The 121,896-nt window shown below is 40.7% G+C and overlaps 2 protein-coding genes across 2 annotated transcripts; both read left to right on the top strand.

Moving 5' to 3' along the window:
- The first annotated feature begins 23,619 nt into the window (after positions 1-23,619).
- ITGB6 (integrin subunit beta 6) lies at positions 23,620-59,425 on the top strand. Its single transcript, XM_027782356.2, has 16 exons — positions 23,620-23,686; positions 24,136-24,212; positions 24,948-25,027; positions 27,757-27,958; positions 28,850-29,096; positions 29,923-30,088; positions 30,637-30,798; positions 31,556-31,651; positions 37,074-37,163; positions 42,084-42,218; positions 42,436-42,853; positions 43,749-43,971; positions 46,533-46,630; positions 51,389-51,508; positions 53,667-53,833; positions 55,708-59,425. Exons 2-16 carry the CDS (start codon positions 24,152-24,154, stop codon positions 55,807-55,809), a joined length of 2,367 nt encoding a protein of 788 aa, XP_027638157.1. The 5' UTR covers positions 23,620-23,686; positions 24,136-24,151; the 3' UTR covers positions 55,810-59,425.
- An 8,753-nt stretch (positions 59,426-68,178) lies between these two features.
- Positions 68,179-111,553, top strand: PLA2R1 (phospholipase A2 receptor 1). Its single transcript, XM_055811955.1, has 30 exons — positions 68,179-68,376; positions 71,668-72,051; positions 74,264-74,431; positions 75,546-75,719; positions 76,802-76,915; positions 77,579-77,722; positions 78,748-78,936; positions 80,428-80,585; positions 81,937-82,044; positions 86,826-86,938; positions 88,939-89,108; positions 90,180-90,382; positions 90,673-90,818; positions 91,315-91,399; positions 92,394-92,526; positions 92,987-93,022; positions 93,559-93,716; positions 96,456-96,520; positions 96,926-97,029; positions 98,349-98,491; positions 99,275-99,392; positions 100,258-100,388; positions 100,956-101,100; positions 104,099-104,337; positions 104,846-105,014; positions 106,390-106,530; positions 106,939-107,055; positions 107,480-107,656; positions 108,366-108,395; positions 108,622-111,553. Exons 1-30 carry the CDS (start codon positions 68,271-68,273, stop codon positions 108,837-108,839), a joined length of 4,386 nt encoding a protein of 1,461 aa, XP_055667930.1. The 5' UTR covers positions 68,179-68,270; the 3' UTR covers positions 108,840-111,553.
- The last annotated feature ends 10,343 nt before the right edge of the window (positions 111,554-121,896 follow it).

Genomic DNA, 121,896 nt, shown 5'->3' on the forward strand with positions numbered 1-121,896 from the left:
AAGAATAATATTGCAGGGGAACAAGGCTAGAAAAAGACCCTGCTGTGATTCAAACCTTGAATTCCTTTTTGTTCCCTCCCCTGGTACTTGGCAGTAGCTTTGGAAGAAGAAGAAACTACCAGACATATTAAAGACCTGGCATAAAATATTGGACCAGCTTTTCAGGTGTCACTGAGGGGCAGCAGGTCTAGAGGTGTCTCTCCAGTCCAGACTTAAGAAGATCTTAACTAGATTTAGCTTTTCAAGCAAGCCTGAAGGCTACTGACTGCCAGTCATCCTGACAAGGTGATGACTAATGGGGACAATTAGCTCCCTCCCCTAACATGCTGTCTGTCATGGCGATTTGAAAAGGAATAAGAACACTTTTCCCTAAGGAAACAGGTTGGCAAATGGGTTTGGGTCTGTTAAAGCTTTAGCGTAGTTTCATATTAACAAAATGTCAAAAAGTTGTTCCAAGGAAGAGCAGGTTCAAGCCCATATTGTCTGCTCTGTAAATTCCTATTTAATTCATGTTCACATATTGAAAAAATCACTCTATAACCAACCTGTATTTCCACAGAAGTAAGCTGCAGGATTTCCATTAACTCCAAAAGGAGGAAGATACATTTTGTGTTGTCCACTTCATAAGTAACAGCTTTTTGATTTTTAAGGGGTAACTAGCTAAGCTGTATAGGAGGAGTTAAAAACTAGCGGCTTTCAGTGATTAAGCTTGTTTCTGTCTCTTTCAGAACAGTATTTCCAGCTCATAGACAAAACTGAGGCACATCTGACTAGTTGTCATTCATTATCAATATTATCCGGCTGCTAATCATTAAAGCTAATGCTTACAGAAGTGTCTTGCATCTCTGACATTGATTTTAAGCATCCATCTCTCATAGAACTTTATTTTCAGATCTGCTGAGTGTCCAGAGCATGAAGGTCAGTTTGTGATGCGTGTTCACTGCTGAATTTTAAGAACCAAAGCACCTTAGTTGTGCCAGTTAAATTTTTTCCGTAGTTCACACTCCTTATTGAACGAGTTTTAGTATAGCTGACTGCATGATCTCAGGAGAACTTGCTGAAAAGAAAGGAGAAAGGCAAAGGAGTTACCACCACTGAACTAGGCTACTCTTTACAGTGAACAAGAAGCAATCAGACTATAATCTAAGAGCCACTGTGAAAAGCTACATGACTAATCTGTATTTTCATTGTGTCACTGGTAGGAGAAGGAGGATGTAGCACAATAACCAATTGATTGGGAAGGCAATGTAGTCATTCAACAGGGCATTATTCTGAACCGATTTAAATGACAGTAGAGCAGCCCACTCTTGTCTTAAGGAAACACGAGTCATTCAAACGCCATATCTAATGATGAAATTATTCCACTGAGTTATTTGTTGACATGTATTACATATAGCTAATATGTTCCTGCTGCAGACCCTGAGGACTCTTTGTTTATGCTAAACGTGAATGTATTCTAGCACATGAATTACTATCCTCCTGCTTGCTTCTTGGGCGCCTCCAGAATAAGTAATACGTTGGCATAACTTTGCCATTTGTCAGCCAGCAGTCTGGTAGCACATTTGCTCGTCAATCTAATTTTAACCTTTTCTCATACGAGCACTTGGTATTTCATGTAAATCAACCAGTCAGTCTGTCATTCAGTAGGATACAATCTTCATAGTCTTCTAAACTATGCGCTCTATCGTATGTGTTCATTTTCTCAGTAGCAGAGGAAAAGTAAAACTAATATATTACTTCTGGTTTCTTAATACCAGAATGCCAGGAATCTCTTTATTACTGCAATAGAGACAAGTGACAGGTCTAGCAGAGGTTTTGGACAATGGGCCTGGTAATGCATTCAGCACCTCCTGAATTGCAAGGTCTGGCCTGAATGGTAAGTAGCACAATGTGTGCTTAAATGCTTCGTAGCACATATTCAAGGTCTGTTCCTATCACCACTGTAATTTGCAGCTAAGAATGCAGAAAAATACATGCAACTGATGAATTAAAATTTTATTTATCAATAATTTCTCTGTGGTTCCAAGTTTCTTGATAAAATACTGATGCTGGCTGCAAAAGAGAACGTAATTCATTCTGAAATACAGGTAAGTTTGTGAATGCACATTTCTTTTGATAATTTCTGTAAATAACATGAAAAGTTTGCTGGGATATCCTTTACTTTGTGAGGGTTTTCGGAAATTGATTTGGCTATGAAAGTAGTATGCTTGAACTTCGGCTGTTTTGTCAGGGTTGCTGTAAACATGCATCACTTTAATACCTTTATTTTCCAAACATGAGTGAGGGTCACAGTCCATTTATGCAGCCTAAAACCCATTCTGGCTTTTTCAGATACTTTACTGCGTTAAGAATGTTTTAAAAAAGCAATTGTAAAATTCTACTGAAACAATCTGTGATGTCTGCTAAGAATTCAGTCCCACACGACATCATTCACTACATGGTACAAAGTTAACTGTTTTAATAATTATGAAAATTATAGTTTGACTGATCTAAATTTTCCTTATTAATACTTTGAGACTATCAACACTGCATTGTATTTCACTCCACTCAGGCTTATGATTGATAAAATAAAGCTACATATATTTAATACTAGGTTCAGTTCTGAATAGTGATTGATGACACTGTACTGCATTTCTCCCCAGCACAGTGCTTAGTAGTCCCCTTGTCAAAGAGCAGAAGTGAAGCTCATTCACTCCTGCAGCATCACGAAGCCCCTCCTCAGTTCATACTCTCTTGTGCTGCTGTTTACTTACAGACTCCATCACACTTTGAGCCCATCCCCATTGCCATGCCCCCTTTCTAGCAACTTCTGTGCATGGTATGCACCCCAAAATTTACCTCTGGTGCTGTGGAATTAATTCACCTGTGCTGAGTTTCTGGGTGTAAGTTGTATCTAATTATATTTGTGCAGTTTCTACCACAGAGATATGTTTCTGATTGATGTAGTACTGTAATAGGAGTAATAACACGTAAACTGCTTCCATCACCACATCCAGCATCTTTTATATCTATGTACAGATCAAGTACAGGCAATATTTGCCCATCGTGATCTAAAGTGATATAAGACTTAATTTAGCACTAGTTTGACCCAAAGTTTTAGCCACAGATTAAGTAAATATCTTCAGAAACACAGGCCTGAGATTTCTGGCCGTTTTGAATAAACATACATCAGAAGAATTTGTCCCATAAAATATTCAGACACTTCTATTACTTAATTTTGCATAGCAGGGGTATACATGAGTTTATCCTCCGTGCTTTGATGGAGTTCTCGTATGCCAGGCAGCTGCAGTTTTTGCCTGTATCTCGGAGTGTGTCTAGGCAAATTCAATACAGTTGGTGAGGTGGACTGTCATAACTGGCGACAGCATTTGGTTTCACTGAGCATGTGAAAAGTAATTTTACGTGTAATTTGTTCATTGCATATTAGAGCCTCTGGTATCCCACCACTGTTCTTGCAGCTGCAAGCTCTATCTAGTCCAGGGAAGTGTGTATTACCAATAAATGATTGCTCTGAAGAAAAGCAGTGAATTTCTGGGAATGGGTTGGCAGGGGGACTAACTGTTATTACAGGAAAAATATATTCTGGTCTTACTTATTGTTTGTTCATTAAGGCACATGTAGCTGTGTTTAACAAACATCCTCTTCCCCTTCAAATTTTTCGTGATGCTTGATCCTTATGGATTACTGAAGAATTACAATCTAGCAACAGGATCAGAAGTTACAGAATTATATATGTGGTGAATCTAGACTCAGATCTTTATTTAAGAAAGAAATTAATCTTTTAATTCTGTGCCTGTATAAAGAAAAAAGAAAAATTATTGTAATGAGTTACTACCACCACAGACAACTTGGGTAATTTTTTCCCTGGGGTACATATCTCAGTTCTAGTTTTTTAGCAGTGTATTCCTCCAGGAATCCAAGGCAATATCCAACCATCTCTATTGGAAGGTGTGGTGGGCAAACCCAATACAGAAGGACTCAGTCTTTCTCTTTTCATGTGAATTTTGTATATAATTCAAAAAATCCTTAAATGCATTTTCAGGTACTGCTAATGAGACAGCTTTAAAAATTACTTCTCTAGAGCTGTGAGTCATACTAATTCTGTTAATGTCCATTGCTTTTTTAATCTTGACTCAGTCCCACCTATTAGATGGCAAATCTAGGTATCAAAGTCTAAATTCGGCTCACTTCATTGTTCGTGTCATGTTTCCCCCCAAAAGGGAGAGCAGATGCCACCCATGGGATGAGTACAGCTCATGGTTACCATTTGCAGCAATCTTGGTATTAAATGGATGCACAAAAGGTAAGTGCCATAACAACGTCCTGTCAACATGAGTTGCGCATGTGTGGGCCCCATATGAAAACTAATGAGCAACGAGGATATTCTGTCCTCCCCAGCATGTGTCTGGCATCCCGGCTGCTCAGAGTTTGCATACCTGTCCTCCTTGAATCATCAGGTTAAAAAAAGAAAGTGAAAGAATAATGTGCTAAATATGTAGCTAGAAACACTTCTGAAAAGGAGGATTTGGCAAGCTGCATTTAGGGAGAGACTACACTTATTTCAGTAAACAGAAATACTAAAAACAAGAAAAAAAAACCCTCTCAGACCTAATAAATTACCTGAAACCTACACGTTTTGGTCCAATACCTTTTGACAGATTAAAAATACTTTTATGCTAAAACAATCATAATGGTATATTGTACTTTTCCACTGTAGTGACCACGGCCCAGAAGTTCAATGGAGAAGTTTTATTGCCAATTACTATTAGAAAGTCATTCTGTAGACATTTAAATTCCATCTTTAAGGGCACGTAATAGGATTGCCTAGTGTGTCACAGTCCTACCACCACATCAATGGTAAAAGCCCAGGGAAATGGTCTTTATGATTTGTATTATATAAATACAGATAAATGCATATCAGCTCCTGTTGCATGGAGCTGGGCTGCTGGGTGTGTGTGAGGCCTGGGGAGATCTCCAGTGCTGCCCACACGCCAGGTCTCACCCACCGCCCGCGGCACGGCTCAGCCCCCCCTTGCCTCATGCTCCTCAGCTGCCGCCAGCAGCTTGTGCTTTCAGCACATCGTGGACACACTGCTCGGTGACCTGTGCGTCGGACATAGCTTGCCAAGGTGATTTATGACTCCCTGTATCTGACTCACGGCAGCTGACAGCCAGAAATGGGGGAAAGCAGGGAAGTGCCACCTACCCCACGTGGCCCCTGGCTGGAGGGGTGTGGTGGGCTTTCTTGCTGTGTCCTTCCACATCCATGTTCTCCATGAGCTTCTGGCCTCCTAATCAACTGCCAATTTACAACTAAGTGTAAATTAGTCCCTAGTGTAAATGTCCCTAATTAGCTTCAAGGGACATATCAATGAAAAGCCATGATGTGGGCTTATGGGGGCAACAAGCATTACTGTTCCTTCAGAGCAAAATCTGTCTTCTGCTAGTTTTTCCATCCAATTCTAAAGGACTCTTCTCTTAAGTATAACCTACTACTCCTACTCTGACCTTCCTGACCCTCCTGTCAGTTCTGCTTTGGGTTCAGGCCTGGCTTCCCACAGCTCTTCTGCCTGTTTGTTTCCCTTCTCCCTCCCCTCTGAAACACCTCCACAGTTTGGATGCTCTTGAAGGAAATTGCCTTCCACCACTGTCCTTTCACACCCCAGCACAGGCTGGACTGAATACAGGGCCATCTATGTCAAAATGCAGACACAGGCATGGGTGACACTAACATTAAAGAAGTAACCTCCAGCAGTCCCCACAGCACAGCTCCCTGGGATCTGCCCTCTAGGCACAGTCCTGACCCAGTCACAGAATCACAGAATGGTCAGGGTTGGAAGGGACCTCTGGAGATCCTAGTGCAACCCCCTGCTACTAAAGCAGGTTCACTGAGAGTGGATTGTGCAGGATTGTGTCCAGGCAGGTTTTGAACATCTCCAGAGCAGGAGATTCTACAGCCTCTCTGGGCAGCCTGTTCCAGTGCTCTGTCACCCTCAAGGTAAAGAAGTTCTTCCTCATATCCAGATGGAACTTCTTGTGTTGCAGCTTGTGCCCATTGCCCCTTGTCCTGTTGTTGGGCACCACTGAAAAGAACCTGGCCCCATCCTCCTGACACTCACCGTTCAGGTATTTGTAGGCATTGATAAGATCCCCTCTCATCTCTTCTCCAGGCTGAACAGGCCCAGCTCCCTCAGCCTTTCCTCATAAGGGAGATGTCCCAGTCCCCTAATTATCTTCATATCCCATATCATATCTCTCTTGAACCGGGGAGCCCAGCACTGGACACAGCGCTCCAGATGTGGCCTCACCAGGGCAGAGCAGAGGGGCACGGTCACCTCCCTCCGCCTGCCGGCCACGGTCCTCCTCATGCACCCCAGGATCCCACTGGCCGCCTTGGCCACAGGGCACACCGCTGGCCCGTGGGCAACTTACTGTCCCCCAGCACTCCCAGGGCCTTCTCCCAGCAGGTCACCCCCAGCCTGTGCTGGTGCCTGGGGCTGTCCCTCCCCAGGGCAGGGCCCTGCACCGGCCTTGGCTGCACACATTGCAGCGCCACATTGCAGCTCAGCTGGCCCCATCTGAGGGGGGCTCAGGACACGGGCAGGCTGAGCAGAGCTGGAGCGGGGCAAAGCTGTGTGAGGGTGCCCCGCAGCACCCCACATCACCCACGCTCCAAGGGACCCCGCAGCTGCCACAGGAGCTGTGCTGCCAGCTCGCTGGTGAGAGTCACCCGCAGGCATGAGGTGGGTGAAGACTGCTGAGGAATTTCATGTCTTTGAAGGCAGGGAGCGGGAGAGGAAGGTCCGAGATGTTTATTCTGTAGCAGCACACCCGCACGCTGGCAGCGTGGGGAGAGCCAGCTCAGGGACCCACTGCCTCCCCTGCTGTGTGCACCAGCCCAAAGGCTGTGCCCTGGCTGGGGGGTGCTATGAGGGAGGGGAGAGCATGAGCTGCTTGTTGTCTTCCTACTTGGGTCTTGCAGAGATGGGGGTGGCTTTATTTATTATTAGGTAGAGGGAAAGTGGCAACAGTGGTGGCGAGGGGTCCCTAGCTGGGGCTGAGGCCCATGGGGTCTGCATTAGGCTCCTCTGCTCCTATGGCCAGGCAGCCTGGCCATGGGGAAGGGGCCAGTGGGCTGCTGACCCACTGTGCCACCACAGAGTGCCCCAGGCACTGCAGCTCCCAGCCCTGCTCAAAGTAATGCCCTTTCCCTGCCCTTTCACAGGTTTTGCAAATCCTTCACTAAGTGCCCCCTTAACCCCACATAACCTCACCCCTGCCTGCTTTCTGTGTGCTTTCCCTTTCCTTACAGTGCTCCCCCTGCTCCTCATCTCCTACCCAGGAAAATGGTGTATTCACCAGGATGCTTCTGCTCTTTGGGCCCAGCTTCCCATTTGGTACCTTAGAAGAGAGTGTTACAGCTGTTTGCTGCTCCAATTCGCAACCTGGCTGGTATGGATGTTTCTTTGCTCATTCCCTAAGGTAATTCTGCCTCCTTGCCATTTCTGGGTTTGTCTGGGATTCATCTGTTTATCCCAAACTAATTGTATTCTGCTACTCAGATCAAAGAACCTAGTTTTATGTCTGTTAAGATAAACCTGCAACGCAGTTTATGGGGAAGAAGCACCTTCAGAAAATGTGTGTGACCTGGGCAGAAAGCAAGTGTGGAAGCACTGCATTGCAGAAGGAGAGTGGATTAGGATTATAACAAGCATAAAACTTCTAAAGATTAGAATAGCTTCAACATTACTCTTTAAAATAATGGATTAATTATTCCAGTGACATTGTGCTGTGTGTCCATGTGCTAACAGGGCTTTTATTTTCTCCCTCTGGAGTGGGGAAAGAAAGTGGTTGCTTAAATCTCTATTGACATATAGCGCATGAATTCCAGTTTTGACTTTATGAAAGCCTCTATCATCATTCTTGTGTGGACTGTCTCATGCTCATTGTACTGTGGGGTTAGACACGCTGTCACTATTCCTATAAATAGCCTGCTTGGTTATGAAGGACTGTTAGTGTTTCCTCTGGGAAGAACAGGACTTTTGACTAATGGCATTTTAGGCCAGTTTTCTTTAAACTTTCTAGAGAAGATAGGGTTTAGAGAGTAGAAAACTTGCTAAAGCAAGCCAATAATCAAGGTATTAATGTTTGAAACACAGATGCTCAGTGAGCCTGGAAAATTCACAGAGAAAATCAAAGTTAGATGGAGCAGGATGGTGGTGTGCTTTTAAAAAAGGAGGCTTGGCTTCAGGGCTGGCAAGGAGCAAGGCAGCTGCCATGTGGAGAAAGAGAAGCTCCCTGTGATCCAGCGGAAAGCTGAGCCGCGGCGCAAGGACGGCTGCAATGGCAGAGAGTTTGCTCTGTACCTGAAAAATACTCAAGTGTACTGGGGAATGGCAGGTAAGGCAATGTGGTTTTCTGTGTTTTTTTGGAGCAAAGCAGGAAGTAGTTGCGTGTAGAAAACTTTGTTTCAGCTATTAGCTCTTCAGTTGTTAGTCATCTTTAGAGTGTGGAGAGCACCTGCAGGCAAACACCCTCAAGGTTGGTTTGGTAGGGGTGGATGTTTTAAAGTTTGTGGAGCGAGTGAGGATTGCTGGTTCTAAGGATATAGGTCATTTGGGCTGTGTGACCCCGTTTCTGTGTGTAAAGGTGCTGGAGACACCAAAGAGAGCCACACGTCCCCTGGCCATGCAGTGTGAGAGGTCAAACGCAGCATGGTACTGAATGACGGGTAACAAGGCTTGGTAGGTGGCTTCCCCTGACTAGTAGGAGTAACAAATGCCAAGATATACTTACAAGTAGCAACTGATCTGGAATTCAGACCTCACCTTCCACAGCCTGGGAAGTTTCCCAGAGCACATTGAATTGATAGCAGTATCCTTTGTGCAAACAGCGAGTCTATACACAACAAGATTGCCCTACCAAAAGAAAAGGAATAGAGCATTACATTTAGGGATGGGACTAACTTCTTCTGAACAGTGAGGAAAGCGCTACACTTGCCAGTTATCTCTTCTGTGCATTTCCTCAGTTGTGGCTGGGGACATCTGATGAGTGTTTCCCTTTCACTCCCAGCGCAGCGCAGTCTGTCTGCTGTCAGCAGTTAATGAAGTCACTCGCAAGACGCCATCCCCTGGGGAAAAGCAGTGCTATGAATAGACCTGTTACTTGCGTCTCTAGCTGCAATGCTCTCAGCGCCTCTTTTGCTGTGCCACCATCTCCGACGATTGTGCCGTTTTCAAACAATGGTCTTTCACTCCAGAGCTACTGCTATTCAGGATGCCAAAACCCGGTCCTCTTCCTTCTGGCAGAGCTGTAGAGCTCAGTGAGTGCTTCTGTGCTGTCCCCAGTGACAGATGCAGGTTCTGAGGTACCACAGTCTTACCAAAAATGTGCAGAAAGTGAATGAGTAATCTTACTGCAGCAAGTATTAACAGCCTACAATGAACATTGACATCAAATACTTCATCAATGCACATCCTACAATAAGGAGGAAAAAATAAAGCTTTTTTTCTGCAAAAAAAATGTTTCAGTAGCATGGAAATATTTTGTTTGTAGAAAATCTGATGAATCTGTATCAGAGAACATCAACTATTTGCCCAGCTGAGCTTGCATGTCTCAGTATAATTAAGCTTGTCTTTACAAGGAATTGTCTGTAGTCTAGACAGAGGTGAGCTGTAAAAGAAAAAAATACGGCAAAAATAAGAAAAGATAAAGAATGATGAATTGTGATAACATGTTATCCAAAGTATATAAGATTATGTAAATACTTATTACTATTTGTAGGGCATACAGTCCTTATTAATGCCAGTAAAGTCAAGGACTATTCAATGCAGTAAGTCACTTTAGTGACTGAGTTTGTGGTTGAGATCTAGAGCAAAATAATTTTACAGTTGAATATCTTTGTAAGAAAATGTAGCTAACAATGCCAATAAATAGTCAAGAGGAGAAGAAATGAGTAAAGTAGCATTCAGTTTGAACATTACCTGTTCCCTCTTAGAGGGGTGTGGGGGACAACATTTTTAAAAAGTTTTCATATATATATTTATATATATATATATATTATTTATTTTTTTTACCAGACTTGATCATCTTAACAGGCTCCCCCCAAATCAAGTTGTCAAAAATTTTAGTTCTCGGAAAGCTATGACAAGGTCTTCAACAAATATTCTGCATTGTGTTCTAAATGTCTGAACCATTCCTACAGGAGCAGAGTAAAAGTTGTTGTCTCATATGAACATTTGTTCAGGTGTCTCATCCTCCCGCTTATGTGAAAACAAAAAACCCCTTGTTACTCATACTTTTTATATTAATCCTGGATGGCTGAATAAGTTTGAGTGATTCATGATCTATGTTAAAATTTAACATCAGCCTTTAATGTGTTCAGCTTCACACATGGTGTGTCTTATAATATTGATATATCTCATCGACCTAGCAATCTGCATCAGCTTGCTGAAGCATGCTGTGAAAGGAAAATGATACAGTAGGCCTGATCTACTTCTCTGTCAAAGCTTTAATTAAAACATTCACACTATCTGTTAAGAGTGAAGGGGCTGGGGAAAACTCATAAGATGCCTTGTGCTGTCAGTAACAATATTTCATTTAGAAAGTTTAGGGAGACAAGAATATGCCTCCTAAGTCAAACTTTTTTTACCTGGTCAGCATCTCACTGGCATTCAAAACTCTCATCCAACTTGCTGTCTGGTATCCTATATATAAACTCCCACAAATTAATGCGTTGGATCTTCCTGTACAATTGCTCAGCGCTTTTTTCTAATAACAACCAAAGCAACTGGGCTGAGTTCAGCAGACCAGCAGAGCTGGAGCAGCATTGCTCTTGCAGCAGTTCTCATCCTTTTCTCGGGGGTACAGAGGTGCAAACCTGAGTGTAGGTTTCTCCTTTAGGGTTTGTTTCCCCTTGCTGGCACCCAGGCAGCCTGAAGCCATCTGCAGGCTTGTCAGCCGGGAGGTGGGGTCTGATCAAAATGAGGTTTCATTTAGCACTAGCTGCCCCTGAAATGAGACCCTGCCAGACTACCTAGGAATAGCACTCACATGATAGAGCCTCCTGGCTGTGTCTGTAGAGGTGTCTTATTAAGGTCATGTAGAGATTGTTTTTATTTCCCTTAGTAGAACCATCTAGGGTGTAGGACTGCAAATGCCGCCATCTATTTCAGGGCCGAAAATGTACTTGTAACAATGATCCTTATCATCCCTAGAAGATGCTTCTTGCCCCCTTCAGTCCCAAAGTGCCATGCTAGCAGCAATTCATCTCATCCAGAAGCAATGGATACTAAACCCACAGCAATACCTCAAACACTTGTTTAAAATCAGCTTCAGCAAGCTTTGCTCCCTTTCTGACCTTTTCCTGGCTTCCACATCTCCTGTGTTTGGCTGTCCTTCACCCAGGCTTTCAGGCTCAAATTTGGAAATCTGAGTTCCCAATACTGGACTCTTATTTTTCTGACAATATTTACCTGCTGTCCTTGTAGAATAAAATCAAGGCCTCTGTGGTGCCTGTGCTGTTATTCAGAATATTAGTAGACATTATAAACAGAAAGAGATTGACAGATTTCCCCCACAAGAGCTGCACTAAGGAATTTCTCCAGCTAGGAAGCCTGCCTAGGTTGGAGCTTGTGATGCTCTGTTTGATCCTGAGTCTCGATCAGTTCTGGTTGCAAGAGGCAAGCAATTTCTTCCAAGGAACAATCTTCCTCAAGCATCACTGTAACAACAGAAGAAGCACGGTACCAAGATCGTAAAGAAAGCAATATGTTATGAATGCTGAACTTAGAAGAATATAAGCAAAAGTTCAAGTCTTGAAAGATTTGTGCAGAAGCATGAGAGAAATCAAACTACCATTGCTCAACACACAAGCAGATCAAATAAACCTAAGAGGGGGGTTTTGAAGCAGCAGAGGAAGAAAAATACTCCTATAAAAGTGGTAAGGATGAATCAGATGGTAATGCGTGAGAACATAAAAATCAGTTCAGGATGAAGGAAAAATAGGCTTTATTACTGTACGTGAGCAAACTGATGATGAAGGAGGCCTCATAAAAATGAGTGGTTTTATCAGTAATGTGACTGCTCAGGCATTGTGATTAGTATGTCAGCACAGTCTGGAAAAATAACTGCAATGGTTTTGTTTGCTTTTGTATATGTTTAAAACCATAAATATTGAGCAACTTTCATAAAATGAGACAGAAAATGATGACAGCATGAAAACATGATGAATATGTACTTTCCACAAGATATTACTAGTATATTCAGTCCACTGCTGTCACTATTAGACAATCTTGCTTGAAATTGTTATGATGATTTTGACCTGTAGGTCATGTACCCATACCCTTTTATATTCAGGTTTACATAACACAGGCAGAAGAGGGCGTTTGTGTTTTTCCTACATGCAAGAAAGTTCACCGACTACAGAGCAAGAGAGGAACTTGCCCCAGCTTCAAACTTCAGCTGAAAAATAAATCAATCAAACGATATGTGGATTGGCTTTTTTTCTGGCGAGATTTCTTCTGGCAAGCAGTAAGCACCTGATGTGTCCAAGTTAGGAATCACTTTGTTCTTGATTGTGCCTATAGAAAACACAGTGAGGCACCTCCCGTGTGTCAGTCTAAGACCTGTGTTTGCTGTTCCCTGGAGCTTTGCTTATAACCAGGTGCTTGGCTTGGCACAGTCCCCAGGTGCTGTCACAGGACCACTGTTTGACCTGTTTGAATTCTTCCTTGGTTTCTCCTGTTGCTCTCAGACATTACTGAGCACAGCTGTCATTCTCCAATGTAAAAGGGCATTCAGATGCCTCTTCCCAATTAATGTTAACTCGTTAACCTCTTGAACCTTATGTATATTTTTTATAGAGCTACAAAATTTTGTAGGGACATCATGGTAGTCAAACACTCAAATGTCTCTCCTGATTAGGGTGGGCAGGGTCTTGCTCTAACTGAGTGTCTCATCCACCAGATCAGTATCTTACCGTAAATCAAATGGAAGAATAATATTGGAAAGAATCACATCATAACAGACTGAAGTATAATAAATAACTGACAGCTATGACTCAATGTCTGCATTTCTGCTCAAACACAATACTGTATTTTAGACTGGCTTTGAATAGGTTTTTCACATAATATCAGGTAGTGATTAACTCCCAATGACTAAAATATCTCCAGGAGAACTGATGAGACATCTTACATAGTTACTCAAGTTTTTCACTTTACCTCTCTCATTCAAAAATAAATTTATTTTAACTGAAGCTATTTGAAAACAGCCCCACAAATGTAAAGTCAGCAATACTGTTACAGCGTAATTTCAAGCTAAAATGATTGTATTCCAGGCAGATGCACACAGTATGTGCATGCAATTTTATTATTTATTCCATTTATAAAACAGAAGCCATTTTAGCATCTGTGGCAATGCAATCATCTCTGGGATGAAATATAACTTTGTATCAGCTCACGTTGTAGGACGAAAGTCTGAAGGAGGGAGCACTGAGAAGATCACAAAATTGGAAATCTGCTTGAGTAGGTTTATCCTGAAGGAAAAGCTCCCACTGCAGCATTTCATTCCTGAAGAGGGTGTGTTAAAGCATGCAAGATAATAAAGAGCAGCAGATGTCTTAAGAATTGATGTTATGAGGAGTGTTGTAAGGCATTTAACTTTTGCGAAGAAAGAGGGTTTTTCATGCATACTAGATAAACTCTGTCAGAGAAAACTGGGTATTAGTTTTCTGGAACCGAGATTACTATATTCGATATCAATATAGTATAATATGAATACATCATGTAGCATACTACAAAATAATACACGATAACAATAGATAATTATGTATCAATATAATCAGTAAAAGAATTGTAAGCTGGGAAATAGGAGAGGAGGTTGAGGAACACTTGTAAATAACTTTCATACCTGGTTCTGAAAAACAGAAAGCATCAGATATATGAGGGGAAAAAATATCAGATGGGAGCAAAATGGATGGGAAAAATCAGCACTGACGCAGGTGGGAATGTGATGTGAATGGCCTGGATGTCAGGAATAAAAGAGATGTGAGCAACATAATTAAAATATTTGCACAATATCATAGAAGATGAGCCATGATGTTTGTGTACAAAAACTGTGTGCAAACAGATGCAGGCCAGAACTGCTGCACCCAGGAGGACCCCGAACCTCCTGAGTATAGCAAAGTATGGTGGATGGGTAATCTAGGACTGAAATCCAGTGTGTAGACTGTTAGGAAAATCAGAAATAAAAGCATCATTCTGTAACAATAAAGTTGCCCACAGAGGCAGAGAGAGGCAGCATGGGCAGAATGGAATTTGTCAAACTAGTGGTCTTCTGAAGGATCGCTGGGGGACTGTTACACGTAGATCTGACACAGAGGACTACAAGCGTGAAAGAGAAACTTGCAAGCATTGTCTCATTGCAGGAGATTTTAACTGCTCAGAAATAGAGTGTAAAGCAAATGTTACTGATAACGGTAGAGCCGGTTATTCCAGGGTGTAATAGCTGGCAGATTTCATCACTAGAGCAGTCACTGGACTACCATGATGCTATTCTAGGTGGTCTTTGTTAGGTAGTGATGACATAGAGCAGCTGGTTGTAGAAAATAACCTAGCTAAAGTTATCTCAACTTGATTAAATTGAAAATAAGTGAAAGAATAAACAAGAATAGGCCTGTTAGTTTCTCCAAATTTGTCCTTCTGAACTGTTGTACCTAAAGAAACTAGTTAGTGGTGTCAAGTAGATAAAAGTTCCAAATCTGAATATTAGGATTTCTTTAATTCAAATGGGATTTTTAAAATCTGCACTTTGCACTGTAAGTGCAGCGAAGAGAAGGGTGTTAGCACCTTAGTATATGAATAAAACCTTAAAAAAACCAAAACAATAATAATATTAGGAGTAAGCAAAGATAGTGAAAGTCATAGCGGAAGAAAACCCCACCATACCAGATCATCAGTGAAAATGGTATCTTGGGAATCAAGAATCAGAGGGTATAGTGAGATTAGTCAAGTTTGCAGACTTACCATCTGTAAACAAAATTTGAAAGACTGACAATTTCTTCTGCCACACAAATAACAGGGGGTCTGGTATGTGGCAAGGTAGGGGTAGAGATTTAAAAGTTATCTATGTACTGCCCAAAGTAAATAAATTATTTTCCTTCTTTTCTGTGAAAAGGATGGTACAGATAATGGGGAAAAATAAAATCAGGGTGGGAAGAATCTGTAGAAATAAAAGAAATTTACATTGTAAAAAATTTGTAAATTTCATTTACAAACTTGAGAAATAAATCCAGTGTACAGTAGGCCCATAGTGGAATGATGTCTGTTATCTATCCTGAAATGCTGAAAGAATGAGCAAATTAAATTTCAAGTACAGAAAAAAGTTTTTCTTAAAAGATCTGCCAAAACCAAAGAAGAGCAAAGGAAAAAGCAACCTCACATCTACAGCTTCATTAATCTGACCTTAGTAATAGGGATATTTGTACACAATGTACACATTTTTGCAAAAAAGAATAAATAAGGATGTGGAGATAAAATGCAGGAAATAGGACGAAGGCAATAAATGTTTAATACAATGTGTTAGGGCTGAGGAAATGTATGTATGATATCATCCACTCTGGAAAGGGAATCATTTGACTACCTAAAGGTTGGGTAGAGATTTTCAAGCATGACAGTTTCAGCTAGCCTCTGAAAGTTTTAATACTTCCACTGCTGTTAAAAGTGGCATGGTCAGATGAGAAAAATATCCATACCATTACATACACGTTGCGGAGGAACCTGAGGGCTGGAGGTATGGAGTAGAATTTAACAGCACAAGTGCCTGGTCACGCATGAACTGAGGTAGAAACAATTTCTGTTATAAATTGTGGCTTAAGTTGGGCAAGAGAAAGAACATAATGTCTTGGTCAGTCATGGAAGAATGCTGAGAGAGCTGGGATGGAGCCAATGGAAAGGCAAAACCGATCCTCCTTAGATACAATGCAGGAGACTTAAGAAGTGATATGTAAGTACGGACACCGTTGTAGGAAGCACCGGTGAAAGCTCTGCTGGAGTACTGCGAACCGTCTGTCACCCATAATTACGAGAGCATTGAAAGAAATGCAGAGAAGCAGCACTGGACCAAACAAAGAATGAGGGATATATGATTGCTGTCTATAAATACATGAAGGGGAGGGGAAAGAAGGGCAGGGCAAATACTAGGAAAGGAAAGAAGTTATTTAAGTTACCAGACAATGTTGTCATTGAAACAAATGGATATAAATTGAAAGTTAGTCCACCCAGACTGGAGCTAAGGAGGTTTCCAGCCATGAGAAGAGTGAACTCTTTGAAACCATCTTCTAGTAAGAGTGACAGGAACAAGCCACTGTAGGTGAGGGTATCACAGTAAAATGGAAATTATTGGCTTGCAAATTGGATAATACTGAACTCACGTAGTTCTTGTATATACCATAAAGGTGAGTAGAGCCACTTTCTATTTGCCTCTCTGCCAGAGTGTTGAACAGTCTGAGTAGTCTAATGATGGATTTTTCATAAGTTTATTAACACGGTTGTGTAAGGTGAAAGGACACATCTTCAGTATCTATGAGATCCTTTGCAGTGTTGTGCCCTCTGCTTTGTACTATTGGAGTGATAGTATTTTTTGAAATTTCTGTTAACTTATTGGTTCAGATAGAAAGCATGCCTCTGTGGCCTCCTGTGGCATATTGATGTGCCACAAAATGTGAAGAATTACATTCTTTTTTAAAATCTGTTTAAAATTATGGTTATTCTGTGTGCTAAGTATCCAACTGAAGCACAGCAAAGCAGTTACGAATGTATAAGAAGCATAAGGTATCAGTGGGACAAATATTATTGACAGGGTTTACTTGGTTTTGAACTCCCAGAGAAAGTCATTAGGGAAAATCTGCCCTGCCTTATCCTTTTGGTATTTTTCAGCCAAAATACATGGAATTTATTTAGTAGATTTTATTTTTATTTAGAGATGGTTCTATTTACATGTTTTCAGTCTTGCATGGTTTTAATAGACACATAGTATCGACAGTTCTTACCAGTTCTTTAAGAATTACGAAGCACTGATCATTCTATATAATGTTATTTTTCCAGTATTTCTGTTTACATGTGAGTGGACACTGTTGGTTTAAATTTCCTTCCTATTTCCATAAGAAACACACAGATAACAATAATGCAAGATTTTCAAAATACTGTAATAACTTATACCAACAAAGATATTAGAAACAACTTCTGACATTTCAGAATCATGTATCTGAGCTTGTAACAAAGACACTAGAAGTAATGTTCTGTTTACTGTGACAGATGGAACAGGAATTTAGAAAAAGCACGCTAACAAACCATTACAACGCTAACATAAATGGCAAAATTCTTTAATAAAGACATGAACATCTCCAATGGTTCCTACATAAGAAGCAAGGCAAAATATTGGTAGCAGGGCTGTTAGTATCTGAAGACTTTTATTCTGTGTAAGTTTTAAAGTAATCTTTTCTTTACTCCAGGGTAGCAGAGTAGCCATAAGATGGCAGCACTCTGTACAAAAGGCTCCTGAAGCCCTAAATCCTGTTATTTTCCCAGAAAGCACGAGTGGCCCAAACACAGCGTGTCTGGAAATAGAAACCGTGCTGGCCAAGTTCAGAATAGCTGCTGGAAAGCTTCAGAGGCGTAGCTGGTTCCAGGCACTGCCCGAGCCCATTCGCCGCAGGTTTTAGCAGCTGTTTGGGTGCCGAGCTAAACATGCTTATCTGTTTCAGTTATTCTAGATTAACCTTATTCAAACCCTACGTGTCAGCAAAGCGCTGGACTTCTGTAGGTCTAAGTACAGCAAGGTCAACTATAAGATAAATTTATTTTCTGCGTGTAAGACCAGCGGGGAATCACTTCTTACGAATGATTTAATCCCAGCTCAGCACTTTAGAATTTACATCTTTTACATGAATCAGGCCTGAATACATTGCGTTTACACAACCCTACTGGCTTTTTCAAAAGCAAGCCTTCCCTCTGCGATGCCTCCCCGCCAGCCTGCTGCAGGGCTGCACTACAGCTTCGATTTCCTTTTGGTGCTGCTGCAACCCGCCTGTCTCAGGGCTCACTTTGGCCCTTCTGTAATGGGTCCAGCAGGTCCAGTTTGCACTTAGCATGGATCTGGATGGACTGAGTTACAGAAAACTCTTCAGCTAAAGTGCAGGAGGTCTGAGGCGTGGTGGAGCTGGTGCTCAGCATGGTTGCTGCCACCAGCATGCACCAGCACCGAACAGGGGTGCTTGCTCTGTTGCCCAGCGCCAGGCTTTTATAACACAGGGAGGACAAGGTGTGCCATGTAACTGTGAAAACCAAACAGAAACTGCAGCCAGGTTCAATAGGCTGTGTGGAAATCCCTGGCGTGTTCTGAGCGCCGTGGGCTGGCTGGCAGTCCCAATCAAATGCCACGTGATTGTCCCACTGGTTCTACCTGAGTTCTTCTGCAATTCGGAGGTTTAATTACTTCTCTTTGAGTCTGAGAGTGTATTCAAATCTGAAAAGCAAACAAATCTTTCAGGGTGCTCACCCATGTGAAGGAAACCGAGGGCAAAGGTTTGCTCACACCCTTGGCTGGAACCAGCCAGGTCAGAGCTGCCGGCAAATAAATAGGAGTTGAAAACACCCTGGCTTGCCCGCCTGCTGTTCATTGGTGAGCAATTCCTCCTCCTCCCTCCTCTTCCTCTGTTTGCTCAGAGGTAGGTTGTTGATTTCGCTCCCTGCCCTCACCTAACAGCAGCACGCTGCTTGGGAAACGAGAGGAGACCGGAGCATGAATCATGGCTTGAGTCACCCCCACACACACCCCGCTTTGCTCAGAGCTGGCGGGGAAAAACACCTTTCCTTTGGGTGGCCCTTTGGCCCCTGCCACCGGCTGGAAGGAGCGACAGACGCCCCTCATCTCCGAAAGCCGCTCCCCGTTGTGTGTGGGGAAGGGAGCGAGAGGGGCCTTTGCCCTCCCACACCCCTGCCTGCGCCTGGGGGGCTCTGTGCCTCACCCCGCACAGCCGGGCAGGACATGAGTACACATGGGAGCAGCCCATGCGTACTAATTAGTACACAAAACAGGGGAGCAGCCCAGCCACTGTATGTTCAGATCTTTGTTAACCACAGGCTCCGTGTCATTTTCAAAAGACCCGAATGTATAAGGTGGTTTCTTTGGATTGATGCCATTTTTGTTGGAGCAATACCCGTCTCTCACCATGCTGATTAACAAAGAAGGAGGTAGAAAATAGTATCAAGCGGCATTTAAAATGTGTAAACCCAGACGCATTTATTTATTTTACCCCGTGATTTGATAGGTGATACTATTATTTTGTATCTAGGAAAAAAATAAAGTAAAAAAAGGTAAAAATTATTGATTAGTCACATTCACCATTACTGTGAATTTCCCCATTAAATGCAACTGTTCATTAGGGATCGTTGCTTCCTCTTTAAATGTTGCCAGCTCTCCCTGAAGTATTGCCAGGAGTTATGCTGCAGTAGAGGTAGCAAGAAGACAAGTTCCAGCACCGCTGCAGTGTCTGTGTGTGGCTTCTGTCTATGCTGGATTGACGTGCTTGCAGGACGTTCACACCACTGTGTGGCTACTTGAATCACCCCTAGTTCCTCAGAGATAAATCTAAGTTTCAAGTCTGGAAACTCTTTTTCAGGCTTCATTGCTTAGCTAATTGTCAGGCATCCTCTGAAACATCTGTCATTGCTGTTCTTTGGAACTGGGTCTGTCAGGCTGCTGAGGCATATATTTCTGGGTAGACTTTTTCTGAAGAAAATGCCTTCCATTTCTGCTGGCCCAAGAGTCCAGAAGCACTTGATTGCAGCTACAGAACATACGTCTTCTTTGGGAAAGAAGTATTTTAACCACTCACTGCAGATTTTTGCATATTCTTCAGTTGCTATCTTCTAGGTTAAAAATTTTGACCAAAACTTTCAAAGTCTGCTTTTGATTCCCCATTAAAGATCATCAGGAACTTTCTAGACAGATTTGATTTGGAAGCCAACAAAGGAGAGAAAAGTCACCCAATGTTTCGGACACGAAGCAGCCTGCCTCTTACCTAAGGAGTGTAGCCCTTTGCCTCTTACAGACATGTTGGGGAGATGAATGTCGCTGTATATGATGGAGAGAAGGGACACCTCACTGCTTTCAGTTCCACAAAATTCTCTGATGAAGGGCAAGAAGAGTGAAATGTTTTCTGAAGTGCAGGAGACACTTCCCTTCACCTTTGTAAATATTCTGAGAACATTCTTAGCCTATGGGACAGACTGACTTTAAATTGTTCCGCATTTTTCCAGGCCTTCAGTGTGAGAGTGTGTATGAGAAGAGCATGGACCTAACATGCCTCCGCTTCCAGGTTTTGCCTAGCACAAAAGGAGCTACTTGTTTTCTCTTGGGCTGGTCTTCCTCTGTGTGTAATTATGCTATATCAGTTTATACCCTATTTACAGGAGAGGCTGGTATTTTTTCTAAAATTAAGTATTTTTTAGATTTGAATGAGCCAATGGTGAGAACGTGCTTCTGTAGGTGAATACTTCTCATTCTGGAACTTTTACAGACCCATCACCAAGGTCACTTGTGGATTCAGCTCAGTGCACCAGAAAAGATACACCATTGTTCTAGAGGATAAAAAGCCCACTATTATTAGTGAAATGCATCTTGAAACTGATGCTTTATTTCTTATTCCCTGTCCCCAACATCAGCTTTCTTTCTTTCTGTACCTTGATATTTGATGTTTGTTTCTTGCCAGTGATTTTGTTAAAGGTTGACTGGATGAACAGAATATCTTTCTGTGCTGTCTTCATGTATTGGAAGTGCCAGGTATGAGGGAAAATGTGCTAAAGATTTTGTCATATACAAATTTTATTGACTTTTAAGGAACCACAGACTTGCATTGTTCAACACTGCCCATACTAAAAGATAAACAGCGGGTTTTTGTTCCAATGTTTCACTATAAAACTGTAACCCTGATTTGAGACCAGAATTTGCTCCCAAATTAATATGCAGGGGCTGATGAAAACAATAATAATTGTGTTCTGTCTGTACTATGAACTACTTTTTTGTTACTGCTCATTGAACTGATGCCTCTAATTTGGATGAATGAAACAAGACTTTCTTTTACAAACCTTATGAAGAAGGGGAGCCTTGCTGTCAAACAAAGCACTGCCAGGGCCCCAAAGGCTTTTGCTCATCCTTGCCACATCAGCGTGGCTACTCTGGATTATGCTTCTGCTTTTCTAGCATATATGATAAAGCCAATAAAGCACTAAATTAGTAGAGGAATTTCCTGGTCGACTTATCTTTAGATACTGCACAAGATATTTGGTGACACTTCAAAACAAGAATCATCTCTCAGCTTCCTGCATAGGTTTTCTTGTCTTGCCCAAGATCTACTCTTGGTACATGTGGTCTCCGTTCCTGGACCTCCCGTAACCTCCTGTGCCCCTGTCAGTGAGGTTTTTATTCCCACTCTGTCCAGTCTTGTGAGTTTCTCATTGTGTGAGTTTTTAAACCAAAACTGACCTTGGTTTCTCTCTCTTTTTCCCCTGTGTGCTTTTGTTGTTTGTTCTGCTACCTTCTTTTCCTTCTCTGCTCCCTCCAGACAATCTGGGGAGGTCTGTTCTTAATAATTTGCAGAAACTTGGTTATTTCATTCAGGCAAGACTTATTCAGATAGTCTTTGGCAGCCATCCCATTCAGAGGCAGGCATTTAGCCTCCAGTCATGCTGTCCTCGCCAAGACCTATATAAAATATTACCACACAAGCAAATGGGGAACTGATACTATCAAACAGAATTTGTAAGTTTTATGTAGGCTGTATTATTCAATCTCTCCACATTAAAAAGTTTGGTATCTTGAATCTAAGAATAAGCATTTGCCAATTACCAGCGCTTCAGCTGGCTTGTCCTTCATCTGGGACACTGCTGGTGTTTGGCACCTTTCGGTGGCTGAAGGACTGCCACCAAGTCCTTTGAGCACATGCTTTGAAGTGTCGCTATATTATCAGGGGCTCGTAAGAGCTACAAAGTGACCTTCTGTGTTGAAAGTACTGGGTTTTGCAGCTCCACAAGGCTATAGACATAGCAACAACATTAAAGGACACGTACACAAATGTAAATTAAAAACAGGGAAATAAGATGTTTTGGGCAGCACAGGAGGATTTTTTTTCTTAGTATGAGCAAACATTTTGCCTTTACTTAGTTACAGACGATGTCCTCGCAGAGCTGCATCTTCACCAGCCTAGGGAACATAATCTAATCAATGCTTTCTTTGTGTCACAGGAAACTGCTGTAGCTAAACAAGCCTCTTGCAAAGGAAACTCCAAGGTATAGAAAGCAGTTGAAGGAGACTTAGGAATGTTGTTGTAAATAGAAATGTTAAGATATGGTTCCACAACAGCCTAAATTGGATTAATTTCAGCCCAATGTTTTCCTGCCAACTCTGCCTGTCTTCCCTGCTCCCTCCCCTGACCTGGGCACTCTGCACTGGGCAGCCACGCGGCTCAAGGGACCCACCCAGGTGAAATGTAGCCCCCCACCTTCTGCACAGAAGGTGACTGGATTTTAATTGGATCCATTTGAATCAGCTCACTGTTTGTTTGGACATGAGTACTCGTAGGAGGAAAGGGGTGGAAACGCAAGGGCAGAGCAAAGGTAGCCTTGACGTAATCTAGCTTGAGCTGCTATGAAACTACATATAGACTGTGTAAATAGTAGTAAAATCAGATGTGCCTGGGAATATTTCCAGGCACTAGAATGAGACTGTCTACACTATTAAACTGTTAAAATGCTCCCTGGCATGAATCTGACCTCTTCCAATTAACACTTTGCAAACAATTTCTGGGCACTATTTGGTTGCTAGAATGGTCCCAATAGGCAATTTGCAAGCATAAACGCAGGTCTTTCCATGCCAGTTGGCCTCAGTGCCCAGGAATGTTTCCAGGCATGTTGAGATTAACTAGTATAGACCCATTCCTACTGTCACATCCTGCCCCAAGATTGCAGCCACCACCAGTCTGAAGGGGGAGGTCTGGTCCTGCCAGTTCTCTTGGTGAGAGCAACCTAGTCCTTAAGAGCTAATCTCAGTAGGATTTCTCACTGTAGAGAAAAAAAGGATCTATGTTTTCAGGCCAGCAACACAACTGATGAAATAACAATTTTATGCTGCACTGTGTGTAGAGTTTGTTGCAAACCCTTATGATAAGAGAGGGCTTGTCCTGAACAAATGATTTTCAAAACAGACAATAGCAGAGCATAAAAGATGGGAAGAGATGAAATCTGCAAGTAAGAAATTTTATTTCCTTTTAATAAAGTTGTAAGAAAGGTTGGGGAGATGGGGAGAGAGCAATTTGTTATATTGTTGTATCTGTGCTGTAGAATATTTGGCCACTTACTACACAGAGTTAAAGCTGACATGATTTCTTTTTCAGTCAGTTGCAGAACTGGGAATGTAATTATTCCTCCTTCTCCATATTAAAAAAAATCCACAACTGCAGAATTTCCTTTTCAGCTTGCAATGTTAATAAATGTACTCTGTATCTTGAATTACTGAAGCCAGGTCCTCAATTATAACAAGTGATTGCTTTTTGGTTTTTTTCACAGTTGCCTTCACAAGTTTCCCTCTACATCAGGAAATCGGAAAAAATGGGATTTTTACATCTCTCAAGGTATACTCGCTCGGCAATCATAATGATCCATCTACCTAACGCACTCCCTCGGGGAACAATTAAAGGCATTATTTTAGAGGAGCCTTTTAAGAATTGCTGTACACACGAAAACCCACTCTCTTGGCTGGGTTGCTCTAGGACCCAGAGTGACTGGGATTGACAGAAATCTTCACCTGAATGAATTTTCCCCTTATACCTTATAAGGAGTCCAGGAAAACAAGGAAGTGATAACCATGTTCACGTTACTTTATGCACAGCTTGTCCTCTTTACCTGCCCAGGTAGCCCTTGTTTTCACTTTTATTCATGGTCTGTCCCAGTAGGGTTGAAGTTTCCTCGCAATCCAGTGTAGGTGACATCTGAAAACATACCCTTCAGGAATGTATGATTTTTACGACATTCTGCCTTTACGTGGATGATAATTAACACGCTAATTTTTTTTGTCACGCAGCCAGCACTGAAAACGAATGGGGATTGAATTGCTTTGCCTCTGTTTCCTATTTCTGCAAAGAAATAACAATGTGCAAGGTAAGGCTCAGGGGCAGGGAGATCCATTTCAAAACCATTTTTGCGTTGTCTCTTGCCTGAAGTTGACATGAAATAGCTTTCTGTCCTCTGTATTTAATCATTCCTTTCTGTTTAATGACTTTTTTTTTGACAGACTGCTGTAAGGTTACCCTGCAAATTCATCTGAGATTTATGTGGTTGTTACATAGCACAGCATGTATGAAAGAGATGGGCATTCGAGAAATTTTGGTTATTCTAATCACTGTTTGATCCACTGAGAAACTTAATACTCTACATGTGACTGAGTAATTCACTTGTACTTGCACAACAAATTAAATCATATCTAGTATCTACAGACCTGAGTGAAGCAATTTTAAGCATATAGAGTGAACGTAGAGCTGTTCTTTTAATATCCCTGGTTATGCTGGAAATGTCTTACCTGCACCATACTAGAAACACACGTAACGCTTTATCAGGTGCACTGGAAAAAACAAATAACATGTTCTCAGTGAATGCCATCCATAAAGCATGCAAAAGTATGTTAATTGTTGGCAATTGTGGATTTTTAATTTTTATTGGAGTGTTAATCTTCTACTAATAGAAATACTGTTACGAAGGAATTTTATCTGTAAACCTAAATATGGCTAAATGTGTGCATTTTTCACCACCCACATTCTCTAAATGACAAGATTCTTCATAAATTTAATGATTAACCACATTATTAATAGTCTTTTCTCTTCTTGGGTTTGAATTTAGGGACCTGTTCTCAGCAAAGTGCAGTGACTTGTGAAGATTGTTTGCTTTTGGGACCACACTGTGCTTGGTGTTTTCAAGAGGTAGAGTAAATGATGCAAAAATAATTTCAAAGTAAAGCTTGAAGTGTTTGTAGTAGCTCTGAGTGATGAAGTATTGACTTAATTGGGTCAGCCCGTGGCTTTCTAATACGTGCAGCGCATAGTGGAGCCTTCCTGGGGATCAAAAGCAGAATTCAGTCTAGCCTTTGTGGTCTATTATTTTTTGGGGGGGTGGCGGTTTTTTGCTTTATTTTTTCGTATTTTTTTGTTTTTTTTCAAACAACCTCCCTCATCTAAGGCAGAAATAAAAGTGCTGTTGGAGGTGGTCAGCTCATCAGCCTCAGGGCTGACTCACCCACAGCACTGATGATGAAGCACCAGACATCAAGTTAGAGACCAGACGGCATCTTACGTACTACATGTCAAGCCAGACTGCAAACAGAAGGTGCTCCAGTCAGTTTGCATATACAAATGATCAATCCGTGGTTGATTTTAAGTATGATGATAGTGTCAGTTTTATAATTAGTGTGATATAGGTGTAAGTTTTGGCTGAAACATTGGGCTTTAAAAAATCTATCTGGATTTGTTTCCTATATATCTGTTGCAGACTTTCTATCTGAGCAAGTCACTTAACTAACATCTCTGCTTTTAAAGCTTTCACCTGTAAATGATGCTAAATAATATCTCCCTACTTCACAGTAAATATTATAGGTCTTAGTTATTAATGTTAGCAAGATAGCCAGCTATCACAATTAAAAACTTGCCAGAGATAAGAGACATGAAATAAGTATTTTTCAATACTTACACCTTTGTTGTTAAAAGTATTTCTTGCTTTTTTGAACAGCAAAACGATACCCAGGATGGAACTAACATACTCCTTTATGAAGTATCTGACAAAGACTGAACAGCACTTATTTAAAAAATAAATTTTCTTAAAATAATGTAGCAGTTTGCAAAAAATGTTACCATGGGGGAAAAACCCCACCACATTAGTGTGTTTGCAGTCATTTTTATGTTTGTACTTAACAACCAAACCAGGATTTTCTTGAAATGAAAATTTGATCACATAATGTATTTTCAGAAAACAAAAATTAAAAACAATTTATTGATTAGAAAAAAAAAACCCAAACAAAACTGTGAAACTATTGAAAACTTCAGACTAATAATCATGGGTTTATTTCTTTGTTTGTAGGTTCATTCACTTGTTTGCTAGAGATAACACATCTAGCGTGCAAAAGTTGTAGGAGCTTTAGTGTCAAACCCAAAGGCCTCCAAAGAAACCACTGTTTTCCATAGAGCAAAACTGCACCTTGTAACTGTATTTAAAATATAAGTTTGCCTCTTCACACAAGTTTTGGAAGGTTATGAAGTGTGAAACTAAAGGAGCCGATATGGATCCCCCTGTGAAAGTTTTGTAATGGTACATGATTTTTATGCACACTGTATTCAAGAAGCAGTTGGTGGAGAGTCTTGCCTGAGCAAAGACATCAGATTTGGTGTGAAGAATAACAAATTACTGTTCCCATCAGCTATCTCAACATTGCTTCCACCAAAACATATAACAACCCTGGTAATTTTGAGGCATGAAGGGTGACATTTTGGTGGAAAGAAGGGTCCTGGTTCTGGTTTAAATAGGTTTAAGTAAAATTGTTTTGGTCTGGATGGGAAGTTTTGCATTGACTGAATTCAGAGAGCATACCCAGGTTGCTTGCCTAAACACAGGAGAAAAGAGTGGTCCCACAGTATGGGCCCATGACCATCCGCTGGGAATTGAATGTTTTGGTGCTGGTTCTGCCAGGCGTTGCCCAGGTTTTGGCCAAAAGGTCTTGCAGGCCAGAGCTGTTTCCAGTTCAGGGGGCAGCTGACTGGTTTTGAGGATCTACACTGTAGACGTAGCTCTAGGAAATGGTAATGAGGCACAGAAGCCTGTCTGTGAAACTAACCATTAACTTCACCACCACGTGGAGATACTACCTACCCTGCGGTAGTGCTGTGGGAAGGAATGCATATCAACTGCCTTGGAACAAGTAACAAAAATAAACAGCAAGCTATCCAACTGATATCGATAGGCTTGTGATTTACTCTGGCTGGGAGAAGGTCATGTAGGACGCTGGGCCAAATGTGACCAGACAGCCGTGGGCACACTGGGAATGCCGCTGGCGCTGTGGGGCAAGGGGGGGGTGGCTGCATGTTTGGTAGGCATCAGGCAGAGCAACAGGGACTTGCTTCAGTGAGCATGTGAGAGCAGTGCTGAGGAGAAAGAGTAGGTCGGAAAGGAATGGTGAACATTGGGTACCCCACTGTCAGTTTGTCACAAAATTTGTAGGACTTTATCCCCTTTGAGACCTCTTCTGTTATTAAATGATGTTGTTCCATCAGCAGTTCAAAACTGTTTAGGAAAGATGGAATGGATGTGTGGCATAATTCTTTAATAGAAAAACCAGGGGCTCGTAGGAGTTTTGTGTTATCATTCCCAGTACTGTGAGAAGCCAAATGCAGTGAGTGGCACAATTCCCATTCCCCAACAATAGAGCAGTTTCTCCCAGGAAACCAAATTGGTGTAAGTTACATTAATTATACACTTGTGTGACATGATCCATGAAGGGCAAATTCAGATTTCAGTGCCACCTAGATCTCTTTCTGCACTAGTGTGCACTAACTTGCACTTTTGTTTCTGTTCCCTGCGTTGGATCAATCTTTCATCAGCCAGGTGCTGGTGGCTGGTCAGTAAATACATTTAACTCATCCCTTCCTTCTCCTGTTTGCTTCAGAATTACACAGACTCAGCTGGAATTCATGGGAGGTGTGATACCCCAGAAAACCTTTTGTCAAAAGGATGCCAGTTGAATTTGGTTGAATTTCCCATTTCAGAGGTAGAAATTCACAGTAACAGGCCCCTAACTGTAGCATCCCAGAAGAATTCTGATGTCACACAGATTTCTCCTCAAAAATTAACTCTCAGGCTGAGACCAGGTAAGTCACTCAGTTAACAGATGCAGGATTTTTTTTTTTTTCAGTCTGAATGGTCTAAAAAAAAAATCCTGATAGAATAAAGACTAAAAACCCAAAAATATCTGTTGACTCATCAGATGAAAACTAGGTTTGACTGAGTTCAAATACTTTCAGAAATGCTAGGTACATCATAAAAGTAAGGATGTATTTTTTTAGTTCTATTTTCTTGCCATTGAGGTGGCAGGGAGAGAATGGAAACACCACCCTCTACCTCCCCAGCCCTGCTCCTGTGCCTATCCCCCGCAGGTCTGGCAAACAGTGTATCTCAGAGGCAGCATAAAACTTTGCTTTGAGGATGTAAAAGGTACCAGTGACATCTATGGAAACACTTCAGACCTACTTTGGGGTCCTTGAAATGTGAATGTTTCCTGGAGAAAATTTGGAATAAAGAAACGTAAGAGACACCCAGTTAGGCTGCATCATAGTGTTGCAACTGCAAATAAAACCTCTGTGTACACTCTCGTTTTCTTTATATTTCTAAAATACATGGTGTGCCCCATAAGTGCTACCTTTAGTTTTAATTAGCTTTGTATCTCAATTTTCTTAAGCTGCATACTGCTGAAGTGATATTCTCATGCTTTTTCAAATTAGAGCAATCTGTTGTAAATCTATGCTTATGGCTTTACTGAAGAACAGTTTAGGAAAAAACCCACTAGAACTGCTTTTAATTTTTCAGACCCTTGTTTGAGATTTTTGTTGACAGAATTTTTGAAGTTATATTTTTAATTCTCTGGTGATTTAAAATACTAGATAATTTTCACCATATATGTAAGGTTATGAAGAAAATGATGTTGATCGTAACTTCCATGTATTAGTGCTAATATGTATCCCATTTTCCCACATCCTTAATAGGACATGAAGAAACAATACAGATCAAGGTGCGTCAAACTGAAGATTATCCAATTGATCTCTACTACCTCATGGATCTTTCAGCCTCTATGGATGATGATCTGAATACAATCAAAGAACTGGGTTCCACTCTTTCTAAAGAAATGTCAAAACTGACGAGCAACTTCAGACTGGGGTTTGGATCTTTTGTTGAAAAACCAGTTTCACCATTTATCAAAACTACAGCTGCAGAAATAAACAACCCTTGCAGGTAGGCAGGAAAAATACCTACATCTGTATACATGTCAACGTTAAGCCGTAATATTGATCTTTAGAATAAAATTAAATTCAGCAGCATCACTGGAACCTCTGCCCTCTTCCAGCTGTAAATATGTTGGTTTGGGAAACAAGATTTGCTTTTTTTTGTTTTGCATTCTGATCATTATCTGGTAAGTCTTGTGTTATCTGGAGAGAGGAATCTGTGAATGATTCTGCTTTTTAGCTTTTGCTAGTTACAAGCATGCTTAATGGATTAACAAGCAGCTTGCAGCGTAAGTACATCTTTTTCTCTAATTTGCTAGAATACACACATATGCAAAAATTTTATGACACCACTATATGGAGCAGATGCAAACTCACACACAACACAGAATAGCAGTTTCATTTACCTGTCAATGTCATTTCCCTGGTTTTTTTCCCCTTAAAGTCTCGCGCTTTCCCGCAGGCCCAGGCTGCTCTAGCCCTTTCCTAACGCACGCGGAGGAGAGGCTGTGCTCCGCAGCCCGCAGCAGGAATGCAGCAGAGCGGCAGTGCCCTCTGAACGTCCCCAAGGGACCGCAGACCCTAATGTGCTCCTGAGTATGAAAACAAGGCACAGCAGGGAGCATGGCAAGGACCGCAGGCTGTTAACTGGCTGAACTACCCTGCTCTGGGAGGCCGTTCCCAGGCTTACTGCAGACCTGTTGGTATTGCCCACCTCACCGGACCCTCTTTGATTACTTTAGGTTTTTCTGACAAAACTTTAAGTTGCTGAGAAGTAACCGTTGTAGTGATTTTCCAGTCTGTATTATCCATAAGCTGTCTCACTTACCTTGTAGAAGTGTTCCGTACGAGTGCTTACCCACCTTTGGATACAAACATGTTTTATCACTAACAAACGATGCTGAAAAATTCAATGAAATTGTGAAAGGACAGCGAATCTCTGCTAACATAGACACTCCAGAGGGAGGATTCGATGCAATTATGCAGGCAGCTGTTTGCAAGGTAATTGAAACTTTGGTATAATATTAATTATTCTGTATATTACCACTTCTATTACTAAATAGTTGTATTTCAAAGCAGCAGATCGTTATTTTTCAAGACTTTTTAAATGCAGTCCAAGAACCTCATTAGATTTGCGTGAAAATACTTTTGGCTGTATCAAGTAAAACACGCATACTGGAATATTTTAGTGTTTCTTTTTAATTGCCAAAAATAATAAAAAAACCCACAACGACAATTGTATAATTACTGGGTCTCTTTTCTTGACTATTTTTTCTTTAAATATTTTTGACTAACTATGTTTAGAGTAGTAAGCAGACTGACATGAACATGGCCAGCCCATGTTATTAAACACAGGAATGGGGAGACAAAATGTTAGCCAAAAACAATGGAATGAACATCATCTCTTAAGAGATGTTGTGATGTTTTTGATACTCCCTTGAAAATTATTCCCTTCACTTATTTTGAGTTGCTGTTCTTCAAATCTTTTGCTGCTTTTCTATATTATGAGTGTAATACAGCCTGCTAAACTAATGTCTTTTAAATTACAGGAAAAAATTGGATGGAGGAACGATTCTCTACATTTGCTGGTGTTTGTGAGTGATGCTGATTCCCATTTTGGGATGGACAGTAAACTGGCAGGGATTGTTATTCCTAATGACGGGAACTGTCATTTGGACCACAATAATGAATATTCCATGTCAACTGTTCAGGTAATTTACTATGAATTTTGTACAACTCTTGCATTCTGGAAATTTAAAGACTAACATAAGCAACTTAGAAAATTAATTAAACCATATCTTCATCACTGAAATGTGTAAAAGACGGGGAATGCAGATATTTCATGTAAACTTTTATTTGTAAAAAAGAGAACTGTGTTTGTATGGAGTTAGGATAGATTAAAACTAGGAAAAAAAGAAAGCACTAATCTTATTCCTGCTAACCCAGAAAACACACAGAACAGGACTGACTAGTATTTCCTTCTGCAAGGGAAGGCAAAATTTGCATTAATCGTGTTCCCTGTAAGGGTGTGAATTCAGTAGGAGTTTGTAGGACACTTTGTGTGGGAGAACTTACCAGCTTAAGATTCAGTGTTCAAAAATACTGAATATATACACTCTGGTGTTCAGTGTAGGACAAATACCCAGTTGCTTTGGTGCAGTGTTATTCTTTGGATTATATATATATATATATATATTTATATATATATCTCACAGAAGCTAGTGAGCCAAGTGTCCCAGTAGGGAGGCTGGCACTGTGCTCTTCTCAGAGGGGTTTCCTTGAAAACAATGTGAGGAAATTATACACGCTATCTTTTACTTTCTATACACATAGTGCCTAATTATAGTTTATACTATGCAGGGAATGGTGTTAATTATGATCATTTGAATGTGCGTTTCATAGAAGGTAATTAGCAACTGGATGCATGTGAAAAACGGATTGGTGTGGTTCTCTTCTGTTTGTTTGCAGGAGTATCCCACAATTGGACAATTAATTGACAAACTTGTGCAAAACAGTGTTCTATTAATTTTTGCTGTAACAAATGAGCAAGTTCACATATATGAGGTAAGCAAACTAAAATGTTCAGCTCACTAGTATTTGTTTTAAAGCTCACCTGTTTTCACAGCTGATACAGAAGCAGTAAGGACTGAGTTCTGCAAGACATTTATGTAACGAAAGTAACTAGGAAGTTATATATCAGAGGAAGTCTCTTTTACACTAGGAATGCTTCTTCATGTTCTTTGATTTGATGTTCTTGGGTAACTCTTAAATTGGATTTCAAGTTGAATCACTAATTTTATGAGTCAAGAACTGTAAAACTAAGCATTGCTAAACTATTCGGTGTAACCGTTATGATTAGCCTATTGTATTTTGTAGGGCTAGGGAGGGACAGTTAAGCTTTTTTTTACTTTTATAAGACAAAGAATATATTCTGAAAAATACAGTTGTCTTCATGCACAGCTCTGAGATCATGGGTGGGGGGTGGGTGGGGATATTAGCTGACCGGAGAGTTTTATTAATTTTGCTTTATTTCTGCATCTCTTTCCAATGAGACAAATAGGAAACTAGCAGCAAGGTTAAAATTACAAAACATGATGGACAGAGTCCTCTTCCCTCAGGTATCGTTCCTCATGTCTACTGAGGGAAAACACTTCAGTACAGGCACTTCTGCCATTAGGACTCACAGAATCTTGTTCTGTGACGAGATTTCCTGCTCTGTGAAGTCACATCACGGGAAATGGGAGCCAGGAGAGGGGAGGGCAGATGAGTGGTGCTTACGGACATGCAAAATACATATTTCTAATGAACTGAATATCATTCGTACCTGCAGCTCCATCAGTCATCTGTGCAGGCACCTGTTTTCAGCCTCCACAGATACAAGCCCTCCTGAAGCCCCATGCTGCTTTTGGCCTGTGGATAGTCCAGCTGTGAGCTGAGGCAAAGCCACCAACGGCTGCTTAACTGCTTTTTGCAGTGAATGCCAGCAAAAGCCCTCTAAGATAAAATGAGAAGGATACTGGCAATTCTTATTTCCTTTTCTGGCCAGTCCTGCTGCTGGAAAGAAATCTTTGCATGCACAAAGAAATTCTAGATAAGAATTCCATGAGGATAACAAGGGATTTTTCTGCCTAACCTTGGCTGCCTGGCTGCACACTGCTGCACGAAAGGGGACAAGGGGAGAGAAATCATGCCTACAAATTTGTTCAGGTTGGTTGAGAGGGAGTCAATACGGTCGATCCTGCTGATACAACAGGTTTGGCTTTCCAAAGGAAAAATCTTCACAGAACATTCCTCAATAGAAGCCAAAAGTAAAGAAATGAGAAGGTGCTCCTCAATGTGATAACCACACAGAAAATAGGAAAGAAAGGGTAGGGAAAAAGATCCGGTGTTACAGCAGAGAGGGCAGATGAGTCCTTGAGGTACTCAGCAGTACCAGGGTTTTCTGTTTCTGCCCTCTGTGTAACCCAGGGAAGCCCCCCACCTCCAGTGCCTCTGCAACTGATTCCAGGGGCAGAGTTGTCTTTAGTAAGACTAATACTCCAGGTGTTTGACAAAAGTTACAAGAGATACATCTTTCATAAACTGATTCTCAGACCACAGGCTTGACAAGACTCTGCATCGCGGAGCACTAAGTGCCAAGCTTTTCTAAAGAGTGTACTGAATACTGAGCTGAAGCATGGAAGTTTAAATCAACAACAGCAGAAGTCAATCGCTTATAAATGCAGTGGGATTCTATAGTCATAGCATAGATTAGTTTACATTTGTACATTAAAACCTTTTACTAAATCTCATCATTGCTCAACAGTTTCTTAAGAGGGGCCCAATTAATGATGAATGAAATATTTTTTTTTTTATGTTAATAGGAGAAGTATCTCTTTAATTTACAGGGCCTTACTTTGTCCAAAGAAACTTTTGTCTTACTGATGGCGTTGTATTTTCCCTTGGAAATTGCTGGTGGTCACCCTCAGAGTTGGCCAACAGAGTTCTTATCAGAGGGTTTCTATTTCAGTATCCCTGTGTCAGTGTTATACTAGTATCAAAGTTATCAAGTGACACCCTTTGTTCACTGGGAACACTAAATGAAGATTTATAGCTAACAAAAAATGCAAGCCATTGTTAACCCAACAGGGGAATGGTTTGTTCTTGTTACTTTCTTTTTTACGAAAAAAAAAGTGCAACTATCTTCTATTTTGTAGGGTATATAGTAATCCCATTCAGTATATTCTATCTGCTGCTTTCATCTTTTAATACTGCTTTCTGTCACTTATTTGGATAGCTATAGTTGTCATGGTCTGATTTCAGTCCTGTATGTGATGTGGGAAATCAGTCAAAGCAAGTACAAAAGTCATATATAAGTCCCACAGTGCCGTTTTTCCATACTACAGTATACTTTCAAGGGTATATCTAGGACCTGCAAACAGGCCAATAGTGTCATGTTTTCATCTGCATGACTAAAATTTGTAATATAAATGTAAATAACCAGGTATCCATGCTTAAGAATGTACAAAGAGCAAAGCAAGACAACAAGAGTTATTTTTGTATTAAGGCCATTGCTCAGGTAGCCTGGATGAGCTGGGAGAGGACCTTAAGCTGGCACTTGGGCACCACCATTAACCCACTCTTGTAGTGGTGTTTTACTACTTTTTTAACAGCCTCAGTGGTGGGATTCTGCAATCTCCCTCAGAAAATCCTCCCAGATTTCATTATCCTTTGAGGTGGGAAGCCTCTTCCCAAGTATCCCATCTCAAATCTACTTGAACTCAGCATCTAATTATATCAGACCCCGAAACTGACTATTGCTATTTATAATTCAGTTCCTAGGGACAAACTTACATTAAAATGACTGTGAGGACTTAGAAAGCACTTCTTTAAATAGACTTGATAGATTCCATTAGTCTTGTGTACTGTTCAGACTGTCAAATATATATTTTATATTTCTAGCCCTGTATAATCCCCAACAATTTAGCCCCAAATAATTCAGTCATTTAATATTCTTGATCCTCTTCACTGAATTTTCAGTTTATCCACATATGTGTTTGTGTATTATTACCTAACACACAAATATTGTGATTGCATGAGCACAGAATACACATGCTTGTAACGTAGATGGTGTTAGTTTCGATCCTTCCATGCAACCAAACAGCTACGGGACAGCAATCTAAAAGAGGGGGTAAGTTTAGATCTAATGCTCTCCCTGACCACAAGAACTTTAAAAGCAGTCACATAGAAACATCTATAAGGCCACTCAAAATCAAATGCAAGAAAGGGGAGGAAGTTCCTCTCTTATACTGAGCCCTGATAATTGTGAGATTACTTATAAAAATGATTTTTTTTTTCAAAAAAAGGAGGAGTTAGGGTTTTTTTTTCCTCAGAAAAGGTCTTTTAAAATACATTCATGTATGTCTACCTTTTTGCATCAGTCTCAGCTGAGTCTTACCAAAGTAACAGGGAATGCTTTTATTCTATAAAAGCTATGCACTCAAAAAGCATCTGTGAATATTGCGGTAATAATGGTATTTTGACAAAATGCATAAATCCTATTTTGGCATAAAAGAAAACGCCAATCTTTAAGGTTTCATGAAGTTATTATTATTCTTGATATTACTTGTTTTCAAGCAGAGTTTAAAAATTTTTTTTCAAGCTTAGATAAGGGAAAAAACTCTCTCTAATCCTGACTAAGCAACACTTCTGAAACAGAAATTGCTCTTTTTTAGGCAAATTATTTGTTTTTACATCACAGGAAAACATAGCTTGAAAATTGGGTTTTCAGACTACATTTCACTGCTGAAAATTGAACTAAAAAATACTCCAGTCTCCACACTCGTACATAATTTCAAATGATTTTTATAAATTTGGCACAACACTTTATTTATGATGAAAGTCCTTCTATCAATTACACTGCTAAAAGTTTGACATAACCTCACTGAACTCAAATATATATTTGTCAAATGTCACTAACATGAATTAGAATATCTCTGTAAAATGACAGTTAACCTTTTAGTGACTGTTAGCGAAAAGACTAAATTAAATGACATCCTTTGGATGTTTTACAATAGTAGCACTCTAAAAGCATCAGACTGCCTCACCTTGTTAATGGTTAAGGAGAAATATTTGTGAAAACAGGGTTTAACCAATGGACTGGAGATACACACTTAGTCTGGGCTTGCAATTTCATCCTTGTATCACCATGCAGAAAATTTTTGTTCAAAGAGGAAAGATCAAACAAAGTCTTCAGAACAGTATATCCCTGCTGTTTGTTTTGCATACCACAGATTAAAGGGTGCTACACTTTAAATTCCAGGTTTATCATCTTTTCTTATAATTATCTCCCAAAAGGTCCACGTGTACAAGAAGCAGAGTTTCAATATTCTAGGAATCCTTGAGAGAGCCCTAATCACAGGAGGAGTCAGGAATGCAAAGATACCAGCTGTGACATAAAATGCAGTTAATCCCACTGATTTACAATAGCACTTTAGAAATCTAATGAATGATAAGTATTCCATACATAATATATAAAGTAATCACAGGGCTTTTGGAGATGTGAAGTGTAAGAGGGATATAAGGGTATCAAATTATCCATGTTTATTAATAGCTCTGTGGATTTTTTTAAATTAAAATAACAGTGTTGATATGATACATTGGGAAAGAAAATAAATGCTACAACGTGGTTTTTTTTTTAATAATGAACACTTACTATTTTCCCTAAGCACAGGTACGAGTAAAAGAAGTTCACATAGAATCAGGCAAGATTAATTTTAATGGACCATACTTAAAACCTAGCTGCTAGCTGTCATGTTAGTGTCACAATGCAATTTAATGCAAAAAGAAAAGAAAGTATCTTTATCATTGAAATAAATTGCTAAACTGACACTATATTATTAACGTAAAGCTAGCATACAATCAATTATAGCCACAGACCACTGGGATGCATGTGGGGTGTTAGATCAAACATAAACCAGCAGTAGCTTTTTAAGGGCTTTTGTTCAAAGTTCTAGTAACCCTTGAAGTTCTTACCTTCTCTGCCCTCAATAATCAGAATTCAAGATGTTCAGTTGCTTGCAAAGATTAAAAAGTGGCTGCTGTTACTGAACGTAGGGTCCAAGACTCTCAAACAGTACAGCAACAGTAGAGCAGCTGACTCTGGTTTTGGCTATTTGTATTAGAGAAAAACACAGCTGTTGATTGAAAATACCTTCCTTCAAGATTCTGAAAATTAGAGCTGAAAAATACTATTTTTCAAACATTTTTCAAAATTCCAAGCACACAGAGGTGATTAAACAATATATTTCCCATTAACTTTCAGTGAAATTAGCACTTCTCCATAGGTCTTTTTCAATAGGACATGTGTTATTGAGTCTACGAGGGTCTTTGAAAATGTCACCATTGTTTATTTTAGTTGGCTTTAATATATTTTGCTTTTTTCCAGATGGTAGCTCCTTGTCAGCTAGTTGGTTTTTTGTGCTTTAAATTCTTTTTGTATTTTCAGAACTATGCAAAGCTTATTCCTGGAGCTACAGTTGGACGATTACAGAAGGATTCTGGAAATATTCTCCAGCTGATCATTGCTGCTTATCAGGTAAGATGGTTATAAAGTGTTTTCTTCCTGTATGTCTGTGTTATCAAAATTAGATTACAATTTGGTAAAAACTAGTGTCTTTGATTCTTTTTATGCAGTGATTACAAGAACATCCTTTTTTATGCTTAGGTGCTGACCTTAATGGGAAAAGTTTTGTTCACCCTGAGGATTAAGTGAGCACACAAGCAAAATTCCTATAACTTTCTGTCATGCCTTAGTTCTGCTTGAATGTTAAATTCCCATCAGTGTCTCATCTGTCTTGCCTTCTTCATAGTCCTGTATTTCACACCTACTCTTAAGACTTCTTTAGTATAGGTAGTCAGGTCTCCTGGTTCAATACCTCGACAGGGACTCAACTCTCTTCCCATCGGTAGTGGTCACCAGAGCAGATGTACAATTGCTCTGCAGGAATATCGGGGAAAAAAGTGCTATGCTTTAGCAATTTGATGCTGCCCCTCTGAGGCTGTTCTGAGGTTTTTAAAAAACAGAATGCAGGAACTGAAATGGGTTTGTTTAGATAATACTAAGAAATACTGTAAAGATGATAGGAACATAAACACAGTGCTGCTCCTCAGAACTTTGCTTGTAGAATGCACCCTGGCAACCTGGTTCTCTTCTGTCAGGGGAATGTTTTTACACAGTTCTACATGTCTACACAGCTTTATAGTTTACATATATGCTGATATACTATTGATTTCTCTCTTCCGTCTCAGCTCCTTTTTATTAAAAACCTGCTCCACCAGTTGCCTACAATGACAAACAACTCTTTGCAAATAGCTTCTGTTTCTTTCCTTTTTTTTTTTTTTCCCTGCTCTTCCTCCTATCACCTGAATGAGATGATCAAAGTTACACCCCAAAATTATTTTGGTCTGGATGATAGGAAAGCAAACCAGATTCTTCTAAGTCTCTTAACTCTTCCAAAAACAATACAATTGGTGAGTTACAATCTTTAAATGAAATACAAACCACCAAAATATTCTCTGTCCTATGGAAAATGAAATAAGCAAAGAGCTTTTACCTTAATCTTGGTAGTCTCCAAATGTAATAAATATAGGGGGAAATCTTTTTATGAGCAAAGTTATTGCTCAACATCCAGTTGACACCAGGATTTCACTTCTGCAGTCCAACCTGTCACATCTGGTTCCTATCAGGATTTCTTGAGGCTGGCACTCTAACATATAGACATTCCTACATTTAACAGCTGAAATACCATTTTCCAGTAAGTAACGCAAAAACATGAAATAGTTGTCCCATTGCTGTGTCCTGGTGCCTTTGCTGTAACATTGTATCAAGTGCAGAATGGTGCTTCCTCTAATTGTGGTGTCATGGCACATTCTACTGTGCTGGGACATTGGAAAGGTGGAGAGTGCATCCTTGCCTCTTCCCCTCAGTGTCTGCATACGTACCTACTGTGCATGATTATTTTTTTTTTCCTACTGTCCTTTTTGAACATGCTAATATTTTCAGTCTCCATTGCCTTGTGTGGAAAAAAGGAGTTCAGTTCCACTGTGTCAAGATACGTGGAGGTTTCTTTCCCATTTTAAAATACTCCCTATGCTTTAAAATTTCACTGAATGCACTTAGTTCTCGTGTTGCAAGGTTTTGTGAATAACAGCTCTGCATTCACCTTATCTTCCTTCATGTCTTGATGATTTCATAATAATTTGTCATTGAGACACCTTCCACCCCCCAAATCTTCTCTCCAAATTGGACAATCCCAGCTTTTTAAGTCTCTCCTTGGCTGCTCCATCCCCTTGGTGACTTTATCTGACCTTCTCTTTACCCTCCCTGACTCAATGAGTCCTTCCTGAGATGTGGGGACCAGAAGCAAGACAGGGTACGCTAATAAACAGAGGCAAAATTCTGTCTTGTTCTCAGCATCCTTGCTTGTGACACCAAGGACACTGTTGGCTTTTTGGCTGTCGCATGCTTTGAGCAAGTCGTCTCCCAGAGCTGTCAGTGGTGATTTCGGTGCAGCTCCTGAGTTGTTTCAGCTGGTCCTGAGTTGTTCAGTTTCAGCCATTTTGTGGGCAAGGGTTGGAGGGGGCTCTGAGCTCCGTGCTCGCTCCCCTCCCGTAGCGGCAGGAAGGCAGCTGCAGGAATGGTGCTTCTGCCTTTGGGCCATAACTTGTCACATCCTCATTCAGGTACAGCATGTCTGGACCATGCGCCAAAATTGCTCATAGGTTCTTAAAATCCCACATATGTTTCAAGATGTACAAAGCGTACAAGTAGCAACTTGTTACACCCAAATTTCCCAGAGCCCATTTTATTGCACTTAACCTCAAAGGTTAACAATATTATTACTTCATGATTTAAAATCTTCCAAGCAGGAAACACTGAAAACCACCTTATTTGACATAGGTGAAGACATCTGGGGTTTTTTGGACTGGGAAGGGGGAAATGCAGGTAGACCTATGGTTGAAAATCACATGCAAAACAGAAGATCTAATTCCATTTTTGTCACAGACTTTTCATACTCTCAGAAATGTAATTCAATGTCCAGTGTCTCTGCTTTTTTACTCACAAAAAAGAAATAACTATTTCCCTCACCCCCACCCAAGAACATAGGCTGAATCTTTTAATGATTTAAAGTGCTTTTGAGCCTTTGCTTGCTGTACAAACACAAGGTTTGCTAATGCCATTCACTATGTGTTGCTATCTAAAAGCTTCAGAGAGGAAGTAAGCAGAGTTAAGAAAGTCTGAATTGTCAAAATATTTGTTAAAAGGAGTTCTCATGTTCTTTCCAAGTATGATTCATTTTCTTCTGTAAGCATATTTCTACCTGCTTTGTTTAACATTGAATACTGCATAACGTTGTATCGCAGAGCTGTAGGCTAAAATGCATTGTGACAGGTATCAGGCCATTTGATTGAAGTCATTCCAGGATTTTAGAATTTCAAAAAAATTCTGCTCTTTTTTTTCAGTGCTTGGTCCTTTCACTTACAGGAAAATAAGACCAAAGAAATACTATATTAAAAAAGGACAGAGAACACAAGGGAACAAGTCTGTAGCATTGCTTTGTCTGTTGTGTCATTCAGAAAAAATTTTGACCGCAAGCATGGTTTCTTGGTGAGTGGGTTATAGCTCACCAAACTGTCTATTTGTCCCTGTGACCAGACAGCTTACTGGATTCAAAACACCATTACAAGTCCTCAGATATTAAGATCTAAGAAACTGCAGTTTGTCACAGTGTACGTGTTCATTTTCAGTGGTGTAAGGTGCATATTTTGACCTCTCACAACAGCAAGACATGTTCAAATGACCCAGTACAAAACCAGGATGCAAAGTATTCCGGCTCTGTGTTCAGCAGTATTGAATTTTTCTCATAGTTGCACTCCATTTGAGCCTTGTAGTTTTGCTGCTGGTGGGAGAGGGACTATTTGGTGATATTTCCTGTAAATTAGCACATACCAATGTTCACAGTTTTATCTAGAGGTTTGCTATATTTGGTCCTTTTGTGAGAGCCCAGCTATTGCAAACTAATTGTTATCTAAGACCCTCTGCACTATTTCAATACCAACACAAGCACCTCACTGCAAAACAAACATGAAGGGAAAATTGGAGAATCCAGAGCTACCAACATTACCAACCTGATGGCCAGGGCACAGTTTTACTGCTCTGGCTGGGTGCTGGAAAGAGCTCTGGGTATCATGTGAATCCGTCTTGCACACGTATTACTTTGGTTTACTGATAAGGTTTTCCAAATGAAAAAGATGTTGAAAAAAACATGCCAAACACAACCCTAAGACAAATGCCCAGGGAATCCAGGGCATGTACAAAGGACAGGGAGTTGTCTATGCAGGTTTATACCTATTCTACTTTTAGTTTGTTTTACCCCACCAGACCTTTACTCCAGTGAGTCATCTTGATGCCTTTACTAGAATGACTCACTGAAGTAAGGTCAGGGAGCTCCTCATGCTCTGATTGACATGCAGGGGGTATTTTGTAAAGCAATTAAACTCAGGAGAGCACAAAGCTAAGTCAGTGAGACATTTGTTCAGCAATTGCTAAGGTACTTTTGAAAAATTTCCATTTCCTAGATTTACAGTCCAGTGAAGTCATAGGGATTTTCCCCATGGTCTGCTCTAGGCTTTGGATTAAGGTTAAGTTGTGTAAGCAAAGTTGCTATAAAATATTTTAAAGAGTTAAATATAAAAACCTGGTATGAGAGTTCAGGAAGTAAGTTTTTCACTTAAGAAATGAAAGTTTGACTGGACAAATTGATTTAAGAAATGAGAACGTTGTTGAATTCAACTCGAAACATCACCAACAGCTCATGAAGCAGGAATTTCCATCAGGTAAAGAAAGGCAGGGAGCCAGCCCCTAGCCACAGGAGCTCGCCATGGGGCTCGACTCTGGCTCTGGCCCGGGAAAGATCAGGCTAACTGGTGGAGGCCTCACGCTGACGCAAAACTGAGCTCAGAGCCTACACTGCCACGAGAGAGATGGTGAGGTTTGATTCTACCAGGAGAGATAAAGAGAGAGCAATATTGACATAGGCTGGCTAATCAGGAAAAGCCCGGTGCTAGCAATGCAATCAAGGACACAAATCCATTCCTCAGTAAAACCTGAGCTAAAGGAAAAGCTGTATCAGTCAGCAGAGCACTCAGTGATGAAAGATGATTTAATAAAACATTGAATTTATTCTCCTGCAAGGGCAGGAAATAAGCCCCGTGACAGCGGATATTAAACTGATACCACCATTGCTTTCCACTGAGAGCCGCTTCTGTCGGCACTATGTTTTGCTCGTTCCCTGTTTTTCTTGCCACAGAGAAGTCTGTAAATAAAGTGCCAAATCCACAAATTTACTCCTGTGTAAGTCGGAATAAGTCACAGTCCATGTTACACAGATGTGGACCATTAGCAGCGCTTGGCAGCGTTATTGCTCCATTCATCTCACACCCTTTTTCCTTTAAGGAGCTGAGATCCGAGGTGGAGCTGGAGATCTTGGGAGAGACAGATGGGCTCAATCTCTCTTTCACAGCCATCTGTAACGAGGGGACCTTTTCTCCACATCAGAGGAAATGCTCTCGTGTTAAAGTGGGGGACACAGTAAGTAAAGAACAAATTCTCAAAAGACATGATGTCCAGAGAATTTACAACACCAGAATAGAGATGTTTTTTATTCTTTATTAAATGGTCTTCCTCCAAACAAGTTACAAAAAAGTGGGTGATATCGATGACCTTTTGTCCTCTGCGTTGTGCTCCCAGAGCACCCTGCCGAGCTACGTGTGCTGCAGACATGGACAGCCACCAATTTCTCTTTCAGGTCTCTTTCAACATGACTGTAAGACTCTCCTCTTGTGAAAAAGCCAGAAGGCATATTGTGATAAAACCCGTGGGGCTCAGCGACACTCTGGAAATGGAAATTCACCCCCAGTGCAGCTGTAACTGTCAGGCAAAGGCCGAGCTGAACAGCCCAAAATGCAACAAGGGGAAGGGATCGCTGGAGTGCGGGGTGTGCGTCTGCAGCCCGGGCTACGCGGGGCCACGCTGCGAGTGTGACGAGAGCTCCCTCGGCACCAGCTCCTGCAAGGGCTCGGCGGAGCAGAGCTCCTGCAGCGGGAGAGGGGACTGCTACTGCGGGCAGTGCGTCTGCCACCCGTCCCTGTACGGGAAGGTGTATGGGCCGCGCTGCGAGTGCGATGACTTCTCATGTGTGAGACACAGAGGGCTCCAGTGTGGAGGTACGGTCCTTTTTGGTGCCTGCATTTTCCAGCTTTATTGCCTTGCTCTCAGCTATGAGCTTGTGAATCTATATTTTTATCATATATGCCGTTGCGATCTATTCTGTATGAAGTGTAATTTACAATTTCTGAATGATGTTTAGACTTAAACCAAGAAACAGTTTTTAACCCTGATTTCAAATTTAAAAACCTTTACCCAGCTAGTCTAAGTTGGCATGGCTTTATTGGAGCATATCAGCTACTATCACGGTGGGTCAGGCTTTTCATGGCTGTAGATGAGTATAGGTGAGTATATTGACATACGTCAGCGTTAGCCAGTGTAAAATTTCACTCTGATGTAATTAGCAAAGCATGGCAATCTTAATTAATCTTAACTAACCACTTTTAGGATAATTCTGGTATTTTTATAATTTTAACCCAGTAACCTCAATGATTCTTGGTTTATCTTGGTAACATACAATCAGAATTGGAGAACTTCTGTTTATGATTTTTTTTCCTGGGCTATACCATTATAAATCAGAAGTGATTCTATTGAAACAATGGGAATAGCATTAAACTGGCAGGAACCAGCAATGAGATTGTGCTGAATAGATAGGCTGAAATTCTGCTGCTATAAATGAAAGAGGATTTATGCATTAGATTGTGCACTGTCAGGATATAAGATCTATGTGGAGGACTCCAGTGAAGAGAATGGAGCTGCACTGGCTTACAGCCAGTCTAAGTGAAAATTTGATCCTCTGGCTTAAAACTGAAAATGCTGGGGGAAGAAGAAATGTTTAAGAGTGAGAAGAGGTGGAGAGGGGAAAATACCTGCTATTAAGGAGAATGATTTTAAAGGCCATCATTCAGATTCGTATTAAAAGACTGATTTGAAGTATGATAAATGTCTTTCCAGGCAATGGTGACTGTGACTGCGGGGAATGCATGTGCCACAGTGGATGGACTGGGGAATACTGTAATTGCACAACTGACACCAGCGCCTGTATTGCTGAGGATGGGACACTGTGCAGTGGGAGAGGCGAATGCATCTGTGGGTCTTGTGCTTGCACCCATCCAGGGGCTTCAGGCCAAATGTGTGAAAAATGCCCTCTCTGCAGTGACCCTTGCAGTTCCAGGCGGTAATGTGCTGTTTTTGTCTCCGATATTTATATCATCCAGGTATCTAGTTCCTATATTGCCTCAGCAGTGTGCTCACTGCCACTACCGTAAATTGGATTTACAGACCAGAACTCAAGATCTTCTCTGCCCTTTGAGAGGGGTAGCCATAACACGTACATCAACCATTTATCAGCATTACTTTTGCACAAAAGAACTGTATGGAAAACAGTTTAATCACCTTAGAGCAGCACAAGTAAAACATCACACTTCCACTGCTGTCACTGGCTGTACAACTAATCAGAATGGTGGCCTTATATGACAACATCAGACAATGACAGATGAACCTCCTTCCAGTCCACAATACAGAATGAAAATATCCCAGCATAGCTGCCACAGCAAAATTGAGGACTCAGAGAAAAATTTGACATTTGTATTACCATTCTCATGCATATGAATTAATAAGGTCATGCTGTCTGCTCAAGCTTTACACATGTGCAAATTCGTAGTCCAAATTCAGTTAAGCCTGGCTGAATTAAAGAGGCCCCACTATGATAAACTAGGTCATAGTCTAGGGATGAAATCAGTGGGTAGCTGTATGTCATGTATAAGTGGATGCTAAATTGATTGTAAATGGTGAATTGTCTTCCGTTCACTGAGCATACAAAATTTATGTATCTTTTCTGCTGTGACATGTGGTGTATGGTACAGTGCATGATAGGAGAAGCAACCAAAAATGTGTGTGGCATAAAGCTGACCACTCTAAGTAGACCCACGCTTACCCTTGTATTACATGAGCTCTTGCCAGGCTAAAGTCAGTCTAAAACGAGCGGTCTTCAGTAGAAATCTAAGCTAGAAATTGAATTAAGCTTCATGGAACACATGATATTAATGACCCGGGTTTTGCTTGCTGAGCGCTGGAGTCAGTGTAAGTTTCATTAATGTTTCATGATGGTGTCACGTCTACTTATTTAGAGTTAAGGCCCATTTCTCTTCCATACCAGCTCTCTACCACTGTATTTTCATGCCTGCTGTTGCAGCCTACACTATATCTGAGATGAGAAGCTATTCTATGGCATGTGATTAAATCATCATTTATGTTAGTGCTAAATTTGACCTACAAAAGCAAGCCTATCCAATTGTTCAAAGCTTTAAGTAAAGACAACTTCTGCATGAAGCTGCTCTAAACACGAAGGACAATGCTGCTGTTTTGCTCCGCCCAATTTGGCAGAGAATAAGAAATATAAAGTTACATGATGGGCATTACATTAGCCTACTCAAACATGTATATTGTATGCATTGTTAGATCTTTTCTCTCTGTTTCAGCCCTTGCTGAAACGCAGGGCAGGGAAAGCCAAAAGAGAGAGAGCATTGGGAATACTTGGGTAGGGTAACCAAGAGAGCTGAAAGACCAGGTCAGGGGGGATGGAGATCAATGGCTAGGCAGCTGAGAAAAAGAGTGGTAGTATGAGAAACATGGCAAATATGACAAACACCAACAACGCTGAATGCGTCTCCATGAGATAGAGGCTATCCCATTACCCGCTTGCTTTTACTATCCGCCATCTCCACAGCGAGTGATAAGATCATCTTCATCCCGTGAAGATAATCTCAGCAGCCTCAGCCTACTCCCATGGATACATGTCAATTCAATGCAACAGGAGACGGTGAGGTTTTTGGGGAATGTTTTGTCGCAGTTGTTCTCTTTTCTTATCTTTAAGCAGTCAGTCCTTCAGGCTGCTTCTCAGAGTCTCAGCCCCTCAGTCTGGCCAAAGCTATTTGTGAAGAATCAGCAAGATACATTGTGCATCAAAAATTTTCATATATGAATTCTGTTTGTTGTTTCCTTTTTCCATGAATAAACTCTGGATTTATTAAAATCCTCATTGAATTTCTGGGAAGATTTTCAGAGACTTCTAAAGGAATTGGTTTAGATTGCATTTTAAAATAATATTTCAGTCATTCCACCATTAAATAAGGTAAATAATTTCCCAATAAATTGCAATGGTATAATTAGGATCTGAGTAAGTAATTCCTGAGACAAGTAATCACATTCAAGAGACATCTGTTAAGACACCTGAATAGTGTTTTAATACATTATTCAACAGACTTTCAACAAAGGAAGACTTATAGTAGGTGCCCAAGCTTGATGTCTCTGAAGTCGATTTCAGATATCGTTAACCTGATAGGCACTCCTTCAGCTGGTATTTAGCGTGAGCTTAGTTCAGAATATTTATTTCTGAAAATGAATGTTACATGTGAGTCACCCCATGTCTTTGATAGACCTACATGAATAATGTTGCCTGGGGTTCTGTCTGGTAGCTAATAGGCTGGGAGGAACAAGAGAGAGCTTATCCACAATACCTTTATTCAGGTAGAGGGACTTTTTTGGTGGTTTGTGGGGGTTTTGTTGATTTTTTTTTTTTTTGTGGCAATACGTATCATATTTCTGAGAACTACTTTATCCATAGCACAAACCCTTTTGTTTAGCTGCTTTTTAAAATGCAGATGCATATGTACTGGCTTTTATATTCTTGCTTTGTGACAGGCAGAGATTGATGAGCTGCTGAATTATTTTCTGCAGGAGCTGTGTGGAATGTCACTTGGCTTCTGATGACAAGTCACTGGGAGAATGCAGTGAAAAATGCAAATCAGTTGATGCAACCATCAGCACAGCAAAGGGTTTGTATCCTCAGACTTCCTTTTCTGTCCATGCATGATAGTGATAGTTTCCACTTTCAGTAATTTTATATTTGAAAGTAGCCTTGGTTTTCTGCTGTGGAATTATGTGAAGGCTCATAAGGCAATTGCTGTCTGTCTGCGGTTCTTCTGTGGTAAGTAGGAAATGCAGATCAGTCCTGGTATTACCCTTCCAGGTTAATTAACTCATTGGATCATGCCTACTAGAAAGTATAGAATTTAATAAATACGTTCCCTACAAATCAGTGGGTGATGAAAGCTCCCGAGATTAAGTCACACCTGTACCACGGGTTCTAGCCTGGCTTCTTTTCCCACACAAATGCAAAACCTGACTCTGGTCCGTATGCAGACCCTTGATTACAGCTGGCAAACAGAGTCCTTTAACCTGTGGCAAAGACATTTCTAGTATTCTAAAGGCTCAGCGCATCTTTCGATTACTCACTTTAATTCAAAACTGCCCTCTGTCAATAGGAATTTCTGAATAGGAATTAACCTTGAATAAAATAGTACTCAGAAAAAATATAACTTTAAATGGAAGAGTGCATCTTTTTCTTTCCTGTAGAGGAAGGTGCTCGCCTGTTTCAGTAGGCAGTCTGTATTTATTATAACGGCAGTTCTAGTCCCAATCCTATGGCAAAATGCTGTTGTTAGGTGAGGCAGGACATAGGTACATTATATCCACATCGCAGATATACTGTAAGCATTAAATAAGACAACTGTAGGAATTAGGATGATAATGCAGAATGCTGTATGCACATACAAGGTTTGTGCCTGCAAACTGTTGGAAGCCCATCCAGCACTGCATGCATGCAGAAATTTCATTAACGTACATCTTCCCATCAAAGCTACACCTTTTTGTTCTTAATATTACTCCACAATACAGAGCCCAAAACTTGCAAATATTGCCCTCATAAAGAAACCTAATTCTTATTTTCTATTTTTATAACATTTATTATTATGCTTTGCCTTTCTAGACATCAGTATTTGTTTATAAATATTAAAGCGTCTTTACAAGCTTAAAAAAAATAGAAACACTGTTATTGTATTTCTGCAGTTAGTAAAGTTTTCGGGTTGCTATTGCCAGATGGTGGATATTTGTAGCTAGGAACATATAAGACAGTCTACTTTCACATATAATGAATACTAATCAAAAGTAGAAACAGGCGCTTAAGTGGCTCTGTTCACATACACAGAGGTCACAGGAATACGAACATGACAACATCATCTCCTGTTCCTGCTTATTTCCTTTTTTTCATGTCCTGTGCTTCCCTGCTTTGTCAGCTACTTCTTTAGATTTAAAATTTCTTTGCAGCAGAAGACTGGATAACTGTTTTCATCCTAATCCCTAAAAAAAAAAAAAAAAAAAAAAAAAAAAAAGAGCTGTTGCAAAATGTGTTTCATCTTGAATGCTTGTGTAATAGCTCAAAGGATTTGTTTTGGCACAGAGGTAGCTTCGTTAAGAAGTCCTGAGAGGGAAAAAAAATAATCTTCAAAATAATAATAATAAAAATAATCCTAAAATCAAAAGTATATTATCTAAATAGGAAAAAAAAAATTGAAAGTGAGATAACTAAACAACCACATAATAAAGACAGATTATTGAACATCTTAATATGGTAGCATAGTGCTTCTTTCTGGTTCATATTTCAGTTTCTTTAATGCTTCAAGGCTTTTTGAAAACTAGCTAGATTAAATAACATATTAGCACTTTAAAGATTTACTTTCTTTTTTGCATGGGTATGTTGCAACACAGTGACTGGAACTGTGGAGCAACACAAAAAGCGTAGGCTTTACATTTTCCTGTTTGCTGGGAATGCCTGTTTTAGCCTCTGAGCCATGCCTTTCGCCTCCTCTGCCTTGGTTCTGTGGGTGCCGGGGGTTCCTCCTGCTCCCCTGCACCAGGGTCACCGGCACAGCGGTGGTGTGAGCATCCTCTCCGCCTGGGGAGCCAGCAGGCACAGGGTGGCACAGCAGCTTTGGAGGTGCTGGTGGCCTCCTATTTACTGGGCTTATCTGCACAGCAGGCATCGCTTCTGAATATTTACTTTCATCCATTTTTAATATTTGAATGTTAAATCGGGCTAATCCCCCCTTTGCCAGACGGGTGTAAGAGAAGCCCTTGTTGTTCTACTTGCTACCCAGGAGGAACTGCAAATCCCCAAAAGCGACTCCTGCCACTACTGCAGCCACAGGACGCCAGGCTGCTCCTACCACAGCCCCAACGGGGACGGTTACACTTTCCATTTTTCCTACCCTGTGGTGTTGACACCACACAAATTCCCAGTGCAGCAACAAAGTGGATGCTGGTGTCTGAATAAGTGTCTATATCAGCCCTGCTCTGATTCAAAGTGAGATGAAGCTGTTAAAAAAAGCATTTTGTTGAGCAAAAGACAAACAAGAAAGGGCACAGCAACATTTAAATTTACAGTTAGTTTTTTTGGTTGAAACCTTTATCTAAGTATCTGTTAGGAAACAGTCTTCCGCACTTGAGCGCCTCAGCTTGCCACTGTTACCCAATTATTCTTGCAGTGTGAATCCAGTGATTTCAAATACCATTGACATTAATGGAATTAGACTGCAGGCAGAGGTGGGGAAAGGATGATGATTCACTGTAAAACACAGAAAATTACAACAGTGTATATTACAGGAGTTTATCTAACTAGGCAAATTTTTGTGCTGATGAACTGAAAATAATCTATACAACAGCCTCTCTTAGTGTTCCCTCATCCTAAAAATAACATCAGAGAAATAAAAACGCTAAGCATAAGCTGGGTTCTGAATAGCTTGAACTGGCATCTTTGCTTTCATTTCCACATCCTTACACATGATCAGATTTCTGCTCCCCTTGGTCTCAAATCATGACATTAAATTTAAAATTACAATTTTAAAATAACTAATATATTTGTAGTTACCACCTTCTGGATGGTATTTGGAATATGTCTGCAAGTTTTTCTCTGCCTTCAGGATAGTTAGCTACCCTTTTCCTCCTTTTTTTTTTTTTCTTTTTTTTTTTTTTTTTCATTTACAAACCAAGCTAATATTCTTTGGATCTGCTTGCTTAAAAGAGTTGGGAAACAACAAATATTGCAAAACTTTTGATGGTGTTACTGGAATTCTGACCCAGCAATGAGTGCCATTAATTCAGTACACTCAGTCTGCAGTTTCTGGCCCTTCTAACAAAACCAAATCTTGTTAAATCAGCAAGTCTTCTCTGCCTGTTACCCTGATAGATAACATACTGCTCTGCCACCAAGGATAGGCAACAGGTTAAATACAAGTTTATTACAAATCAAGAACACGTTTCCATTAAAATCCAACCAGATAGGATTATCTTTTCATAACAAAGCAGAGAAAAGGACTGTAGGGTAGTCAACTATTTATGCTGTCTTATTTTCTATGGTGTTTAATAGCGTTTTGTGTAAGACCAGACTTCATGATAATAACCAATATAAAAAAAAGTAAGCACTTATTTCTTTATGTACCATAGATTCCTTTAAAATTCACCTTCCTGTCTGATTCCTACTTTATATTTCATTATTCTTCATACTAAAGTTTGAGGACTTAAGATTTTTAGCACAGTTGCTTATGAAATTTCAGTAAGAATTTTGAATAGGTAAGAAATAATGAATAGTCACAATTATTTTTAAAGAAATGTTTGAGAAGCCTACTTTTTTTTCTTACCTCTAAAAATAAAACCTAAGAAGTTTTTCTAAGAAGGTATTGAAAAATATACCTAGATTTCCAATGCTGTAGTCATTGGAAATCCATATAATCTTGGGCTATATGGAAACATAAGCATTCAGGCCCAGAGGTATTATTGCACACAGTTATAAGGACAGATATTTTTGCTCTGTAAAAATATTATATAATGGTTCTGCTTCAAATTACAGCATTTCTGGCTCTGGACCTGTAGTCTCCATTTTTGACTGTCTTGTTTGCATTATATGGTCCCTCACAGCCAGCTTCTTCCTGGCTCCCTGTTCCCTCCCTTTCGATGAACTTTTCTTAGCAGAACCAATTTCCCAGTTAAGAATCATCCAGGAAAAAAAATGTATTCAGTTTTTGTGCAGATCTGCATTAAATGAAGAGACAAATAAATGGGGGCAGACTGTCATCTCAGGTTACCTTTTATCTGTTTCCCCTAGAATCACATTACAAAGATCCCAGAATCGCAGTTTTCTATTATTATTCTATATTTACTGTTGTGACAGTACTGGACACACTAATCATTGAGAGGGCTATTGAGGAAGAAATGAATGGCAGCCCATTTAACAGTATCCATTGCTGTTTGATGTACTTATATCTACTTCTGAAACATAATCTAGACATGGTAGGAGTAGCTGTAGACCAAAGAGAACGTACTGTTCACTTTGTCCTGGAATTAGGGACTATTACATTTCCTAGACAGCTGGTGGTTAAGCATTGTGGAAGCACTTCCAATTTGTTGAAATTCACAGCATGCTAGATTAATAAGGTGCACTAGGTCGTCAGTGCAGACTGACAGCACCTGGATCAGTTCTTTGGAAATACAAGTGAAAAATCAGAAACAAAACAAAGCTTGGGTTGGAAGAAAAGTTGTTTAACTTTAGTAGAAATTCTGAAGGTAACTCTGCTTTTGTCTTTCACTCCTTACCGTCCACAGGCAAGGCTGTGACAAACACGATGCCAGCAGTCTCTCTTGATATTACATGTTAAATTTCATTCGATCTGATGAGTGACTTTTTTCCCCTCCCTCTGCAGATTATTCAGAGGAAAAATCCATTCCCTGCTCTTTGCAGGGGGAAAATGAATGTATAACCACATTTCTACTGGCTGTGGATGAACAGGGAAGGACAGTCATTCATAGCATAGAACAGAAGGGTAAGCAGCGAATATTGCTTTTTCTGTGTGAAACCTGATTTAAAGACACAGGCAGGCTGAGCTACCCAGCAGCTGAGCTCTTTTAAGCAGCACTGCACCTCCTTGTGTTTACAGCTCTCCTCTGCTCAGCCAAAAAAGCACCTCCTCAAGTCCTTATTTGATGTGGTAATAAAATAAATACTTGCCCTTTCGTGAAAGATGGGCAGAATGATTCCTGGGCGGCAAGAGTAAGTTAATTTTTCTAAAGCCCTGTGCAATTCTAAGATGATGATACCAAATGTCATTTGTATTATATGAGAAAGCTAGAATTCACTTTGTAATTACATATATTCCATAGATGGACACATATCCAAAAGACTGCCTGATTGGGTATACCTGATGAAATTCTAAAATTTATTTATAATTACATTTAATGTTGCAGCATCATTAAGTTTTGGTATTCAACAGATCACTTTATATCCTTTCATTTAACATCACTTCTTTATTTACTGTTGTTTCACTACTGATTTTTCATTAAACCTCCTAATCATATGGGACAGGAGGGAACACAGACACAACTTCTCAGCTGCCAAACAGTTTAGTTTCCAGGCAATACAGATCCCACCCCACTCCCCTTATTTTTTTTTACATACTCAGCTTCTCAGTGCTAAATATTAGTTATGTTTTTGGGAAAGCCATGCAGATTTGGAACCACATTTGGTTGGCACAAATGGTGGCTTTTTAAGCCTTTGCGTAGCTTTTCTCTAGCATACATGTGAGAAAGAAAGTGATTTCACAGTGCAAAAAAGCAGCTTCTACCATAAGAATGGTAGGCTGGTTTTGTATGGGTTATTATTAAAGGTGGTTGTAACAAAGCTTAGTACTAAAGCAGCACATCCCTTTGTAAACTACACCCTTAAGACTAAAGGACTTAAGGGTAAGATTTTTGCTTTATTAAATACATTTACCATGTATTTTAAGTAGATCTGGGGGCGGGGGGAAGTGAAAGAAATATCTTAGGGAAGGCACAGTTCATTAAATGCTGTGTAGTGGCCCTCCCACAGCTCTGCAATAACCAGTTTCTCTGTCATCTGCTGCTCTGCTCCTGGGCCTGGAAACTTGTGCTGTGGCAGCTGCGACGCATGTGAATGTGAACTGAGAAGAGACCTCCAGAAAGGCTCTAGAAATTTATTTCATTTATGGAACTGGAGTCAAGATGGCACCAGTAGCCAGAGCATTAACCAGAGCTCAAACCAGACTCCTCAGAATTAGTGAAGCGATGACATCACGCAAAAAAGCAATGTGAAACCATTTGGCTTACAGTCATGTAAACCAAATAAGACTTAAATGAATTTTTCAATGTCCTTAAACCATGGTTCAGCAGAAAAATTTGTAAAATAGTAGTGTTCACCAACTTCCATCAGCAATACTTTTTAATATAAAAGTAATCAATTTTCCATGTGTTTTGGCAAAGCAAAAACCTGAATTTTAATTTTGACTTTCTGTAATATTGTATGATAAAATTTATTGCCAAACTTGAAATGCCGAATTCATTCAGACTGTTCAGTCCAATGTTTTCAGCCAGTCTAATGGATTTTTCCCTCATTGTTTTCATGAGTAAAATGCAGTTTCCTCTGTTTTCTCAATATCATTGGTGACTTCACCTTGATATAAATCTCATTACACTAAATATTAGTTAATTGAAGTAGAGTTTCAGCCATTACATTGTGAAATTCATACTCTAGTTAACTCAGCCCTGTTCTTCTAGAGTTATATTGACATAGATCTTAAAATAATTTTCTAACATTTCAGAATATGGGTCTCCAACAGCTGCTAACCAACATAGTAAAAGGCCAGTGGAAAAAGTTAGCAATTCATTTGTTTATCCTTTGTCCTGGTTTTGGCTGGGATAGAGTTAATTTTCTTCCTAGTAGCTGGTATAATGCTGTGTTTCGGATTTAGGATGACATACCTTATTATTAATATTTAATGCAATATTTTTCAGCCAGTTCCACAAGCTCTTGAGCAAGCTAGCAGGAGGAAAATAACATGGAATTGAAAGAAAAGTCATGCACAACTCGCAGCAAATAAGAAGCCCAGCATGCCTCTTGGCTGTTCTTAATTGTCTAAAAATGTATTGATTGGATATCCACAGTCATAATTGGTTTTGTCTCCACAGATTGCCCACAGCTTCCAAATATCCCAATGATAATGGTGGGTGTCACCCTTGCTATCCTTCTCATTGGCATTGTTTTACTTTGTATATGGAAATTATTGGTGTCAGTTCAAGACCGAAAAGAGGTGGCCAAGTTTGAAGCAGAAAAATCAAAAGTTAAATGGCAGACGGTATGTTAAATGTATTGATTTATATTTATATGAGGTTCTTTAATTTGGTTGCATGATCCACAATTGCCTTCAAAATTCTGTGTCTTGGTTTTGTTCTTTTATGTTGATAGATTTTGCTGGTAGGTTTTCACTACATTTATTAGTCTGTAAAGTAAAATTGCAATTTTTTAGGGATGAGAAATAGTTAGGAGTTCCATCTCCTGGTTTAAGTTCTTCCACATGTAAAAGCATGCAGAAAACATCTTTTTTATTTGTCATTTTTAATTAGTACCTTGCCTTTGATTAATCTTAGCAAAGTTGTTCGCTGCCCATGTAATTATCAGAGGTGTACCCATCTGCCCAGAAACAGAGCCTGTTCTAGGAAAGAGAGATTATTGATGGCCTCCGTCATGATGAGAGCCCACTCACGCAGACGAGCAATGAATGTAAGCTGTCCAAAATGTAGGTGAAAGGACGGGGAAATTCAGGCTTTCTTGTCTGTGTGGACATCTAAGGCAAGCTTATACCACATGTTCCCTTTTCTTCTTTCCTTTCTGCCCTTGACTTTTTTGCTTTTCTGCAAAAACTTTCAGACTTCTGAGGTTCTTTGGAAAAACAGTATGTTGAGTAAGCGTTTCTGGTGGGTGTCAGGAGGATGGGCGATACGCTGCCATTCACCCAGCTCTGCGTCTTGTACAGAGCCCTGTGATTGCAGCATTTCTGCAAGAATGGACACTGCTGGCCTTTCAGCTTTTGAGATGGGAAAAATCAGTTACTTACAGGCAAGGCTACTTGAGAATGTTTTCTTAATCCTTCGGGAAAGCTACCTATAGTAAGAGGGAAGGGAAGGATACACTTGATAGAAGCATTTTAATATTGTGTCACAAGAGAAAATGATAGGAAGTGAACGATGAGAGGCTAGGATTAAAAGCCCAGGTGGATTTGCCCTTCTCCCAATGGTGGTAGTCTGTGTGGCTCAAGCAAGAGGACCATGACAAGTCACACTTCACTGCTAAGACACTGTCTGTGCTTCTAGAATGGTCCAGCCACCACATTTGATACACAAAGTGTATTGGACGTATTTGATAAAGCATAGTTTGATGATGTGCATTACTTTAATCCGGGAGACATGCAAAGGGAAGCATGGTCCTGACCCTGGACTGGTTTGTGCCACCTCATATAGACCAGCCTGAATTTCAGTGGCTTGGAACACAAGTGAGCTGCTGCAGGCTGTTCTAAAATGATCAAAGTTTCAAAATTACTTCTGTACAAAGAATAGACCGGAAGTCCTCCCTAGGGAAAAGAACCAGCAGGAGGAGCGTGTGTTACCGGTCTATAAAATGATGACTAGGGAAATTGAAGACGGGATGTTTGTTCACTGATTTTTCCCATACAAGCCTGGTGAGATAGCAGGCTCCAAAGAAGCCTAAAGACACTGTTACACAACACCTGCTTAGGGCATCCTACTTATTTCCAAAGATATTCTCAATGATAAAAGTTTGCATGGATTCAAAATGTCTATAGACAAATCCACAGGAGGAGGACATCCCCTCTGACCCAGGAGGTTTGTGAAATGTGTGTCAGCTTTTCCATGGGCAGCCAGCATCGCCCACTGTTGGGAGCACATTGCTGGGCCAGGCAGAGCCTGGCCCGAGTTTCTCCTGGAGTACTAATCATCATCTTCTGCACGCTGGGAAGCAGAGCGGTACTAGCTGATGCATGTACGACCTGCATCATAACACTGGGTCAGGAATCATGGACCAAAACGGTCCCTTTGTTGAAGAGGTACGCTCAAGGCAGTGGTGTGCAGGTAGGTCTGCTTGCAGCTGAAGCAATGGCAAGTTGAGTTAAACATTGCATGACTGGCATTTCTTCTGTTTTTTTGTGTTTTTTAGGAAACAAATCCACTGTACAGAGGCTCAACAAGCACTTTTAAAAATGTAACTTACAAGAACCAAGAAAAGCAAAAAGGGGCCATGGCTGCAGATTTCTCTTAGCACCTCTGACACAACAAGCTTGATTTTACTGGCAGGAAATCTAAAACCACTTGTTTCTTCTCAGCTGATTATGCAATATTTGTTTGCACGTTGCAGCGGTATAATTATTCTGTTAGAGAAAATATATTTTGTGTTGGGAGAACTATAGGTAACATATTCGTGGTAAAGGTTAGTAGAAATATTTAAAAAACCAGCCTTTAATATTAATAGCCCCTGTCTTAAAAAAAATAGCATCACAAGTATTTTTCATTTTCTCATTAATACTGAGGATTAAAAATTACCATATATAAGTCTATTTTTGTGAAATTAGTTATATACAATGATCTGTGTACTACTTTGCTCACAGGTGCAATCCCATATATTTGTGTTTAGGAATGTCTTTGTACCAGTCTATCTGGTGGCTTGCTTTAAATTTAGAAAGAGAATTTTTTCATCAATGCTGCTTAAACTACTGGGGTTAGAGGTTCCTCACACCACCTGTGTGACTGAATAGTTTTTAATCAGAAACGAGTAGTGTAATTGCCTATCTTCTGTGTATCTAATGTATATGGATACATCCCCCCTCTAATTCTTATTTCTTGTCCTGTTTAACTCTTTCCTTGCCCTTGTTGCTGTTTGATGTTCTTTAAGAACCCAGTCCCTGGGGTTATCTCAGGGAAAGCTAAATCAAGCCCTTATTCACTTGCAGAGTTGTTTTTTGTTCCAGGCATAGACTGCTTTTTTTTTTTTTTTCCTTTTCTTTTTCCTCTCCCTTCTTTCCTTTAAATTCTAGTAGAAAGGATCCAGAGCTAAAGAGAAATATTTTTAACTTAGAGACCCCGGTAGAGAAACTTTAAACCAGATTACTACAACTCCATTTCACCATTTACATACTATTTAGGCACTCAAAATAAACCTCACATGCTGGACCATTACATGAACAGTTGCAGAAGCCCTTTGGAAGCAGGAAAAGTTCACACACAAAGGCTCAGTATCACACACAAAGACAGTACTCTTTTGGTGATATATCCAAAATTGTGAGGTTCTTTCAATACCCAGTAGCCAAGCCATTTATTCATGTATGAAATAATGTATTCATCTTTTTGGGGCTGTTGGGTGGCATTTTTTTTTTTCAAACTAAGCGACATATAGGTCTATGGATTCCACTTCATATTGATTTCCATGAAATTAATGAGGATTTTTAAACCTCAGTTTTAGCTAGTTACTAATGACTTCCCACAAATTCTTAAAATGCAGTGTTGTTATCATGCATAGCACTAGGGAAAAAAAGCCCCAATAAAATCAGCTAAGATGCTGGCATAAATAATTACTACATTGAGCTATTTTAAGCTAACAATAACATACTTCACTTTTTAATATCACTTTTCCTCTGCAATTTTAGTACTCTGGAACAGATGGTCAAAATGTACATATGAATATACTTACAAAAAAGACTTAGAAATCAAAGATACATTGACACAGCTACAGACAAACGATGACATACATTCCCTATGGTAAATCACATATTTGGTCTAAAAAAACTTGATGGAAATTTTGTAATAAATATTTACAAAGTCTGTGCAACTTCAGTCTCTATATCCTCTACAATTCCTGGATGTGAGACTGATATATTAGCTAGCTCTGACCCATGCCTGTTTTAGGGCTTGATCCAAAGCCTACTGGAGTTAATGGCTACTGATGAGGATCTAGTTTCAGTGAAACTATTAGTTTTGGTTTACAAAGATTGTTTTGTTTAAACAAACCGGCTAATACTGTCTATTAGTGGCTTAGAACCTATAGCATATATTTCTGTGCAAAGATAAATAAACAGTATCAGATGCCTTTGGAAAGAAGGTGAAGCTATAACCACATATTAAATACAGAATTATTGCAGTGTGAAGGAACTGATGGCTGTCAGTAAACTGGAACAGATTAATTATAGGTTCACATCTGTACTCTTCAGTATTCCTGCATATCTCATAGTGGAAAAAGTGCACAAAGGCTTGCATCTGTGACTCTTCCAACCACTAGACCCCCACAGATGTCAGTGCAAGTTACACATGGGACCAAATCCGGTTTCCCTGACACATGGATAAAGACACAGGAGGCAAAGCTGGCCCCTGGATTCTGTCTCAGATTGCACTTGGGTCAGGATTACCTAAGGAACTAGGGAAATCTGGATTTAGCCCATGTAAATTATCTGTTACTCTCTTGTTTTTCATGTAGAAGTCATCAAATGACAAACTTTCTCTGAAAGAAATTAAAATACTTTTATTACTTTTAAAGTAATAAAAATCTATACTGTTTATTAAATACCTTTTAAGGTCTGTTTCTGAGAAGGCTGATTCTGCTACTCAGTATTAGGGTTGAAAGCCCTTCTTCTGTAGGTCACCCATTTCAACATTGAAATACATTTTGATATTCAAATGTTGCTAACAAAGTGGTGTTCACACTTCATATCAAATACTTGGTGGTCTACATTCCCTGTTCCTAGGGGAGACTTCATTTCACAAAGCTGCTTGCTCTCTTCCCATCACTTGCCTCTTCTGATCATCAGCAAAAATCCAATTGTAGACAATGTATGTAGACAACGTTTACAGTCCAATCACTCCTCCTAGCAATCTCTCTCCAAATTATCAAAGATGTACAGAAATCAGGCAGAATGTTTTGCAATTTCCCCACTGTCACTGACTGTACTATAAATGTTTTGTGCACCTTCAAAATCACCAGGGTGGAAATCACTCAAAGAATTAAGAATTCAAGCCAGGAGAGAAAACACAAGGGCTTGATGAGGAAGGTGCCTGTTATTGAGGGGTGTCAAAGAACTAGACTCGTTCATACAAGCCATCCTTTTAACAGCATTAATTTAGATCATAGATTTTGACTAAACCCCCGGATTTTCAGAACTTTTAAGACCTTACTTGGCATTCACTTAGAAGGAAGAGTGGTGGTCATCTTTTTTTAACTATATTATTTTTATCTTGTAGCATTTGTACCAAAGTTCATATTTTTCTTTTTTTTTTTTTTTATTTTTTCCTCCACCAAATTATGAGTGGGTTTGTGTGTGGTAAGTGGGATTAAAAAGTGTTTCTGCTGTTTTCATGAGCATTGTTTTGACCTGAGGCTGGACCTTGAGAATGGCCAAAACTTTTTTTTTTTTTTAAATAGTAATACTTCTATTCACTGAATAGAATTTACTGAATGAATAAAAGAATAATCATTAGCAATTTTATGGTATTTGTGTTTCTTCTACACCCTGTAGAATGGTAATTTCAGTAATGTATGTTAAATGGATAATTTTTAATTTGATTTATAAAAGTTGCATGTTAACCTGTATTGTATATGTCCAGATTGCATTCAACTTCTTTTTGTAAAATAACTAGTGGGTAATGAGTCTGGGATACAAGACTCAGATGTCAAGTGCAATACTCTCCATGTCTTGTCTGCCTTTATACAAAGGTTCAAGTTTGTTTTGCAGTGGGCATAAGGGAGTTATTGCCCCACAAAACTTAACACGCACAATCTAAAAGAAAAAAAAAAAAAGACTATTTTTATTTTAGTCTGTTGAAGGAAACAGGTAAATGCCTCAACTTGTTTCTGTTAAAAAGGAGTTATTTAACCTTGAATAAAGATTGTAAAACTGAATGCATTTTTAATGTACTTTTGTTGTTCTTTCTTCATTCTCCATTTCTGCATGTGTCTTTATTAGTGTTCTCACATGATTTGATGAACCTTGTCGAAGTTCTCACGCCTGGGTGTACCCTAGAGTTTGTTTTATAACTCCTCTCCCCCCTTTTTTAAGACAGCTCATGTGATTTAATATCTGGATTTTCTTCTACTTGTGATCCTTTTACTTTTCAAGGAAATGAGTTAACGGATGAATGCTGTTCGCAACCTATTTCTGGAACTCTGATTGATTACATATGGTGTTCTTTTGTACAGTGATCCCTAAATTGCACAACTTGCTTAAAGCTAAAGATCCATCCACTCCGTAAGTGTAACAGCAGTAATATCTTTTTGGAACTACATGGCATGGTGCATATTTTTTGTTTAATCTCATGAATCCTCTTTTTCGGCTAATGAAAAGCTGTGTGTTTTGATGTCTGCTAATTTCCTGCTCTGAGGAAGAGAACATTCCTCTGCACCCCTGACAGAACTGTAAAGTGTGTTGTACTCTCCAGGCACACAGGAAGATCATGTTCTCTTGCCTTTCCCAGTGGATCGTGAAAACTGAAACCGATGCAATTGCATAATGTATACTTCTGGCGTGTAACTTAGAATGTATTCTACCCCCAAAAGTCTATACTTTTTGGGGGGTTGTTTGCTTTTAGGAATGGTTCGTGCTTAGAAGCTTTTCTTCTGTTTTTTCACTGACTGATATATATAAATATATATATATATAAGCTAATACTGACAGATAGCAACAGAAGCACAGCAATGATGACAGGTAGAGTAGGTAAATATAAAGGCTTTGGCTTTTCAGAGATCTTGGTAGATGAGAACTGTGTTTCTTGAAGGTGGTCCGTCCTCTCTCTTCTACCAGTCATCACACAAAGGCAGACTTAGAACCAAAACCTGATTTCCACTGCAACCTCTCCCCTCCTCATGCTATTTACACTACAATTTTAGATGTATTTTTAACCAAGTCAGACAACTTTAAACTGTTTCAAGACATTTCTGTATTCAGATAGATAAAGTTCTGAAGGCATGACATATTTTTTTAAAAGCCATTTTTCCACATAGTTAACTTTTATCAGCAGTGGGTTTTTTCATTACTTTTTCCACATTTAGAATAGTAGGAGTGTAAACAAAACCAAGGCCTTAATGTATGAAGAAACAGGAAATTTCTATTTAGTGTTGAGCAGTTAGGCATTACCTGTGTTTGAAAAAGTGTGTACCATCAACTTCAGGTGAATAACCCTAGATAAAAGGCAAATTGTACCTCCTGTTGATCTTCTTAAGTGAGAGGTTAAAACTTGCTTTCTCTGAAACTCTCAACTGACTTAAAAATCAGGCCTATAATTATAGTATACTTACCACGTAACAAACCCACAGTTGCTTCTATTTTAGGTTACAGTAGATTTGAAACAGGACAGATTAAAAAAAAAAAAAAAAAAGAAAGAAATGAAAAATAACAAAAACGACTCACCCCAAACCAAGCAGGGAAACCAAAACCAAACCAAACCAAAAAATTCCCAATAGTCTCAAAGAGAAAATAAGCCTGAAAATATATCAAACCAGGAAAAGAACAGTTCAGGCAGAGTCCTAGAAATTGTTAAACTCCATTAATTGTTACAAAAACTTTGACACGCTTCCCTACAACCAGTGTTTGCAGGGAGAGAAAGTCCTCTGTGCTAATATGACATGAGCCAACACACAAGGTGACAATCCAACGAACCAGAGTCACGCAAGAGAATTTGACTTTTTACAGATACAGTGGTCTGTACCTCTCATATTCATCCTAGAGTGCATGCAGCTGCTGCTTCAAGCTGTGTGAGACAGCAGCTGCCAGAAACCAGTTCAGCATCTCCCTCCCACAGACCACAGGTTTTGGATTCCCATTCTGATGCTCTCTGAATGGGGCAGATGCAGAGCTTTACCAGAGAGAGGGGCTTCTCACTGAACATAGGATTTTCTGCGGGTGGTTAGCCAGCATCCCAAAGGGCCTGTGGAAAGCCCGTACCTTAAGGTTTGTCTGCTAGCAGCATTCAGGAAATTAATTCCAAAACACATTGAGGAATTTATTGTGGGCTGGATAATCCACATGAAAACTGTGTAGACAACATGCACTTGAATTGGACTGGTCTTAATCTTTATTCCAAAGTAAGGACAAGAGTGACTGAACACGTTTAATTCAGTTTGTGATTTGCTGTACAGTCACTGATTGAGTTAACTAATTTAGATTAAATTTTGAGTTATTCCATGTTGAGATTTGAAGGACATAAAGGAGGAGAAAGACAAATAGCTGGGAATTTTCCTGCCTTTCTCCATATCAAAGGCCAAGATACCTGGCCTGACTGGTTTAATACTTGATGGCAAGTTGTTCCCACTGGTTAGAAAGTCATTATAGCCTTTCAGTGACTCAGAGTCAGAGTACCTACTCTGCTGCAATTAAAGCATTTAAATTTTTTGACTGCACATTTGCATCTGATGATAAACTCAGCCTCGTGATAGTAAACATAATTTCCCTGCAGAGAAATGATGCTATGCTTGCAAACGTGTCTAGCTCTTTCAAAGGAACAGTCCACCAGCAAACATTATTCTCCTACCTGAAATGAGCAGTGACTATAGAGGTCACTGGGTTTTATCAATCTAATTTCATTTCTTGTGCCTGTTAACATATTTTCATTTGGGGCATGGAAGGATGGGAAAGAAAATTACTTTTGATTTTTCTATTGTCTTGCCAGCATAAAATTCAGAGAAGGGAGCAGAAATTTTAACAAATTGTTCCCTAGCACCTACCCGTATGTATGTGGATATGTAATACAATATAATATGGTATAATATATATTATATGTAATAAATAATATATAAAATCATAACACCATTATATAAGTAATGAAGACAGATTCTACCACTGTGTGAAGCCAGTGGAAGCTCTGGCTTCCAGACTCTTAAATCCTGGTTCTTAAATCCTCAGATATGAGACTGACTGCATATGTGATTTATGACAAAAAAAACCATTGAAGATTAAAAAAATAGATGTCTCTGCATTTTTATTGAATACAAAGTAAGGTATCTAATGCAAAAATTATTCCACCTGAGGAGAAATTGGTTAAAGGAAAGCGGCAAAGGAAAATTGCTTTGGGTGTCTCTGTTTACGTATTTTCTAACGAGCACAGTAAATGCTTCCATTAGCTGTAGGATTTCTGAGTCTAAATGTGTACACACGGCTGGAGAAACAGATCAGCTCTTCCAAGAAGGAGTGTACAAGGTGCAAAGGCACACCCTCTCCCAACCTGTGAAGTCATGTCAGCACTGTGTACACATTATGCCCTAGAATTTCTGCAGGCGTTCTTGTTCTGAGTGTTACACCCAGGCAAGTTTTTTTTCCCCAAGTAGATTGAAGGTATGTTGTTGGAGGTTGTCTGTCCTTCCTAAGTTGTCCTTCTTAGTCTCTTAGTAAATGACAAAGCCCAACCTTTACTTCTGCTCACTGTAGTTTACACCAAAGCCACGGACACACTCCTGTTTCAGATGGCATTAAATCAGCAGGAGGCACAGTTGGGACCCTGGTGAGAGGTGTTTTGATGGTGGCTGCTGGAGACCAGCATCTGCAGGCTGGGACTCCTGCTGTCCTCCCTTGCAGCTCTGCGGCCACCCTGCCAGCGCTGCTGGCAGGGCAGCATGGGCATGCAGGCACGGGGGGAACACACTCGCTGATGGACTGGTGCCTGAAAGCATCAGTTTTCCTGGAGCTGATGAAAAGTGTCCTTGATGCTTCACTGTCAGAATCAATGTCCACTCTCATTTTTTATAGTGGAACCTGTTTATTCCCTGTTACCCTGATTTACGAAGCTTCATCCTGATAAAATGAAAAGGAGTTGTGTTTAAGGTATTGGTTAGGACAGGGTGGAAGACACATCTGCCCAAATAAATGAGGAATGGTTTTGCCTAGAAGCCTGTTTGCATATGATTAAGAAGCACAGAGAAAACTATTGGTCTCTCAGGTGCATTTAAAAAATGAAAAAAAAAAAAAAAAGGTGAAAGTTTTATGGGATTTATATTTATTCTAAAATGTCTGTTAAGCAATTAAAGGATGGCTTTATTGGTTTGTTGATCACAGTATGTGTGATTGCTGGTATTGAGTACAATGAGTCATAGGTTTGTTTAGTAAACAAGTCTACAGTCTAATATTAATAGCTTTTCTTGGGAAATCACTAACTACTCTTTCGTAGCAAATCTTTGCAAAAATTGTCTTATTCTACTATTGATTCCACTATAATAGTACTAATAATGGAAGGCTCCCTTGATGGCAGCCATGTATGTTTTAAACATGCTGACCCTAGGTTAACAAAGTACTGATGTGTCTCAGTTACCTCATAGATGCCAGTAAGCATATATAAAGGTTTGAAGTCATTACAAGCACCTAAATGCTTAAAATTTAAGCAACAAATTAGCTTCTTTGCCAGAGTTGAAAATTTAAGCTAAGCACTGAGATCAGTTATGTGACAAATTCTTGAAATGCTTTAACCAGTGGATCAGATGTATGTTATGGCTCTGAGCTCCGTAAACCTGCACTAGCTAACGGGGACTTTGGAAAGTACCTCGAGGCACAGGCTGTCTAGGCCAACAGACTGAGACGTGGGGTAGCTGTGAGCAGTAACAGTTATAAGCTGCATGAAGATTGCACAAAGTTCTATTGAATATTTTCTCATTGCATGTAATTCCCCTTTTTATGGCACCGGCGTGATTCTGATCCAAAGTCCTGACCTAACACTGGCTTTTCCCAGTTCAGTAAAAGGCAATCAAGGGAAAATCCAAGACTGTTCCCTGCACAACGTGGTAGAGTCCCTCCCCTCAAGGAGTGCAAAAGAGGATGTTCAAAGGGTAAGAGAGTGCCACAGCCACTTCCCTGTTCTCTTCATGTTCCCTGTGGTGATGCTGACAGCACGTTTGGGATGCTGCAAAGAGCTCTTTTCACCCTCTATTTTACCCATGTCCTGGCCCCACTGCTGAGAGGCATTTGGAACCGCAGTGTGTATAACTGAGAAGCAAATGTCTATTTGTGCTTTAGCTGCAGGTAGTTAAAGTTATATGAAAGGCTTGGTACTGGTGCGTATGTATTACTGAAATCAGGATTTGCTTAAAAGACTGGAATATGGTAAAAATACAGGTAAGGCAGGCAGCACTGCACTGGGTAAGTGTGGCAAGGGAACCCTCGAGAGAAAAAGACAATGGCAAAAAAATGACTGTTACATGGAAGGATGAATGACATACCAGGTATAGTTGTGCCAAGGATCTCAAAGGGAAAGGATAAGGCAAAGACAGTCTTTGAGAAGCTAACGGGGCTGGGCCAGAGGCCGCTCTGGCCCCACTAGCCAGTTTTGTGTTATTGCAAGTATTGCAGTATTGGGGTTTTTTCCCTTAATGCTACATTGGATGGATTACATGAATGTCTTGTCTGCTACTGGATTTGATACCACTGCCAATCAACAGCCGGTCTGACATGCTAGATTTAGTAAAATTTCTATCCAATATTAAAGCATCTATATTATAACAAACTATTCTAGATTTGTGTCAAGTGAGCATTTACTGGGAAAGGAGCGACAAAGGGCTTGGAAAGGTGAGGATTCAGCACGAGGTGGCCTGTGTGGCACAGCAACAGCCACGTAGGTAGTTTGCTCTCTCCCCCCATGCCCGTGGGGTTCCATGCAGGAACGGCAGCTATGCAGCAGGGGTTTAGAAGCACAAGGTTGTGTCAATGCTCTTGGTGTCACCCTTACAAGGGAGTGTTTCACTTCAGAAAAAGAAGTTGCTAGCCTAAAGCTATGAACAACTAACAAATAAAACTGAGTTACATTTATTAAAAACCCCACGTGCTGACTAGCAAACATTAGACTGGCAGTTTGCAACTGGGGCTTGCAGTTAAGCTGAAAGTGGCCAGTATAAGCTGTCCTGTAGGGCTGTCTTACCCGGTGTGCGCTGATGGGGATCACAACTGCAGAGCCTGGCGGCCACAGCGATTGCCTTGGAGCACGGAAGGATGGAGTAGTGTCACTGAAACACACAGCCAGAGCTGCCAGAAGGAAAAGGGGGTCACTGGGCATGGTTGGGACGTGTCACAGGAGGCAGGGAAGGGGGAAGCTGTGCCTGTAGCTGGGTATAACTGGAGTGGCAGAGCTGATAAATCAGAGTAGATCTGTGTCTGGGGTAAACAGGAAAATTTTTAAGTGAAAGGGAAGATGAATACAAACTTTGCTGACCCAAGATGCCTGGGAGCTGTAATTTTTCAGAGCTGAACTGGATCTAGGATGGTGCCCCTAAAAAAGATGGAATTTTTCGTTGCTGGGCACAACGCAAGCAATGTAGTCCTGCTTTTTCTTCCTAGCTATTCTCATGTTTGGTATTCCCATTCTGGCCGGTAGGGAAAAAAATAAGGCCCACCCTCATACTTCAGATCATGAACAGAAATTACTGCATGAGGAGATGCTGAGCACATGTCACACTAGATCTCTGTGTGCCTTAGAAAAGCAATGGGTTTGTGAGAAAATGGAATTTGTGTGAATTGGATGAGGGCTTGTATTTGTGGATGAGGGCCGTGAATGCACACTGGGTTCCTATCTCTGTGCAGGTCTCATACAGAAGGCTGAGTTAATGTCTAAGCAAAGACAGGGAAGGTATTGAACATCTGTGTAGAGCACCTAAATAGCAAAGGCATATCAGCTCAGACAAGTGTGTGTGTTTGTGTGTGTGTGTGTGTGTGTGTATATATATATGTCCAAGTATACACAAGAAGTAAAAGAACAGATCATTGGCAGAAAAATTAGGAGAAAAATATTTACAACAAGTGGGTTCCAGACAGAAAATGAAATAAAGGAGCCAAATCACTACCGCAAATGTCTTGAAGGAAGACCGGTAACGCTTTGAACAAACAAACAAATGACTAGAACTGGAAAGTCAGACAACTTACTGTGCAAGATAAACTATATGTCATCAAGTTTACTTCAGAAAATGTTGGCAACCAGGTTGGTTTTACAAGCCAGCAAATATGTCTTCTTATTGTAATTAAGTAGGTATAGCTTAGCTATAAATACCCAGGCCAGTGTAACTGCAGCTGTTACTGTAAAGGATTTAACAGTTTAGTAAGAACAGAATAGATTAAAGACAATAAAAAACTGTTCAGTCAAAAAGGAAGATCTGAATATCAAAGAAAAAAAAGAAGCAAGGAAAACTACTCAGAATTAATAAGTTGCTAATTTGCATTCAGTACAATATTTTAAAAAGCATGGTTAATAGGTTCATTATTAGGAATCTGTAATCAGAATATCTTTACCTTGATCTTACTGAGATGAGCAGAAAAAGCCACCTGAGGTGGGGCTCTTTCCCACAACCCTGAGCAGCCTCATTTTTGCTCCCTTGCACCTTTATTTTTAAACGTAGTACCACAAACATAATGTCACCTCTCAGTGTGACCCCAAAGCAGGTTCTGGAGCAAGAGTGCCCTTTTCTGGAGCTTAGTGCCCAAAGCAGTGGCCAAACACTTCCGAAGAGATGTAGACAGTTCCAAAGTGGCCAGATTTTCATAAATGGTTCGTTAACAAGCTTCTCTCTCAGAATCTGAAATTCTCTGAAAGCTGCAGCTTTCCTGAGAGGTACATTACAGCTCCTGCAGAGTTTACAACCCTTCTGTCTTGCAAAGTCAGGTCCCTTCCAGAACAGCTTGTTCAGCAATGTTTCCTGCTGTTTGTTCTCTGCCAGACATTTTTATCATGTTGAACTGGAGGAACCCCTCCGGTTACCTACTTCCTAAGTGTTTGGCTTCACTTCTTCCCAATTCCTTCTTCTACCAAACTACCGGTGGGAAGCTCCCCCCAAGCACAGAGGTTTCTGTTTCCATCCTTGTATCATGACTGCGGCAGACACGGGTGAACGGAGGTCAGCTCAGTTATGCTCCAACTGTACCTTTATTTTTATAAATTTATGTATACATTTATACACTTACTTGCTATGCAGAAAGAACCATGCAGAAACATGCTTATGCAGATAAAAACCGAGCTGTCCTGCTGATTCCAGTAAATGCTTTTATCTTTAATACAGAGGTTCTGCTTTCGACCTTCCCTCTGCCACTCGCTTCCGTAGGACAGGACGGAGGCGCAGCCCCAGCGGGGCAGCTCCTGCCAACGTCCCACCGAAGGCAGAGACGAACAAAATGGAAGGCGGCGATTACTTTTCCCCACGCCAAAATGTAAAACGACATGGGGTGGACAAGCTAAACACCGAAGCGTGTGCGTGGGGTCCGTGGGGCGGGAACGGCCAGGGCAGCTGGCCCGAACGCGGGCTGTGCTCTCAGCGCTGCTGCCCCCAGCGCCCCTCCGGGTGCCGGTTCGGTTTAAGGTCTGGTTTTACGATAGAGGTACCCGGGGCGCGGGCGCGGCCCACTGAGCCTTTGCAGATGAAAGGATGATGAACGCGGCGCTTTGTGCCCCCTCCAGCCCCCAGCCTGGGCAGCGGGCCCGGCCTGCGTGCGCGGCGCCCCCCAGCGCGGCCGAGCGCTCCGCGGCGGCGGGTCCCGGGGCGGGGGGGGGGGGGGGCGCTCGACGGGCGGCCCCGGCCCCACCGCCGCGACCCCCCCGCGCCCCGCCCGCCTCCCGCGGCCGCACGGAGGGAGCCCGCGGGCCTCCTCCCCCCCCGGGCCGGGCCGCCCCTCCTCTCCTCCCCGCCGCGGGGCGCCGCCGGGGTGGGATCGCTCCTCTGCCCTCCCCGGGGCCGGGCTCGGCCGAGCGGAGCGGAGCGGAGCGGGTGGGCGCAGTGCCGCCGCGATGCTGGGCGTGCGGCTGCGGCTCCTGGCGTGCTGCCTGCTGCTGGGCGGCCGCGGTCCGGCGCGGGGCGCCGCGCTCCGCCGGGACGAGGTGCCGTCCCTTTGGAGTGAGTGACGCCTCCGGGGGCGGCCCGGGGTGGGGTGGGGGGCGGCAAGGGGTGCGCACCCCTGGGGGGCCGGCAGCGGCGTCGGCCGGGCGGTGTCGGCGTCCCCGCTCCGCGCCGGGCTGAGCCGATCGCCCCGGCCGTTCCCCAGCCCCGTCCCTGCGGCGGGGGAGCCCGCGGCCCCGGGCGCTGCGGGCGGCCGCGGCGGGGCGAGGCCGGGGCGAGGGTACTGCTGGGGTCCGGCCGGGCGAGGGGGTCGGGGGCGCGGCGGGCCGGGGGCTGGCTGTGAGCCCCTGCGAACCCTTCTCGGCCCCCCACTGCTGTTCTGCTTCCCTTGCTTTCCTTGCACCTGGAGGGAACGTAGATGATTTTTTTCTCATTTCCAATAAATTCCAGTAACTTTCGCTATTGCCACATAAGCAGTTCTTGCAGCTTTTTGGGGGGAAGGAAGTGGGAGGTGAGGAGGAAGGAAACAGAGATACCACGGCTCCTGGTTCTGTTACAGCCGTTCGTCCAACTATGAGCTGTGTTGAACCGAAGCAAACAGGAACTTGGCAGTACCACCGCGCCTGTGCCCTACCGGCAGCTAGAGGCCTCGCTTCTGGCAGATTGTGGCTTGTCACCTTGTCCTTGTATCCAGGGGCCTGGACGCAAGAGAGGTGGGATGTTTCCAAAGGCCTCCCTCCACCCTGCCAGTTCCCAAAGTGCAGGCTATCTCCTTTTCTCCTTGGGTCCCCTGGGGCTGGCAGGTCTGTAGAGCCCTTGTGGCTCTTCTCCAGCAGGGTATCGGGCACAGAATCCTCCCTGACCCCAGAGACTTTGTAACAAAACCCTTCTACACGATCACCTTAAAACGCATAGCACGGCTCAGCAAGCTGAGAGGAGGGCAGCCCTAGAGGCATTCCCAAGGTTTGGTGTTGCTCCAGTTGCCTTGAGGAGAGGGCTGAGCTGGGGCCGGGGCAGCTGTCCCTGAGCCTGCCACCTCTGGTGCCTCGCTCCTGCCTGGAGCTGGCAGCCCTCCGGCCAGCACGGCTCTCGCCAGCTGCATTTGGAGGTTGGGGAAGCGGAAACCACATTTGGAAGGGGGCTGCTTAGCCCGTAGCCCAAGAATCAGTCTGACCATTCTTGGCATAAATTGCTGTAGAATGAAAAAGTGAATAACAGCATGCTTCCCAGAGATCATCCAGCTGGGCTATTTGTGTAGACTGTTTAAGACCCTTATCTTTTCTCAGCAGTCATTGCGACTCTTTAAGAGTCTTACAGATAAAGGCATTCAAAGCTCGGAGAATCCATCTTTGGGTTGTGGCATTGCTCCCCCTGCCCTCAGGAAGCTCCTGTGTGCTGTCAAGGTGGGGGTAGATTGGGAGTTTGCATAAGAAGTTTATTTAAGTGTGAATCCCAGTATCACGGTGATTTAACCTCATGAATCAGTGTTTACTGGTGCTAAAAACATCCCAGCTTCCACTTATCTAGCAAATTAACGGTCTATTTTCTTGGTCAACCAAGATAAAACCACTGTGTGGAAGACATACCCTACCCTCGCATGAGAGGCAGAAACCCTTTCTGGCCATGTAGATAGAGATGCCTGTGTCGCCCATGGAGGATTGGGTTGGATAAGAAGGATGAAACCAGAGCAAACTATACAACATCACAGAAAATTCAAAAGCAAGGGGCCAAGCTGAGTATCTGTCAGAGTGTTTTCTGATGGTTTTTCAGTGAACACAAATACCTGAGAGCCGTAGAGATAGGATGGATTAAAGGAAGCTTGCCCTGCCCAAAATGGTTGAAGACTTAATGTAGAAGAGCTGCTAGGTGAGGTGCAATTACATATAATGAGCTGATGTTCACCTGCTGCCAGTTAGAAAGGCTTGCCCCTGCTCCTGCACTATCGCAAGCTGCTAGTGCTGATAGCCACGTGGAAAACAGTCACTGTTACTGGTGATACAACCTGCAGCGTGACTCTGTCCTCTCTGTAAGTTAGACTGCTTGATGTGTTCTGTGTAGGATCTGTCACCAAATACCTTTCCATAACCTATACACTCTGTTCTGCTTGTTGGTGCATGTTCTGTTGGTGAGCTGATCTCCTGTCTGTCGGTGCCACAGCGCTGTCCTGCTGCTGCTTGAAAAATCTTTCTTTTCTGGAGCTACACCTAAACTGCATGTACTAAACCCAGACACAGCATCTGGGTGGACCTCTGCATCTCATGCTTCAGATGTGGGCTATGTCAGTCTGAGAAGGTTTTTTTTATTATAGTTACTGCTTCGAGCTGTTAGGTGTAGTGAATTACAGCAGCTGAAAGCACACGTGGCAGAGATCATTGCTGTAAAATTTCAAGGCAAAATGAAAGTGCTGCTCAGGTTTTCAATGCATAAATCTGCCAAGGCATAAGTATCTTGATTATAACATGAGAGGAACTGCATGGGTTAATTACCATTGGATTTCAGAGGGAATGAAATAACTGAAGCATTAAAAGTTTGTATTTTGCTGATTTCCAGTTCTTCAGCTGCCCTCATTTTTTTTCAGTCTATATGCTCAGTTAAACATTTGCTCCCAAGATGTTAAACAGCTGAGGTTTTTTTCACATACTTATAATGTGATGTCACATAGTTCAGTGAATTTCTACAGGATTCCAAGAAAGCCGGGGTGTTAGGCTGACCCCACAACATCTGCTGTGGTCCAGGGTAGTCATGTATAGTTGAGCAATATGCATCCAATAGGGAAGGCATACTTTAACCCTTGGCCACCAGCTCTCATGGTATACATAAATCCTATCCTTTCTGTATGCTATTTACAATGCAAAATATTTTCTTTCTGCCTCGGTAGTTGCAGAGAGTGAAGAATGAAGATGGCAGTGTCAGCCTTAAACTTTTTAGCTTTCACTTTAATTGCACTCTTCCATCTCCACCAGAGAATTATTGTACAATATGCAGTCTGACTGTAGCACGTAAACCTGTACTTCCTTAGTGGGTGTTTCTTGGTGACCAGTGGGGTTTTTTTCTTTGAACATGACTGATGTTTTTAGGCACCCCATTTTTATTTTTTTGCCTATCCAACTTGAGAAATATTACCTGGCCTTATTTTTATGATCTTGGAAGAGGTCCACGTGTTAAGAACTCAGCTGGCAGTAAATTTAGACCAGTGCTTTTATTTTTTGAAGTGTCAATCACTCGGATGAATATTTTCAGTTTTCTTCCTAAATAGTTCCAACTAAAACATTAGTCTTTTGATACTATTCAGTCAGTAGCAGTATTCTACAGAATGAAACTACCTTTTTTTTCCCCCCTCCCCTACAGATAAAGGGATATTTATTATCCAAAGTGAAGACTCCGACATGTGTGTTAAAGTGGACACAGCTGGCCTTGTTCTGGAAGACTGTAGTCAGCTCTCAAAGGACATGTTATGGAAATGGGTATCCAATCGGCGTCTTTTCAACATAGGCAGAAGCACCTGTCTAGGACTGAACATCAGTAGACCAGAACAGCCATTAAGTATGCTTGAATGTGATTCAACTCAATACTCGTTATGGTGGAATTGTGATGGAAAAGCGTTAGTTGGTGTATCAGGGTACAAATTAGCCATTGAAAATGGCAAACGTATTGTGGCCAAAAAAAAATCTACCTACCAGTGGAAACAGTACATGTCCTATGATGAAGACCTTTGTGAACATCCATTTCAAGGTAAAAATAAAATCTTGTCGTAGATGTGTTGGTGGGAAAAGTTTTGAAAATTTCTTTTGAAGCAAGGTCAGGTGCTTATGATCCCTTCCAACCTCTATTGTGGTTTGAGACTCAGCGTCTGCTTTTTCCCATGCAGTGGTTGAGGTGAGCATACCACACAACTGATTTTTTACCTTATCTGTTATATGGACCCAAAAAAACACCAGTATCCTGGCAAACCAGGAAATGGTCATTTCAGATCCTCTATGACATAGAAAGGGGAACTAAGGATTTGTTGTTGCCCATCCTGTGGCTTTCATTATCAGATAAACTCAAGGAGAGATAATGAAGGATTTGGAATTCCTGTCACTGCAAACCTGTCTGTGATCGCAGTGTGCAAGAACCAAATGTTTGCAATGTTCAGCACCTGGACTCTGAACGTGCCAAACTTTGGAACAGAGATCAGGCTTTTGATTAATCCTGCTGTACAGCTAGCGAAGGCATAGGAGTGTATGTCAAGATCCAGGCCTGCAGACCTGGGCAGTTTTCCAGGTATATGGACTAAGACTGAACGCATTGACTACAAACGGCAACAGGCAGACTGTACATTGACCCCTGCCTTAGTGTTTCTGTAGAGGGAAAGACCTAGTGTTTACACAGTGTGTCTCAGGCTGGAGCTGTTGATTCTCCCCATTTGAACTGGGTGTTTGGGTTGCAGATCTGGTCTCAGTGGTTTCCTCTGTAGGTATGGCTGGGCTTGGCCTTTGTTCTCACCGAAGTCCTTCCTTTGGGACCTGTGAAAACTGGGAAAGCACTATAGCATCTGACCTCCTCTTGAAAACTTAAGACCAGACAGAAAATATTTAAACCCACAAAAAGTCTTACACATTTGCTATGTACACATAGCGAGATGAAAGCAGACCTCGTTTAATTCTAGTACTGCAACATCTAAGAGAAGAGGATCAACCTTAGGCAGGCACTTCTAGCCTAGTTTCAGGACCAAAGTAATTAATTGCGTCAGCAAAATCTCTTTTGCCTCCAATTTCTGTTTTCTTCCTTCTACCTTAGCACAGGCACATGTAAATGTAAGCCACCCTGTTAGTCCATCGTATTGGGGGGGGAACATCTTCAAAGAAAAAATGTGTATAGCTGTGGTGAGAGGTCTACAACTGTTGAATTTGGTCTCTTGCCAGGACTGGGATACTCCTTTGCAGCTCCATAGCTAGCAGCATGATAATGGGCAGGCAGAGCTGCGATCCCAGTTTTTCTTTTCTCATGTTCTTTGTATCATCTGTTCATATCAGAAGGCTTTAAAGGACATTTACAATGTGTAAACTGCTTTTTTATATGTGTACAGCCAGCCATTAACTCTGGAGACCTCTAGGAACCTGGCAGTGTGCACTGATTCTGTAGTTGAAGGACTTTGATCTTTAGGCTATCAACACGGATCTTTGACAAAAAAATTCATTCAAAGTGTGATTGTGGTTCTTTGACCTTTTGTAGAAGCTCTGGGATTAAGGAGACACTCACTGAGGTAAAGCTTTTACAGCTTTCAGTTGCACTGGATTCTCTCAATATTTTGGTAGTCAAAGTACAATAGGAAAATATTTTAACTATTTTATAAGTCATTAATGGATTGTGACAACAGATGTATCTAACATCAGTTCTTTAGCTAGATTATTATTCCCCATGGTATAAAACCTTATTTTTGGAATTCCTTTGTCTTTCACAGTTCCTTTCCCATAGAATGACAAAGAGGATGGAAAAAACATTGGAAATCCACTTATAAAGAATGGGAGGAGCAGGGGAAATAATGCTAAGTTGCTTGTCAGTTATAGACTAACAAATAAAAAATAAGTAGAGTTTGCACCTGAGCATGTACTGATTCTGCTAACTATTGTTTTGTGTAGTTCTGAAATGTAAGTGCAGATTTTAAATGTTAATTGCTTAGATTTGGGAGGTTTTTTCAGTTGTATTAAGTTCTGAGAATGTGCCTCTTTTCATGGTGACAAGTTTCATAAACTATTATTTCCAAATTCTGTTCACTGGTTATGCTGCTTATACTTGTAATGTTGTTTTATCAATTATAATGTATCAATTATAAATTAGAAAACAGCTTTAGACATTTTATTTATCATTGCTGCTGAAAACAGGAATAATGAAATAAGGGGGTGAAGAAATTTCTGTGGTCTGCATTCTTTTAATCTCTGCATTTTATTCTGGTTTATTCCAGAAACATACACCTTGCTGGGAAATTCCTTTGGTTTCCCATGCGTTTTTCCATTTAAATATAACAACAAGTGGTATTATGAGTGTACCAGAGATGGAAAGGAATTTGACTGGTGTGCCACAACGACTCACTATGAACAAGACGAAAAATGGGGGTTTTGCCCAAATGCTGGTAAGATCTTTCTTGTCTTCTCGCTTCCCCCACCTCCCAAGAGTATCTTTGTCCTTTCCTAGTAGTTCTAGGACGTGCTGTGTTTTAGATTACTTCCCTTCTGTTAGAGGGGAATGTCTCTTTAAAAAACGCAAAAGAAGACTTCAGCAAATTTTTTGGCAATTTATCACGTTTGGCCTTTAGAGACCGAAGTCCTCATCCCAAAAGGAAAACTGCAGGGAGTGAGCAGAAGGATGTTATCCTGCACAGCCCACTGATCTTACCCTGCAGCAAAACCTCTCTCCTGTGGCCCAGTGATATACAGGGGGCTCCTCTGGAGCCGGTAAAGTCAGGGTTGCTCTTGCAAAGTCACGTTCTCCTTTTGACTGTATTACAACTTGCACATTCCTTTTCTTCTGTGCACGACTTGGACATGTCTTGGGCCTAAAACACTTAGAAGGAATAGCTTTAAAAATACGTGCTGTCAGATGGATTTTGGATGTATAATCTTCGTGAATATTCCAGCTTCCTGCATAAATAAGCAGAACAGTTTCTTCTATTGGCAGCTTTCCAAAAGTGATTTGGAAAAGCCCTCCCTGCACGAGCTACGTTTCAGATCTGTGTTCCAAAGCATCTTAAAAACAGCCGTAAATGTGTCTTTGTAAGGGGGATTTCTGGGCAACCATTATAATGGGTGGTATTTGCAGCCTCGCTTATACTTTGTAATTTTAGTAAGTCTGTTCTCTTGAATATGAGGTAGGAGGAGATCCAGCGGCTGCTTCTCCAGAAGGTGAGTGAGGTTTTCGTAGTTTGAATATTTCAACATTCAGCTTTAGGAACAAATGATCGGCTGGTATGAAGTCAACGTAGCTCTCTGGCTATATGAGAACTGTGAAAATCACCACCAGCCACAGATCAGCTCCTGAGTATTTTATCCACCATATGAAATACAGAGCAACATCTCATTCTTAGGGCCCTATTTCTGTGTGTTTCTTTACCAAAGGAACATGAAAGGAGTTCACAACTGAGCTCCATCAGGATGTTGCTGCCATAAATTAATGGAATTGTTCAAGGTGTTATATTTCTGATTAGTCTGTAGTCTTGGGCTGTTGGTGACGAGTCTGTTTTGGAGCAGGGAGTGGCTGTGACGTTTTTTGGAAGAAGAACCCTGACACACACCTTTGCTACCAGTTCAACCTTGCATCTATGCTGACGTGGCGTGAGGCACGGGCTGCCTGTCAGCTGCAAGGAGCAGACCTGCTGAGCATCGCTGACCCCGAAGAGCAGAATTACATAAGTAACTTAAGCAGTGAGTAGACATTTCTCTGGGGACCTTGTAGGAAACCTGTAGTTAGATTTCCTCTTTAGCCGTGCAAAAGGGGTAAGCTTTGAGCTTAATACTCTGTGTGATATCTCTCCAGTTGCTGCTTGCGAGGCTTTGTCGCTATCACATCTCAGTAGAGCTGTCTGAAAAGGTTCCCACCTTAATATCCCAAGGGCAGAAGTGTGGTTTGTGTTATGTGAGGGTGCAATTGTATTAATTCTCCCTCCCCACAGAAACTCCATTATTGCAGCTGTGGTTATGGAGTGTGTTTGTTTTCCTTGGAGAATTGTGCAAATGTTTGCCTTCTTTGCAATGTACCCTGGTGTCCCTTTCTCCTGTTAAGCTTTTTTTGCAAGCTGGACTTAACCAAATGTGAATGACAAGAACATTTCTGCAGGCTTAAAGTAAATGTCCTGTATGGGAAAAAATCCAACTCTGCTTTGATAAGTGGATGGGATCCCTTCTCTGATAAGCCCTTGGAGCAAGCATCTCAGACAAATTTTGTAGAACCTTCTGACAACATGGCTTTCGTGGGTATTTTAGCATGTGTGGAGAGGACGGAGCAGAGGAATGGGTGGTGGAGCTGTGACGAGAAAGGATACCTCAGGTTTCTTGCCCATTGCTTCCCATGATTGCTGATTTTCAACTGCAAGATATAAGCTAACAGGAAGTTTGTGATATTGTTTCCTTGGCTTTATGATATGCCTGCAGGCCGTAAATGGGCTGAAAGCTTTTTGGTTTATGGGAAGCTGAAACAGGCTAGCGTTGATGTAGCTGCATGTTCTAGATTTAACTTCTAAGGTCAAGAACTTGTGTAGGAAGGGTTTGCCAGATGAGTAGCTTTTGAAAGATGCAGACTTCTGAGTTTACTCCTTTTCTCTCTCTGTTGATTAACAAAGTAATGGACTTTTTCTAAGCAGAGAAAAAACAGCCTGAACTTTCTGGAGAATGATTTGAAGTTTCGGGTTATTCCTACTCTACAAAGTCAGGACAGCAGATCTATACCTGTAGATATTTTAAAACGTGGGGAAAGCATGAGTTATTACGTTATTTTTTTTCTGTTTCAGGGCAGTTAAACACCACAGATGTGATGCTGTGGACAGGTCTGAATCGCCTGGAGGAGGATGCTGGCTGGCAGTGGTCAGATGGAGCACCGCTAGTGTTTGTGAACTGGAGAGCAAGTACTTGATGTTCTTGGATATGTTGTAGCTGTTTAATTACATGTTGTCTGTAACTGCAGCTTGATACAAGACTGCTGTTTCTGCAGCTGTGTTTGAAAAGTGCATCAAGTGAACAAGTGTACCTTTTTGTTTGGTAGAAATATTTATTCATATTCATGAACTAAAAGCCCCTTCTAGGGATGTAGCATCAGTTGAGGTGGATCTGTTCAAAGCATTAATGGTCTAGCCCTTTTGTCATTTACTTTTAAAGATGTTTTTAAGATTCCAGTTGCATATTTAAAAGCTATGCTCTGGATGGTTTCATGGAGGAAAGGAGTTTCAATTTGTTTACGTTGACATGCTGTAATTAACATTAGCACATTAACATGTTCTTTGTGACCTGGTTTGCTACATTTTGAGGTCTGTCCGCCAGCAGACATAGCATAGACACTAGAGCTTATTTCAGCCTCTCATCTGATAGCAGCAGCCAAGGACGAATTGCCACACACGTGTAAATCATGGTCAGTGTTCAGCTGTCTATTGTCTTGGTGTAGCATTACCAGAGGTTTGGGTGTGTGGGGATGTTTATACACTCTTTCAATAAGGTGCAGAGAGCCTGACAATACCATTTTACAAGAACCGGGTTTTTTTGTAATTTTGTGCTTCTCAAAAATGTCTTTGCAGATGTCTCTGATAACCGTTATAGAGAAAATCATTGTGCAGTGATTAATTCAAAATTGAAGTACGGCTGGCAGAGTTACTTGTGTGAATCTGGATTGCCTTTTGTATGCAAAAAATATCTCAATAAGACAGAGCATGAAACATTGGGTAAGTCTCTCAATGTCACTGTATCCTATTTGTGGGTGTGGAAGGAGAACAAGAGGAAGCCGCCTGAATATAAAGCCAGCAGAATAGTCTTAGCTGAACTAAATGTATGGGTTTGCTAGTTTAAGTTGAATACAGTTTGATTTAACTGCTCTAATAAGGCTTTCTTCTGTTTAAATGCAGTCCTGGAAAATGTGTTGAGAGTCTTAAAACTAAGAAATAATTTTAATATAAATAGCATTTAATTGGTTCCTTACATATCAGATGCTTACAGAATGTTCATTCTTTTCTATTACAATAAAGCCACATTTTGGAGTTTAAAATTAGGTCTTCAGCTTTGAATGGAATTAACCAGTGGCCCACAGAGAAGAAACTTGTGTAAATGCATCCCAAAAATTGCAGTTATTTTTATGGCATGCTGTACTTTTGATATAACAAAAAGCATTGTACATATATTTTTTTAAATATATATATATAAAGAATATAGTATATATATTGTACATAGAATGCCTCAGACTCTCATTCTGTGGGGAAGTTAAACACAGAGCTGAGTTTATTAATTTATTTCTGTTTTGATAAGAACAACTTATGTAGGTTCAGCTTCATCCTGATAACTTAAAAGAAAGTTTCCCTACTTGTTTCAGATAATGAGAAGGGACTTACCCAAACTTTTTGTAGGTAATGCACTTGAAAATGCTTTAGCTGGCTTTGAATCATGTTCAGAGGTAAAACGGCAGATAAAATATTTTAACTGTATAACTGATTTTAAACTGTATAACAGATCCATTAGTGTGTTTGCACTATTCCAGCATCCCAAATGGTTAAATCATAAAATAAAGTGGGAGAAATTTCCGTTTGGTTGGTAGGTGATGTTCCACAGAGCATGTGTTTTGGCCACCTTAAGTCTTCTTGGTTGACTCTGTTTTCATTTGAAGATTAAAAAAAAATAGCTCTGAATGTGTTATGAGCACACTGTAACCTTGTCAATTCTATCTAATATACATGGACGTTGTATGCTTGATTAAAAGATAAATGGAAGTATTACACCACTCGTTGTGATGCTGGCTGGTACCCACACAATCGCAACTGCTACAGACTTCATAAAGAGGAGAAGAGCTGGAATGATGCTTCTGTCTTATGCCACCATGATGATAGCGGGCTCATTAGTATATCCTCCATGGCAGATGCAGAGCTGCTCCTTAACTTGCTTGAAAGTGGTGAGTTTGGGGAGTGAGTTTGAAGCGTGCAGCGTTTCCTGAAATGTTTTGTGCTGTTGTTTTGTGCAGCCCTTTAACATTGTTAGCCACTTAAGCTCTATATTACATGGCACACCCAACTGACATTGACAAAAAAAGAAAGCATGATGCATGCTCCTTCTAGAAGTCTTAAAAAAATGTGTAGCATCACCTTCTTCAATAACCAGACTGAAAATAAAGAAATAAATCAACAATGTAAACAACAGTGAGGCCACAGTAAACACGATAGCTTTTGTCCTTTTAAGTTCTTGGCTGCTTCCTTGGAAACTGTTGCAAAAGATTCGGTGATCATCCTTATTCAAGAATTGCACTTAGAAGCAACAACAATTCAGAGTATGTTTTGCTTTCAAGCTAGCCTTGTCCACACTTTAAAGCTGCTGCTGCTAGTATGTTGGCAGAGTCCCCTTTGACAGCAGGGTGTATCAAAGGAGTTCTGTTAGTCCACGTTGTCCTAAGAGGTAGTATAATTACACAAGGAACTTAATGAACAAAAGCTCTTCAGTGCAGCAATGCCAAGACTTTTGTTGTCATAACAGGAGCAAAGAAAATTATTTTGTGCCTCCAGCTGACATCAGTGTGCTGGCAGAGCTGCACAGTTGGGCCATGGGTTTAAGCTTCCCAGGGCTGGAGCACAGTGACATGTTTTATCAACTCTGCCCCATCGGCTGTGGTTGCAGGAAGGTGTGTTACACTGGATTTACTGGACATCACCTCCCATTATCATCCCTCCTGCCACCCATCCTCTTTGCTGTGCTGTCTTTCTCTTAGAAATAAACCACTGTATCATCTTCCTTACCTCTATTAACGCCCTCCATAGATACCAAATACCATTATTTCCAGAGATACTGTAATGGACAGCTGTAGTTGTTCTCAGTTTGTATTCAGCTTCACAGTCCGCTGTTTCTATTTCAGACTTGCTTCAGGCCTCTCTTCAGGAGAAGGGCTTACATGCCTGAGAGCCTGTCTGTGTTCTCTGGCTGAGCAGCTGGTCAAGTGAGGCACTGCACAAACCACAAGCCTTGTCTTTCCGATGTTTGCCAGCTGCTGCAGCTACAACTGTGCTGTCACTGGAGCATCGCGCAGAGGGAGAAGTGTGCTCCTCAGCCAAAGCTGAGTGTGCCAGAGCAGGTTGTAAGAAGAAATCTTTCCCTTCCATGTCAGGCTTTCTGCCCAGTGCGCTTCAAAAATGTACATGTGCTCTTTATTTGCATTTCTCAGGATTTCAAAGCATATTATTGCGTATGTTGATCTATTTTTGAAACAATTTAGTCTTCAAGGGCAGTAGAGCATTATCTCGTCCATAAGGTTTCCTAAAGTTTATACATCTGGGGTTTTTTTCCTGAAAGGTAATTTTTAAGAAAATCCCGTGAATCATTTTTAAGTGGTGCTGATGTTACAGGAACAGCAGGCATTATTTCTTCACCGTTAAAATCTGAACTTCCTCTTTTACAGAAAATGTAACAGAAGCATGGATTGGGTTATACAGTAATAACACCCCTGTTGTTTTTGAGTGGTCAGACCGCACCCCAGTAACATTCTCTAACTGGAACAGCCAAGAACCTAACACCTTTCAAAGAACTGGACAGCTCTGTGTTGCAGCACAAGGATCCGTAAGTTTCCTTTTCTTTTTGAAAGAATTAGACAGGCACTTTTATTTTAGCTCATAATAATTTATTCTCTCATGGTGCGTATTCTTTTAAGCCATGACCTGTAGTGTGACTTTGGGTTTTGATTTTTAATATATTCATGTTCTGATAAATGCGATGTAGCCTTCAGAAACCAATACATTTTGCAGCGCTGATGCACAGAATATGAATCATAGCTTTTGAGTTTATGTTCAGTAAAAAACGCTACATGCATAAAGCTTGCCAAATGGAGGAGAACAAATATGGGTAGGTATTTTGATAAAGTAATTTAAAATCCAGGTTGTGTATATCATAATTTATGATGCATCAGTTCTGGTCTTGAAAGCTTCTGTCACCGGTGCCTCTTTTATCTTGCTGTCAATATTTATAAATTTTATGTAGCATCTTTCAGAAACAGATAGTAATCTAGAGCTACATAAAATTATAGAAGTTGACAGCAGTAGGATTGACCCCAAATCAGTTGGGTGTAAAACTGGGAGAAATGTTCAAATAATCAGTGTTCATGGCACTGCCATTTTTGTCTCTTTGTAATTTGGCCATAAATTTACTTTACTTTTACAATTAACGGTATTTAAATTCACTAATACGTGAATTATGTAAGTAGCACTATAATCCTTTTTTTTTAAAAGAAGTATGTCTTGTCTAAGTGTGAAAGCTGTATCAAAAAGAGTTTCTGTTGTCTCCCCAGTAGCGAGTCCAGGTTGCAGTCTTTTAACTCATGGGAAAGCCAAGACAAGAAAACTGACTTGTAACAGTGGGTTCCCATTGGAAGCAGAAGATAGGACTTTGGTAAAATGGTGGGGTTTAGATACATAAACCCACATTTTACTCAGTGTGTAAGTGTGAAAAATAACGTAAAATACAAAGGAAAGGGAGGTTCAAGATAAAATTCTTCAAGCATTTTTTTTGGTACGTGTGAAGTATGCGTAGATTGTACAAACGTTGTTATGTCTTGAGTAAGGAGTCTTCAAACATAAAGATTAATCTTATAAAGGACTATAATAGATAAGAAGAAAGTTCCTGTCTACTCTGACAAGTGCGTGCTCTGGCATGGCCATCGTGTTAGTTAATTAAGGTGCATTACATCCCAGAGAGTGATTCAAAGAGACAAACCCTTTTGTGTGATTGATTTGAAAAGTCCTGCTGACAGTGTTGGTAGAAATAAACGGTCTGTCTAAGGATAAATAAATGGAGTGAGAAAAATTATTTGGTTTTACTGAAACGTTAAAATAAGAGGAGGGAATCTAATGTGTGTATAGATATGCATGAGAATATGAGTATGTACAGAATATACTTCTTTTTTTATATCCCTTAGGAGGGACGTTGGAAGGTTAAAAAATGCGAAGACAGATCTTTCTACATCTGCAAAAAAGGAGGGAAATTTAATAATGTCTCTCCTGAGCTGGAATCAAGTTGTCCAGAGGTAGGGCATTTTGTGTTTTTTGTTTATTTTAGAGCCTTACTAATAGAATAGAATTATATAGGCAACCTCTAAATGTAGCTACAGAACATATGGATGCAAATTGATATTTTTAGGTTTTCATATTAAAGACATGCATATTTTGCTAGGAAGAATCTCATTGTTTGCCTTAGAAGTATGTGAACCTAATTTTAATGTAAGATTAAAAGCTTTCTCAAGATGCCTTTCATGGCTTGTTGCGTTGTCAGCGGTTGTGACCCAAGTTCCCATTTTTTTCTAGATCAAAAGTGAAACTTCTTTTGTCCACCATCTGTGCAAATAATGGCTGTTATATGATGCCTCATCCCACACATGGTTTTCATACATTGAAACGGAATGTCAGGGTGAAAAACAATCAGTTTCATTGACACGGAGAGTGAACTCTTCCACTCGTACATTAGCATTCTTTTTGCTTTCAAACACAAATGGGAAGGAGCACAGCTGTCTAAATAGGACATTGCAACAGGTTTTCAGGCTTATAGGCTCTGCATTCTGGTAGTAAAATGTAATGCGTTAAAGTATGATTTTATTTGCCATCAGTTCCATTTCACAGTGTGAAAGGAGCAAGCTTGTAGACATGTTTTATTCAATACTCTGAAGGAGTTTTGTGAACCTCTTTATCAACAAAAGCCTCTCTTCTCTAACTTGCTTTACTCTTTAGCTCATTGTCTTCCTTTTTTAATTTCCTGTCCTTTTTCTTGAGAATTCAAGAAACATGGCCAGTTCAATTGAATTATAAGAAAGTTGAATCTGAACTGTTTGGAGTTCAATGCAGTCTTTCCCCAGACGTACAGTGGTCCGATCCAGAGTTCTGGTCATACCATTATGGAGGCAGAAGTTACTGTTTGGTCCCACCTTAACTTTTCATATATATATAAATATATATATATATATGTATAAACATTAAAAAAAGTTTAGGGTAACTGCATTTGTTTTGTTTGGACTGATGTATTTCATCACTCAAGAATTCTGTGTGTTGTTAGTTTAGGAAGGGTTTGTCACAGTCCTGACCATGTGAAAATGAGCAGAGCATCAAGACTTCCAGTTGTAGTCAGGCACTTGACAACACTTCAACTTCTGGTACCTCACCAGATCTAGAATCGAGATTGAGTCACTGTCACAGGTAGTTTGGTCTGCTCTGGCAAACTTCCTACTCAGCATAAATTTCTGCTTGTTGATGATGCTGAACTCTGATAGAGTCCCTTGGTTTCCATAGATCCTTGTCTTTCTAATGTGAAAAAAGTTACATTCATTTGATCAAAAGAAGTCAGTACTAAGCCTACTCAAAGCTACGTTTGATTTCAGACACTTTGTCTTGACAGTGCACTTTCTTGTAACGTTCAATGTTTATGTCGTTGCTAGTTACTAGCCTGATTTTCCAAGGCTAAGTCTTTATTTCACACAGACTTACCTTGTCCCCCCCATTTTTCTGTTGCTCACTTCCCTTAAATGTACAGAATATTTATTGGCATTTCTCACATTTGATCTTTTGCTTCGTTAATCTTGTACTGTCATTCTTGTTGGATTGCTAGTAGATGCTCAGGGAGCTTTGGCCTCAGGCGCAGTTGTTTGCTTTTCTAAAGCTCTATAGTCTTATGTGTTATTACTGAGCTTTCATCTCATGTTGATTTTGCGACTTGTGCATCAGATGAACTAGCCTTAAACATCTTCTGTGGTTCTGCTGACTGCAGTTTTTGCAGTATGTCCATATCAAGTTACCAGAAACCTGAGCTCTTTTTTTTCCCCCTACACTTCTGTCATCCTAAGACATGAAAAGTGCTAAGCACTTTCTTCCCTTAACAGGTCAACTATTAGTTTTTCCTAGTCAGCAGGATATTACTGAGAATAAATATTTTATTGCAAAGGTCAGATTCTCTGGGCAGTTTCCCCCAACACTGAAATAAGAGTTTTAAACATTTTCTTTCAACCAGCTTTTGAAACAGGTTGTGGAGCTGTCAGCTGCTTGGTAATTGAGTTGGAGGTTTCTGTGTGCAGAACTGACTGTATTTGTGTTGGTGACTTTCTCTGGTCTTGTACACTTTAATTAGTGCATCAAAAGATAACAGTATAGTACTGAATCGAGCATTTGTCTGTACGGCTGTTGTAACAGGAGAGAATTGTACTTTTAAGAAGAGAATTACTACTAAGGCTACAAAACTGCTCAGAATAAGGGTCCATTCGGCCTCAGGTTCTGCCTTCCACAGGTGGCTCCAAGTGATGTTTGGGAAAGAGCAGGACAGGGCAAATACGAATAATGCTTCTGCCAGTTCTCCCTTGACTCCCAGCTGTTCAGGGGATTTCCTGAGCCTTTTAAGATTTGTGTATCTAACAGCCTTGGGTATCCCCTCTGAGTGCTTGTCCGGTTTCCCCTTGAACTCATGTGAACTCTGCATTCACAACATCACAGAGAAAAGATCTGTAAATCTACTACCCTTTGAATGAAAAAGTGCCGTCTTCTTTTCCTGTTGAACCTTTCTCCTGCTAGCTTAGCTTTGTTTGCCATCCCCAAGGTCTTGTGCTGAAGTGGTTGCCCACCGTCATGGCACTCGCCATCCCATAGACCTGTGTTATACCCTTCCTAAGGCATCTCCTTTTTCCAGGCTGAAAGTCCCAGCCTGCTCAGTTACTGCTTATATGGAAGCAGCTCCATACATTTCATGTATGCTTCATGGCCTTGATGCTCTTTTCTAATATCCTTTTCTGAGACTGGGGATCAGAACTCCAAAAAATGGCAAAAAGTGGATTTACAAGGACAGAGCAACCCTCTGTGTTCTTTCTGGTTTTACAATTCTTGAGGTTCAATTTGACTTATTGACTAAGGTGATGTTTCATGGAACTTAACCATCACAACCCCCAGATCTTGTTCCTGCATGGTGGGAGTGAATCAGCAGTCCCTCACTTCATACATGAAACGATCAGGGGGTGCAGGGGAGGGTCCCAGTGCATCATTTCATATTTATCTGTACAGAATGCCATCTGCCATTTTACTGACCAATTGCTCAGCCTTTTTAAGTTTGGAATTTTTCTATCTATTCTTCTCCTCAATGCAAGCATGCTGCCCTCTAGTTGCTCCACAATTTTTAAAATTTTTAAAGTAAAGATTAGTGTCAAATTACTTCCCTCCAGTCTTTAGGCACCAAGAAAGCTACAGGAGGAAGGTTATGCAGTGCCATTTGCACCAGATTAAAAATTCTGAGAGGTCAGGATGATTGGTTGCCTCATCTGAACCAGTGCATTTATCACTCAAGATTTCCAGTTGAAGGAAACCAGACAATTGCTGTTTCTTACCTGCTTTCCCACAGAGGACTTTTTAGTCAGTGCTTATCCCTCTTCCAGCCCCCACTCCCTGAGTTTAAGTGCACATCAAGGTGAAAGCAACATTGCTGTGCACCCCGCAGGGCTGCTGACAGCCGGTGGGTCCCTGCATACTGCAGAGCCTTCGGCATCTGCCAGCACGTTTTTCTCTTTTTCCCATGGGGAATCCGAGCTCGGTGGTACCAAGTTAGGGAAGAGCCTCAATGTGGTTGTTTATTTCTGTTTGCAAAGCCAGCGTCTGAGCAATGCGTATGTGTTGTTCAGGTGAAACCACAGAAAGCGATACTGCAGTTTGTTTTGCTTTTGTGCCATGTGAAGGGCTGTGTCCAGCCATCTTCCAAGCGCTGACGGATGAGGGATGGTAGTAGAAGGCAGCGGAGCTGGCAGCTACTCTGACAGCAAGCACACTCCTGACTAGAAGCTGAAATTTGCCTCCAGGTTCAGCAGGGCTGAAGGATGTGCATGTTTGCTTGCTGTCCTAAATAGGTCTGCAGCATCTTGCTGTGCGCTTTATTGTACCTGAGAATGGATAGCACAAAAGAAGCTTAGCCGTTTCCTCTTTTTTCTCCTTTTTCTGTTAACATCATCATCCAGTGGTGTTTGATGGTGTCCGTCTGGGTGCTGCGCTTGCTTCCCGTTGTGCTCCCTTGCAAAGAGCACCTCCCTCACGGAAGAGGCAAAGCGAGATCGGCCGGTTTTCCTGTCTGCGTGTGGCTTCAAGGCAGATTGGGCAGAGATGGTTTATTATCTCTTTTTTCACTTGGTTATTTAAAACATTCAAGCAGGAAGACCAGGCAGGTACCCTGCAAGAACTCATGCCAGTCCTGGTAGCATCTTCTGGGCCCAGAGATGAATTATAAGAAATAAAAGATCGATAGTAAAATACTAGTAAGAAATGAGGCGAGCTGACCACTAACTCAGTGTTCTGGCTCATCTGATAAACCTTGAAAATGGGTTATTTTAATTCTGCATTATTAGAGTAGGATGATCGTTAATTTAAATCTTTTTTTTTTTATTTGGAAGTTCTGATTGAAAATGAGAAAGGGAGCTGAGAAAAGGTAAATAACTCGAGTGCATTGCTGCATGAAAGGCCAGCAATTTCTGGAATAAATATTGCTGTTTACAGTTGAAGACAAAGGGCAGCTGTAAGCCTTTTTCATAACAACTTAACTGAATCTGGTATGGCAGCGTTTACCCTGCCATGATTACCGCGCGTGCATGTGTGTGTTAAGCTAGTTTTTGCACAATTTAAGGATTTAAACTTTAAACTTTTGTTAAATTTACCCATGTCTTCAGTGACCTTGAGGGTAGAAAGGAAAAGGGCTATAGTGGTGTCAGTGGTGATCAGACAGAAAGTACAAAAGGACATCAAGATTTTAACAACTGTATTATAATTAATAATCTATAAAATAACATTCATTTCTTTTAAGGGATGGGAAAGACATGGTGGATATTGTTACAAAATCGACAGTAGCCTTCGAAGTTTTGAACATGCTTCCAGTGGTTATTTCTGCCCATCTGCACTTGTATCAGTAACAAACAGGTAGTTAATCCCATTAGACAGCGTGAAGGTACCTCTAACAAGAGCTATTCTAACTTTATAAAGTGTTGCATGGCAAAAGATATTACTGTTATGAAATAATTCTTATGTGACAGGCAAGCATAATTACTAACATTGGCTAAAACCAAAGGAGCGCTTTGCTTTATTTTCTAATTGAAAATAAATTTAGTGAAAACCAATTGACAGGCTAATAAACACTTGTAGCAGTCTGCACGTGTGAGCATGTAGGAATCTAAACAAAATGCTTTCTACAGAGGTATGTAACATCTTTATGAAACTTTATTAGTGTACTTGGAAACTATACTGAAAAATGAGAATATATTTAATTTTTAAAAATACATCAAATTTTAATCAAAATCAAATAACATTTTATAAATGTTTACGTATGCATTTTACGTGAGTTTGCAGCAAATAAGGAGGGAGGGTGAATGTTTGAAAGCATCTGAGGTCTGTCTTCCCTTGCTTCATTCCTATTTACCTCTATTCCAGCTTCAGCACAGGCTTTCTCTTCTGCAGATGTCCACATTCTTGGGTTTGCTCTGTTCTCTTCGTGATTTACCCTGTATGTTGGATTCCCGTTAAAGTTCATGACATACTGGTAGACACATCACATACATACTTTTAACTTCCATGTATTTATTGTAAAAAAACCAAACCTGTAAGGCTGAAATCCCCCCTCACTTTAGGATGGGGGAAAGAACTGTAACCACCAGGAATCAGATGAATGATAGCTAGAAATTTTAGGAAAACGCAGGCTACCCCACATAAGGATTTACATTGATGGGAATTGGCCCACCAGGTGGTTTCAGGATTGTGCGCCATGCATACAGCACTGTACTGCAGCGCGACAGTAATCCTTAATGGGGAGGTTAAAGGACAAATTCTCACAACCAAGCATTTGCAGCTCTCTGGAAGCACATCTTCTGTCTTTTTCTGCTTCTTTCTTTTTATTTGATTTTTTTTCTGGGCGTAGCCATCACTGTTTATTATGTTAGTTCCTGATGTTGGAGTGGCAAAGGAAGCTCGTTGTTAGTTCACCCCACCCCACCCCCCAGTTACAGCTGAGGTTTGTTGTTCTGGTATGAGACATGCAAAAACTTTTCAGTGTGTTGATCCTGAAATACTCATTTAGAAGTAGGTTGTAAAGGAAGGAGAATTGATATCAAAAGGGAACATGCAGAGGAAATGAAAATTAAATGGAAGTTCTCAGTCACTCTCAGTGTTACAGAAACATTCAGGTTTTTTACATTAATGTCATCCTTATGGTATTTAGCTGTTCTTTTCACCATGTATGAAATCAAGAAGTCATGTAAATCTTTATCAAACTGGGAATTTACTTTGCTGTCTGTATTTGCATAAGAAGCTGATTAAACGTGCTCATAAACTGAAGCATTTTTGTGTAATGCTATACCAATTATGTCTGAGTAAATTACATTTAAGTGACAAATGGATTACTGTATGCAACAATTATTACTTGCAAAAAGGTGTAAATCTCTCACGTAACTTTAATGAAAAAATTAAAGAAGGAAAAAGTGATTCCTTCTGTAGTCAGATCAGCTATGCTTTGAAATCTTCAGCTCTGGTTTCTCAGTGCTGGTTTGTGTGTCCGTTCTGTGCAGAGCTTTTTCTTTTCTTTCTCTGTAGCTTTTTCAGACTCTGCTCTCTTTTCTCTTTTTCTACGAGGAGTTTCTTATTTTTATTTGTGCATCATTAATATATTCTGTATTTAAATCTTGTAGTTCAAGCATTGAGCTTATACGAACTTAATCTACAGTTTCTTTTATGTGCCCAAATGCTGAAAAAAGTTTGTGCTACAGACTTGTGCCTGAAGTTCCCCAGAGCATTCTGTAAAGAAGATTAAGTACCTGTTATATATTTTTCTCTTCTCACACAATTGAAATCTTTTCATGAGAGCTATTCACTGAAATACTGATTGATCTATTTTATTCTAATAAACCTTTTGTCTTGGTCATTTTTTTAAGGTTTGAACAAGCTTTTATCAACAGCATGATCCGTAACATGGTAAAATCTGAGAGAACTTACTTTTGGATAGGATTGCAAGACCTTAACAACACAGGAGAATACTTTTGGATAAGTACAACGGGAAGGAATCTCTCCGTGAGCTACACAAACTGGAACAAGTACCAGCCACGTGAGTAGCACGCCAACAAATAAAGAAATGGCTTGGAGAGGGGTTGCGCGCCCTCCTCCCCCTGCCACCACCCAGCCCTTTCCTCCCTGCCTGGTCAAGGGAGCAGAGAGAGAAGCTCACATTTTCTGTCGGCTCTGTAGCACCATGGATTGAGTCAGATGAGCTGGCAGTCGTGGAGAATCCGGAGCTTCCTGCCCTGCTTTCCCCCCGGGGCGCTGCTATCAGGGGGTCCCCAGCTGTGGCAGGATGCTGGGCATCCCTCTTCCCATCCTCCAGTCTGGCAGGGGGAATTAACAGCCGTGTTCTCCTTGCAGGCACAGCTAATCCCTGAAATATTTTTTTTTTTTTTTCCTGAGAGATGTAATTTTTTTACATCTATGTAAAATTTTGTACATTTTCATTCATTTCTTTATGGCCTTTTCAAGGAGGCCATCGGGGCTTCCTGAGACTCCCAGCAAAAGGTCCGAGGGAAGTAATGAATTTTTTATTCAGTAACAGTCACAGTTTGGAATTTGCGTTTTATATGAAAAAAAGAGGGCAGAGATTGCCTTCGATACATTTCTGTCAGAAAGAATACTGTGTGGAAGTTTCTTCTTCCCCTTTAGTTTGCCAACACTTGGTTTGCTTGTTTGATTTTGCTTGTTTTATAGAAATCCAGAGGAAAACATTCCAAGGAAACAAAAAATGGAAAAATGAAATAGCTGTTCAACCTTTGAAACCTAAACTTTTCAGCAGTACCTGAGAATAGACACATAGTAATAAAGACACTCCACTAATTGCTTCTCAGTTTTGGATTCTTTACATTTCTTGCTTTAGTACTGCAGTTTGCAAAAGAACTATTTAAAAATGCATTTAATCTCCTGTGTTTTGGGAGAGGAACCTTTCATCATGGTTTGTTTTACAAGTTCGAGTCAGTCTTCTAAACTGGTTGCTGTCCAAAGAATTTGCCACTTTTAAGTTCATCAGGGTTTTATCCAGAACCTGATGCCAATAAAACAGTCACTTCACAAAAAAAAAATCACAAAATCCAAATGCTTCATTTGGATACTCAGCACCTATTCCCATGTCTAGGTCATTCTGGGGGATGTGTGGCTATGCGAGGGCAGCACCCCATTGGTTACTGGGAGGTGAAAAGCTGTAAGAACTTCAAAGCAATGTCATTGTGCAAGCAAAAAATCAATTCTTATGAAGAACCTGAACTTACTTTTCAAAAACATTTGAGTTCCTGCTATTTTGGATGGGAGTCAGAGGCTAATCTGCTCAACTGTTACAAGGTATGTTGCAAACTTGCTTTGAATTTTTCTGATTCTACATCAGCTTAGGGATCCGCGGTTCCTAAAATATTTTTGATAAAGCATTATTTCTTTCACTCAACAAACAAAAATTGTTACCATCCTTCTCTGCATTTTAAAATGAGTGAAAACCATGAGAATCAGAACTATACTTGGAATATACATGGCTTTACTGTAGGAAAGACTGCAAATAATGATTGATTTTTGTGGGTTTCTGAAACAACTACTCTCCAAAATCAACTATATTTATGACAGTGTTTATTTTATTGCAGATATTTCACAATGAAAAAGTTCTGATGAGAAGAACATGGGATGAAGCAGAAGCGTTATGCCAAGATTTTGGAGCACATCTTGCTAGTTTTAGCCATATCTATGAAGAGACATTTTTAAACAATTTATTATATACAATTTTTGATAGGTAAGTATATTTTCTAACACCAACAAGATTTATCTTAATCATACTAATATGTAAAAATAATCTACAATTTAGGCTCTTCCATCCTCTTTACTAGAGGCTGAAGAAGTCTCTGACATGAACTTAGAAATGTGTGACAAGAAATGTATTAGCAACACTGTAATGTGATTCTTTTTGAAGATGATCTTTGTAGTAGGTGTCAAGCAATTGTTAATGTCAAGGTGATATTCTTGTGAGTTAACATTCCCTGTTGAAATGGAGGTTCAGCAATTTTAATTCTATTTTAAATGTTTTCATCTTTAAAAATATAGTGTAACATTTCAGTAGGAAAACCAGAGTTTAATTCAAGGATACTAAAAAGTTAAGAAATTTATTAGAGAATGATAAATGGAATCCAAGAAGAAATAAATATGGGGATTTGCACTATTTAAAAAGCAATTTCTGAAATAGCTAAGAAAGGAATTACTGAGAAATGTTATTTTCTTTGTTTCCATCATAGGACAGAAGAAAGACAGTTCTGGATTGGATTTAATAAAAAAAACCCACTTTCTGGGGGGACGTGGCAGTGGTCTGACAGAACACCTGTAAGTATCTGTATAATACCTATTTCGGTAACCTTTCAAGTCATATCTGAGCATAAGTTCACAAATACAAGCCTTGTGAGCAAACGTTGGCCAGCAAGGCTGTTCAGTTTTCGTGTCCATATACTCACTTAAAGTAATTGTTACAACAGGTTTAATAGTACACTACTATTAAAATAGAAGCCTGTGCAAAAGGGCTGTGCAACAGCAAAAGGAAAATTTTGCAAATGTGTTCTTTCCTGCAGATCACATTGTGTTTAGCCCAGGGTGAGGAATATGCAGAATGAACGCGCATATATATAGAGAGATATATATATGTATGTGTGTGTGTATGTATATGGATCTACACACACATATTTACATATATACACATGCACACACACTGGAAAGCTTTAGAGCTGTGCTTAAATGTTGTGGGTTTTGTTCTATGACTATGCAAGGTTCATGCTTGCATTCTGAGCTATGTGTTTTCTTTTTTAATACCGCTTTTGATTTTGCATACTTGAAGATCTTGGTGCCACATGGCACCCCAATGGTTAGTACCTGGGTTATAAACACTGAACAACTGAAGAAGGGTCAGTTTTTAAATTGTAACTGGTTTTCAGCCTTAACAGTGCCAGCTCTGCCATTGCTACTTAAGCCATTTCAGAATGTGAGTGCAAAGTTCAATTCTGCGACATGTTGAACCAAAACAAAGGCTGGTAGATGTGGGCAACTGCTGCTAATCGCATAAAAAAATTGTTAGGTTTCATGGGTATTCAATTATTTTACAAAGAAGGAGTGTGATATAAGATGAGAAAGTTGAACAGAACATTAGGAGAATGTGATTGTGGACTCTATTTTTTGGATTTTCCCACCATAATTTAGGTGTTCCTGTAGTTGTTGCTTACAATGTTCTTACCGTACACCTCCAAATCCTTCCTTTTTCTCCATAATGATATTTTGAAATGCTTCATCTTGCATTGCTAGTGAAAGATAACAAATGTGCTGTTTTCAGGTTGTATCTTCATTTTTGGAGAGCAAATACATTGAAGATGGCTCAAGAAACTGTGGTGTGTTCAAAGTAAATCGAACAGTCTTTCCAGCACACTGCAATGAAAAGCGTGAATGGATATGCAAAATACCAAAAGGTGAAATGTTAATTAACGTACATTCTCTATTGTACCTGTTACTTGCAAATCAGGAGAGACAAGGAAAATAAGTATCTAAAAGCCTGCTTTCTAGCCACACCTGGGATTCTCCTCACTGGTCTTGTGCATGAAATCATGGCAAAGCTGTGTGTGGCCTTTGGGCCAGTTGTTGGCCAGTTAACAGGTCTAATCTGTGCAGTCAGATTAAAAATGGATAGCAATGGTTAGCAGCTAGTTAGCAGGAGTTAATAAAAATTCTTATTTATAAAGGTTACAAAAAAAGTTGTTTAGTAAGTGTGCCAATTATTTTATCATGTTTACTTTTTGTCCCTGAATGAGAATAGCAGTTTTCATCATGATTTTGATTAAATGCTTACTGTGTGGAGAAAGCAATTTCAGTGAAATCTCTCTTTTCATTCTTAATCAGTAATGTTTTAATTTATTGACATATTTTTTTCAGGTGTTAAACCAAAGAATCCGTCTTGGTACATAGCTGGTATGGAAACATTTTCTTTTTTTACATCTTGAAACATAACTTGAAAATACAATTTAAGCCGTTGTTCAAAATAAAATAACTAAAATGCTCAAGTTGCATTAAGGAACTCTGTAGGAACCTGTTGCTACAGATCAAAATCTGCCACTTTTGTTTAGGAACACTGCAACATCAGATACTACTTTGGTTAGGTAAAGGCATGTTGGCTGTAATAAGCACAGAACTTTAATAACCTCTCTATCACATTTAAACTGCCTTTTTGCAAAGGCTGGGCAACTCTCTTGATTTATCTTAATTGCTTAATTTATCTCTTAATTTATCTTAATTGCTGTAATATCACAGGATAGCGATTAAAAAAACCCACCTCGGTGCATCTTATTTTTCTCATAAATGGATATGTTAAATATGGTTCTGCTGTTAGTTGTGGTGTATTTGTTCTCTGACATGTGGCAGAAGGTGGGCTGTGGGGGTCACAAAGAATGAGACTTGAAATGCGTTTTTACCCCTGCACGCCACTGACCCTTTTGCTCATTTTCTAGAACTGCCATGGTCGTATTATCAAGGAGCAGAATATCTTTTCCATGTCAGCCCTACGGACTGGGAAACCTATGAGTTTGTCTGTGGCTGGCTTCGCAGTGGAATGGCAACGATCAATTCTTCTGGTGAACAAGCCTTTATTCAAAATAAAATTAAGAAGGTAACAGAAACAACTCCTTTGAAAAAATAAACCCTCAGGGAGTAACTGCCTATTTTCTGCTGCATCTTTTGGAATATCTGGCTGCCTGCTGCTCCAGGTAGAATCCGAAAGACGTTTTACTTCAGAAATAATTCTCTGGCTGTCTCCATTTCCCACATCCCTCCCTGAAGCCCTATTTAGCTGAAGTCAGTAACGTTTCAGAATCTGCAGAATCATCTCTGCTAATGAGCAGGTCGATCGGTCTGCCTCAAAAGGCCTGAGAGCAGCAAAAACCAGCTTCCTATCCCAAAGTTATGAAAGTAGTTAGGAGTAAAGAGAAAGGTTTGTTTCGTATCTGGTGTACATCCTCTGTTTCTTCGTCTTCCACCACCCCTTGATGACCAAGGGGACCTGCTGTGGTTCCTCAGGTGTTCACACAGTGAACATCTGCATCCACCAGGATGTCTCTTGATCCCACACAGGTCCACAGTTATGCTCTGGGAACATTCAGTAACTTGCAGCTGGTCATCAGGTAGCGATACCCAGGGACATTTCTGTGGGTATATGAGCATGATGTAGGCAGTAAGTCCAGATGTTTCAAACGTTCTTCATGGTTTAAATCTTCAACATGATGATTTGAAAAGTTACTTTTGGGCAGAGCTGGCTAATAATGAAGAATTTCTCTGCACCTTAATTAAATCTAGAACTCTAAACCACAGAGGTGGGTGCTTATGACTGTGGGTGATCGATTGCCTTTTCCTCTGTGATGCCAGCTTGTGCAACATTCCCATGCATCCACACATTTGTATGATGTCCCCTGAATTAAACCACTTTGTCACTATGGATATTTATATGGGGAAAAAGACATCTGCCTCTAAATTCCCTCCTCTGGATGAAAGCAGAATTTCTGTAGAACCACTCTGATGTAACAAACAGCTTTGAAACTGAGAAATAGCTGCAAGGAGCAGATGAATTATCAAGAAAATTGTCTGTTTTCTTTTAGGTGTTCTCAGTAAAAGCAAAACAAGGAAAATAAATTTTTAAAAAAACCAAACCATACCTGAATAAAAATAGTCTGTATACCTTACCAAGGGCAAAATTCTATGGCTGTAATGTAAAGAGATGTCATAGTGTAATCTTTAAAAGAACCACTTGTTCTGGGTAGGAAAGCTCTTGACCCACACTTAGTTTTGCTTGCACTGTGTACAGCCTTCTCAGCTTTTAAGCTCTAATAGAAAGCATAAGTAAAATTGTGTTGTATTAAGATGGGGTTTTTATGTTTCCAAGGAATTATGTGTTATTTTTATCTGCTATTTAAGTAATTTTGTATTAAAAAATGATGAACCGGATTTAAACCAAACAGTTCATGGCAGAAATAGCTTATAATGAAAGAGCAGCATAACTGGCTAGGCTGTCTTCTTCCACATCTACCACAGATTGTGATGTGATGTAGTTACTGCCTTTAGCAAACAATGAATGTTTATGACTTAAAAAAATTATATAAAAGATGTGTTTTTCCAACTTTAAGCCAGTTAAAATGGCTCATCAGAATGCTCTTTAAAATCATGTTTACTTACAGGAGATCTTTTAAAAGCAGATTTATTGTTAAAATTAGTGGGGGTGATGGCAGTTTGTGAGCATTCTGCCATGGAAAAGCCAAGGTCAGCCCCTTGGCACTGGAAATCACCTTAACTTCCTTGAGGTGTTGTCTCAGAATATAAGATCTGCAGCTATTTTGAAGCCTGCTGCCTTTGGCTAAGCTCTCCCAGTATGGCCAGGTGTGTCCCTAAGTAATTCTAACTGGTTTCCTGTGGAAGCAGGAGCAAGGATGGCAATCACTATAATAACACTCAGCAGTCCAAATAGACTTTGCATGTGTCATTAGATAATGTGGTCAAACTTTCTTAGCGTGGAATTTGAAATCACATTTTGCACTGTTTCTTTAAAAATTGTATGTGTAGGCTGAGTGTTGCGATTAGAAAACTAAACTCAGGGGCCAGGCCATACCACATCAGACTCTTCCCGAGTCTCTTCTTGGTCAGAACTGTCTGTTTTCTTCATTTGACATATAAGCTGTAAGCTGGTGAGACCCTAACTGTAACTCCAAACACAGTGTGGCTGCCACAACACAGGCTGCACTTGGTTTTTTCTGGTAAAAAATAAGTGCTTCTCAGTGACAGGGTGGCTTTTCTAGTGTCCTCCATGTTCAGAACTTTTTTTGGTTTTGTTGGCTCTTTCCCAAAGACCTCTAATGACTATTGAGTGGCTAACCCTGAAAGTGAAGCCCACTCATAGTTTAAGGCAGAATCAAGTCAGCACAGCAATAAGAAGTGACTGAATTACATTATTTCTGAGACTTTTCCATAATGCTTTGCCTTTTAGGAGTGGAGGTCTAGACCCTTCCATGAGAACAGCAATCAGTCTGGAAAGCATCTCTAAAATTCTCTTGTATGAGCTATACAAAGTCAGTAAATGTTGATAGAATAAGTTTTGGAAACATTAAAGATTGTAAATTCCTAGTTTACAGAAGTTAACATCAGCAATCCGATGGAAACTGGGGGATAAATTAGGCTCTACTTCCGCGAATAATCTTACTGAAGTGACATGAGTTAACATGGGCAGGATTTAGCAACTCTTCTTCCCATTGGAACCCAGTGGAGATGGTATTTGCCTGAATAGAGTCTGACTTTAAGAGTTTGTTAACGCTTTGATAGGAGGGTGACAACAGCTAAACATATGCAAAACATATTTTTTTTATAGCTATCGAGTAGTGATGTTCACTGGTGGATTGGATTGCACGCAGAAAACCTCAGTGATGAATTTCGGTAAGAGTACCTACGCTTCAGCTGCTGTGAGTTGTGCTTGGCATGCCCTGTTTACAGGCTGCCGTTGAGTCTGATGGACTAAAAGTTTGATGACTGAGTGGGATATTCAAGAGACAACTTCAGTTCTCATGTAAATATAATTCAGAATATATTACCCTTAATCTACCTCCACGTTACAGTATTTCTTCTGAAAGGGTTATAAAAGATACAAGCCAAAGACATGAATATCAACCTTGTAGTTGGTTATCTGTTTTTTTTTAACACTTGGTTATATATTATATATATATATAAATATAAAATAAAGGTTACATTTTAGCTTGTATCTCCTTACAAATGCTTTTAATGGAGGGTGTATTTTTGGGTAAGGATAGAAAAAAAGTGTAACTACACACTTAACATTAACAGCTGGAGAGATGAATCACCAGTAAAATACCAGAACTGGAATGAAGGATGGGAACGAGATCTGCAGAAACCAGGGAGAAGATGTGGCTTCATTTCATCACAAACAGGTTTATTTTATATTTCTTTTTGCTGCAGGAGTTGTGACTTGATTCTGTTGTTGGCCAAAGAGGTTATTTTTTTTAATTGCTCTCAATAAATGCAATCCATATTAAAGTAATGTTCCAGGGTTATAATTTGCATAGCTGCTTTTATAGTGAAGAAAATAATAGTGAAATATTATTAATATGCTTAGAGACTAGGTTGTAGGATTTAAAAGTATATTAATAGTTCCAGTTCTCTAATGTCAGAATACAAAAATTCCAGTGATACTTATAGTTTAGTTTTCCTTAAGAATCTGTTAAGTGGCACAGCAAAAATGTTAATATATTGCTAGTTTTTACAGTCAGTTTTCTCATAACCAAATGAGCCAGATGGAATGAGCAACATTTTTTCCTATATTTATAAACTGTTCTGTCAGCACACAATTTTAAATACTGAGGTTTCTAACTTATTTTTGATCCCATAGCCAATCTGCTGAGGGATTTTGGGGTACCATGGTTTTGGTGCTAGCCTTTACATCATCACATAGCTCTATATTTTACTACAGTAATACAAAAACAATTTACAGTGCTGGTGGTTCCAGTGATTTCTGTCATCTTACAGTCTCTGTTTTCTGAAGAGGTGCAATTCATATGATGAAGTGAACATATCAGGTTCCATGGAAAAAGTCCATGGATCAAAATATCCAGCTTTGTATTTGTGAGAAGTAACCCAGCTGCACTCTTGTAATCTCAGCCTCAAAAGCCAAAACTGAAAAAATGTAAAACCTTCTAGTTTTCCCCACATGTACTCTTCGGATTTCGATTCACAATGTTCGAATGCTTAAGTTTGACATTGCATTACTGTAGTTAGTATCGGACAAAAGGAAGAGATGCCTGGCCTCCCCTCAGCTGGCCAGCAGATGGGAGCTGGTCAACAGCTTGATGAGTGCACTGAAAAATGTATTTTCCTCCTAAGCAGGTCAGCATTTTAGGTCAGTACCTGGATCTTGCCAAAAATTTTCAATGTAAGGAAGTCAAACTATTTTATCTGGAAGGCATCACTTCTTTAACTTTCCTTTTTTTTTTTTTTTTTATAACTGATATTTTTTTAAATACATAATCATGTAGACATATGTTATGTGACTCAGTTTGGAGGACTTGGTTTAACTTAATAAAATCAAACTGGGAATAAAAGTATGAGCCCCAGGAGCCATCAAATTCACTGAATGCAGTATGTCCAAATGTATTTCGTGTAGAATCTCGTCTCAGCCAGTAAAGCTAGCTAAGAAAAAAACCCTTTCCACTTCTGAAGCCTATATTGAGCTATGATTTTTCTTTTTACGCAGGACTCTGGGGTGATGAAAACTGTACTGTCTCTCTTCCCTGTATTTGTAAACGTAAAATTGCATGGAAAATAGAGAAAGAGATTCCAAAAGACCAGAACCAACAAGGAATATGTCCCAAAGGCTGGTTGCACTTTGGATTCAAAGTAAAACATTTTTTTCTGCTGTTTGATTATTCAAAATGCTTTCCACATTTATGACAGAAATTGAACTTCTTAAGGATTTTTCAATATTTGAAGATTTTCTTCCTTTTTGAAAGCAGAGCCATTAGGTTGCTGACTACTGACACAGTGATACAAAGGCTTATGGCTATGAAGTAGCTTTGCACACAGAAGTTGTCCTAATAAGGTGTCAAATATTTTGTTTGGCTCAAGGAAGAAAATACTCATATATGCAAAAGCTATCTAAGTGGATTTGTGCATTTGCTGTAAAAAGCCTGCTCCATCCTCTCTTTTCCACTTAGGACAATTTCAAGAGTCTTTTATGGTCTCAAAACAGTCTCTGGGCCCTTGTTGCACTAAGTGGATCCCTAACCGCTGCCGTTCTCTGAAAGAAGCTGTTTCAGATAGGATTCATCAAAGATAATCACAAACCAAAATCTATTTGCAGTTGAAGGTCAAAAGGCAATTATTTCATCAGGCTTCTCTTAAATACGTATGTTCTTTAATAGCAACATGCATTGAAGTGGGCACATTTATCCCGGTGCTGAACTGCAGTGACTTAAAAGGATAAATGTAGCCCAGATTGTGTTTGCCTGTAGTAACTGATTGGAATCCAAGCCTGATCACAGCTGAGAAAGATACCAAGCATGCTGGAGAGGTCCTGTGCAGGACAGAAACTAATGAAGTATTTAATAGTCAGTAATGGTGTGTGAAATGTTTTAGTGATCACTCTTAGTGACTGATAAATTGTTGGGGTTTTTTAAACAGTGTTTTCTGATACAAATTCCAAAGGATCCAGAACATCTGAGAAACTGGTACTCTGCGCAAGAGTTCTGCAGTAGTTATGATGGGTCACTTGCTTCCCTCGAAGATGAGCTGGAACAAGGTAAAGTACTGAAAATATTGTTAAACAAACAAAATTTCATCTTCATTAGGATGCTGTAGTATAGTTTCATCTTGGAAAAAAAGATCGTTCAGATCCTACTCATGGTTCCATTGCTTTAAACAAATCAGTGTTTCTCTTTCCCAGTTCTCAAAATGTAAAGATTCAAATATTCACTGAGCCATAGGATAGGTGTTTTGAGGAGCAATTATAATTTCTGTTGTTCTTACTACCATGCATTAGAAATAGAAAAAAAAAAAATGGAATACCCATTTAAAAATTTGTATGTAAGATTTCTACCTTGGAAATGCAACATAACCCTTTCTACCTTGGAAATGCAACATAACCCTGTTACAAAAGCAATCTCATTTTTACCCTTTAATAGTACTTTAAATCTGATCTATAGGATAGCACATAAGCATAGCACTAGGCTGGAACTGTCAGAGAAATAAATGCCAGCACATTCAGAAATAATTATAATCCCTATTAATAAAAATCTGTGGTTGAATTTCATACATCTGTAAAACTTTATGTGGAGGTGGGAGGAATCTCACTGGACATCTTTAGTTGAGGAATCGTATTCTCAGCTAAAACTGAGAAAAACTTCCAGTGGGACAGTGCCCTGAACTTCAGTTGTTCAAGCTCTTCAAGCTGATGTGAAAGTTTCTGGAAGACTTATTAGTTAATGGGTAGATCCTAACCCAACTGAAGTTAATCAGTTTAACTGATACATTTAGATGATACTGAAATACTGCTCGTGTTCTTACTTTCTAGTAATTATGTAGTGTCATTGACTAGTAATCAATTTTTTCAGTGCTTTAATCTGTTGGAAAAGAGTTGATCCATTTATTCCTGTCTAATTTTCCAGCTTTCATAACAATGAATCTATTTGGACAGAAAACCAGTGTTTGGATAGGTTTCCAGAGTGACGATTATGAAAAATGGGTGAATGAAAATCCTCCAATGTATTCCAACTGGTCTCCAGTCGAAGTAGTGGATGTGAGTATTTCCAGGTGGTTTAAGGACAGTGCAAAGTTGTTCTGTCCATAAAAATCACAACTGCCACAAAGACAAGGCCAAACTTGTTACAGCAACTTAGTCTTCTCTTAATTTTTGCTACTTCAGACAGCTGTGGGCAGGTATTTATGGGCATAACTAGAGGCAGCAAAAAAGGAACTACTGAGACAGCTATTCACGTAATCGGTGGCTATAGTCACATTCTCTTGCAAGTGCATTTAAGCAGCATAGTTTAAATTAGATGGTTAGGATCGTATGCTGGGGCTGAACAATGTTTAGGAGTAAGATTATAAATTTTGCATTTTAGTATGTTGGTTTATGCCATGTTAGTCTATATTGGGCTTAGTATTTTAGTTTGAGTGAAAGCTTGTGACCTTTTTATTGCGAGGTTATTGCTTCAGGTTGTGTATGTGGGAGCCTTCATTGTTCCACCTAAATACTTGTAATAGTGACTTTCAGGTAATTATTCTTCTAAATTTAATGCAATGATTATGCATTGTTTTACACAGTGTCTTTTTAAATTAATGTAAGTTTCGATGTTGATTGCAGAGACAGCGGTATAACAGTGCAAACATTCAAGATCAACTTCCGCTATGTACACTGGTATCAAATAACCCTAATTTTTATTTTACGGGAAAATGGTACTTAGAAAACTGTCAGAAAAATTATGGATTTGTCTGCCAAAAGACTCAGGGTAAGGTTTTATTTTGCTTTGCTTTGCTTCTATTCTCTTTTCTTACTATAATGAATTAATCTTTATTGTCATCTAGAAGCAGCTTGCTATAGGAGTCTGTAAAACCAGGAACATAAAAGTTTTCTAAGATAGTTTGATATTTAGATAGTCTAGCTTTTCACTATTTAATAAATCAATAGCTGTGATGTAGAAGTAATTTCTAAAAAAATGTTCTGTTATTAAGTTCTCTTTCTAACTGAGCTTTCTGTTGCGTATCAGAATCAGGAATAGAGATGAAATTTCATGTGTCTGTCATGGCAGCAGAGTAACCACACAAAATCACAAAAGGCAAAACTGAGGCTATTTTTGATTAAAATATGATTTTTCTAGTTTTATTTGATGGGGGAGGACACAACTTGCAATATTGGATCAGACTCGAGGAATGTGAACAGTGCGGACCAACTGGCTGATCAAATAGAGTTTGGCTTTTCTTTTCACGCTTCTGTAGTTCTGTTACCGTGAAGTTCACTTGCCTGAAGCACGAAGCTTTTGTGGGGCACACGCGTTGTTTGGTTTCCTCAAGCCACGCTCTGGCGCTGCCTCCCGCATCGGGAGCCGCTGGCTTCCCTGGGGCGCTCAGGCAGCTTGGGAGCCCCATCCCAGGGGCTGCCAGCGGGAAGCTGCCAGCACATGTTACCAAAATAGACCAGCGACAAATTATTAACCCTAAAGCAAAGGAGGGAAGTGATCTGAGCCTGTAGGGAGTGTCCTTGGGTGCCTGCTTACTGCGAGGGTGGTTTTATATGGCTCAGCTTTATATAGCACCACTTAGTTAAACCCTGGGTCTAAAGAGACAATCCCCTCCTGCTGGCTGCCTGGCAGGCAGGGAGAGTGAGTTGAGAGGTAGAATAAACAAATACAAGCTTTGGGCAGCGCTCACATGTGGCTTTAGCAAACCATAGCTGTATTTGACATCATTGATTAGTGCTGGAGTAATCCTACACGTAGTGTAGAAAAAATAAATGCATGCATTTTCCTGCTGGTTTGTTTAGTTTACCTCCCCAGTGTTTATTTTTTAACCCTTGCTGCTGCTTCAGACAGATGGCAAAGGCATTAAGAGGCAGGAAGGAGAGCCGCTGCCCCCGGCCAGGCTGCAGGGTGCCTGGGGAGGGATGGGGCTGCAGTGGGTGACCAGGACCCTCCCATGTTCCCTGGTCAGGTGCACGTGAGAGTGGCCGATGGGCCCTGGCCAAAGCACCGTGGCGATGGGGGGGCTGCGCTGTGCCTTGGGCTCGGTGCTGCCCGCCTGCCCCATGCGCAGCAGGGTGTTCCTGGGGGTGAGGGGGGCAGTCCTGCCTCCCTACTGTGACACCCACGGCACGCTCCCAAACCATTGAGCAGCTCAGCTTGCTAATTCAGCAGAAAACACTCTGGTCTTTTCCCCTTCCCCCTACTTGCCCCCTGCCTTCAGCTGATGTCATTTTGTGCCGTTTTTCCAGGCTGCATCAGCCCAATGCAGGGTCAGGCAGGTGCCAGACCTGTGCATGGGTATGTGAGCTGGAAGAGCAGAGGAGCAAGGAAGGGAGAGGTGGGACAGCCTCTTGCTGGCAGTAGTGAACTGCTAAATTTGCTCAAATGTCCAAACAAATGTGTCAGCTCCTGGGAAGATGAGATGGTGCTTTGCTTCTGCTATCCTGCCTGCATTCCATCTTCCCTTTTTTGAATTATTCTCTGTAGGAGGCTAAAATGAAATACACCAGCAGGAGAGCTGAACTGGACTCTGATCTCTTAGGGATGCTTGAGTTGGGATTTTCCTGCACTTCCTGCCTTTTCTTAAACAGTGACACACACTGAAAGCTGGAGCAAAATAGAGTGCTTCAGTTAGCTCAAGAGCATAACTTTTTATTGATTAGAAATTTCTAATTGTAAATGATTTGTGAATGACAAATAATAAATGTGTACTATTTTAATATGCTTGTTAACACTCCTCTCTTAGTCATAATGGGAACCAATTCTAAAACCACTCCACCTCATAGCAGAGTAACCACTTCATTTTGTAATCACAGAGTTTTACAGACAGAAGTAACTTATCCAAACTGACAAAGGGGATTAAAGCTGAGGTATTGCTTTAACAGCCTTGTTTAAAGTATACTGTGAGCATTCATACACATTAGCAAAGGCATTTGCCTCCTCTAGAAAAGCAAGCGCAGCAGCATCACAGACTGGGCTGGGGTGCAGATGGTCTCTGCCTCTTCATTTTTTTTTCTTATGGAAGGCTCTACCTTTTTATATTTCTTAAATCTAAAAACTCCGCTTCTTCCTTTCATTGTTTTGGACATTGATATGTTAGTTTATCATCAAAAACAGATTTAAGTCTCCATGCACAGAGGATTTCTCTTTAAGTGCCAATACTGTGATCCTCTCTGCGTTGGCTCGGGGATTGTACAGATGAGCTCAGGAAGCTCCCGAGCACGCAGTTGTACCATAAGCAAAAGTTTTTCATCCTCTCAGTTGTGCCAGTATAATCACTTGTGAGGTCAGGCTTTCTGCTGTAAACTGAACTTGGAAATTACCCCTTTTTTGACCCATTATTTTTCATAATCTAAATTACATGCGCGGTATCTGGGATAAGAGCACTCTGCAGCCCACTACTATTGGACGTTTGGGATACGTCTAGATCCCAGATGATTTCTTACAGATCTTCAAAGATCCAGTCAGTGGAACTAACTCCATCCAGGGTTCTGGGGGTTTTTTTTGTTGTTTGTTTTTTTTGTGTGTGTGTGAGATACATTAAACTCATTCACTCCTGTGATGAGTTTTGTGCTGTGATGGAATTTCAGATCCTGCTCTAGTAGTCATTGTCTTTTTCTTGTTAAAGCTTACAATGCCTTCCTGAAACCAAGGAGTTTGCAATTTTTAGATTTGTTTTTAAGGATAGTTCTGATTTTTTAGGAGCTATTCTGCTATGTTCAATCTGTGTTAAAAAATAAATAAATCCTTTCTTTCTGTTTAATAACAGACACATCCAGACATGTCATCAATGCATCTGAAATGTACCCTGTGCCAGATACTTTAGAATATGGAAACAGAATGTATAAATTAATACGTGGGAATTTTACATGGTCTTCAGCTTTGAAAACCTGCATGGCAAATGGGGCAGAGTTGGTCAGCATTACGGACCAGTATCACCAATCTTTCCTCACGGTCATTGTGAATCAGCTGGGCTACAACCACTGGATTGGGCTGTTCACTTCGGATGTACGTAGTGCACTCCCTGGCTGTGAATGTGATACCGCCATGGAGTTTTTCCGATAACAAGCTAATGAGCTGTGTCGTTCATTTGAAGTCACGGGAAGTCCTGGGAAGCTTGAGCCCTAACCATTTTTTTGCAACCTAATGTATAAGTCTAATGAGAGCCGCTTTGGTGCTATGACTAATGAAAACTAAAAGCCATAGAAAACATTTAAAAAACAAACAAAAAGTCTCTTGTAGTGTCAGCATTGAAGTGATGTTGTTTCATTTGTAGTGTCTCAACGGCCCAAATAACCACTTGCTGAAAACAGCAGGTTAGATGTAGTGTGTGGTCTCCTAGAAGTAAGTTGGGAGGATCCTTGGGATCTGCCTTTTGTAGATCCTTCTGGATCTACCCAGCCTTTGGAAAAGTAAAAGACATTCTGTAATACCTGGTGAGAATGCCACCAGGAGAAGATGAACTTGTGTGGTGCTAAAGCATATTGGAAAGATAATCTGAAATTTGTTTTGGCAGAACGGGCTTAACTTTGAATGGTCAGATGGGACTAGGTCTTTGTTTACCTTCTGGGAAGATGACGAGTCCCAGGCCTTTGGTAGCTGTGTTTACATGGATACTTCGGGGCACTGGAGGAGTGCCAACTGTGAACGACTTCTGCAAGGAGCAGTTTGCCATGTGCCACCCAGTAAGTCAGAGTTAACCGTTATATGAGATCCTTGCAGCTCCGAATGTGTGTATTGGCAGTGGAAGTGTATGAAAGGAAATTAATTGGCTTGAGGTTGAGCAATGATGATAGTATTATTCAAAACTGAAGTATATTTCTGGCATTTCCTTGCTTTGTCTTCTATTTGTGAAACCATTTTCCCCCCTAAATTATTTGTCATCAGGTCTGGTCCGTAAAAGAACGGAAAGAGAACTTTCACAATAGAAAAGGAACAGGAAGATTACCTAACATGTCTCCTCAGTGAACACTGTATTATCTTTGAAAAATGATGATTGCTAATAACCTAGCTTGAAGGGAAATAAATTCGGTTTGCCACAGTTAACTGGGGGATGGGAGAAGGGAAGCATTTAGAGCAAAATGAAAAATCAGAGGCATATTTTCACTGGTTGCACATAAAAGTTTATTTTGCAACTTTTTTTGTTGTAAAGATAAGAATATTTTCCTGTATCCTAAAATATGTTGAGTTTCCTGCAATACTCTGTCGATTACCTGGGCTTCATCTGAATCTAGAATTCAGGTCTGGAACTGCATTCAGTGCAAGACTGCGGTCTTTGGCAGCATCCAGTTCTCAAAAGAGTTCCTATTTAGTGGTATTGGTCACCAGGGGTTTGCCTGCATTTATTACAGCTTTTGGACCTGTTGAGAAGGAAGCTATTTTGGAATCCTTCAGGACAAAAATTATTCTTGATCGTAGTTTTGTCATGAAGCTGACTGATTTTTCCAATGTGTTTGTCATGTTATGTAATCATATATAGCCTAAGGTTTACTTAATTTTTAAAAAATGTGTTTTGTAGCAAAGTAGGAGGCTTGTGAGACTATAGGTAACGTAGCTGAATCTACTGGGAAGTGATGCTGGGTATCACAAAATGAGCTTGTAGGGTTGGCCTGAGTCAGAGGGGCTCTTTGCTGCAGCACATTGCACTCCAGGGGGGCTGGCAGCTGCTTACGGTGGGAAGCTCTCCTCTGTGCCGTGGTATTTGGCACAAGTTACCTCTGTGGCTTAGAGGAGAGAATCTCTGCAGTCCTTGGAAATCCCCAGCCCTCTGGGAGATGCTGGGCAGCCTGGAATGCTCTGATCTGTACTTTGCTCACAGCACCCTCTGCACATCAGTACCAGTTAGATTGTCCTGATTTGCTGTTGCAATCAAGCAAGGCTTCTGATCAGAAGTAAAACCAGCTTTACTCTTCCAATACAAATATATACTAAATTTTCACTTTGAAAAATAGAGGCATAACCCAATAATGTGTTTATTAGCATTACTGCAAAACTGCACGTGGAATGTTATATTAATGTGTATGTTGTGCCAATAAACCCGTGCTGTTATTTCTATCACAGAAAAGAAACTTACTGCCTATAAAGGCTTATGTTCAGAAAAAACTGTTCCCTGGATCAAATTCAAAAACAGTTGCTACAGCTTTTCCACAGTTCTGCAGGGCACAAGTTTTGATACTGCATATGAAGTCTGCAAAAATCAAAGTAAGTGATTATTTTGTAGCTGCAAAATATCTTCCTAATATCTTAAAAAAAATACGTGTTTTCTGAACTGGCTGAAATAATGTCGTGTGTTTTCTCTAGTTCATGATAACGATAGTGAAGCTCATAAGCCAACTATGAAACTGTTGTTCCTTTCCTTGTGAAAATACTGATTTCTGAAAATACACATAAAATTATTTTTTCCCCTTCAAACTTGTTTTAGAATCATGTAAGAACAGTTTTATATCATGCTGAACATTTTCACGTTAATTGCAAATTTAAGAACTTACAATGCATAACCAGACTTCTCAAGGTTTTCAGTTAAGGCTTATAATACTAACTTTTTGAAATGCAATGTTTTATTTTAATCACATGGATTGTTTGAAAATTTGTTCTGTGTTTAATTTATAGGATCAAATCTTCTGACTATTCAAGATGAAGATGAAAATGCCTTCATTTTGGAAGAATTGCACAGTTTTGGTTATTCAGTGCAAATGGTTTGGTTGAACATCCTGCTTGTTACAGAGAGTAAGTTTTGAGTGGAAGAGAACTGTTTGTAAGAACCTGGTTTGTTTTTTTGTCATTTTAATGTTAGTGTACCTATCTTCCAAAACCCTTGTTACTTTTTGAGATTTTTTTTCACTGCTTATGACCTGTTTATGATGCAGTAAAATCAGCCAAGCTTTCTGTAATCGTTACTTGTTAGTATTCTGAAAACTCATTATGTATGCATGCATGTGAATCCCTTTGTTCTTAAAGAAGCACTACAGGCCACCTTCTGTGTCAAATGCATAGGTTGTTTATAAATCCTGCAAGGAAAAAAAAAGGTAATATAGTGGCCAAGCAGACAAAGTACAGTATTTTTTTTTATGTGAGGGTAAGTGCAACTGAAACAGAGATATTTATCAAAATACTATGCTATTTTATAATGATTTATAACTTATGCCCTTAGATGAGACAATCTCCTGGCTTGATGGCTCTCCCTTAAATTATTCTAACTGGGGCATCAGGGAGCCTGAATTTGATCATCTCAAAGGGAATTTTTGTATCAGCCTGAGGACCACAGATGGAGTCTGGCAATTATCTCCATGCAGAGAAAAAAAAGGTTTTGTATGTAAAATGGATGCAGGTATGTGCTTCCATGAAAGAAGGTGGTTGTGTCCTTATAACCATTGTTTAAAATGTTCCTTGTTGCTTGTTTACTTGCTCTTGGTTTTCATTTAAATAATTCTGTCCCTTGGGATTAGAAAAAATACTTACAAAAAACCCAGTCAGCCAGGGTAACTTTCTTTTGAGGAGCCTGGGCAGCTGTTGTGTTATCGCTGACTGCGGTATGACTTTCCGTTGTATGGGCGAGCCATGTGCAGACCACCAGGCTGACCCACAGACCTCACAGCATGGGCAGGTGCAGCCTGGGAGAGCTGCACGGACACCGTGTCAGTAGGAACGTGGGTCTGTGAGAGAGCTGAAGTGTTTCCAGAGTCCACCCAAAATGCCTGAGTCACTGTTGGACTCAGCTGCTAGGTTAATCTGCTGCTGCACAGTCCCGCTTCTGCATTTCTGCTTTAAAAAGTGGGTTTAAATAGTGCTGTTCATCCTTGCCCAAATGTCAATTAATATGTTCCGCCAAATGTAAGGGATTTTAGCTAACAGGTTAGGTCAAGTTTAACTTGGCCAGTTGGAATCCCATTGACATGGTTCCAATTAAACAAAGAACAGCCTGCCCTTGCATGGCTTTGGGTAGGTTATCTTCTCGGTATCAATTTTACAGTGAGTATATATAGCAACTTTTGTTAGCTCTGTGGGTAATTTTATGACAGTTCTGGGTTCTATTTCAGATATCAATGCAACAGAACCATCTGAAAAAGGTAAGTTCCTTCTATACTTTCTTAATTTTTTTTTAGAAGCAGTAATAACACATTTTGAGCCAATACTTTGTGAAGTAACATTTTTCACTGTTAAACCTATAATTTAAAATGCGTGACTTATAAGGAGTAATAATGTTTTCCATAAAACATCTGTATGTTTATATTTAGAGTTATCTATAATTATAGCTATATCTGCTTAGTAACAATTTCTGTCCTTCCCTTATAGCATCATACCGTGGGCTTGTGGCTCTGGCTGTTCTCGTGACGCTGGTGATGTTGGCTGCCATTTCCCTGTTTCTGTGGTGCCTGCACAAACAGAATAACGAGCTCTTCCGCAGGATACTGTGGGTCAGAAATGCCTATTTGCCACAGATTAACGCTGATGTTCCTGCTCTGGAAGAAAGCATCCTCATTTCTGATTTTGAGAGAAGTGACGACAATTAATTCATCAAAAGTAGCAAGTGGTCATTGTCTTCTGTGTGAAACTCTGTGATCTTCTCGGGAGTCCCTTGGGGCACCCGTGTTCAGAGGAAGCCTTGTAGCCATTGGTGTGAATGCCACAGGGGCTCCCTACCCTGGAGAGCTTTTGCTTTGTGGCAGGATGAGGTGAGGACACAAGGCAGAACCATGGAAAAATTGTCTTCTCGGGGACAAGCCAGGAACTGAAAATACTCCCACACCATAAACCTCCAGCCTCTCACATGGAGCAGTCGTGTCTGAGGCCCCACAGCCATGGGCATTTTCATGCAACTTTTTCCTTCATGGACATTTGGGCTTTTGTGTTTTGGTTTTTTTACATTGCAGAATCTGCTCATGAGCCAGCATTAGAATTTGGCCTTGAATTTAGGAGCTCTAAAACATTTTCCGAGGTTTATGGGGTAGGGGTTTTTTTCTTAATAGCCATTCCTTCTGCAAACTGAACAGTTATTTTTTCAGACAGAGGATTCTTGCCAGGCAGATTTCCAGTGAAATCACTTTTGACTTGGGAGTGCCAGAGTTCTGGTGGTTTGACCCACGATGCTTAGTTCACATTAGAAAATAAATTAGTCTAGCGATATAATGGCATATGGGCTTTGTCATCCTGAAGTTAATATATTTGAGATGCATCCAGCAGCCTGTTAATGATTTAACCGTGTGATCTCTCACCTGAGTTATTTTAGAAATGGAATGCCATCAACCTCATTTAAAGATATTTTTGGGCAGTATCTGTTCAAGGAAAACAACCTCTTATAAATCTTGCTGAAGTTATGGTAATAAATTGTTTTACTGTTCACCTACAGTATTTCTGCAGTATTCATGTATGCTCCTCTGAGACCCTGCTCTCGGCAGCTAAGGACAATGTGTGAGGGAGCCACATTGCTGTTCCCAAAGGGTGCTATAGTCCTATAACCCCATGTAGCAGACCCTCAGGACACTTTTCACTTTCAGCGTTTGTACGAAGGTGCTAATGAAGGAGATGATTCCACAGGCCAGCTGGGCTGCAGGCTGGCGGCTGTGAAGGACCCGGCGCGGGTCTCTGCACTACCTCAGTTACAGGGGCCCGGGACAGCATCGCCTGCTCTCCGTGGGACTTCCACCACCCTAACCAGTCCTCCACCCACGCCTCTGAAAATACCCGGGAGATTTTCAGGGATTTTATTTTTTGTTTTTATTGCAGCATGGAAAAACAAATGGTTAGTCACGACAAGTTACTTTGGAATGGATTTACTGTGCCTTCAGTCATCTCTTAAAGCTGCTGCAAAGGGCTGCAGTTATTGTTAGGTTTGTTGGTTTGTTTGTTTTAAGATGACTCATTGTAACAATTTTGCAAAAGCCCTAAGACAGAGGAGGTATGTTCCTCAGAATTAAGCAAGCAGCCAAGGCCAACTGAAATGTTTTTACACACTATTTGTGCATGTGCACAGGAATGTATGACTGCCTTTTAGTTAGATTTCACGTGGCCAATTCTAGAAACAAAAATTGCCTGTTCTTGTCATGATTATGTATAGGGCTATTTTAAAAAATTGTTATTACATAGACTATTTCTGTGCTGGTTTACAGAACCATTCAAAATGTCAAAGAGGCTGCAGATGATTTTCATGCCAATATTATTTTCAATTTACTGTTTCAAATAACCTCTATGGGTGTAGCTATCACAAGTTCTCTAATCTGAGATTTTTTCCATCATATAAAATATAAACAGCTTTTCTGTGTATATTTTGTCTAATGGCTTGACCCCATACATTAGTGTTCAGTAATGTTTTAGAAACTCAAACGTTTAGTCCTCTAGATTTGTCTATGGGACTGTTTTTATGTGAAGTCCACTATCAGAATTTGTGTACTGCATCTTTTGAGTGCAATTCCCAAATAATCTGCTGTTGATATGTATGAACTGTGATAGCTTCTTTACCACCAAAAGAAAAGGAAGAAAAAAGGGTGTGACCATCTCTCCCTTCCCCATGAGAATGTCGCCTATTTAAACTACAGTTGGAGGAACTTACACCAACAAATCCCTTTCATCGCATTCACTGACAAGTGTGTAGAAGCTGCCTTCCTGCAGCACCTGCAAGCACAGTGGCTTGGCAAGGTGCTTTTTGTTTGCTAGAGCAAGCCGTGTCATCTCCAAGGACATGTATTTATCAGACTATGATGCTGTTATACCAGTTATGCAGGCTCTTGTCGCATTTTGATGTGGTTAATGAAGGTGTATTTTTTTTCCAGAAAACTTGACATAAGCATTTAATCAATTTTCCTTGAGGTATGTTGTAATCTTTTAAATATATTTGAAGGGCTGTGGTATAATATAGTGATCACTGATTATAACATCGACTCCGATGTAAATGATCTTGCATTAAGGGAAAAATAGTTCAAGCGGTGTTTTCTTCCTACTTTGAAAGGGGTTTGAGGGAACAGATCCTTAAATATTTATTTTTAAGTCTTTTATCATTTAACTTTTATAATTGCAGGTATTACTCACTCAAGAGTGTAATCACTGATTGTTTCTAGTCTTCATTCTGGATTTTGTTACCCATAGCTTTCATTTGTTTTCCCTTAATCAGAGGTCCTTCCATACTGTTCCTGAACGGAGTATGTGGAGACTCTTTTTACTGCTGACCTTGATGATATCGGCTGTGAGATTCACTGTATTATTTCAACTGGAAGATTAAAGTGTGAATAGTAATTTTCTGTGCTGTAATTCTTCTTCCTGAATCTTTCCCCAGCTTTAATTAGTTGCCAGGCTTTAGTGTCTCGTAACAGCAGTCCCCAGGCTTCACACCAGGTCATCCTGGTAGGAGAGGGACAGCTGCACCAGCCTGCTCTCTGGCTACATGGCTGGACCTAGACCTGGGCACTGCAGACAGTCTCCACACACGTGGTGGTCCCAGCGTTTCCCAAGGCGTGGATGAGGATGCCCCAGGACGTGTGTGCATAAGGTGCGGAGAGGAGGAAGGAGCCACAGCACCATTAGTGAGGATGATGGATGGGAGCATGGCGATGATGCACAGATATTCTTCCAGCCTATTGCCTGTTCCCTGCAGCCCTGGGAGCTGGGGCACCAGGGATGAGTGATGGGCTGGAGGAGTTTTCCTGCTGGACTGTGGAGGCTGTGTTGTGTGGGAGCCCGTTCATTTCTGCCACAAACATTGCAGAGATACACCGAAGTGCTTCCCATGCCCAAGAACTAGGTTCACCAGAGCCTGAGCTGGCAAATGAATGTTGGTGGTTTCCTCTGCTGTGCTAGCCTCTTCGCATGTGTTTACTGAAAGGGAAGCGTTAGATGTTTTCATAGCACCTCCATGCTTGGGGGATGGAAGGGTATCCCCATCAGAGATAGATACATTCAGACCAACATCTGACAAGCATGTCTGCCAGATATTAGGGTTTGGAAAAAATCCATGTGCTTATTTTTGCAGACTGTATTCCAGGAGAAAATTTACCTCCTGATCCCTTTAGCAGTCCTTGGGAAAGTAGTCCCAGGGAAGGAGATGCCTGGTGCAACTGTCACATCCCAACTGGACTGGAGCCTGCAAAGGGGACGTATGCATGGCGGAGATGTCCAGCATGACCCGGCAGAGCGAAGGGTTGTGGCACAAGGCTGTAAGTGGGCAACATGATACCTATGCAGCCCTTTCTAGCTGTGCCTCTCCTGGGTGCAGTGCTGCCTTTCTTTGCGTAGGGATACTCCTCTCGTCACAGACACAGTTTGTGGCTGGGTCGCGACAAGGAAGGAGCTATGGGGCCACTTGAAATCTGCGCAGTACACTCCAGAGGGAGTGTAGGGAACAGAAGGTTTCCTCACACTCTGAGAGACTTGACCAGCTTTGGTTCCCAGGGCACCATCGCACAAATTCCTGTTTAATTTAGCCCCCGCTATTTTTTTTCATCATGTTGCCTCTCTCTTAGTGTAGTAACAGGCATCCTCAGTCTCGTGTAATAATAAACCCACTGTAATGAAATCTGTGGCATACCTTTCCTCCAGGGCATTTGTATATAAGCAGAATTTTTTGGTTAAAAGCTAAATTGCACATTCAGCAACTAGGCTCTGAATTGTCAGCTAAAAAAAAAAAGAAAAAAGCCTCTTCTTGAGCTATAATAATAAAATATTTCCTTTGGTAATCACTGGAATGTTGGTTTTAAACCCCTGCAGGCCAGTGCTGGTCTCTTACAATCTGATGCAGCCCTCGTGTAAGTAACCATCAGGAGCAAATTGACTGGCGTTAGGTGTTCTGAGGTGACGTGAATTATGGTTGCTCTTGGTGCTTGGAAAACAGTCAGTCTCGGTTAGGCCAGTAGATGGTAGTGGTACACACAGGGCTGAAAAATGAGCTGTGCGAGATCAGAGGGATCTTCTCCGGATCCTTTAGAAGTTTAATTATACAAGCAGCAAAACTCCCAAGTCGCAGGACTGCAAATATCAGTGTCAGTTCTTAGCCATGGCCACAACATTACAAAGCTGTGTTACGATGGCTTTCTGAGTCTCAGTGTTCACTCTCAACAGCTTTCATGGGATGCACTGAAATGCTCAGAATGGGATAATGCAAGTCCTTACGTTGGTCTGTGGGGTTTTCTTTTGTTTGGTGAGTGATGGGAAAATCCACGTGGGTTCCTGAGTACTAAATAAATAAGTAAATGTATCTGCATGGTATGTTTTTGTTCTGATCCCTTTGATGGAAAGGTAATCCACAGAAAATGCTTCAGCCAGGTCTCTTTATTGTAAACGCATTTGTTTTAAAGTTTTATTTCTTGACTATATCAATGCAGGCATTTATTTATTAATTTACATGGCAAAAAGGAAAATGAAGACATAGAAATTAAAATTATTAGACATTTTAGGCATCCATTGCATAAGCAATCATTCCATAGCACTGCTGAAAGCAGATTTAGTTTCTCCTTCTCTCAATTTATTCTGTAAGTTGCTCAGACCGTAAGAGTTGCTGATCCCTTTCTGTTTCCAATATCTTTACGCAGGATGGCCGTGATTTGGATTCTAATCTTAGAAACTTAACCATAAAAAAAAGGACATTGAGAATCATTTTGTACTAAAGCCTCACTTGAAAGTCTTACTTTTTATAATCTTGTTTCCTTATACTGCAGCTTTTCCAGACTTTCCCGATCCTTCTGTGACAAAGCCGCTGCCGTCGCCCAAGGAAGCGTACTAGACCCAGCCTGCCGCCGTGCTCACAACTAACACTGTGGTAATTTATAACCACTAGAGTGATTCTCAACTGCAATCATTTCCAAAAGTGCACCGCTAGATAATAGCAAAGCTGCTTCTACCACCATTGTCTTTTATTTCTGATGCTTATTTTTGTTTGTCGGCTCGTTGCTATTGTAACAAATCCTACTCTTTTCTCAACCACAGCTGACAGACTAAATCTTCGCTGCCGTTCTCAGAAGTAAAGGCTTCAAAACATAGTTTTAGTGAGAACAGCAGCTAAACTTGTAGATGCAAGATAAATCTTGACATGCATAGCGGGCTAAAAGCTGTTGTCCTCCACATGCCAGCACAGGAAAAGAGGGAAGGCTTTTTCTCTGAATCACGCACGTAAAGACCCAACTGACAACCCACATCCCACAGGGCGGCCAGTGCGCAGCTGATGGTAGTCGCGGGGTGCTGGAAGGCCACCCCACTGCCTCTGGGTTGACCAGTAGAATGCAATAGCTGGGTCAATGGCTCAGACCATACACTGGAAAAACAAAACTATCCCTGTATCTTTTCAGATTTTTATAGATGGATGTGCATCTTAAGAAATTAAAAGTTTCCATTTATGCTGCACAAAAAACCCTCTGTATTTTTTCTTTTAGTTTTTTAGTGAATACTGAAAATGATCCTATCAAGTACATTCTTCTTTTGAAGCTATTTATTTGGGTCATTTGTTTTAAAGCGTGATCTTAGGCCTCTGAACGCAGCCATAACCTGATTAAATCTGCTTTGCCACTTCTTTGTCCCCTAACCTTTGCGTGTGTTACAGGTGAGAAGCCCCTGGAAAGCCCTTGCTGGAAGCCAAAAGCAGGTTTGCATGGAGCTGGTCAAGGACAGACTCCTTCATCAGCAGTTTTGGGCTGCATGGCTTCACTGACGCTGGATTTGGGACTCCATCCCAAAGCTTGATGCTCCCCAGGTTCATTCAGGTATGCAAGCAGAATCCCTAACGCTGCTTATTGCCAATGAACTGGAATACATAAACATTTAGTACAAAGTAAAAGAACGTTCTAAGAAGTCGTGGAAGGCTTCATTTGTTATGGTCCTAGCACAGGTTACGCATAATTCTGGTTTATCTGTACTGGTTTCTTTTGGAAGTTTCTGCTGCTGCTAGCAGGCTTACCTGTTACATATGTGAAGTCTGACACCTACCTAAATGCTTACTTGACATAGGCATTATTTTTTCTGGTATTTAATACTGAAGAATATCAGGTTTCTTTCTGAAAAGGTAAGAAGGTAATGTTTGTGCTGCTGCACATCGTGTCCTGCTGGTCCTGTGGGATGAAAATTATGTAGATAGGCAAATTGAATTACTTTAAATATTGTTTCAAAAGCAAATACTGAAGATGGAGTCGTACATATAGGACACATTGTGGCTATAAACAAATGGGACACATTGTGGCTATAAAAAATGTAAGGTACCATTCAGTAAAATGTGGAAATGCATCAGAACAGTTCCAGGAGGCTTTCCATTTGGAAAGGACAGATTAATAGAATACCTACAGAAAGAGCAACCACTTTACCCTTTAAAATGCACACATTTGCAGCACAGAGAAACTCCAGCCAGTGAGTCCGATTCATTGGTGCCCAAATTAAATGCCTCTATGCAAACGCATGTAGCATGGGGCGTAAACCAGAGGAGTTAGAGATGTGCACATGCCTGCAGGGCTGTGATCTTACTGGCCTCACTGTGACATGGTGGGATGGCTCCTATGGCTGGAGTGTTGGGATAGAAAGATACAGGCTCTTTAGGAAGAAAAGGCAGAGGAGATGAGGAGGGAGTGTTGCCCTCCGTGTCAGTGACCAGCTGGAGTGCATGGAGCTCCACCTGGGGATGGACGAGAAGCTGACTGAGAGGTTATGGGTCAGGATTGAAGGGAGGGTAGGGACAGGTGACATTATGGTGGGGGTCTGCTATGGGCTGCCCAACTAGGAAGACCGAGCAGATGAGGCCCTCTACAGACCAGTAAGAGCAGCCTCTTGTTCACAAGCCCTGGTCCTCATGGAGGACTTCAGCCACCCTGATATTTGTTGGAGGGACAACACACCAGGGCACAAGCAATCCAGGAGGTTCCTGGAATGCATTGATGATAACCTCCTTCTCCAAGTGCTAGAGGAGCCAACAAGGAGAGATGCTAGGCTGGACCTTGTTCTCACCCACAAGGAGGGGCTGGTGGGGAATGTGAAGCTCAAGGGCAGCCTTGGCTGTAGTGACCACAAAATGGTGGAGTTCAAGATCCTTAGGGCAGTGATGAGGGCACACAGAAAGATCACTACCATGGGCTTCAGAAGAGCAGACTTTGGCCTCTTCAGGGATCTGCCATGAAGATAAAGGGATAAAGTCCTGAGAAAGAGGGGCCCAAGAAAGCTGGTTAATATTCAAAGATCACCTCCTCCAAGCTCAGGAGTGATGCGTCCCAACAAAGATAAGTCAGGCAAAAATACCAGGAGGCCTACATGGATAAACAAGGAGCTCCTGGGCAACCTCAAACACAAAAAGGATGGCTAGAGAGGGTGGAAACAAGGACAGGTACCCTGGAAGGAATACAGAGAAATTGTCCAAGCAGCAGGTTAAGAAAGCTAAAGCCCTGATAGAATTAAAGGTGGCTGGGGACATCAAGGGCAACAAGCAAAGCTTCTATAAGTATGTCAGTGATAAAAGGAAGACTAGGGGAAATGTGAGCCCTCTCCAGAAGGAAATCAGACACCTGGTTACCCAGGACTTGGAGAAGGCTGAGGCACTCAATGACTTTTTTGCCTCAGTCTTCACCAGCAAGTGCTCCAGCCATACAGCCCAAGTCACAGAAGGCAAAGGCAGGATCTGGGACAATGAAGAGCCACCCACTGTAGGAGTAGGTCAGGTTTGAGATCATCTGAGGAACCTGAAGGTTCACATGTCTGTGGAGCCTGATGAGACACATCTGTGGGTCCTGAGGGAACCAGTAGATGAAGTGACTAAGTTGCTGCCCATCACATTTGAGAAGTCATGGCAATCCAGTGAAGTTCCCACACACTCAAAAAGGGGAAACGTAACCCCCATTTTTAAAAAGGGAAATAAGGAAGACCAGGGAAACTACAGGCTGGTCAGTCTGTCCTGCACATGGGTTGGGGCAATGCCAAGCACAAGCCACGGGCTGGTGGAGAACGGATTGAAAGCAGCCCTGAGGAGAAAGACTTGAGTCTGTGGATGAGGAGCTCAGCGTGGCCTGGCAATGTGCACTTGCAGACCAGAAAGCCAACCGAATCCTGCGCTGCATCAAAAGAAGCGTGGCCAGCAGGTCTTGTGAGACCCCACCTGGAGTACTGCGTTCAGCTCTGGAGCTTCCAGCATAAGAAGGACACAGACCTGCTGAAGCAAGCCCAGAGGAGGGCCACAAAGGTGATCAGGGGGCTGGAGCACCTCTCCTATGAAGACAGGCTGAGAGAGTTGGGGTTCTTCGGCCTGGAGAAGAAAAGGCTCCAGGGAGACCTTACTGCAGCCTTCCGGGGGACTTTACAAGGCCATGTAGTAATAGGACAAGGGGGAATGGCTTTAAGCTGAATGGCAATAGATTGATATTAGATAATAGGAAAAAATTCTTTACTGTGAGGGTGGCAAGACACTGGAAGAGGTTGCCCAGGGCAGTTGTGGATGCCCCGTCCCTGGAAGTGTTCAAGGCCAGGTTGGATGGAGCTTTGAGCAACCTGGTCTGGTGGAAGATGTCCCTGTCCATGGCAGGGGGGTTGGAATGAGAGGATCTTTAAGGTCCCTTCCAACCCAAACCATTCTATGATTCTATGAAAACAGTTGTAGTATAAATAGCAGAGTGGCTTTTCCCTATGTGCCATACTCAGGAACACAGCTGACATTAGTTTTATCACTGCAGGGTCCTGGAGTTCCTTGCCCCACTGAACATGGTGCTTCTGGAGTGTATGCACCGTATGGCGGGGTGTCCCAGTGTAGTTAAGTTGTGGAAGAGAAAAGGAAAGCAAATACGGGCTCCCTTCTCCACCTTGTCCTTGACCATCCATCCTCCTCTGACCTTCCAGAATCTAGTCCGGGTTGATGATTTGCATTGTAACTATTGCTATTTACATATAAATTTGCTGCATTCTTGCATGGTTGAAAGAATTTAAAGTGCAAGTTGGGTGAACCGCAGCTACTTTTACAGGTTGCTTGGACACTTGCTCTGATGTAGCAGAAAGAAAACGCTCGTGGAAGGAAAGATAAGGGAAAGCTGATGGCTGGTGAAAGCAAAAGTGTAAAGAGAAGAGGGATCAGCTATTCCTACTAGTTGGGAAGACTACAACAAAGAGTAACTGATTGATACCACAGCAGGAAATATGTGATAGATAACCATGGGAATAATAAGCAGCCAGCATAAGTGGTAGGGTCATGTTCAATGGTAGTGTGCACTGTTAAATTGGATAACTGTGATTTAGAAATAAACAAATCAGTCCACCACCACTGCTGGGGAATAGATTCACAATGCTGCTGGATGGCACTTACAGCTCAACCTGAGTAAAGTAAGCAAGCTTGACCTGAAAATACTGGTGTTTGTGGGACTGCTGATACATCACCCCACTGCCTTCTAGCCCAGAGCTAGCTTCTAGCCTTCTGACCCACACACGTGTTCAACAGCCAGAATTTAGCATCTCTGTGGACACAATTTCCATGCAACTGGGATATGGGAAACACCTCTGGTTAAATTTGTGGTCTGCCCCAGAACAGAAAGAGACAGTTCTGAAATGAGAAAAGCTGAATCATCCAGTTCCTCTGCTGCAGCTGCCAGTGGGACACAGGCACCCAATCTGCCCTGGGTACCTAAAATACACATCCAAGGTAAAGGAAGTGAAGGCCCAGATTGTCTACATGAAAAACACAAAAATAAAAAGATACATGCAAAAAAGAAAAACTTGTTTGTTTTTTTGTTGTGTTTGTTGTTTTTTTTTTTTAATAAACTCTCTTTGGTTTTGGTTTTGGTTTCCCCCAAGAGAAACCACAGACCCAGCTGATCAGACACCTGATGATCTGTTTACTTGGGTTGTCCTCTGAAGGTGTCTCTGTGATGTACCTTTGAGTGGTTCAGTTGCCCCAGCAGGTGCAGAGCTGGACCTCAGCTGGGGACAGCCTGCTGGGAGAAGCAGCAGCCCTCACTTCTGTGCAGGAGGCGGCAATGTCTCCTCTGCCGTAGCGTTAGTGGAAACGGCAACTTCCTGCACAGCAGCCGCCTGGTTGGAGGCACTGAGATAGGACTGACTTTACAGGGCAGCTTTTGGCAGGCTTACAAATATCTTTTCCTAGCTCCATGTGGGTCTGCTGGAACATATCTGTGGCCAAATCTGGTTCAAGAGCTGCTGGATAGGCTGTAAAGCCCATGTTGCTCAAAGCAAAGCCATAAGCTGTGAGAACAGGCAGGAATGGTTGATCCCAGTTCTACCAGGATCATGAAATCATTAAAATTTTCCCTTTTGAAATTGGACGCATTTAATCCATTTGGATAACAAACACCAGAAAGAAGAAAATTAATTCTGACATGGACATTCCTCAGTCTTTCTGGAAATGGTGTTTAAACAGAGCCGTAACACAGCTAGGAGGTTTTCTGCCTCTGGAGACACAGGAACGGTCACGGGATGCTGAAAAAACCTGGAGCCCCCAGAAAGCCCAGATTGGAGCGTGTTCCCAAATAGAAGGGCACCCAAAACAGATCCAAAACTTAACCTAAGGTGCACAGTGCTATGTCAGTGCCAGTGTTTATTATTCTTATGACTGCATTTTAAAGCAATTGTTCTTTTGATCCACACTAACTGCTGGTCAGGGAAAGAAAAATAAAGCTTACATAGAAAATAATGAAATTTTCTGGCTAGAGGCCAAAACTTCACAAGAGAATACTGAAGCCTAGTATGTTTTGTTTGATGTCTTTGTTTCTGATAGATGTTGACCGAATTCAGCGGGATGACGGCACTTTGAACAAAACCAGCTGGGGAAGTCCATTTGCTAGTTATTAACCCTTTAGGGAACAGACTGAGTTGGAAATATGCATATGAAATTCTGGGAAAATATGAAAAATAATGTAGATCTCTTTGGAAAAGAAATACATACACGGTTGATTTTATTTTTAGCAGAAAAGGAGAAGACAATTGTGAATATATGACTAAATTTCTCAAGATGAATAACAAATCAGTCTTAGACTTGTTTTCTCCCTGTAGTAAGATTCAACAGTCCTGAGGCTGAAATATGTCTAACATTAAGGGATGACTTTAGGAAATGAAGAGAAGTTATATCTTTATTGTGATATAAATCATAGAGGAGGAAAAAAAGACTGCTGTCAGCCTCTTGATCACTCTGCAATAAGGAAAGGGGGGATGTTGAAAGCTGTAAAGAGGAGAGGAGCATCAAACTGCATACTGTGCCTTAGAAAATTATATTCAAAAGCTACTGTGATAAATATTCAGACACTTAATGTGAAAATATAAATAGCAAAAGGGGGAGAAAAAAAGCATAGTGGTCTTTGGACAGTAGGCTCTGCTATGACATATTTATATCTCACTCTACCTGGATGCTCTAAACGTTCCTCTATAACCTGGCCAGAGAGGTGGATATACAGTATGTGCAGGGTTTTTTTCCCCTGCTTCAGGTGTTTTAGGTATAGAAGAATGGAAGTCTTAAAATATGGGCACTACATCAAATTCCAGTGCGGTTCAGTGTTTAACTTGTGGCCAGTCTTAGCTATAACTATAGCATGAAATGGAAACAGATAAAAGAGATTAAAGGAAAACAATATCCTGGTACAAAAAAAGCAACCCAAAGATGGGAGAAGGAAAGAAATTTAGGAACAACTTTCACCATTTACTTAATATTGGAGCTCTTTTCTTGCTTGATACATTGGTTGCAGCACAGAGACATCTGCTGTTAGCAAGTAAGTGCCAAAATAGATGTAGCAGAATGCATTATTGTTTAAAACAAACAGATCATGTGGGATGCTGAACTGATTTTTGTTTTCTTCCCCATAATTCAGCGTGTAGTAATTTTAGATTCAGATCGTTAGAGAAAAATCTTATTATTGTTAAAGCTGAATTGTTTAACAATTAATTTGATATCAGAGATGTGCATATCTGACTTTTTAATGCTGTAGGTGGTATTACAAGCTTAGCTAAAGTCCTATCCAGTAGGCCATACAGTAGCTGGTGAAGTACCTTCTGAACTTGTCCATTCTCTGATTAATTGCAACTATCTTTATTTGCTTTCATATAACGTGTGTGTGTGTGTGTGTGTGTGTGTGTGTGTGTGAGACCATGAATAAGAGTCTTAGTATGTTACCATACACTTTGAGTTTAGGGGGGAAATCCACACATTTGCAGAGAAATTAATGCAAAAGGGACCCAACCCTGACTCCTGCTGGTGAAGTGCCATTTTTATGAGATGCCTTAGATTGTGGGTCCTGCTGCTTTCATCCTCCCATCGTAAGAAAACAAGCTTCTAACCAAGCAAATAAATCCAACAGATGGAATATTCAAGATGTGTAGGCATGCATTGCTGTTTCTTTGCTTAGGCAGTTACAATACTAATAACAAAGTAGCCAAATGAAATCAGAGCAATAGTCAGTCACTGAATCTGTGGATCAGCCAGTCTTTATTTCTCTATTTCAGAGAAAAACTGGGCAAAGGAGAAGCTGTGTGTTTTACTTGTGCTGTTTGGTGGCAGGCATAGGATTTACCTGATGCTGGGAGCTGGGGAGGTCCAGTCTCTGTTTCTTGGCTTTACTACTATCACTGTGTCATCTTGGCTGACCCACCTGTTTTTCACTTTGAGTATTCCACACATAAAATGTGGGGCGG

This window comes from Falco peregrinus, chromosome 8, assembly GCF_023634155.1.
Source record: "Falco peregrinus isolate bFalPer1 chromosome 8, bFalPer1.pri, whole genome shotgun sequence".
Taxonomy (NCBI): Eukaryota; Metazoa; Chordata; class Aves; order Falconiformes; family Falconidae; genus Falco; species Falco peregrinus.

Coding starts and splice junctions, on each gene's coding strand:
- ITGB6 (XM_027782356.2), top strand. CDS start 24,152: ATGGGGATTGAATTGCTTTGCCTCTGTTTCCTATTTCTGCAAAGAAAT. Junction 42,219..42,435: donor GTGTTAAAGTGGGGGACACA/GTAAGTAAAGAA, acceptor TTTCTCTTTCAG/GTCTCTTTCAACATGACTGT. Junction 46,631..51,388: donor AACCATCAGCACAGCAAAGG/GTTTGTATCCTC, acceptor CTCCCTCTGCAG/ATTATTCAGAGGAAAAATCC.
- PLA2R1 (XM_055811955.1), top strand. CDS start 68,271: ATGCTGGGCGTGCGGCTGCGGCTCCTGGCGTGCTGCCTGCTGCTGGGC. Junction 80,586..81,936: donor GTGTTGCAGCACAAGGATCC/GTAAGTTTCCTT, acceptor TATATCCCTTAG/GAGGGACGTTGGAAGGTTAA. Junction 90,819..91,314: donor TTATATACAATTTTTGATAG/GTAAGTATATTT, acceptor TTTCCATCATAG/GACAGAAGAAAGACAGTTCT.